This window comes from Chenopodium album, chromosome 5, assembly GCF_948465745.1.
Source record: "Chenopodium album chromosome 5, dcCheAlbu1.1, whole genome shotgun sequence".
In the NCBI taxonomy this organism is placed as follows: Eukaryota; Viridiplantae; Streptophyta; class Magnoliopsida; order Caryophyllales; family Amaranthaceae; genus Chenopodium; species Chenopodium album.
The window spans coordinates 74338406-74482584 of NC_137838.1; the positions used below are offsets into that span (position 1 = coordinate 74338406).

General features: G+C 34.7%; 6 protein-coding genes, 2 long non-coding RNA genes, 14 other non-coding genes and 2 pseudogenes across 22 annotated transcripts; 14 read left to right on the forward strand and 10 right to left on the reverse strand.

Moving 5' to 3' along the window:
* The first annotated feature begins 10912 nt into the window (after positions 1–10912).
* On the forward strand, positions 10913–11029 carry LOC145633263 (U5 spliceosomal RNA). Its single transcript, XR_014112599.1, has one exon. It is a non-coding gene; the product is annotated as a U5 spliceosomal RNA (small nuclear RNA).
* Positions 11030–11701: 672 nt separating this feature from the next.
* LOC145634074 (U1 spliceosomal RNA) lies at positions 11702–11862 on the reverse strand. The gene has a single exon (XR_014113359.1). It is a non-coding gene; the product is annotated as a U1 spliceosomal RNA (small nuclear RNA).
* A 1188-nt stretch (positions 11863–13050) lies between these two features.
* On the forward strand, positions 13051–14222 carry LOC145631048 (uncharacterized). Its single transcript, XR_014112327.1, has 2 exons — positions 13051–13447; positions 14015–14222. It is a non-coding gene; the product is annotated as an uncharacterized LOC145631048 (long non-coding RNA).
* A 5363-nt stretch (positions 14223–19585) lies between these two features.
* On the reverse strand, positions 19586–19782 carry LOC145634084 (U2 spliceosomal RNA). The gene has a single exon (XR_014113369.1). It is a non-coding gene; the product is annotated as a U2 spliceosomal RNA (small nuclear RNA).
* A 10764-nt stretch (positions 19783–30546) lies between these two features.
* On the forward strand, positions 30547–30702 carry LOC145634096 (U4 spliceosomal RNA). The gene has a single exon (XR_014113376.1). It is a non-coding gene; the product is annotated as a U4 spliceosomal RNA (small nuclear RNA).
* Positions 30703–31282: 580 nt separating this feature from the next.
* Positions 31283–31399, forward strand: LOC145633259 (U5 spliceosomal RNA). Its single transcript, XR_014112596.1, has one exon. It is a non-coding gene; the product is annotated as a U5 spliceosomal RNA (small nuclear RNA).
* Positions 31400–32161: 762 nt separating this feature from the next.
* LOC145633150 (uncharacterized) lies at positions 32162–33437 on the forward strand. Its single transcript, XM_081685430.1, has 2 exons — positions 32162–32558; positions 32620–33437. Exons 1-2 carry the CDS (start codon positions 32162–32164, stop codon positions 33435–33437), a joined length of 1215 nt encoding a protein of 404 aa, XP_081541556.1.
* Positions 33438–36732: 3295 nt separating this feature from the next.
* Positions 36733–36893, reverse strand: LOC145634078 (U1 spliceosomal RNA). Its single transcript, XR_014113363.1, has one exon. It is a non-coding gene; the product is annotated as a U1 spliceosomal RNA (small nuclear RNA).
* A 1079-nt stretch (positions 36894–37972) lies between these two features.
* LOC145634086 (U2 spliceosomal RNA) lies at positions 37973–38170 on the reverse strand. Its single transcript, XR_014113371.1, has one exon. It is a non-coding gene; the product is annotated as a U2 spliceosomal RNA (small nuclear RNA).
* Positions 38171–46858: 8688 nt separating this feature from the next.
* On the forward strand, positions 46859–47001 carry LOC145634093 (U4 spliceosomal RNA; annotated as a pseudogene).
* A 535-nt stretch (positions 47002–47536) lies between these two features.
* On the forward strand, positions 47537–47653 carry LOC145633260 (U5 spliceosomal RNA). The gene has a single exon (XR_014112597.1). It is a non-coding gene; the product is annotated as a U5 spliceosomal RNA (small nuclear RNA).
* A 675-nt stretch (positions 47654–48328) lies between these two features.
* On the reverse strand, positions 48329–48489 carry LOC145634079 (U1 spliceosomal RNA). The gene has a single exon (XR_014113364.1). It is a non-coding gene; the product is annotated as a U1 spliceosomal RNA (small nuclear RNA).
* A 2687-nt stretch (positions 48490–51176) lies between these two features.
* Positions 51177–51363, reverse strand: LOC145634087 (U2 spliceosomal RNA; annotated as a pseudogene).
* A 13675-nt stretch (positions 51364–65038) lies between these two features.
* Positions 65039–70143, forward strand: LOC145633152 (uncharacterized). The gene is made up of 9 exons (XM_081685431.1): positions 65039–65363; positions 65737–65947; positions 66376–66672; positions 66760–66921; positions 67072–67251; positions 67343–67504; positions 67627–67795; positions 67927–68019; positions 69986–70143. The coding sequence occupies exons 1-9, from the start codon at positions 65071–65073 to the stop codon at positions 70141–70143; spliced, it is 1725 nt and encodes a 574-aa protein (XP_081541557.1). The 5' UTR covers positions 65039–65070.
* Positions 70144–70622: 479 nt separating this feature from the next.
* Positions 70623–70871, forward strand: LOC145631049 (uncharacterized). Its single transcript, XR_014112328.1, has 2 exons — positions 70623–70751; positions 70838–70871. It is a non-coding gene; the product is annotated as an uncharacterized LOC145631049 (long non-coding RNA).
* A 1362-nt stretch (positions 70872–72233) lies between these two features.
* On the forward strand, positions 72234–73826 carry LOC145631050 (uncharacterized). Its single transcript, XM_081683156.1, has 3 exons — positions 72234–72335; positions 73266–73463; positions 73577–73826. The coding sequence occupies exons 1-3, from the start codon at positions 72246–72248 to the stop codon at positions 73697–73699; spliced, it is 411 nt and encodes a 136-aa protein (XP_081539282.1). The 5' UTR covers positions 72234–72245; the 3' UTR covers positions 73700–73826.
* A 1338-nt stretch (positions 73827–75164) lies between these two features.
* LOC145633153 (protein FAR1-RELATED SEQUENCE 5-like) lies at positions 75165–76780 on the reverse strand. Its single transcript, XM_081685432.1, has 2 exons — positions 76224–76780; positions 75165–76092 (listed from the first exon to the last, which is right to left on the reverse strand). The coding sequence occupies exons 1-2, from the start codon at positions 76778–76780 to the stop codon at positions 75165–75167; spliced, it is 1485 nt and encodes a 494-aa protein (XP_081541558.1).
* Positions 76781–77175: 395 nt separating this feature from the next.
* On the reverse strand, positions 77176–82357 carry LOC145633154 (protein FAR1-RELATED SEQUENCE 5-like). Its single transcript, XM_081685433.1, has 4 exons — positions 82153–82357; positions 78423–78491; positions 77593–78107; positions 77176–77498 (listed from the first exon to the last, which is right to left on the reverse strand). Exons 1-4 carry the CDS (start codon positions 82355–82357, stop codon positions 77181–77183), a joined length of 1107 nt encoding a protein of 368 aa, XP_081541559.1. The 3' UTR covers positions 77176–77180.
* Positions 82358–88098: 5741 nt separating this feature from the next.
* Positions 88099–88254, forward strand: LOC145634097 (U4 spliceosomal RNA). Its single transcript, XR_014113377.1, has one exon. It is a non-coding gene; the product is annotated as a U4 spliceosomal RNA (small nuclear RNA).
* Positions 88255–89338: 1084 nt separating this feature from the next.
* LOC145633155 (uncharacterized) lies at positions 89339–91093 on the forward strand. Its single transcript, XM_081685435.1, has one exon. It carries the CDS (start codon positions 89339–89341, stop codon positions 91091–91093), a length of 1755 nt encoding a protein of 584 aa, XP_081541561.1.
* Positions 91094–119313: 28220 nt separating this feature from the next.
* LOC145633408 (small nucleolar RNA R71) lies at positions 119314–119420 on the forward strand. The gene has a single exon (XR_014112735.1). It is a non-coding gene; the product is annotated as a small nucleolar RNA R71 (small nucleolar RNA).
* A 19924-nt stretch (positions 119421–139344) lies between these two features.
* On the forward strand, positions 139345–139462 carry LOC145633264 (U5 spliceosomal RNA). The gene has a single exon (XR_014112600.1). It is a non-coding gene; the product is annotated as a U5 spliceosomal RNA (small nuclear RNA).
* Positions 139463–140049: 587 nt separating this feature from the next.
* LOC145634076 (U1 spliceosomal RNA) lies at positions 140050–140210 on the reverse strand. The gene has a single exon (XR_014113361.1). It is a non-coding gene; the product is annotated as a U1 spliceosomal RNA (small nuclear RNA).
* A 980-nt stretch (positions 140211–141190) lies between these two features.
* Positions 141191–141387, reverse strand: LOC145634082 (U2 spliceosomal RNA). The gene has a single exon (XR_014113367.1). It is a non-coding gene; the product is annotated as a U2 spliceosomal RNA (small nuclear RNA).
* Between the last annotated feature and the right edge of the window lie 2792 nt (positions 141388–144179).

Below are 144179 nucleotides of genomic sequence, written 5' to 3' on the forward strand. Positions count from 1 at the left end.
ATAATTGGAATCTTAGTATCATTGATGATAGTATTTTCTCCCAGTCAAAAAAAAAAAAAAAAAAAAAAAAAAGATGATAGTATTTTCCTCCCAATGTAAAAGAAAGTTACAATCCATATCTCAACGTGGGTTTTTTCATATTGAAAATAAGAAATTAAATTATATGCATCTTTGAGAATAAAGATTCATGAATCTTATATACTCTATGAATGAATAATTGTATCCATTAATAATATGATATTGTTATCATAAAAAGGAAAAAAAATACTAAAATGAATCCGTTTAATAAGAATGTACATGTTTATAATGAATTGCAGTATCATCATAATAATATATAATTGATATATTTAGGGGTGGAAAATGAGCGGGAAAAGTTTTAATTATAGAGCGACATGTGTCAAGCTGTAGCTTGAGTGTCCTCTGTTTTAGTATAAATATAGATAGATAGATTGTTATTGTTATTGTTATTATTATTATTATTATTATTATTATTATTATTATTATTATTATTAAAAAACCTACAAAGTCAATCAATTTACAAGAAATTGGTGGGGAGCCGAGATACAATACGGGCCCCCACCCCTCTAGCTATAGCGAACCCGATCCTGCTAAAGATGTGAGCAGCTGCACGAGCACCAATATCCCGAGTCTTAGCGAACGCCTGAACCCGCTTCAGCAACGCAACAACATCCTTCTCTAATTCCTCCAACGAAGAAAAGGAGAAAGGAAGAAAACCATAACCAATAGCCCTGCAACGCGCCCCATACTTGTCCTGCTTCCGTTGAGCCGCCGCAGACACAACACGACCGGGAACGAAGTCAGACATCCCCGATTGTGTCAAAGGTGAAGACCCCGTCAAGTCAACACATACATCAAGGCCTCTATCCTAGGAATAAAGCAACAAATCTGCTGGATGAAGAGCCCCGTCGTTCCATCCAGTCAACCCAACGTTAACCTCCTTTCGAGAAGAAATCCCAGACCGAAAACAAATATCAACAAGGGTGTCACGAACAACGTTGTGCCGATGTTTAATACCCACCATCCCAACACCAAAAACTGCATGATCCCTATAAATATCCCAATCAAATACCCTTGAGCAAGAAGAACACGGTGTTGAAATGGAGAACAAAGGAACACCCAACCTGTAGCAAAAAAACTACGGTAAGTCTTACCATTCATAGTCTGACCTGAACCCGATATCGGGACCGTCTGCAACCAGGCCGAAGAGTGATCCCCTGCTGGGACTTCCATAAGGCAACTTGACGCGCAGATAAGGAGAAAGTGGAATCCGCAGATGCAGCGACCTTCATGAAATATATATCTGCCAATTTTTTTATGAGTCTGGGGGCAGCGATCTCACTAGGGTTACTCATAAGGTCAGTCTCCACAGTCCTGTTAAAAAGACTAAGAGCACCATCGAAGACTGGTCCCGGACCAACAATACCAGAATTGCAGAAGCGTAGCTTGAAGACCAGAACACTGCAAACGCGACGCAAGAAAAGCGAATAGACACCCAAACCACCAAAAGCAAAAGGTAAGGTGGCAAGTCGCCATTGCCAATCACCAAAACCAGGCCTCGAAGCAGTTACAATGTGCTCCAAAGAAGCCCGTAGGGCCACATCAAAAGAAATTTGTGTCGTTTCAAAAAGACGAGGAGGACAAGTGCGCATAGCAAAGTACAGTTTCAAAACCCCAGTACACGCACGAAGAAGCAACAACTCGCATTGGGGATCATCAAGCTTAGCAACAGCATCCATTAGCACAATGGCTTTCGACACTCTCTGCGTATTAAGCTCACCACAGAAAGAGGAGTCATCACTGACAGGACCACCCAGCAACTTAACACCATGGATAGGACGACCAATATCAGGAGGAAAGGCACCCACGAGACGGCTACGAGGGTCCTCTGAGGGCTAGAAAAGTTCCGTTTTCTCAACGTTGACATGGAGTCCGAGACGAGGTCCCTCTACCAAAATCAACTCCAAAACCTTTCCTACCACCAAGGTGTCACCAATAATAGTGCCGTCATCTAAACACCAAGCATGCAAACATAAATCAAAAGAAACCGAATGGTAATTTTTTTTATTATTTTTTTTTTAATTTATAATTATTATTATTATTATTATTATTATTATTATTATTATTATTATTATTATTATTATTATTATTATTATTATTATTATTAAATGGTAATTTTGGTTCATTAGTGTTTTGATTGGTTAGTTTCTCACCTAATTCTAATGCGAAAAACATAAGAAATCGAAGGGAGTATAAGTGTATAACAATATACCAATTTATTGGTGAAATATACAAATAAATAAATAATATTTTAGAAAAATTTATGTTTTTATAATTAAGTTATTGAGAATGGCACGGGACCCAACCTAGTTACATGCACTATTATTCTTGATATTTGTGGTACTTAATTGGTCACATTAATTATGAACCCAATTAAATATTATTTTATGATGTATGTGTCCATATAATTCCATAAAAACTTCTCATTTTCTTTGATTTGTTTGTCCATAGTAATCTTATAGGGTCATTATGGCTCTGTTCTCTTTATCTTATTTTTGCTGAATTGAAATAAGTTATACTGATTTTCAATTATATTTGCTCTTTAAATTACTGAATTACATAATTACATTGAATAAAAATTATTTTTATTGAACTAGAATTATGTTTATTGAAATGAAATAATGTTTATTTAATTGTGCAATATGATATAACATATTAGTTTTATTAATATTCTATTTCAGGCCTATTCAGTTCAGTTCAGTTCGGCTCCAATCAGTTCAGTTCAGTTTAGTTCAACTTCAATCAATTCAGTTCCTAATTTCCTTCTCTCATAAAATATTCACTTCAGCTCTATTCAGTTTAATTTAGTAAATGTGAACATGCCCTTCATATGTTTATGTAATGTGTACTAGTTAGTTAAACCTTATTTTATTATGGTGGAAATGAAACAATTTATTTTCTTACTTAAATTTATAAGTTACTGAATGCATAAACACTTAACATTATATAATATATTTATTTTAATTTTTATATTAAAAATAAAATACAAAAAAGGAAAGATAAAGGGATCGATGACATGTGGCATATGAGTGATTTATGATGACAAGTGGTATATAAATTATTTATGGTTGTATTTTTAAATACTAAACTAGCTTGTTGACCCAGGCGTTGCCTTGGGATGTTTCTTATATATATATATATATATATATATATGTGTGTGTGTGTGTGTGTGTGTGTGTGTGTGTGTGTGTGTGTGTGTGTGTGTGTGTGTGTGTGTGTGTGTGTGTGTGTGTGTGTGTGTGTGTGTGTGTGTGTGTGTGTGTGTGTGTGTGTGTGTGTGTGTGTGTGTGTGTGTGTGTGTGTGTGTGTGTGTGTGTGTGTGTGTGTGTGTGTGTGTGTGTGTGTGTGTGTGTGTGTGTGTGTGTGTGTGTGTGTGTGTGTGTGTGTGTGTGTCTGTGTGTCTGTGTGTCTGTGTGTTTTAATTTGTAAGTATTAAGAACTTAGAATATAATGTTAAAATATTAAAAAGAATTAAAAGAGTAATACGAGTTTTATTTGTTTTTAGTTTAGATGTTTTTTATATTCTACATTTATATACAATTTTGTGGATGAATGAAGCAGTTAATTATTGCTAGTTAAGATGGCAAGACGTGTGATATTCTTTCCATGAGGTTAGGGGGTTCAAACCTCTTTCTATGCGTTTTTTAGTTAACATTGCCATGAAATATTGAATTGTGACGTGGCATGATACTATTGATTATCGAGTGGTGACTTGGCACACGTGACACAAAAACTTTTTTAGAAACGCTTTTTAATACATAAGTATAAATAGATTATATGGTACACTGTAGTAGGAGAGATTTTTATGTATATCATTTGCATGTTAATTTTTGTAAATATAATTGAACATCAAAATTCATTATTTAATATGTAGTAACCTAAATTTTATATCGTATCAGTTTGTTTTACTTGTTAAAGGGATTTTTTTAGACAGCTAATAAAAATTATTCTTTCAAGTAATTTAACTTATTTCATGGTTAAGGTAAATGTTAGCCGGTATCAATTTGTTTTACTTACTTTTTGAAGGATTTTTTTTTTCCAGGTATATATCATAAAAAAATTCCTTCAAGTAACATATTTCGTGGTTAACAGAAAAAACTTTAATTTAAAATTTTGGTTTCATATTTTAAATATTTAACTATAAGTCTATAACCTATATGAATTAAGGTAGAGTAACTAAAAGAAATGAATAAATTAACTTTACAATTATATTGTTGTTAAAATATACACATATAAGTTGGCAATTAAAATTTTAGAATTTATGAACTTGAATAGCTCTTTTTAATACAACTTTATTATCATAAGATTTGTTGTTTGAGTAATGGTTTAGGTTTAAGTTTAACTTTAATGAATATAAGATCATGGGTTCAAATAAATACTAATGCTAACAAATTATAATTTTTTTGGTGTGGAAACATTATTAATTGGTAAAAGTAGGTGACATGACAACACGTGGCCAGATTGACAATACATGGCAAGATAACCATGTTTGCCATTGAGTTTTAATATATATATTGATTGATTGATTATAGACAGATATAGATATAGATAGATGGATAAATATAGTCATATTCATATAGATAAATAATTGATATACATAATTAGTTAATCACCTTTTTTTTTCACGTTTTTACAACATCTTTTCCCCTTCTTTTCTACATTTATGATTGTAATTTTTTTTATTTAAATATTTTGTCATTATCTTCATATAAAAAAAGGCTATTTGATTATTATTCTTGATTATTTGGGATATTTGATTAGTCATATTAATTATGAACCTAATTAAATATCATTTTATGACGTGTTCATAATTCTATAAAAACTTCTCATCTTCTTTGATTATTTTATCTGATTAATAATCTCAGCTTTATAGAACATTCTCTCCTACTAGTCTTGTGTAGCTAGTAACCTATACATTGAAAACCCTTTTTTATTTTTATTTAAGTGACACATGTCAATAAGTAATTGGTAAAAAAAATAAAAAAATAATAATAAAAAAGAAAATAACCCCTAGCCCAACCCCCCCACCACCTCCCTTCTAGCAGCCTCGTCTCCCTACCTCCCACTACCGAATTGGAACCCCCCTCCCTACCCACCCAACGAAAATCACCCCCACGATCCACCTCCATCGTCGGCCAACCCCCTTTTCCCCGGCCCTCGTCGTGACCACCCATCTCTCTCTAAATCCTAATACTCGAAAAACCCATCCTCTCCCTTCCCCACCACGAAACAACCCCATTTTCCTTCCCCACACCCCGAAATGGTGAAGGGGGGTTGTTTCGATTTTTTTTAAAGACTAAAAAACTAATATTATTAGTGAGTGAAAGGAAATATATAACTCTTATCTTTCAATTTACATTAAAATCATATAAGGTTTTAAAGATACTCAAACAAGGCTAAAAGTTTATCAAAATTAGTTAAAAGTTATGAGTATTTTATAATAGTTTGATAAAGTGATCAATACAAATATTAATGTCACTAGGTTAGGTCCCGTGTCATGCACAGTAATTTTCTATAATTATTATATACAAATACCAATTGGTTGTTGGTGTAATAATGGTGATTGAGATTGCACTTGGTAGGGAGGATTGTAGTGTTCGATCCCACAACAATAATTAGGAGGGTTGAAACCTAACTATCTAGAACTGATTCCTGAATAGTATTAGCCTAAAGGGTGAACCGGGTGGAACACAAAAAAAAAAATCTCCATATTTATATCATTTTCTTCCTATTAACCAAATGAATATCTAGGTAATATGTATTTAAACCAATAGATTTATTTTCTTACACACTATTATTCATTCTTTCTTATGCGATATTTCTTTTCAAAGGTAAGCTTTTCGTACATAATTAAATAATTTTTTTAAAAAAAAAATCTTTTTTAATTACTTAATGGTATAAATATATATTGTGGAAGAATATACTAAATTTTTTTAATTCTTTTATTTATGTAAAAGATTTCCTTCATAAATAGATTTTTTTTCAAAAAAAAAAAAAAAACTAAGTGACACACCAGAAAATGACACATGTCATTTTTTGTGTGTCTTTTAGTATATAGTTATTGATTGATTGATTATTGATACCGAGTTCGAGGCACTAATTTCAAGATATGACGTCTATTATTATTAATATTTTTGAACGAGAAGTAATAATATCATTAAATAATAGCCATACAACATCAACAATAATAAAGATTTGTAAACCACATATTTAGAGAAAATATCATAACTTTTACAGTACAATCAAAATTATAACTAATTTGCATATTTGGCATAACTCACACTCCATCACTTCAAGCTTGATGCGAGCAATGATTTTCGATGTCTGTGCATCTTTTCAAGTTGAAGCCTTCGCAATTTGCGCTGATATTTTGATCGACCAGTTGATGACGAATCCCAGACCTATAAGAATCCAAATCACCTTCCCAATTATTTTAAGAACATTAAAAATAAAATTCTCATACATGGATGAGAATCAAAATCCCAGAAACTTGGAAAAAACCCAGAAAATTGGGACAGACTCTCACAGATGGAGAGAACAAACCAAAACATAAAAACCAAAACATAAAACAATACAAATAAAATAAATAAATTGAAATAAAGAAAAAGGGATGGAAATAGTCTAATTTATTCGGAAATTAGACTATTTCCGGCTTAAACGACCAAGATTACTCTCTCTCTCTATCATATCATATCATATAACTAATATATAAAGCTAAACTTTTAGCCAGGTCACGACGTTGCGACACTTGGCGTTCTAAATTTTTGCCAAGTGTCGCGACACGTTGGATAAATTTAAATAAAATTCATAAGATAAAAAAAATAGTTAATTTAGAATTCTATTTGGATAAAATTTTAAGTTTAGAATTTTAATTTCGATAAAATACCAATATTTCAGAGATACAAATTGAATTATAATTTTATTCAAAAAAATTATTAGATTATAATTCTAAAAAATTATCATATAAATTTATTTTTTATGTCATAATATTTTTTTTAGAGTGAAATAATTATTTTAAAGCGTAAAACATCTATTATAATATATAATAATCAGTTAATATAATATACTTCACAACCAATAGAAATGTTTAACCCTTGCCCAAAGATTTGGATTCGGGTCAACCCAACGGGCTTTAAACATTTATCTTATTTAATTAATTATTTGCTTTTTTTTTAATGTATTAAATCGAACACTTCCACCAACATTATTATTAATCATTACATGCCTACTAGACAGTAAATCGTCACAAAAGCACATCTATAAACTAATTTTGTATCAATGGTATATTAAATTTTTTGACATATAGATTAAAAACTTATCTTTAAATTCAATAAATAATCCGGGCATCACACGGGCACAAAACTAGTGTATATATATATATATATGACTATTCAAAAAATAAATTAAAAAATTAAAGGGTTATGATGACAAATGAGGTAATTTAGTCGAAATGAAAATATTATAAATTACGAGTAAATGTCACAAGAGTTATAAGAGAGAAAAAAAAAAACGTGACAATAATTTTGAAACACACACAAGAAGTGCTACGAAAGATTTCTTTTATCCCCTTCAATTATTGTTATGTCAAACATGCACACCATCACTTCTATATAAAGGATCAATCAAACTAATCTTCTGGTTTTATAATCAAATCAATTAAAACACACAAATTTAAACACCACACATAAAAATAATAAAAAAAAAAAGATAATGGAGATGAAGAAGGCAGTGAGTTCGGTAATTCTGGTGGTAGCCATTTTGGTGGTTGCCACAGAAGCCGCCGCCTCTGATGAACCCACCATCTCGGGTGTCTGCAATGCACAGCTCCCGGATTCCATCCTTTCGGCTATCATACGCCGAGTGGTCGAGAATAAATCAATCAATCAATCAATATCAATAATATATATACTAAAAGACACACTAACAATGATACATGTCATCTTCTAATGTATCCTTAGTATATTTTTAAAAAATAACCTTTTGAAATAAAATGTTATAAAATATGCACAGAATATTTTCTTCAAAAATTTTTAGGAAAAATAAAGTATGATAATGTACCTTCCAACATTAGATATCTAACCATATCTTTCTATAAATTACTATACAAGTAATTATTTGTTATGAAATATCTTGTGGATGACCATTATGCTCCTTATATCATTCTGGAATATTCTAGATATATGGTTTATTCTTATCTAAACATATTTGTGGATGTCCATCTTGTATCACTTTAGAACTTTCTAGAGTTTAGGGTTTATTATTCTCCAAGCAAACTCTATCAATTGTACTGTATATATATATGTATACCTCCATCATATAAATATAAGTAGAATACACATTTCAATCCCCTCTCAATCTTTTATATTTCTCCTTATTTTACAACATTATTTTTAACGGTTTTTTCACCAAATGCCCTTGAACTTTTCAAAAATTCACCAAATACCTTCAAGTTTTTCAAAATTCACCAAATGCAACTGACGTTTGTTAATATTCACACCGTGACCTCAAAATACTCCTGACGTTAAAGTTTCGTTAGTAATAAAATTTAATTCACCAAATGCCCTAACTTTGTTAAATAATTACACAAAATACCCTTGTTTTTGGAAGTACAAGTGTACAACATCTAGTTTGAAATTTAAGGAAACAAGTCGTTAGTTTTGATTTTCACCCTTTATTTGCATAAATACTCGATACATAGCATCCTCTTATTTGCTTAACCACAAATTTTTAACTCCTTGACAAATCAATCTAAATCATCCTTCTTAATGTATGAGAACTTTTGTGTAAGAATTGCAAACAAATCTTGTTGTAGTAGGAGAAAATTTACAGTAAGAACTTCTGAGTCCGCTAGCTAGTCCGCGGACAAGTCTAGACTGTTTACTAGGGTGGGTATAAACTAATTGTCAAGCCGCATAAAAGGGGCTTGAGTTTGCTATATTAAGTTCGTTGGACAAAATCTGAACTATAACCCGATCCGTTTTCTGTCCAAGCCCGTAAGTAATCACCTCTATTTCATTTGGCCCTCTTTTTCTCTATTTGCGAGGTCTCCGACACTTCTTTTTATGAATAGAGGATGTTTGCAACTCTTACACAAAAGTACTCATACATTGAGGAGGATTATTTAGATTGATAACTCATGGTGTTAAAAATTTGTGGTTAATCAAATAATAGAGATGCTATGTATCGAGTATTTATGCAAAAAAAAGGGTGAAAATCAAAACTAACGACTAGTTTCTTTAAATTTCAAACTAGACATTGTACTTCCAAAAAATAAGGGTATTTTATGTAATTATTTAACAAATATAGGACATTTGGTGAATTAAATTTGGAAATTTTGTCAAAAATAACACCACCTTTAAGCGGTGTTCCCTAAATAACACCACCTTTTGATTATTCTACAATAACACCACCTTTGATACACATCTGCCAAAAATAGAACAAAAAACCTGTGAGCTGTTTTACAGGTTACAAATGACACATGTCACATGTGTGATTGGTTAAAAAAAAAAATTTAAAAAAAAACATAAATTAAAAAAACTTTAAAAAAATCTAGAAATTTAAAAAAAAAAATGAAAATAAGGAAAACTCCTCCCCTTAATGGCAGCTAAGAAAAACCACCACCATTGACACCAGCCAGCCTCCGTCCCTGGTGCCCCCACACCCCTTCCCTGTCCTCCACCCCCACCCCTGTAGCGCCCAGAACCACCAATTCCCCTTGCCGGCATTTCCCCTCCCCTACCCCCTGCATCGCCACCTAACCACCACAATCCCTCATTGCCTTCCAAGAATTCTTCATCAACTAATTTAAATTGGACTCAAAATCATCACCATAACCATCAACATTAAGAGTCCATTAACAAATTCTTCTTCCTGCACATCTTCAGAACCAAACCCTTGAAAAATCAGAACCAAAATCAATGGCTATTTGAGTAGGGGTTTTGTGCTATGGTGGTTTAGGGGCAACGCAAGTTTAAGGGAAATGGAAGCACCGGCAAGGAGAATCGGTGGGTGCTAAAAACTGAAAATCGATGGGTGCACGGGGGAGGGGTTTCAGGCGCCAGCAGTGGTGGCTGCCTGGCAGGTGGCGGTGGTGGAAGGGATTTTCTTTTAGTTTTTTATTTTTTATTTTTTTTATTTTAAGTTTTTTATTTTTTTTTTGAAATTCTAAGGTTTTTTTTAATAAATTGACCAATAATAGTTTGACACGTGTCACAGGTAACCTTTTTAATAGGTTACCAACCGGTCATGTTTTATTTTTGGCAGATGTGTATTAAAGGTGGTGTTATTGTGGAATAATCAAAAGTTGGTGTTATTTGGGGAAGACCGCTTAAAGGTGGTGTTATTTTTGACAAATTTTCCATTAAATTTTATTACTAACGAAACTTTAATGCCAGAAGTCACGGTGTGAATATTAACAAACGTCAGTGGCATTTGGTGAATTTTGAAAAACTTGAGGGTATTTGGTGAATTTTTGAAAAGTTTAAGGGCATTTGGTGAAAAAACCGTATTTTTAATGTATATAATTATTACTGCTTAAGATTTGGATCAATTAAGATTCAAACTATTAGATCGACAATTTTCGGTAATTGACTGAAAAGCAATAGCGTAAGCTTGCTATGTGTGTCCCTCTCCTATGGGGTTTGTTATGGTTGTTGATTAAGAGCTGAAAAACTACTACTACTACTCTACTAGCTACAAAATACATTAATAAGTAAATAGAAAAAAAAATTGATTAAAATAAAACTAAGAAGATTAGTCCCACATGGACTAGATTGATGATTGAAGCTACAAAACTCGTATAAATAAGTTCACCTCATGTATGTAATCTTCACGCAGCTACGCAGTGACCACAGAGCGAACTATTCTTTCGCCTTTTACTAAAGAATACCGTGTGCTCGCTGCATTTAGTGGCATACGTTTATTTTTGGAGGGAGTTCATCTATAGAGCTCCCAGCAAATCTAGTTTTGAATAGATGATCTCTGAACGAAATTCATGTGTTAATTTCCTCGTGCCTCAAGTGAATAGATGATCGCTATACTTGTCCTTCGTTGTGATTTAGATAATTTTGGTCCATTTAAATCTAGTATGACTCGTGTAAATGCTGAATTAGGTATCTGATCATTTAAGTTTTTATAAAGTACTTCCTTTATCTCTAAAAGTTTTTTTTTTTAATTTTTTATGTTATAGTTGCAATTCTAACCTGAATAACTTGAAGGGTGCGGAGTATAAGTAAATACTTTATCCATTTTTATTTGATTGACGCATTTAATATTGTTTATTTAGGCACACATATTAAGGAGAGGAGGGAGAATGATAAAACAATTGGGGTATACTAAAAAAATAAGGTATAAAACTTACCCAAAAAGGAAACATATCAACTAAAAATAAACTTTTTAAAAATAAATGTCTACCTTAAATAAACTTCCTAAAAAAATACATGTCAACTAAAAAAATGAAGGTAAACTAGTAAATTACCCCACCTTTGTAGCTATTAGAAGATTGATACATATTTGACATCTAAAAAGTTTTTATGGTCAAAGACATCTAATAAAATTTTAAGCAAAATCTTATTTTTGTTCGACAATAAGAAAAACGTAGCTTCAATTTTAAGAATAGAAGTAGATAGAGGCCGCGCGAACGCAGGCCTCCACTGTCACAAATTATGACATAGACTCTCCCACTCGGGGAGATCTTAAGCTGATGCGCTTCCTAAGTGCAATGGAAGCCATCACCCTAGGCCATGAGCCTTCTTGATCGCCCATTGACCCCGTCCAGGTAAGTAAGTTTTACAATGTCATTCAATTCCTTCTTATACTGGATTCTTCTCATTACTTTTGTACCTTCTCAGTGTAGGATGAATCATCAAATTCTTTCTACATTAATATACATATACTACATACGTATCAAAGTAGTGATTCAATTCGTTCTTTACGATTATATCATAAGTGTACGAGGCAACGATGCGAAAGGATGCATCGAGAAAAAGATTTACCCATTTAAGCTTATAGCAAAGATTCTTTTGTAAAGGTTGATCCAGACAAGGATCAAAGTAATCACCAAATTTTTATCAATTGTCGAACCAGTTCAAAAGGTTTTAAAATCAGACTAATTCACAACAATTGAAAAGAAAAATTCTTTAAGGTGTTTTTACAGCAGATTTGTTACATTCAATTTCATTGATTTTTATCAGTATTTTCACTGATATTTTTTTGTGTTACAAAGCTGCGCTCACCCCTCTACATCATATATATATGGCTGCTCTACAAATCCCTAGGATGATTCTAACCTAGGACAGCACACCAAGAAATTACCAACCAATTACAAAAGGACAGGGGACTAGAAAAAGACAAAATACAAAACAGAGAAAATATCACAAGCAGAGCATGTGACCTATAGCAATAGAAACCCAATTCTACATCCCCCCCTCAAGTTGGAGCTTGGGTTCAGTCACAAGTCCCAACTTGAAAGAAAATTATGTTGCTGCTGACTTAAGGATTTTGTCATGAGATCTGCAAGCTGCTATTTCGATTGAACATGAATGGTATCCAAAAAACCTGCTTCAATATGTTCCCTCACATAATGACAATTAATGTTGAGGTGCTTTGTTCTTTGATGAAAGATGGGATTTTGAGCTATGTGCTTAGCTGATTTGTTGTCACAATGTAAGAAAATTGGTTTTGGAACCACTACTACAAAAATGGTCAAAGAGACCCAAACTAAGAGACCATTTTATTCAATAACCGGTCTCTGTGATTTAGGAGACCCAATGTTACAAATAACGGGTCTCTTTGGTAGTAGTTTTAGGAGTCAAAAATTAATTAAGACCCTTTATTGAAGATAACAGGTCTCTCCTAATTTTTTTAGTAAAAAATTATTAAAAGAGAGACCTGTTTTATTAAATAACCGGTCTTTGATTCCCTAAATAAAATAAATAAAATAAAATAAAAGAAAAACGGTCTTTGAAACTAAAACTTAAGTCCGCTTATTAAGTTAGGCGGTCTCTTGCCTTTTTCTTTTCTTATAAATCGTATCTCTCTAATTCCCTTTACCCCAGCCTGCTCCATTAGATATGAACTCTTATTTTTTTTATTCTCCCTCCTCCTTAAAACCCTAGCTTAGCTTCCTGCTTCCAGCCTCTAACCTTCTTTTTCTTGTATCTTCAATCCCTTGATTTTCTCTTTCTATTTTGATGCAAGTGATGCAACCACCTCTAACCTTCATCCATTCTCTCTCCTCATCATAGCTAAACCACCGTCAACAACTCCACTGCCCTCCCTCTTCATCACCTCGCGGCGGCAGCATCTGCAATTAGCTCGTCGTTCCCTTGCTCCGATCCGAACACTCAATACTCTCTCTTTGGCTTCTAAGGTTTGTCTATCTCTCTCCTCTCCTCTTCTCATCATCATTATTATTTTGGTTGATTTTCGAATTGATATTTGTGTGTAATTTTTTTGAATTTTGTTTGTGTAATTTATTTAAGGAATAGTTCTAAATTTCAAATTTCGAATTTTGAATTTTGTAGTAATTTTATGGAGCGGACTGAAAGTTTCATTTTCTTTGATACTTTTCGATACCGCATACAGTTTTTAAATTAGATCAAAATCCATCTCAAAATCCATCTCAAAATCACAATAATAGTTTCAAAAATTACTAGATCTCATCTTGAAAATGTTGTTTTATACTTTTATATTACCATACATTGTCTATACGGAAGAGTAAATTGAAAGTGAAAGTCGTATCTCTTACACAGTACAATTTATTTCCATTTATCTTATTAATTAGTGAGTTTTGATTTCAGCAAATGAGTAGTTTTTCTAAGGTAAGTTAATTTCTATGTTTTTTATTTTCTGGATTTGAGACGAAGGTAGTTGTTATTTACAATTTTTTGGGTTAGTTCTTTAAGTTTTTCGCCTAATTCATTTTTTTTAATTGCAGCTTATGAGCATATGGATCAGTTCATATTCATAGCACATTGTCCAACACGATATGAATATTTGAAGCTCAAGCTGAAGATGCGTATTAGGATTTATAGATTTTTTTTTTATACTTTGTACATTGGGTTTTGTAATTTGTTGTATGTACCATATATTTGTATAAAACGTTAAATAATTATAATTTGAAGTTTAAATATTAAATTTAATAAGCTATTTTTTTTTAAATGACACGAAAGACCGGTTAAGTTCTATAAGCGGTCTATCTTTTATAAAAAAAGAGATTGCCTAACTTCAATAAGCGGTCTCTCTTTTCTCAAAAAAGAGACCGCTTTTCTTTGATACACAGTCTCACTTTTTCTATTCTAGAGACCGCTTTTCTTTAATAGGCAATCTCACTTTTTTCATTCTAGAGACCACCCCTAAAAAGCAGTCTCTTTGCCAAAGAGACCGCTTAGCTAGAGACCGCCTCTAAGGCAGTCTCTTTAGCTTATTTGGACGAGTCTCTTTGGCCTATTTTGTAGTAGTGAACACTGACACTAAGATTTTGCAAAAATATCATCCACCCACACAAGTTCACTTGTGGTGTGAGACATACTTCTGTATTCAGCTTCTGTGGATGATTTCGATACAGTCTTTTGCTTCTTTGTCTTCTAGGAAACAAGGCACTGTCCAATGAAAATGCAATAGTTAGTAAGAGATCGTGCACTAAAGGCACAACTTCCCCAATCTGCATCTGAATATCCTTCAATCTTCAATTCTGAATTTCTTGGATAATATAATCCCCAATCCATGGTTCCTTTCAAGTATCTGATCACGTGTAATGCTACTTGTAAATGAGGTTTTCTGGGGCAATGCATGAATTGGGATAGTTGTTGTACTGAATATGATATATCTGGTCTGGTAATATTTAAATACAACAACTTCCCAACAATTCTTCTGTAAATCTCCGGGTGTGCAAGGATTTCTCCTGTCTCAGTAGACAGCCTCATTCCTTTTGGAAAAAGGAATTTTGCTATCTTGCAATCTTCCATGCCAACATTCTTGAGTATATCAAGTATGTATTTTCTTTGATTCAACAAAGTACCATGTTCATTTCTGTCTACTTCAATTCCAATAAAGAATCTCAATTCTCCAAGATCCTTAATGGTGAACTCAGAGTCTAAATTAGCTTTTAATCTTTCTATTTCTTCCAAGTTGTCTCCGGTAATCAACAAATCATCAAAATATGCTAAAATAATAGCTTGTTTCCCATTTTGTTCCTTTGTGAACATGGAATAGTCCTTCTTAGACTGTTTATATCCATGTCTTATGAGAAAACTCTTCAGCGCACAGTTCCATGCTCTCGAAGCTTGTTTGAGACCATAGATACTTCTCACTAACTTGCAAACTTGCCCTGGTTCACCTTTCTCGTACCCCTTTGGTGGCTTCATGTAGATTTCTTATTCAAGAAACCCATGCAAAAAAGCATTATTGACGTCCAAATGCTGAAGCTCCAGTTTTTTATTGTAGCAAGAGCAGTCAAAATCCTAACTGTGCTGAGTTTTACTGTAGGGGAAAAGGTATGGTGATAGTCTTTCCCTTTAATTTGCTTGTCACCTCTTGCTACTATTCTTGCCTTCAATCTAACAACATTTACATATCTGTCACATTTCACTTTATAAACCCATTTTGAGTCTATTGCCTTCTTTCCTTGAGGTAGATCTACCAGATTCCAGGTTCCATTCCTTTCCATTGCATCAAGTTCTTCTTTCATAGCATTTTCCCATCCCGGATGTCCTTGAGCTTTCTCATATCTTTCTGGCTCTACCACCTTCACCATATTTCTCATACCAGCAACATACTCGGGTGAGTGCTTCTGCATTTCTTTCACAGTATGGATTGCAAGAGACTCTGATTGAATCTGAACTCCTGGTAGCTTGTATACATAATCTTTCAACTTAGTTGAAAGTTTTCTTTCCCTCTCTGATCTTCTAATACATGCACCTTGAGGTTCATCTTCAGTATTCTGGATTTGAGTGCTTCCCGTAGAATCCTCAATACTTTCTGTCGAATTGAGGACACCATCAGAGATTTGCTCAACATGATCTGGTGTAGTTGACTCATCTGTTTGCAACACATCCAAACTCTCTACACTTTCTTGATGTATCGAGTTTTCACCCATCCTTACTTCCTCCACTTCGGAAACTAGCCGGGGAATTATCACTTGCTTTTGCATATTCTGATATACATTACCTTTCTGAGTAAGAAAGGGAAATATATCTTCTTGAAACTTCACATCTCTGCACATATATTTTTCTTTTCTGAAGATCAAATAACTTGTATCCCTTCTGTCCATAAGGGTATCCAAGTAGGGCTGATCTGATTCCCTTTTCTTCAAATTTGTCACCCTTCTTTATTGTAGGTAACCCATAACACAAACATCCAATGACTCTTAGATGTCCATATTGAGGTTTCCTTTTGTTCAACTTCTCAAAGGGAGTCTTCCATCCCAACACTGAACTAGGAAGCAAATTAATGAGATAAGTTGCTCCTAGAATACATTCTCCCCAAAAATACTTGGGTAAACCTGCATGAAGCCTGATGGCTCTTGCTGTTTCTAAGAGAAACCTATGTTTTCTCTCTACTCTTCCATTCTGCTGTGGAACACCTGCTATACTTCTTTGGTGTAGAATTCCTCTTTCTCCTAAGATTTTTCCACATCCCTGTTGAAAAATTTCTGTCCCATTATCATTTCTCACGATTTTTACTTTGCTGCCATACTGATTTTCAGCAAAGTTTAAGAAATTATTCAAAATCCCTTTCACCTGTTCTTTTTGGACATAAGGCGTGTCCAACTAGCTCTGCTATAGTCATCTACTATAGTCAGAAAATAAGAAGCACCTGTAATATTTTTGACCTTATAAGGTCCCCACAAATCTACATGAATCAGCTCAAAAACTTTTCTAGAAATAGAATTAATTGGTTTAAAAGGAACTCTGTGATGTTTAGCAACACAACAAGTATCACAAAAATATTCACTTAAGTTTTTACAATCACAAAAACTCAAATGTTTCATCTTAGACAAAGATACATGTCCCAATCTAGCATGTAAAATACTCAAGTTCTGTTTCATATCACTCACTACATTATTGCTACTACTAGCACTACTACTTGAGCTATTCTTCACTTCATTCTTCCCAAAACTCAATCTGTAAAGCCCTTCTTCTGTTCTTCCTCGAGCAATCACTTCCTTACTGATAGGGTCCTGTATTACACACCCATCTTTATTAAAATTTACCAAACACACATCGTCCTCTATTAATTTACTTACTGACATCAAGTTGTGTTTGAAATCAGGAAGTAACAATACGTTTTTCAACATAATTCTGGCAGTCAATCTAATTGTTCCTATTTCCTTCACATTTTTCACTTGACCATCAGGAAGGCCTACCTTTATTGGATAATCTAAGAGTTTTATGGTGTGAAATAAATTCCTATTTCCTACCATTTGGTCCGATGCACCAGAATCAACAATCCAACTTCCTAGATCAAAAACTTGAAAGTAATGCCCTACATTTGAGGCTAAGAGATTACCTGCAAAGTTTGCCATGTGTTGTTTGTCACTAATAGCTTTCATTACCTCCTGCACCAAAGTGGAAATCAGATTAGCATCTGGTTTAGTTCCACTTGACTCACCCTGCTCAAAGTTCTTGTCAAGAGGAGTTTCACCGGCATGTTCTGCATTTTCTTTCCCTGCACTTGCTGTTGTCTTCTGATTTCCTTTCCCTTTTGGTGGATTTTTGAACCAATCTGGAAATCCATTGAGCTGAAAGCATCCTTCTCTAAGGTGTCCCCTTATACCACAATAGTCACACTTCTTCTTCATTTTTGCTTCCTTAGACTCTATCTTCTGCCAAGTGTTGACAGGTTGTTTCTTCACATTCATTGCACTCATTTCACTGGTACTTTGCATATTTCCGGTGATTTCCTTTTGTTTCTCTTGTTGTTGCACAAGATGAAATGCTCTATTCACGGGTGGCAGTGGCTCCATAGCAAGAATGCTTCCTCTTATATTTTCAAATCCCTCATTCAAGGCCATCAGAAATTGAATCAGTTTGTTGAGAGACTCTGCATCTGCTAGCTTCTTCATCATATTGCAGGTACACTTAGTCATTGCACCACAAGTGCACTCAGGTATTCCTTCTATAGAAGATATGTGATCCCATAAATTTTTCAGCTTGCAGTAAAAATTCCCAACAGCTTGATTTTCTTGCTTTAGATCACTCAACTCCTTCTTAAGCTGATACAAAAGCAGAGCATTTGTTTGCCCATATCTCTCCTTCACTTCATCCCAGAGTTCTTTAGCTGTGTCTAAATAAATTAGACTCTCAGCAAGACTATTTGTCATGGAAGCAAGTATCCAACCCCTCACAGCATTGTCATTCCTATACCATTTCCCATAATCAGCGTGACCTGGGTTTGGTTTCTTCAGCTTTCCATCGATGTAACCAAGCTTGTTTCTTGATCCCAATGCCATTCTTATGCTTCTGGTCTAGTTCAGATAATTTTCACCATTAAAAATGATGATACCGAGCTGTTGATTGGAACTACTATGGTCAAAATTCGCCAAGTAGTATGGATCTGCATATGCATTTCCAGTTTGGGTTCCATCGTTCTCATTACTCTCAGGCATAATGAGACTTCAAAGATTGAATATTTTGTTCTAAAAAAAGAAAATTTCGTTGATTTTGAGCGTAACCTGGCTCTGATACCATGAAAAGAAAAATTCTTTAAGGTGTTTTTATAGCAGATTTGCTGCATTCAATTTCATTGATTTTATCAGTATTTTCACTGATATTTTTTTGTGTTACAAAGCTGGGCTCACCCCTCTGCATCATATATATATGGTTGCTCTACAAATCCCTAGGATGATTCTAACCAAGGACAACACACCAAGAAATTACCAACCAATTACAAAAGGACAGGGGACTAGAAAAAGACAAAATACAAAACAGAGAAAATATCACAAGCAGAGCATGTGACCTATAGCAATAGAAACCCAATTCTACAACAATTGATTTAAATTAGTCGCTTTATCAAATAGAATGATGCTAGACTATATTAAGAGTGAATATGATGCTAGACTATATGATAAGAGTGAATATGATGATAAACTATATGATATTATGTACATGATATCTACAAATGTGAAAACCGCAAATCTCATTTATGAAGGTCATTCATGAAACACACTTATTTATGAACTCAGCTAGAAAAAAAAAAAAGGTTGTTTTCTAAACTATATAGCCTTTTTTTTAACGGCATAAACTATATAGCCTCCTTGAGTCCTTAACGAATCAATTTTGAATTGATCTCACCTTGAAGAAAACTTCATTCTTATTATTGCCATATAAAATGAAGGATCAAACAATGTAAAAAGGGAAATTGGTTTTCCCTGAAAACAACTTAGTCCCACCAAACAGGAAAAATTTAAACATATTAAGAACTTCAATCATATTCAGTTATTCACTATAAATACATGTTATCACTCTTTGTAACAGACTAAATCAACAAGAGATTTGGTTTCAATTTGGTAGGGTGCGCCAGGCCATTGCTATATTGCAACGCATAGGCGACGCTTAAGGATCCCGATAGCAAGCTACCGTGATGGATCCTCCCCCTTAAAAAATAAATTTAATATCGTTGTGAGTCATTGACTCACGTATCAGATATTAAACTGATAAGAACAGATACTACACTTGATCTTAGCCAAAAGGCCGAGAAAGGTATGCTTTGATCCATTGCTTGACCCGAATTTTGTACTCTAACTTGAGTGACATCTCCATCGTTTCTTATTAATGGTCAATGTGGGAGAAATGCTTTGTATTTGTAATTTATGCATAATTGGATATCTAGTGCTCTTAAGTGACAATTAGACTAGCTACTTTAATTTCATCTTTTGTGAAATCTAGTTCTTTATGAAATAAGAAATTGGAAATGTAACTTCACATTATTATCGAGTAAAGCATAAATACGGTCCCTCAACTATTGTATAAGGGTAAGTTTTAGTCACTCTCAACTTTTTTGGAGCATTTTAGTCCCCCCCCCCCCCCCACCTTGAAAGGTGTTTTCCAGCCAAAAGTTTAGGGACTAAGTTGACTAAGCATTAGTTTAGTGAATATGAGTCAGCAAAATAGTTTAGGGATGTTGAGTCATCAATAGTTTAGGGATCATGACTCATTTTTTTTTTCTTCAAAATTTTATTTAAAATTCCCAAAAACACCCCATTAATAATTTTTTTTAAAAAAAAACAAAAACAAAACTTCCTTTATTTTTTGTCAAAATTTTATTTTTCTTCAAAAATATTAAAGATGGAAAATCATATATTCTTACTTTAAAAATAAAAAAATAAAAAAACCATGTAATTAAACTCATTCCTCCTACTCCTTTAATTCATATTATTAGTTCTTCTCACTAAACTTTTGGTTGGAAAACCCCTTTCAAGGTGGGGGAGGGACTAAAAGGCTCCAAAAAAGTTGAGAGGGACTAAAACTTATCCTTATACAATAGTTCAGGGACTGTATTTATGCTTTACTCCATTATTATCCATTGTTCTTGGACTCATTATTTTAAGGGATAATATCTATATTTTAGGAGATTTTTATTCCCTCCGAGTTTAAATAAATGAAACGTTTCCATTGTACACATATGCCAATGCAAAACTGTGATTGCAAATAATTTTATTTATCATATTTATGAATAAATAAAAATTATAATAATTGAATATTAATAAACTATTCATTGATATGATTCCAACAATTATCTACCTGACTATATTTATTCTTATTTATATAAACCACGAACATTAGTCAAAGTAAATTTGATATAAATAGTGTAAAAAGTCAAAATGTTTAATTTATTTAAACATGAAGGGAGCATATATCCTTTACCCCAACGCCTAAATTATCAATTGGGTGACAAATATGGTGGAGTTTTTGCCCAATCAATTAAAACAAATATGAATTACATCCTTCGTTCTTTTTTACATGACCCGCTTTGACTTTTACATTATTCACTACCCCTCATTTGATCGTGTTTTGTTAATAATATGTAAGGAAAAAATATTTATGTTGAATCATTTTGAATTCGTCTCAATAAGTACTATCATAATATATAACTTTTTATATTTTTTAATTATGGAGAATTAAAATTATTGACTGTTAAAGTTTTGCATTGACAAGCGTGATAAAAGAAACAGGTCAAGTAAAAAAAAGAACATAGGAAGTATTATATTATAGGGATAAGTAACAAATATAGGAGTATAATTTACTATGCTTATAGTTAAAATTTGCTTTGTTTAGCCTCGTATTAAAAAAAAAAAAAAAAAAAAAGCCTCGTGTTCAAACCTAATCACTTCAATTAAATCACATCAAACACATTGATAGCTCTCAATAATTATTGTGGTGAGCCATAATATTGAAGACGTTGTGTATACATGATCCACACATAATTGACGGTCTCACATGAATCCATTGATAGCGAGCTCTCACCAAACAATCATTTTCACTTGTGAAATGTAATAAGGCCATGTCAGATTTTTTTTTACCCTTTTTGGATAGTGATTATTGAACAAGTGTTAAGAGTGTGTGTATTATTGGGACTAATCTCTTATGATTCCGCACAAAGTAAACCAAGGATGATAAAGTTTTTTTTTTTGGACATGAAGATGGAATCTATCTATCTATGACATCATCCTTTTTAAGTTTTTTTCCCCCTTTAAAAATAAAGCTAATGTTTGGAAAAGCTAAATTAATTACACATTTTCATAAAAACTTAATATTTTTTTTTACTAAATTGACTAACAACACAATTTTCTTATAGAGAAAAAAAATTACTACGTAATTGATAGTAGCTCTTTCATTTTTCCTTCTTTCCTCCTATATTAACCACTAAACACTAATCCTGTCATTTTTTTAAATTTTATTTTAATTATGAATTTAATAAGAATATATAATATCATGTCTTCTACAGAGTAATATATATGATCAAATATTTTATTGCTAAAATCGTGCATCGCACAGGATTAATAACCTAGTTTATTAATAAAGTATCGTCAAATGGTACTTACATTAATTATTAAGAAATCAAGAATTCCAACATAAGTACACACCTTAAAACTAAATACATCGTAAATTTGATTAACAATTGCCTTTATAAAAACTTCATCTGAAGCAATACAATATGTGAGTTCGTACTGATTCGGCTTGAAATCCACTATTGCGTAGTCGTTTGAGTGAAAATACTCATATTGTCCCCTGGATTCTTGTAGAGATTACGAAACCCTAAATCTTCGACTCTTGCCATAGAAACATAAAAAGAAAATATTCTCAAGAGAAAAATCATCATCTCAAGGATGAGACTATTTATTGAAAGCAATTTAAAGGTTTTTGGGGCTTACCACTGGTAAGAACACCAGTGGAGGCCCCTACAAAGATTCACAACTGAGACCAAGAGGAAAATAGATGGTAGAGGTGGAGAGAATAGGGAGAGGAGAGAAGAATTACCTTCAAAAAAAATTGAAAAAACCTAGCAATGAAGGCTGGGAAAAACCCTCCAAGGGAACAAAAAAAAAAAAAAAAACCCGGGCCTCCCAAGGATGATAAAGATTGAGAATTGTGTAAATAGTGTAAATTTTTGAATGGTAAGTGTAATTAAATAGTGGAAGTAGTAGAAATTGCATGCATAAAACAATGGTATCAAAAATAATTTGTGAATCAAAATCTAATAGGGCTTACTTTGAATGCAACTCTTATTCTATAAGTGATATTGAGGTGATTTAAGTCAAAGGTGACAGCTCGTTTCAAGAGTTTTCTAACGACGAGGCATATGCCCAATTTTGATTAGACATTTAACCAAAAAGTAATCCATGGCCATTTTACGAAGTATTGATGAAGCTAAAACGTTATTATTACCGATGTCCGTGCCTGGTCAGACTTTCTAAATTTTAAGCTTCCGCATTGGCTTTTTGGATGGGGCACGGACGTGCTTAGAATGGCATCTCAGTGCCCGGTCGAGTGAGACATTTTTGTTCCAGTTTGAAGCATAGCGTATTTTATGGAATGTTTCCTAAAACTATATTATATTTCTTCTATGGAAGCTATTTAATTTATACTTGGGGAATAATTTAGGGTACGGTTTTATTAATGTTTTCTTATGTTATAAAAAGACCTTTTATGTGATTAATTAGATCACAACTAAGAGGACTGTTAAAATAAGTAAGACCCCTTGTATTGTTCTCTCATTCTTTCTCCATTATTGCAAAGAACCTTTTACAAGTTATTATATTACAATTTTTACAGTTTAGAAACTCAATTATTAATAGGAAATGTTTATACTTAATAAGCAACCAATAATTGACAATAATTTTTATTTATGGCCATGTTTGGTAATTGGATTTTTAATGGCTTTTTGATTAGCTTTTGGCTTTTTTAGGTGGTCAAACAGCCAAAAAATGTGTTTGGTAATTGGCTTTTTAGTCAGCGAAAAAGTTGGCTATTAAGCCAAAATGAAAAAGCTGCTTTGAGTAGCTTTTTTGTTGGCTTTTGGCTTGTTGGCCCACAAATTATCTAATAAACAGCCAACAACCAACAATTAATTTACCAAACACTTTTATAAACAGCCAATTTCAAAAGCCATTATAAACAGCCAAACATTCCAGCTAGTCAAACAAGCCAAGTAAACCAGCCAACCGCCAACAACCATTTGCCAAACTAGGCCTATAACTTAGATAGACAAGTTATAAATTTGTGAAGTTTTCATTGATGAGAAATATATATGTGAATTCAAGTAGTATCTTAAATCAAAATGTATGGTCATATATGAATGAAAATCGTGTGTATATATTGTATACTAGTAATAATGGAAGTCAATTAAAGTGAATTTAGTATAAATGAAGCAATAAAAATATATATATATAATAAAATGTATGGTCATATATATATATTTTGAAATTTGAATTCATTTAATGTCTACCTTATAAGACTCTTGGTAAGTATGTAATTTAAAATATTTTTATAAATTATTGTAAGCTTGTATTTATGAACTTTTTTTTTTTTTTTTTATCATGTTAATTTTTAAGGGAGAAAAAAAATAAAATAAAAATTTGGCGGGGAATTTTTTTGTTTTGCATGTGACTGTGTATTTTAGGGTCGAGATAACTGCGGTGACTACTTTAGGAGTTAAGGTAACAATTAGCGATTAAACTTTATTTTTTACTTTTCACCTTTGAACTTTTTTCTTTCATTGTTTGGGACCTATGGTTAATTCTCAAGCAATTTAACCCAACTAAAAAACTTACTAACCAACCTTAGCATGATTTGGAGTAGAAAAAAAATTTCAGTTATTCCAAAGCAAAATAAAAACATGAACATCAACTTTAAAACTCTAAAAAAAAAAAAAAAAAAACAAAAATAGTCAACCTCAATAAATAGCCTTCTGTATTTCAATTCTGTTTCTAAAACTAAAATACCAAAATACAATACAAAAATCTATAACTAAAAACAACACCTAACATCCAAATGCTGTAGTATCCAACATCCAAAAATAGCAGCAAGCCTTCTTCATATCATCTCCAATTTACTTAAAGTTTTTTTCTTACTCTCCAAGAATCAAGTTTTTCAGCCTACAGTCCTGCACGCAATCATGATGAGTATGAATTGGTGAAGCCAAAGATGTATATATGTAGTTAAAGAATTTCAAAATGCTATTTTTTTTTCAAATATTTATTCTTACTTTGCATTTTAATGAAATTCTAACAATAATCTTAGCTTGTCAGTCAACTATATACAATGAACCTTTTTTTTTTTTTTTTTGTTTTTGACAGTACTATACAATGAACTTTGATGTGTCGAATGATTTGTGTTTGATACATGACTTGACTGACTTGATAGATATGCATGACTTGATTGAGGTGTAATATTACTATGAAAAAAGAATATTTGCAATTTAATTAATTAATTACTTTTAAAGGAACAAAATAAAAGATCATTGAGGGGAGATCCCATACCACTAAGGAGTGTTTGGTTCACAAACTGGTATAGGGTTGGAATCAAGAATAATAAAACCATAATGATATGGGTTTGGAACTTGATTCTTAATACCATATGTTTGGTATGATTATGGAATACAATTGTTTTCTTTAATATGATACCTTTAAGTATGAGAATGAGTCAAACCCACCTCCCCCCCCCCCCTAGGTTTCTAAACCCCATAACTTGGGGGTTTGAGGTATAATGGGTTTGATGAAACTCTTAAAATCATAAAACAAACATAAGGTATGGGTTTAAATCATTCTAAACCATACCTTATATCTAAATTATGCGAACCAAACACCGTCTTTGATAAATTAGAACCTAAAATAATTAGTGGGCCCCAATACTTAACAAAATTAATCTTTTCCCAAAAGGTGAAAATTAAAAAAGTTTAGTCCCTAATTATTAGCTTAACTCATTACTAAACAGTATAGTCGTATAGATAGATAAGATAGATCCAGGCCATTGTAAATTTTTTTTTACATATTTTTGAGCTAACGAAAGATACATTAGACATATTTATCCTTTTTTGATTAAGAATTTTTTTAACAACATACAACAACGCTCTAGTCCCAAATGATTTGGTAAAGTTATATTTTTTAAATGAGTAAAAAACAATATTATTAGTGAGTGAAAATAAATGTATTACTCTTTATCTTTCTACAATACTAAAATCTGGTCAAATTGAGATCGTTTTTCTACGAAAGTCAGTTAAACGGTCACAAAACTAAAAATCCGCGACCGTTTATTTTGCAGTCGCAATTTTACGATTGTTTTTGAGGCGGTCGCAAATTATTGCGACGGTTTTTTACCATTTACATCGTCGCAAGCATATTTGAATTATTCTTTTTTAAAAAAATACATGTGAAAAATAATTCAAAATAAAAATAAATTAGTTGCGACCGCCTAAAACGTCGCAGATTACGACCGTTTTACAAACAGTCGCTAGTTGCGACTGTTTTTAGCAGTCGTAATGTAGGGAATAAATTCAAGCGTTAATCCCCTTGCTTGAACTCCACTGTTGATCACTAAAGTACGGTGGCGTCCAAAGGGAAAGAAGATAGAACAAAAGAGTCACCAACAAGTTTTATGAACTTGTAAACCATTCACAGGGTGAAGGTTACACCCCTTAACGATCCAAGAGATCGGCAACTCCATAAGGTCTTGAACCAAATAAGGGTTCGGGGATGAAGGTACAAATCCAACCTAAAAGAGATTGAACCTGCCCTAATACTAGGCCTCTACTTTATTCTGATCGTATTCATGTGCGCTTTTTGATTAACATGCAATCAATAGGTTAACCCTAAACCTGTTTATCTATGTTGGTTGAATTTAATGCACAAATAAACTATTATTGGCGATCACTTGAAATTATAATCAAATTAACCCTAACAAGATTATTAAATATCTTATTAAGCGTGATTACAAGTACCAATTCCCTTTAAACATGCATAAAAGGCGTGATCAAGCAATAACAATAAATATATCAAGCAACATAATAAATAAAAATAATCATAATAATTATTAAATTATAAATAAAATAATCATGATCATAATTAAAATAATAATCAAACAATAATCATCATAATAACAATTATAACAATCATAATCATAATAATCATGTTAAAGCATAATGAAAATAGCAAGATCCTAGGCATGATACTAACAAGATTAATAACAAACCATAGCATGTCACTAAGCAATAAAAATCAAAGCTTTAATCCTAACATGATACTAACATGAATAAATATTAGGAAGACAATAAAAGGCATCATAACAGTCATATTTAGCATTAAATCTACCCTAGACATGATACTAGGAATATCATAATAACAATCTAAACATGATCTCTACATCATAACATCAATAAAAACCATTAAAGTACTTACTTTGATGCCTCGTACCTCTTTATAATAAAAAAATACACACGTTAGTAACTTCAAAGAAAATAATAATAAAAAAAAACAATTAAATTAAATAATTGAAAGAGAGATTTGGGACCAAACCCTTAGAAATTAAACCTTTCACGTCTAGGGCGAAGACAACTTCGAATATGGCTAGGTGTTTCTAGATCTTGCGAATGCGGAATTTTGTATGTAAAAGCTAGTTTAGAAAAAGAGAGAGAGAGAAAGAATGATTAAAGAGAATGAGAGAATTGAAAACTGGTTGTAGGTGATTATAATTGAAAACTGGTTGTAGGTGTATGAAAACGGAGTTTTTACGACGTTATTTATAGAGAAAATCAGCCAAAAAGATAAAATTAACAAAACAGAGCATTGGCGCACAAAAAACAGAACCAGCGCCAACGCTGGCTGTTGGCGCCAGGCTTAGCGCCAGGCGCCAATGCCTGGAGTTAGGTGCTAATCCTGTTTTTGACGCGTTTTTTAAAATCAAATAAATTTTGCCGTACAGGAGGATAAAATAGTATCTTTTCCTCAAAAATGTTCTTTGATTTTAATTAAAACTCTGAAAAGTCAACAAAAGTCAATTTATCAATGCTAATTGAATTAGGAATGGAAAGAACCTTATAGAAGAATCTAGAAGACTAAAACCATTCCTACTTGCATTAGGAATGATAAATCATATTAGGCCCTCCCCTAGATCATTGGGCCGCATATAAGGCTCAAACCGGGCCCAGTTTAGTAAATTGGCCATAACTTCCTCAATATTCATCGTTATTGGGCTTATAATATATCGTTGGAAAGCTCTTGTCAAGCCCCATGCATCCAACTACACTACTATTGGACCCATATCATGGACCAACCAAACTACACTACTATTGGACCCAATAAGTTTTCAAAAACAGAGAGAAGAGAAAAGAAATTAAAACTATCCGCAACACTAAACTTTCCACACTTTTGCTTCATTCGATTATGATTCGACGCGAAAGGTACTCATCACTGGGTTTGGTTTTGGGGAGACACAAATGGGTGTCTACATAAGCCCCCACTTTGACTGAGTTTGGAGAAACGCAAGTTTTGAAAACAAAAGTCAATTACATAAAGGAAGGTATAATATATATGTCATCTTCCCCATGTACGTATGGTGTTATGTATATGCATGGCGGAGATTGCTGCATCTATCTATAAGGTGCTAGCAAACTCTACCTAAGCTAAGTTGTACTGTTTGTTGTTGTTGCCTTCATTATTCAGTGTATGTTGTCGTTTATAATTATATTATCACTTCTTATTATCAAATGTTGGATCAGATTTATTTCCAGTATTGCATGCATGTCATCACTATCTTCAAACTGTGAATATTGTGCGTTTTGAATATGCGCGTTTACTAATACGGAGTACAATACTTTGACCATAGATATAGTTAGTTTCACATTAGCTTAAAATATAAATCATATGAAGATAAAAGTGATCGAGTTGTTGTGAACTATTGTACGTGACGTTTTGATTGTTGATTTAAAGAAAATTACTTTACTAATCACGTGAAAAGTGTAAGATGGATTGGATTATTGACATACATAAGTTAGGATAGATTGGGATATTAGCCGTGTGCTATTTCTTAAGGCCGTATTTAATGGATGTGTTTAGATATTAATATTACTTGAGCCTTATTTGGGAGAATGGGAGGAATGGTGAAAAATGTTCCCTTCCCTAAATTGCCTTTACGCTTTGTTTGGATAGCAAAGAAGGAAGGAAAAATGGAGGAAGGGAAGGGAAAAGAAAGGGAGGGGGAGGTGAGCTCCATTATCCCTCTAAATCTCTCCAATTTTGGAGAGATTATGGTTATTATAGAGAGAGGGAAAATGGATCCATCTCTCTCCTTCCCCTTCCTTCCCCCAATCTTTTACCCAAACAAGAATTTTTCCCCCTCCATTTCTCTTCTCTTCCTTCCATTTCTTCCTATACAAACAAAGTGTTAGTGAGGAGTTTTCCTTTAAACTAGGCCAAGCTTAGGTTGGTATGTATAAATATAATAGTTGGGTTTTTTTAACTTTGATTCACAACACTACAAACTCTCAATCTTCGATATTTGTACACATTTTTTTAAATATATAAATAATTAAGTACTTATACTAGTTGTATAGTGTTGGTACTAAATTAGATTCTTATTCTTGTCCCATATCCTATAGTGCTGAATTATTTATGAGAGAATAGCTTGAATTGTATTGATGATCTTGGCTATTATTTATAGCCTACAAAAGATAACCTACACAATATAAACTCTATCATATAAACTTTCATAAATCTATCTTAGAATATCACTAAGATATATTATTATCCTAAATATAATATCATAAGATCTATATGGAAAATATATCACAATAATATATTTTCCTATATTCCTAACACCCTCCCGCAATCGTAACGGCAGTAACACGAACGTTACGATTGGAAATTCGCACTTTGTTGAAGTCGATCGAGTTGCACCTCTCTGTTGATGTCGCCTTCAAATTTTTTTATTTAAAAAAAAACGAACTTTTGCTACCACGGCCCTTTGCTGGTGTCCATGGTCTTCTGTCACGACCCTTTGCTGGTGTCCATGGTCTTTTGTCACGACCCTTTGCTGGTGTCCGTGGTCTTCTTTGCCACGGCCCTTTGCTGGTGTCCATAATCTTCTTTGCCACGACCCTTTGCTGGTGTCCGTGATCTTCTTTGCCAGGCCCTTCGCTGGTGTCCGTGGTCTTTTACAATTTTTTTTTTAAAATTATAAACAATACGCCAAACGTGGCTTTTCTTCATCTCCATGGACACTCAAACACTACAGCCTAACCAAATCACATATGATCATTCATATTGATCACATACACCAATAATAACCCACGTATCACATGGTTATTCCAAAAAAAAAAAGATTAAATAAAAAAAAATAAAAATTTCAAAGAGCAATACTATTGCAAAGAGGAAGCAAATTTTTGAATCCCACCGGTGGGTTAATATGCTAACCCACCGGCAGGGGAATATTTGTGTGAACGGTCCCAAGATTTAACCTGCTCTTGATACCATGCTGAATTATTTATGAGAGAATAGCTTGAATTGTATTGATGATCTTGGCTATTATTTATAGCCTACAAAAGATAACCTACACAATATAAACTCTATCATATAAACTTCCATAAATCTATCTTAGAATATCACTAAGATATATTATTATCCTAAATATAATATCATAAGATCTATATGGAAAATATATCACAATAATATATTTTCCTATATTCCTAACATGCTAAATTATTTATGAGAGAATAGCTTGAATTGTATTGATGATCTTGGCTATTATTTATAGCCTACAAAAGATAACCTACACAATATAAACTCTATCATATAAACTTCCATAAATCTATCTTAGAATATCACTAAGATATATTATTATCCTAAATATAATATCATAAGATCTATATGGAAAATATATCACAATAATATATTTTCCTATATTCCTAACATATAGTTTAAGACATAAACAACCAATGACACTAGTATATAAGCGAAAACTATGGATAATAATATTCATCTTTGCGCTTGGGGCAATGACGCAGCTAGTGAGGTAATAACCGAGGCGCGTCAATTGCTGGTTGAAAACTATTTCCAAACCCCCTCTTTGGCCTCGGCTTTGACCGTGGCCGTCGAGAATTTCTGGAAGGGCTCCCTTTTCCTAGGGAAAAGCCCTACAATTCCTACCATTTTTATCTGGAGAATAGTTTTAGAAGTTAATCAAGCCGTTAACAATTTTTATCTGTATATAAGCTTTAATGAATTTGCCAATGAGCCTTTAACTACATAAGAAAAAACCAAAAAATTTCAACGATGTTTATGATAGTCATTGTAACGAAAACTATGTGAATATAGAAGAATTTTCAAATTTCGTACTTCACATTTGTCTACTGCTTATTATAGAAAAGATTTGGATCAATTAGGATTCAAACTATTACAGTAGATCGACAATTTTCGATAATTGACTGAAAAGCAATAGCGTAAGCTTTCTATTTAGGTAGTCAAATGTGTGTCCCTCTCCTATGAGGTCTGTTATGGTTGTTGATTAAGAGCTGAAAAACTACTACTGTACTACTCTACTAGTACCAAATAAATTAATAAATAAATAGAAAAAAAATGATTAAAATAAAACTAAGCAGATTCCTCAAGGAAAAAAAAACAAACTAAGCAGATTAGTCCCACATGGACTAGATTGATGATTGAAGCTACAAAACTGGTATAAATCAGTTTGCCTCATGTATGTACTCTTCACGCAGCTACGCAGTGAGCACAAAGCGAACTATTCTTTCGCCTTTTACTAAAGAATACCGTGTGCTCGCTGCATTTAGTGGCATACGTTTATTTTTGGAGGGAGTTCATCTATAGAGCTCCCAGCACTAGTTTTGAAAATGCGGCAACAATGTAATCTCTGAACGAAATTCATGTGTTAATTTCCTTGTGCCTCAAGTGAATAGATGATCACATGTCCTTGGTTGTGATTTAGATAATTTTGGTCCATTTAAATCTGGTATGACTCGTGTAAATGCTGAATTAGGTATCTGATCAAATTCGACGGTTCACATTAAAGTTTTTATAAAGTACTTCCTTTGTCTCTAAAAGTTTCTTATTTTGTCAACCAGGAATTGAAAGGACAAGGTATTAGAAAAGATTGTTTCTTGGGCCTCCTTACGTATATCTCAGTCTGCCAAACTCATTTTAATCAACACAATCTTAGTGAGTATTTCTGCTCATGTCATGAAATGCTTGAAACTACCGCAAAGTGTGGAAAACAAAATTGACTCGCTTATCACAAGGTTCTGGTGGTCTAACAATGGAAATAAGGGTATGCATTGGGTGAGTATAAAGACTATCCAACTGCCGAAGAGCATGGGAGGCCTAGGTATCCGAGGTACTTCTTCACTCAATGATGCACTCCTATTTAAACAGGCATCTAGAATGCATTTGCACCCACAGCTTTTGCTTTCGAGAGTACATAGAGGTTTTCAACCGGGAGGGATATGCAATTTGGCTAGACCCTATGAGAGAATAGGCTGCCCTTCGATGGGAAGGTCAAGCATTCAAAAAGTGATTGACTCATTCAAGAATGGTTTTGCTTGGAAAGTAGGCAACGGGGAAAAAATCAAGGCTATCAAAATGCCTTGGGTCAATGGTGAAATTCCAGTTGCAAATTCAAGTCAGACTCTAGGAGAGTTACTAGGATGGAAGGTTAGTGATTTCATTGATAATAATTCAAATGCTTGGAAAGTGGGAAAAGTTAGAGAATGTTTTGAATGGAATAGTGCAAAATCAATTATGGCTATGGAACTCCCCTGTTCCATGGAGGATGATTTCCTCTACTGGAAATACCACCCGTCTGGTAGGTTTACTGTTAAAACTGGCTATTACTTTCTGGCAAAGGAACAAGGGACAGGGCTTTTGACTCTTTCATTGGAGGAGCAGAAATTTGTTAAGCTCATATGGAGGATGAATATCCAACCTAAATGGAAGATTTTTCTGTGGAAACTTTTTCATGATGGTATAGCGGTAAAAGGTAATCTAGTGAGAAGGGGCTTACAAGTTGAGGAAACCTGTGATTTTTTGTGGAAATGAAGAGGAGGACAGTCAGCATCTTTTCAGACAATGTATTCTAGCAAAGGATGTCTGGGAGAATGGCTCCCTGGCAATTTGCTCTGATTCGCCAGGATTCAATTCGCTGAGAATGTGGATCCAGCATTATATCCTGCTTTTCTATAGCGAGGATGGTAAGTATGGTACTCGTAGCATTAAGTTTATTGCTACTTTATGGGGTCTGTGGAAGACGAGGAATGCCCGAAGCTTTAATGAGATCAATGGGGGAGCAAGTCTAGTCACAGAATATATCAATTTAGCAATGCAAGATCATGTGACTTTCTGCCAAAAAGAAGAGTATAACAACAATGTTATATTTGATTCAAGGGAGGATCCCTACATCCCCCCGGGTTTCAACGTAGTACAATTGGGAAAAGAGCGATATGGTTATGATAGCTTCATGGTGGGGGTGGATGGGTCGTGGGACAAAAAAACAACAAGAGCGGGGATTGGTTGGGCAATCATAGGAAGTAACTGTGGGGATGAGCTAAGCGAAGGAGGCAAATATGGAGTGGCTTCATCGGCTCTACATTGTGAAGCTTGGGCTTGCCTAGAAGCTATGAAATGGGCAAGGGCGAAAGGTAACCAAGGGATTCTCATCCTCTCAGACTCTATTGTGCTTATCAACAATCTTCAAGATGGACTAGGTAAGGATGTTTTAATCACATGGATGGTGAAGGAAATTAAGGAGGTGGGTGCTTCCTTTCAGAGATGCACAATCCTAAAAGTGCAAAGGGATCAAGTACAAAGAGAAGACAAGATAGCTAAATATTGTCGTATTAAACTTTCGAATTATGCGTAATTTTTTTTTTTGATGTAAGTTTTGCTATTGTTAAAAAAAAAAAGTTTCTTATTTTACTTTTTATATGTTATAGTTGCAATTTTAACCTGAATAACTTGGGGGTGGGACTGTGGGAGTATAAGTAAATACTTCATCCATCACTAGTAGAAAAAAAGCATTAGGCACCCCCCATATGGCACCGGTTCAGGCTAAATCGGTGCCCAAAACCGGTCTGGAAATGGGCGGGATTTTACCAAAAGAGAAAAGGCACCGGTTTGGCCTGAACCGGTGCCAAAAATTAAAAAGGCACCGGTTTGAACCGGTGCCAATTGAACCGTTCCTTACTTTAAAAAAACGGCCATATTTATATGAAACCCTATTTTGCTTCACTACTAGCTCGCCGCTTCATTCTCCTCTCCTCTTCTTTCCTACTATTTATCTCTCCTCTTCTCCTCTCCTCCTCTTTCACTCCACTTAACCTCCTTCCCTTTCTTCGTTCTCATCTCCTCCTTCCCTTTCTTCGTTCTCATCTCCTCCTTCAAGCTCACCACGGAGACCACTACGAACACCACCACGGAGACCACCACGAACACCACCACGAAGACCACCGCAAGCACATGCAACAACACCACGGAGACCACTCCTCCTCCCTCAATTTCTGGGTTTTTGTGTTGTGATTTTGATTTTTGATTTTTGAATTTTGTTTTTCGATTTTGATTTTCGATTTTTTCTGGGTTTTTTCGATTTCAATTTTTTTTCGTTTTTGTTTTATTTTAATTGATTTCTAGGTTTTTTTATTTGTTCGTTTTTGTTTTTATTTTTTCGATTTCTGGGTTTTTCAATTTTTTATTTTTGTTTTTCGATTTTGATTTTTGATTTTTGATTTTCTTTTTTATCGATTTTGATTTTTGTGTTTCGATTTTTACTTTTGTTGTCTGATTTTGATTTTTGATTTTTGTTTTTCGATCTTGATTTTTGTTTTTCTTTTTTTTTCGATTTTGATTTTTATGTTTCGATTTTACTTTCGTTGTCTTATTTTGATTTTGATTTTTGTTTTTCGATTTTGATTTTCAATTTTTTCTGGGTTTTTCCGATTTCAATTTTTTTTTGTTTTTGTTTTTATTTTAATTGATTTCTGGGTTTTTTAATTGTTCGATTTTGTTTTTATTTTTATGATTTCTGGGTTTATTCATTTTTTTTCTGGAATTTTGTTTTTATTATTTCGATTTTGTTTTGATGTTTTGATTTCTGGGTTTTTTTCGATTTTATTTTTAATTTAATCGATTTTAATTCGATTTTTTTTTTCTGGGTTTTTTTTATTTTTTTTCGCAGCTTGTTCATTTTAATCAATTTATTTTTGATGTTTTAATTGGACCAGGTATACATAATCCAAGAATCAAGAATCAAGAATATGGGGATTTTTAGATTGTGATGTTGTAATATTTTTTTTTTTGATTTATATTGTAGTTTTTTTTATTTATTTATATGTTGTAATTTTTTTTGATTTATAAGTAATTTTTTTTATTGATCTATGTTGTAAAATTTTATTGATTATATATTAAACAGAATCGTTTAGACGTTTGATTTATATTTTGTGTTTTTATTTAAATTAGTTTATTTAATTTTTAAGCAAAAAAAAAAAAAAAAAAGATTTTTGGGGGGTTTTTTGGCACCGGTTAACCGGTGCCAAAAACTTTGAAAAAAAATTTAGTGGGCCTTTTTGGCACCGGTTAACCGGTGCCTTTTCCACCCTATGGCACCGGTTTTGAACCGGTGCCAAAAACTTGGTTTTTGGCATCCCTCACATAGGCAGCGGTTCAAACCGGTGTCTTAGACCGGGTTTGAACCGCTGCCAAATGCCTTTTTTCACCTAGTGCATTTTTATTTGATTGACGCATTTAATATTGTTAATTTAGGCACACATATTAAGGAGAGGAGGGAGAATGATAAAACAAGTGGGGTATACTACAATAATAAGGTATAAAACTTACCCAAAAAGGAAACATATCAACTAAAAATAAACTTTTTAAAAATAAATGTGTCTACCTTAAATAAACTTCCTAAAAAGAAATACATGTCAACTAAAAATATGAAGGTAACTAGTAAATTACCCCGCCTTTGTAGCTATTAGAAGATTGATACATATTTGACATCTAAAAAGTTTTTATGGTCAAAGACATCTAATAAAATTTTGGAAAAATTAGAAAAAATAATCCCAACTTTCATCAATTTTGGTACAATAATCCGAACTTTGGATTATTCTGGAATAATCCGAACTTTGGGGGTTTTTCTTTTTCTTCAGTCCTTATGATCGGTTATCTGTTGAGAAGGTTATTTTTCTAAAAATGTTTTTTAAAAGCCACGTGTCATTACATGATTAGTCCAAAATAAATAAAAAATAAAAAAAAAAACTTTGAAAATTAAAAAAAAAAACATAATTCCCCCTAAACCACCAGTCCCCCACCCAAACCACCCCCTCCACCAGCCCTCCCCCACCTCTTCCACCAGACCCTACCCGGAAACACCCCCACGCAACTGGAAACCGCCCTCACCCCCCAACTACCACTCCCCACCTGCCGAAACACCTCCCCCTCCCTTCCCCCACCCACGAAACCCTCCCCCCTCCCTTCTCCCATCCCGTAAAAACGTTGTTTAACCCGAAACCACCTCAATTCCTTCCTCGAAAAAACCTTCCATCACCACTCACTGGCACCCAAGCCTCCTCCTCTATGCTGACGTTCTCACTCCCCCAACCATTTCCGCCCCCTTTCTCCCTCAATTTTGACCCATAATCGAAACCTTAAAACCATTATTAGGGTTTCAATTTTGGAGTACAACGGTGAGGGTTTTGGGTGTTGTGAAGGGGATGGTGGTTTGGGTCGGTTTCGGCAGGTGGGGAGTGGTGGTCGGGGGTGGGGGCGGTTTTTCGGCTGCGTGGGGGTGTTTTCGGGTGGGGTCTGGTGGAAGGGGTGAGGGAGGGCTGGTGGAGGGGGTGGTTTGGGTGGGGGGCTGGTGGTTTTGAGGGAGGGAAGTTTTTTTTTTTGTTTTTTTTTAAAAAAAAATTTAGACCAATCAGGACTTGACACGTGTCAAGTGACCTAATATAATGGGTCATTGACTTTTATTGACCGGTTTGGGATTGAAGAAAAAGAAGACCCCCTAAAGTTCGGATTATTCCAGAATAATCCAAAGTTGGGATTATTGTATCAAATTAAAATTGATGAAAGTTGGGATTATTTTTTCTAAAATTGTAAGCAAAATCTTAATTTTGTTCGACAATAAAAAAACGTAGCTTCAATTTTAAGTATAGAAATAGATAGAGGCCGCGCGAACGCAGGCCCCCACTGTCACAAATTATGATGCAGACTCTCCCACTTGGGGAGATCTTAAGTTGATGCGCTTCCGAAGTGCAATGGAAGCCATCACCCTAGGCTATGAGCCTTCTTGATCGCCCATTGACCTCGTCCAGGTAAGTAAGTTATCAAACGTCATTCAATTTCTTCTTATACTGGATTTTTCTAATTACTTTTGTACCTTCTCAATGTGGGATGAATCATGAAATTCTTTCTACATTAATATACATATACTACGTATCAAAGTAATGGTTCAATTCGTTCTTTACTATCATATCATAAGTGTACGAGGCAACGATGCTAAAAGATGCATCGAGAAAAAGATTTACCCATTTAAGCTTATAGCAAAGATTCTTTTGTAAAGGTTGATCGAGACAAGGTTCAAAGTGATCACCAAATTTTTATCAATTGTCGAACAAGTTCAAAAAGTTTTAAAAAGAACTGCCTTTTTCCCCCTAATTCTGCATAGGAGTATGTTTATAGAATTTTTTCTGGCAGTTTTCAAGAACATAGTGGTGTAATTGAATTTGTTTAATAAACCTCATTGACTAAGGGCCTGTTCTCTTACGTTGAAATTCAGTTCAGTTCAGCTCCTAATTTCCTTCTCTTATAAAATATTCAGTTCAGCTCAGTTCAGTTCAGTTCAGTTCAACTCAGCTCAATTCAGTTCAGTTCAGTTCAATTCAGCTGAGTTCAGTCAATGAGAACATACCTTAATTCATAACAATTGATATAAATTAGACGCTTTATAAAATAAAATGATGCTAGACTATATTAAGAGTGAATATGATGCTAGACTATATGATAAGAGTGAATATGATGATAAACTATATGATATTATGTACATAATATCTACAAATGTGAAAACCGCAAATCTCACTTATGAATGAAACACACTTATGTATGAACTCAGCTAGCTTGATTGAAAAAAAAAAAAATTATATAGCCTCCTTAAGTCTTTAACGAATCAATTTTGAATTGATCTGACCTTGAAGAAAACTTCATTCTTATTATTGCCATATAAAATGAAGGATCAAACAATGTAAAAAGGGAAATTGGTTTTCCCTGAAAACAACTTAGTCCCACCAAACAGGAAAAATTTAAACATATTAAGAACTTCAATCATATTAAGTTATTCACCATAAATACATGTTATCACTCTTTGTAACAGACTAAATCAACAAGAGATTTGGTTTCAATTTGGTGGGGTGCGCCAGGCCTTTGCTATATTGCAACGCAAAGGCGACGCTTAAGGATCCCGATAGCAAGCTACCGTGATGGATCCTCCCCCTTAAAAAAATAAATTTAATATCGTTGTGAGTCATTGACTCACGTATCAGATATTAAACTGATAAGAACAGATACTACACTTGATCTTAGCCAAAAGGCCGACAAAGGTATGCTTTGATCCATTGTTTGACCCGAATTTTATACTTTAACTTGAGTGACATCTCCATCGTTTCTTATTAATGGTCAATGTGGGAGAAATGCTTTGTATTTGTAATTTATGCATAATTGGATATCTAGTGCTCTTAAGTGACAATTAAACTAGCTACTTTAATTTCATCTTTTGTGAAATCTAGTTCTTTATGAAATAAGAAATTGGAAATGTAACTTCACATTATTATCGAGTAAAGCATAAATACGGTCCTTAAACTATTGTATAAGGGTAAGTTTTAGTCCCTCTCAACTTTTTTGGAGCATTTTAGTCCCCCCTCCCCCCCACCTTGAAAGGTGTTTTCCAGCCAAAAGTTTAGGGACTAAGCTGACTAAGCATTAGTTTAGGGACTATGAGTCAGCAAAATAGTTTAGGGATGTTGAGTCATCAATAGTTTAGGGATCATGACTCATTTTTTTTGTGTTTTTTTTTTCTTCAAAATTTTATTTAAAATTCCCAAAAACACCCCATTAATAATTTAAAAAAAAAAAAACAAAAACAAAACTTCCTTTATTTTTTGTCAAAATTTTATTTTTCTTCAAAAATATTAAAGATGGAAAATCATATATTCTTACTTTAAAAATAGGAAAATTTGTCAGAAACAACCTTTTAAAGTGTCCACTTTATTTAAAACTGTTTTTGCAATTTCAGACCACATTATAAATTTTTTTTATCAAAGACAACCAAATGCTACTTTCCAGCGTTTGACTCTATTTGTCCCGATGTTAACCACTAGTGTGCAACGCACATGAACTCGTATATTGCTTAATACACCAATTTTCACTCCAATTCACTCGTACTAAAAGAGGGATGAAAGAGAAGCAGAGGTTTTAATAGGAGTTAATTGGAGGAAAAAGGGGTGTATTAAGCAATGTAGGAGGTCACGTGACTCGCACACTCGTGGTCAACATCGGCAAAAATTGAGTCAACGCTGGAAAGTAACATTTGGTTGTCTTTGATAAAAAAAATTTATAATGTGGTCTTAAATTGCAAAAAAAAAAAATTTAAAAGGTTGTTTTAAATAAAGTGGACACTTTAAAAGCTTGTTTTTGACAAATTTTCCTTAAAAATAAATAAAAAAATAAAAAAAACCATGTAATTAAACTCATTCCTCCTACTCCTTTAATTCATATTATTAGTTCTTCTCACTAAACTTTTGGTTGGAAAACCCCTTTCAAGGTGGGGGAGGGACTAAAATGCTCCAAAAAAGTTGAGAGGGACTAAAACTTACCTTATACAATAGTTCAAGGACTGTATTTATGCTTTACACCATTATTATCCATTGTTCTTCGACTCATTATTTTAAGGGATAATATCTATATTTCAGGAGATTTTCATTCCCTCCGAGTTTAAATAAATGAAACGTTTCCATTGTACACATATGCCAATGCAAAACTGTGATTGCAAATAATTTTATTTATCATATTTATGAATAAATAAAAATTATAATAATTGAATATTAATAAACTATTCATTGATATGATTCCAACAATTATCTACCTGACTATATTTATTCTTATTTATATAAACCACAAACATTAGTCAAAGTAAATTTGATATAAATAGTGTAAAAAGTCAAAATGTTTAATTTATTTAAACATGAAGGGAGCATATATCCTTTACCCCAATGCCTAAATTATCAATTGGGTGACAAACACGGTGGAGTTTTTGCCCAATCAATTAAAACAAATACGAATTACTTCCTCCGTTCTTTTTTACTTGACCCATTTTGACTTTTACATTATTCACCACCCCTCATTTGACCGTGTTTTGTTAATAATATGTAAGGAAAAAATATTTATGTTGAATCATTTTGAATTCATCTCAATAAGTAGTATCATAATATATAACTTTTATATTTTTTAATTATGAAGAATTAAAATTATTGACTGTTAAAGTTTTACATTGACAAGCGTGATAAAAGAAACACGTCAAGTAAAAAAGAACATAGGAAAGTATTATATTATAGGGATAAGTAACAAAATAGGAGTATAATTTATTATGCTTATAGTTAATAGCCTCGTATTCAAAAAAAAAAAAAAAAAAAAAAAAAGCCTCGTGTTCAAACCTAATCACATCAAACGCATTGATAGCTCTCAATAATTATTGTGGTGGGCCAAAATATTGAAGACGTTGTGTATACATGATCCACACATAATTGACGGTCTCACATGAATCCATTGATAGCGAGCTCTCACCAAACAATCATTTTCACTTTTGAAATGTAATAAGGTCATGTCAGATTTTTTTTTACCCTTTTTGGATATTGATTATTGAACAAGTGTTAAGAGTGTGTGTATTATTGGGACTAATCTCTTATGATTCCGCACAAAGTAAACCAAGGATGATAAAGTTTTTTTTTTTTGGACATGAAGAAGGAATCTATCTATCTATAACTATAACTAAAGTAGAAATCGCTGACATCACCGCTGCAGATGTGTCAGTTTTTTTATCTATAACTATAACTAAAGTAGAAACCGCTGACATCACCGCTGCAGATGTGTCAGTTTTTTATTAAAAAAATTCCCGCCAAAACTATAAATGACATCATCCTTTTTAAGTTTTTCCCCCCCTTAAAAAATAAAGCTAATGTTTGGAAAAGCTAAATTAATTACACATTTTCATAAAAACTTAATATTTTTTTTTACTAAATTGACTAACAACACAATTTTCTTATAGAGAAAAAAAATTACTACGTAATTGATAGTAGCTCTTTCATTTTTCCTTCTTTCCTCCTATATTAACCACTAAACACTAATCCTGTCATTTTTTTTTAATTTTATTTTAATTATGAATTTAATAAGAATATATAATATCATGTCTTCTACAGAGTAATATATATGATCAAATATTTTATTGCTAAAACCGTGCATCGCACGGGATTAACCTAGTTTATTAATAAAGTATCGCCAAATGGCACTTACATTAATTATTAAGAAATCAAGAATTCCAACATAAGTACACACCTTAAAACTAAATACATCGTAAATTTGAACAATTGCCTTTATAAAAACTTCATCTAAAGCAATACAATATGTGAGTTTGTATTGATTCGGCTTGAAATCCACTATTGCTTAGTCGTTTGAGTGAAAATACTCATATTGTCCCCTGGATTCTTGTAGAAATTACGAAACCCTAAATCTTCGACTCTTGCCATAGAAACATAAAAAGAAAATATTCTCAAGAGAAAAATCATCATCTCAAGGATGAGACTATTTATTGAAAGCAATTTAAAGGTTTTTGGGGCTTACCACTGGTAAGAACACCAGTGGAGGCCCCTACAAAGATTCACAACCGAGACCAAGAGGAAAATAGATGGTAGAGGTGGAGAGAATAGGGAGAGGAGAGAAGAATTACCTTCAAAAAAATTGAAAAAACCTAGCAATGAAGGCTGGGAAAAACCCTCCAAGGGAGAAACCCTAGAGGGAACAAAAAAAAAAAAAAAGGGGGCCTCCCAAGGATGATAAAGATTGAGAATTGTGTAAATTTTTGAATGGTAAGTGTAATTAAATAGTGGAAGTAGTAGAAATTGCATGCATAAAACAATGGTATCAAAAATAATTTGTGAATCAAAATCTAATAGGCTTACTTTGAATGCAACTCTTATTCTATAAGTGATATTGAGGTGATTTAAGTTGAAGGTGACAGCTCGTTTCAAGAGTTTTCTAACGACGAGGCATATGCCCAATTTTGATTAGACATTTAACCAAAAAGTAATCCATGGCCATTTTACGAAGTATTGATGAAGCTAAAACGTTATTATTACCGACGTCCGTGCCTGGTCAGACTTTCTAAATTTTAAGCTTCCGCATTGGCTTTTTGGATGGGGCACGGACGTGCTTAGAATGGCATCTCAGTGCCCGGTCGAGTGAGACATTTTTGTTCCAGTTTGAAGCATAGCGTATTTTATGGAATGTTTCCTAAAACTATATTATATTTCTTCTATGGAAGCTATTTAATTTATACTTGGGGAATAATTTAGGGTACGGTTTTATTAATGTTTTCTTATGTTATAAAAAGACCTTTTATGTGATTAATTAGATCACAACTAAGCGGACCGTTAAAATAAGTAAGACCCATTGTATTGTTCTCTCATTCTTTCTCCATTATTGCGAAGAACCTTTTACAAGTTATTATATTACAATTTTTACAGTTTAGAAACTCAATTATTAATAGGAAATGTTTATACTCAATAAGCAACCAATAATTGACAATAAATTTTATTTATAACTTTGTAGATAGACAAGTTATAAATTTGTGAAGTTTTCACTGATGAGAAATATATATGTGAATTCAAGTAGTATCTTAAATCAAAATGTATGGTCATATATGAATGAAAATCGTGTGTATATATTGTATACTAGTAATAGTGGAAGTCAATTAAAGTGAATTTACTATAAATGAAGCAACAAAAATATATATATAAAATAAAATGTATGGTCATATATATATATTTTGAAATTTGAATTCATTTAATGTCTATCTTATAAGACTCTTGGTAGGTATGTAATTTAAAAATATTTTTATAAATTATTGTAAGCTTGTATTTATTAACCTTTTTTTTATCATGTTAATTTTTAAGGGAGAAAAAAAAAATTGGCGGGAAATTTTTTTGTTTTGCATGTGACTGTGTATTTTAGGGTCGAGATAACTGCGGTGACTACTTTAGGAGTTAAGGTAACAATTAGCGATTAAACTTTATTTTTTACTTTTCACCTTTGAACTTTTTTCTTTCATTGTTTGGGACCTATGGTTAATTCTCAAGCAATTTAACCCAACTAAAAAACTTACTAACCAACCTTAGCATGATTTGGAGTAGAAAAAAAATTTCAGTTATTCCAAAGCAAAATAAAAACATGAACATCAACTTTAAAACTCTAAAAAAAAAAAAAAAAAAAACAAAAATAGTCAACCTCAATAAATAGCCTTCTGTATTTCAATTCTGTTTCTAAAACTAAAATACCAAAATACAATACAAAAATCTATAACTAAAAACAACACCTAACATCCAAATGCTGTAGTATCCAACATCCAAAAATAGCAGCAAGCCTTCTTCATATCATCTCCAATTTACTTAAAGTTTTTTTCTTACTCTCCAAGAATCAAGTTTTTCAGCCTACAGTCCTGCACGCAATCATGATGAGTATGAATTGGTGAAGCCAAAGATGTATATATGTAGTTAAAGAATTTCAAAATGCTATTTTTTTTTCAAATATTTATTCTTACTTTGCATTTTAATGAAATTCTAACAATAATCTTAGCTTGTCAGTCAACTATATACAATGAACCTTTTTTTTTTTTTTTTTTTGTTTTTGACAGTACTATACAATGAACTTTGATGTGTCGAATGATTTGTGTTTGATACATGACTTGACTGACTTGATAGATATGCATGACTTGATTGAGGTGTAATATTACTATGAAAAAAGAAAATTTGCAATTTAATTAATTAATTACTTTTAAAGGAACAAAATAAAAGATCATTGAGGGGAGATCCCATACCACTAAGGAGTGTTTGGTTCACAAACTGGTATAGGGTTGGAATCAAGAATAATAAAACCATAATGATATGGGTTGGAATCAAGGAGTGTTTGATTTATGTTCATTTTGAGTTTGATTTTCATTTTGATTTTTTGTTAATTTTTGGGTTTTATTTTTTGTTAAATTTAGGTTTTATTTTCGTTTTGAATTTGGGTTTGAGTTTTGTTAATTTTGATTTTGGGTTTGTGGGTTTTTTTGGTGGGTAATTTTGTGGGGAGGGGGGGGGGGTTGTTAATTTTGATTTAAGTTTTGAATTTTGGTTTAATTTGTGTGTTTAATTTTTGGTTTTTTGGGTTAAGATTGGCGGCGGTGGTAACCGGTGGGTAGAGGTGATTGGGGGAGGTTGACAGTGGTAGTGGGTAGAAGTGGTTTAGGATAGGCAGTTGTGGTGGGTACTGGATACAGGTGGTTTACAATGTGAATGCAGGCTGGGTTTTGGTGGTTTAGGGGATTGCGTCGTTTGTTTCTATTTTTTAAATAACATTTTAGCGACCGCCTATATCCGTCGCAAAATGCAAGTTTTGCGACCGCTACTCTATCAGTCGCAATTATTTATATTTGCGACCGTCGTTTTAGTACCGGTCATTGAAAATAAATAAAACGATCGCAATTTTTTTGCGACCATCAACCAGTTGTAATATTGTTTTTTTGCGACCATGGAAATAGCGACCCCCACTTTACGATCGTTTGTTGATGGTCGCAATTATTTTCAGCGGTCGTTTATGGCGGTCGCAAAAAAATTAATTTTTAGTAGTGTTATTTACATTAAATTATATTAAGCTTTTTGGAAAAAAAAAATCATTTTAGGTTTAAAGTAACTCAAGGCTAAAAGTTTATCCAAATTGGCTAAAAGTTATTGAGTATCTATCCTATAATAGTTTTTTAAACCAATAGTTCGAGGTGTTAATTTCAAGTAGAGCTGTCAATTTCTAATCAGAACCATTAAACCCAATCCGAAAAGGAACCGAATATTTAAAAACCCAGTTTTTGAAAAATGAAAAACAACTTGACCCAACTTTTTCCAACCCAAAATTGAACTGAGTTGAATTTGTGCAAACTGTTAATGACCCAACCCGTTATCAAGTCGAACCATTACAACCTGACAACGAAAACACCTTGAACCGATTACGTCTGAACCTGATAGTAACCCGACCTATTTTAAACCAAAACTGTTTAAATAAACCTAGCATAAATCGGGATTAAGGTAAGTACTCAATGCTAAAAGTTTATCCAAATTGGCTAAAAGTTACCGAGTATCTTATAAATAGTTTTTTATACCCCCTCCATTTTTTTTAAATGCATCACTTTGATTTTTGCACTATTAACATACCATGGTTGACTTAATTTTTTCACCTCTATGAAATAAATAAATGTTACGGAGTATTATATAATATATCATTAGATTAGTCATAATGTCTAGTTTCATAATATAATTTTGTTATAATTTTTAGTAATAGACAATTAAAGATATTAATGATCAACCTTACGTCTCGATAAAAGTGCCTGTCAAACTGATGCAAATAATAAAACACAATGGAGTACCAAGTTCAAGGTGTTAATTTCAAATTTTCAAGTATTATACTGTAGTATGATTTATGAGCCTATTAACTAAAGGATTATGACTATTCAAACAATAAATAAAACAAAAATTAAAGGGTTTACTTGCCGATGAATAGCCAGAAATGACTAATGAGATTATTTAGTAGTTGAATTGTATGTATGTATTATTATAAATTAAATATCGCAAGAGTTTTTAAAAAAACAAAAAAAAAAAAAAAAACGTGAGAGTAATTTTGAAACACACACAAGAAGTCCTACCAAAGATTTCTTATATCCCCTTCAATTATTGTTATGTCAAACATGCACACCATCACTTCTATATAATGGAGATGAAGAAGGCAGTGAGTTTGGTAATTCTGGTGGTAGCCATTTTGGTGGTAGCCACAGAAGCCGCCGCCTCTGATGAACCCCTCATCCTGGGTGTCCGCAATGAACAGCTCCCGGATTCCGTCCTCTCGGCTATCATACGCGGAGAGGTCGAGAATAAATATAATAACAATAATAATGGCCTTACTTGCCACACAGTTGGGGAATTTTGCACACCATATGTTGATGGGTGTTGCTCTGGATATAACTGTGCTGCTTTTATTTGCATATAGAGTCTCTTTAGATAGAGTCTCTAGCAATTACATAAAGGAAGGTACAATATATATGTCATCTTCCCCATGTACGTATGGTGTTATAAATATGCATGGCGGAGATTGCTGCATCTATCTATAAGGTGCTAGCAAACTCTACCTAAGCTAAGTTGTACTGTTCGTTGTTGTTGCCTTTATTATTCAGTGTATGTTGTCGTTTATAATTATATTATCACTTCTTATTATCAAATGTTGGATCAGATTTATTTCCAGTATTGCATGCATGTCATCACTATCTTCAAACCGTGAATATTGTGCGTTTTGAATATGCGCGTTTACTAATAAAGAGTACAATACTTTGACCATAGATATAGTTAGTTTCACATTAGCTTAAAATATATATCATATGAAGATAAAAGTGATCGAGTTGTTGTGAACTATTATACGTGACGTTTTGATTGTTGATTTAAAGAAAATTACTTTACTAATCACGTGAAAAGTGTAAGATGGATTGGATTATTGACATACATAGGTTAGGATAGATTGGGATATTAGCCGTGTGCTATTTCTTAAGGCCGTGTTTAATGGATGTGTTTAGATATTAATACTACTTGAGCCTTATTTGGGAGAATGGGAGGAATGGTGAAAAATGTTCCCTTCCTTAAATTGCCTTTAGTGAGGAGTTTTCCTTTCAACTAGACCAAACTTAGCTTGGTATCTATAAATAGAATAGTTGGTTGTTTTTTAACTTTGATTCACAACACTACAAACTCTCAATCTTCAAAATTTGTACACTTTTTTATATATATATATATATATATATATATATAAATAATTAAGTACTTATACTATTTGTACAGTGTTGGTACTAAATACTAATGAGGTTCTTATTCTTGTCCCATATCATATAGCTTAAGACATAAACAACCAATGACACTAGTATATAAGAGAAAACTCTGAAATATAATACTCATCTTTGCGCTTGGGGCAATGACGCAGCTAGTGAGGTAATAACCGAGGCGCGTCAATTGCTGGTTGAAAACTATTTCCAAACCCCCTCTTCGGCCTCGGCTTTGACCGTGGTCGTTGAGAATTTCTGGAAGGGCACCCTTTCCTAGGGAAACGCCCTACAATTCCTAGTAACAAATATTTCTGGAGAATAGTTTTAGAAGTTAATCAAGCCGTTAACAATTTTTATCTATTTATAAGCTTCAATGAATTTGCCAATGAGCCTATAACTACATAAGAAAAAACCAAAAAAATTTCGAAAACTATGCGAATATAGAAGAATTTTCGAATTTCGTACTTCACATTTGTCTACTGCTTATTATAGAGAAAAGATTTGGATCAATTAAGATTCAAACTATTAGATCGACAATTTTCGATAATTGACTGAAAAGCAATAGCGTAAGCTTCCTATGAGGTCTGTTATGGTTGTTGATTAAGAGCTGAAAAACTACTACTGTACCAAATAAATTAATAAATAAATAGAAAAAAAAATGATTAAAATTAAACTAAGCAGATTCCTCATGGAAAGAAAAAAAAAAAAAAAAAAAAAACTAAGCAGATTAGACCCACATGGACTAGATTGATGATTGAAGCTACAAAACTGGTATAAATCAGTTTGCCTCATGTATGTACTCTTCACGCAGCTACGCAGTGAGCACAAAGCGAACTATTCTTTCGCCTTTTACTAAAGAATACCGTGTGCTCGCTGCATTTAGTGGCATACGTTTATTTTTGGAGGGAGTTCATCTATAGAGCTCCCAGCACTAGTTTTGAAAATGCGGCAACAATGTAATCTCTGAACGAAATTCATGTGTTAATTTCCTTGTGCCTCAAGTGAATAGATGATCACATGTCCTTGGTTGTGATTTAGATAATTTTGGTCCATTTAAATCTGGTATGACTCGTGTAAATGCTGAATTAGGTATCAGATCAAATCTTACGGTTCACATTAAAGTTTTTATAAAATACTTCCTTTGTCTCTAAGAGTTTCTTATTTTACTTTTTTTTTTTATGTTATAGTAGCAATTCTAACCTGAACAACTTGGGGTGGGGGAATATAAGTAAATACTTCATCCGTTTCTATTTGGTTGACGCATTTAATTTAGGCACACATATTAAGAAGAGGAGAGAGAATGATAAAACAAGTGGGATATACTAAAAAAATAAGGTAAAAAATTTACTCAAAAAGAAAACGTATCAACTAAAAATAAACTTTCTAAAAATAAATGTGTACTATAAATAAACTTCCTAAAAAAAGGAATACATTTAGTAAGCTATTAGAAGATTGATACATATTTGACATCTAAACATTTTTTTTATTTTTGTTCGACAATAAGGCTATTAGAAGATTGATACATATTTGACATCTAAACATTTTTTTATTTTTGTTCGACAATAAGAAAAACGTAGCTTCAATTTTAAGAATAGAAATAGATAGAAGCCGCACGAACGCAGGCCTCCATTGTCACAAATTATGACGTAGACTCTCCCACTTGGGGAGATCTTAAGCTGATGCGCTTCCTATGTGCAATGGAAGCCATCACCCTAGGCCATGAGCCTTCTTGATCGCCCATTGACCCCGTCCAGGTAAGTAAGTTTTACAATGTCATTCAATTCCTTCTTATACTGGATTCTTCTCATTACTTTTGTACCTTCTTGTTATTTAGATGAAATACTACAAGAGGGGGGGTGAATTGTAGTATGGAGATTGCTAGTCACTTTTTTTACGAATTAAAAGAAACTTAACGCAATAGAGAAATAGTGCAAGAGAGATTTTACGAGGAAAACTTCCTAGGCCAAATAGGAAGTGAAAAACCTCGACCCAAAGGGATTTTGACTCAAAACATTCCACTAAAATAGGCCAACGACTCTGTTACAACCTATGAGGAACTTGAGCCTCTACCGAGTTCCTCAACGAACTCATATCCCCAACAACTATTCCCTCTAATAGTTGCAGCTCGAAATCTTCCCTCAAAGACCTCTCTTCTCACTCAAGACTTCACTCAAAACCTTACTCTTTCTCTTTCTCTCAAGCTTCACTCAAAGCCTTCTCTACATACAAAGAACTCACTCAAGTTCTCACCCCAATACAAGAGTTCGCTCAAACCCTTATTAATTCCCCATTACAAGAGTTCACTCAAACCCTTAAACAACTCTCAAATACATATAAAAGATATAATGTATAAAACTAATATGTTGGACACTTTGAGATATGTAAGGAACTTGGAACCTGGAGGAACTGGCTTACCAACGTGGAGAGAAAATATATTTCTTTTCTACTATTCTTCCACTTTGGATAAACTCCATTATGGAATGACTCAATTAAGCCAGACAGTTTGGAATGAATGAAAACTTCTCTTTTTATAGTGCTTCAAAGACAAACCCATTCACCCCATGATCTTCAACCATAATAGTAGTGCTTCCTAAATTCTAGGCATTATCTCCATTAACTCCATGAACATAAGAAGTAATGGAAGACATGGATTGGAGTTAAAAACATGTTCTCCATGATCTCCTTATTTTTCTCCAGTAAAAAGCTGTTTCAAATTAAACGTGAAAAGTAATTTTTATTTTTCCAAAAACTTAATAAATAAAAATAGAAAATACAAGAAAATAAAATACTAACCAAATCAGATTTTTATCAATTAAAAACTGATTCGGAATTTATTCATTAAGAATAAATATTTTATAAAAATATTTTATCCCAAAATAACTATCCTATTTAATTTGAAATATTAAACCAATTAGAGATTAGATAGGAAACAACCTTAAACATATCCCTAAAATATAGGAGAAAATAAAGAGAATAAAATATCATTTTGACTAAAAAGAAAATCAGATTTTATTTTTTTTTAAAACTTATCTTTTATAAAATAAAATCTATTTAAAATAAATTATACCAAGTCAAAACTAATTACCTAGAAAGTAGGCAAAGATAATGCGATGACTACTAACATGGAAAACTGACTTCTAGTGCTGTGTAAACGTGTGTTTCTCTTATACACGAATTTTAGACTCACCCGTAAGGAACTGGCTGGTCAGCAACACCCAGTTCCTTCCAGACTGTCAGTTCCTTCGAGACTGAAGTTCCAATTTAGTTCCATAGACATGTTCCAAACAATTTCTCGTGTCCAACATACTTACATGATTCCTAGAAAAATATGCTCCTATTTTTCTGTCTTGAAGCTTCTACTCCAAAGCTTCTGTTCCTTCAAAGGAACTTCTCTTCTCTTGTCTTCACTTACGAATTGCTGCTTATTCCTTGCAAAGAACTACTTCTCATTCTTCTTAGGAACTGCATACAAAGTCTAACAATACGTTTGTACGTTTAGACTTCTTCTCTTTGTGTTCCCCCTTGGAAACTCTTCTTCTCTTTGTGTTCCCCCCTGAGGAACTTAAGCACGATCCATACATTGTATGTTGGAATCATCTTCAATAATGATCTAACCTGTACTCAATCATCTTCTTGCTTCATGACTTGTTCATGCACATCTCAATACACATGTTAGTTAGATAAGCATCATTTGTTCACAATCATCAAAACCTTACAACACTTCTCAATGTGGGATGAATCATCAAATTCTTTCTACATTAATATACATATACTACGTATCAAAGTAATGATTCAATTCGTTCTTTACGATCATATCATAAGTGTACGAGGCAACGATGCTAGCTAAAAGACGTATCGAGAAAAAGATTTAACCATTTAAGCTTATAGCAAAGATTCTTTTGTAAAGGTTGATCCAGACATACAAGGTTCAAAGTGATCACCAAATTTTTATCAATTGTCGAATCAGTTCAAAAAGTTTTTTAAAAAAAACTGCCTTCCCCCCCCCCCCCCCCTTCTCTTTAATTATGCATAGGAGTATGTTTATAGGACTAATTCACAACAATTGATTTAAATTAGACGCTTTATCAAATAGAATGATGCTAGACTATATTAAGAGTGAATATGATGCTAGACTATATGATAAGAGTGAATATGATGATAAACTATATGATATTATGTACATGATATCTACAAATGTGAAAACCGCAAATCTCATTTATGAAGGTCATTCATGAAACACACTAATTTATGAACTCAGCAAGCTTGATTGGAAAAAAAAAAAAAAAAAAAAAAAAATGTTGTTCATAAACAACTTAGTCCCACCAAACAGGAAAAATTTAAAGATATTAAGAACTTCAAAGTCTTCAATCATATTCAGTTATTCACTATAACTACATGTTATCACTTTTTGTAACAGACTAAATCAAGAAGCAATTTGGTTTCAATTTGGTGGGGTGTGCCAGGCCTTTGCTATAGTGCAACGCAAAGGCGACGCTTAAGGATTGCTATCGTGATGGATCCTCCCCCTTAAAAAATAAATTTAATATCATTGTGAGTCATTGACTCACGTATCAGATATTAAACTGATAAGAACAGATACTACACTTGATCTTAGCCAAAAGGCCGAGAAAGGTATGCTTTGATCAATTGCTCAACCCTAGTTTTATAGTCTCACTTAAGTGACATCTCCTTCCTTTCTTATTGCTGGTCAATGTGGGAGAAATGCTTTGTACATATTAGTATTTCATGTGTAATTGAGAATTTAGTGATTTTAAGGGATAATGGTCTATATTTTACGAGATTGTTATATATCCTCTACCCCAACGCTTAAATTATCAATTGGGGGTTACAAACACAGGGGAGTTTTTGCCCAATTAAACCAATACGAAGTACGAGTATTATATTATAGGGATAAGTAACAATGATGATTATAATTTACAATGCTTATATATACTACCCCTGTTATAAATTATTCGCAATGATTTGACATAAAGTATAAGTAGAAAATGTCTAATCGTTACAAATAACCTAAAATGAAGATAGTAATTGAAATTTGCTTTGTTAACCTCACGTTCAAACCTGTCACATCTATTAAATCAAGCTAGCTTGAGACAAAGCCATTGATAGCTCTCAATAATTATTGTGGTGAGCCAAAATTAACGTAGTTCAATAAATAGTAGTATTAGTTTGATCCACAAAAAGAATTATGTAAAAAATATTCAAGACATTGTGTACACATAATCCACATATAATTGACGGTCTCATATGAATCCATTGATAGCGAGCTCTCACCAAACAATCATTTTCACTTGTGAAATAATGCATATAGGTCATGTCAGATTTTTTTTTTTACTCCACACAAAGTAAGCGACTAAGGATGATAAAGATTGACTGAGAAGTGTGTACATGAAGTAAAATTTTGAATGGTAGGTGTAATTAAACTAAGTAGTATAAATTGCATACATAACTAATAAAGCAACAATGATAAGATAACGTAGCAAAATTATATGTAGTATGTTAATTTGTGACTCATAAATCTAATCACAAACTTTTTAAAAAATCGGGTGTACAATAATTATTGTACATCCATTATAAAAATAGTCTAAATTGACCAAAAGTTATCCCTTAAATGAATAAAAGTTACCTCAATAGGCATAAAAGTAACCCAATATAAATAAAAACTATCTACGCTTTATTAGTGATTGAATGACTAAAAATCAAATATTAGTGATTGAATGTAATTAAATTACCTTTATAAAACTTTTCTTGTTGTGTATTTATATAAAAAAAGTGTACTCGTATTATGTTTAAAGTTACCTAAAAAAAGGCAAAAAGTTACTCTAAAATTAGCTAAAAGTTACCCTTATACTGTTTGATGTACACTAATATTATTGTAAACCCGGTGTATACAAAAGTTTTTGAAATCTAATAGGGTTGACTTTAAATGCATATATCTCTCAATTTATTAGTGATCTTAAGGTGATTCAAGTTAGAGGTGATAGGTTGTTTCAAGAGTTTCTCGACTATAAGTCATATGCCCAATTTCGATAAGAAATGGGCAATTTATGGCCATTTTACGAAGTATTGACACATTGAAGTTGCGCTGGAACTTTGCAGAAGAAGTTGGCACGTCCATGCCTGCTCTGACTTTCCAAATTTTGAGCTTCCGCCTTGTCCTTTTGGAAGGAGCAAGGTCGCGCGGACGTGCTTGTTGAGGCGATTTTGGTCCGGTTTGAAGAATAGCATATTTTATGATTTGTTTTCTAGCTAAAACCATATTTCTTCAATGAATGAAGGCTATTTGAGTTATACTTAGGAACAATTTAGGGTTGTTCAGAGTGAGATCTAAATCGCAATATTGCGGATTTGTGTGATTTACGATTTGAAAATTGTAGTGCATTTTGAAAACATGACCAAACCGCAGTTTAGATACAACTTCCATTTTTTCTTTTTTTTTTTACCAAACCGCACTTAAAGGGTCAAAATCGTCAAATTGATCACCGTGCAGTGGTTTGGTCATGTTTTCAAATTGTACTGCATTTTTCAAACCGTCAAACCGCAAACTATTTTGAAAACTAGATACATAAATGTTGGTATTTTTTTATTTTTTTTTTGACAAGATATCACCGCATTACTAAATAGGTGAAGAGTACTGTTAAATTGTGCATTGTACATATGTTTTTTTATGAGACAAAAAAATAATATGTTTATGGTAAATCAAACATTATACTATTATGTGATATAGCACCAATAAGACAAATTAACAATATTCTAATGATACTACCTACAAGTAAATACATATAGGAGAGTGAGAGATAGTTCAAGTGGTTAAACCATTTCTCTCGATTCCATGTGATTATAGGATCGATTCTCATCACTCGTCCTTATAGCTCTCTAAAAAAAAGGGTAATTGCAATTGTAATCCTAAAAATGCATTCACAGATATTACATTACCATTATATCCTCCTTTCTGTTTTGGAAACACATAGGGCCTATGCTCTAGTTATTACTCGATGAATTTGATCATGTGTAGTATGCTATTTCTGTCAACGGTTAATGTGGACAGTACAACTCCATATTATCTAGCAGAGACAAATTTGTCCAATGAAGTTGCCATCATATACACGGGAATTGTTAGTTTGTTACGACTTACGAAGGACATATACAGTGATTTATTTTGACATCTATGAGCTGTAATATTAATGCATGTTTGGTACTATTTGGAAATGGAATCAATTAAGTTTTAATTATTACTAAACTAGTTTAAGAGTAAGTCAGTAAGTTCAAAATTATTCATATTGATGATATAATTATAATTTATTATCTAACATAGAGAACAAATTGTTTACCACATACTTTGAGTAAAATTCAACACATAAACTCATTTTGTAATTTTTTTTTTATTTTTATTTTAATAAAGCCATATATATATATATATATATATATATATATATATATATATATATATATATATAATACTTTGCATTTCATAAAGTATGTACTTTGTTGAGCCAGCCTAAAAATTCTTAGATAGGGTTGAGGGAGTAATTACTAACCCATTATGTTAATAATGTTTTTCAATTTAGAAATTTTGGTCATTTAGCAAAATCTCTAAATTTATGAAAATCTTACATGAACTCTCTATTCTGAAATAAATAAACCTATTAAATTAATTTTTGGACATAAATCTCAACTAATCTATCTATCTATCTATACTTTAAAATCTATTAAAATTTTAAAAGGTGTTGTTAAGAACGTCCACCTGTCACGTTAACTCTCCTCACTACGCCACATCATCCACTCAATTATTCATTACGCCACTGGCTGTCTGGCTCTCCTTCCATTTGTTTTTAATTGCATGTTATGCACTCATAATAATAATAATAATAATAATAATAATAATAATAATAATAATAATAATAATCACTAGGGTAGGCTTTGCTATTGCTAGAGGAGTGGGGGCCCAGATTGTATCTCGGCTTCCCACTAATTTATTGTAGGTTGTATGACTTTTGTTTTTTTAGATATAATAATAATAATAATAATAATAATAATAATAATAATAATAATAATAATAATAATAATAATAATAATAATAATAATAATAATAATAATAATAATAATATTGGGGCTCGCAATGCAGCTCATATATTCACTATGGTAGGCTAAGAGTGAGGGATAGCTCAAGTGGTTAGAGCTTCCCTCCCGATTTCAGGAGATCCTGGGATCGATTCTCATCCCCGCCCTTATGGCTCTTTAAACACCAAAAAAAAATCACTAGGGTAGGCTTTGCTATAGCTGGAGGAGTGGAGGCCCAGATTGTATCTCGGCTTCCCACTAATTTATTGTATGTTGTATGACTTTTGTTTTTGAGATTTAATAATAATAATAATAATAATAATAATAATAATAATAATAATAATAATAATAATAATAATAATAATAATAATAATAATAATAATAATAATAATAATAATAATAATAATAATAATAATAATAATAATAAAGTTTCTCCACAAAATTTGAATCTGCAACCTCTAAGGGTCTGTTCACATTTACTTAAGTTCAGTTCGGTTCAGCTCCAATCAGTTCAGTCCAGTTCAATTCAGCTCCTAATTTGTAATTTCCCCCTCTCATAAAATATTCACTTCAGCTCAATTTAGTTCAGTTCCAATCATTTCAGTTCAGTTCAGGTCGGTTCAATTCAGCTCCAATTAGTTTAGCTCAGTAAATGTGAACAGGTCCTAAGTCTGGAACTTATTAGTGTCTTACCACCAAGCTATGTGATTTTTTTTATGCAATCTTTTAAATACAAAATATTAAAATCTAGCAAATGACAATATGAATAACAAATTTAATTCACGGAAATTGAATCATACATTTTACAATGTATATTAATGTTCAATTCCATATAATAATCCGAGGCATCGTCCAGGCCCAAAAACTAGTTATAAATTAATTATCGCAAGAGTTATAAAAACGTAAAAACGTGACAATAAATTTGAAACACACACAAGAAGACCTACCAAAGATTTCTACAATCCTCCTCAATTATTTTTATGTCAAAGACACACACCATCACTTCTATATAAAGGATCCTCTTAATCCTCTGGTTTTATCATCAAATCAATTTAAATACACAAATTAAAACACCACACATAATACAAAAGTTGATAAAATATGATCGTATAATTCTCTGTGTAATTCTTTGTATAATTCTCATTAATCACAATGGCCACATACAATATTTATATATTAGGTATACTTGGAGGGCAAGACCAAATAACCTAAAAATAGCTCACAATATACTCTAGGATATATTTTCACAATATTCACAATAATTATCTTGTTTCCTGAAATATATCCCAATACCCCCCCCTCAAGTTGGAGCATACGGGTCACAAATGCCCAACTTGCGAAGTAGAAACTCGAATTTAGCTTTTCCCAAAGCTTTTGTTAAAATGTCAGCCAGCTGAACCGTCGTAGGAACATACGAGGGTATAATCGTCCCATCTGTAATCGCATCCCGAACAAAATGACAATCTGACTCAATATGTTTTGTTCGTTCATGAAACACTGGATTTTGCACAATGTATAACGCAGACTGACTATCACAATAAAGGTGCATCCCATTCTCATGTCGAACACCTAAGTCACCAAGTAGTCGCTTCAACCACATTAATTCACAAGTCTTTGCATTCATACAACGATATTCTGCTTCCGATGAAGAAAGGGCTATAGTAGGCTGCTTCTTGGTTTTCCACGACACTGGAGACAAACCAAGAAGCACAAACCAACCACTCAAGGATCGTTTGGAGAGAGGACAACCTGCCCAATTTGAATCACACCAACTTTCCAACTGTAAAGCACTATCAGAGCTCAATAAAATTCCCTGTCCCGGACTCTTCTTCAAATATCTAACAACTCGCAAAGCTGCTTCCCAATGATCAATCCTGGGATTTTGCATAAACTGTGATAAAATGTGTACAGAATATGCTAAATCGGGTCTCGTAACAGACAAATAAATTAGTCGACCTATGAGGCGACGATATTTCGCAATATCATGAAAATACTCTCCCTGAGATAGTGCTAACTTGTGATTTTGTTCCATAGGAAACTCTGTAGGCTTAGCATCAAGTAAACCTGCTTCAGTAATAATATCCAGTGCATACTTCCTCTGGCAAATAAAAATTCCATGTTTATTCCGGGCTACCTCTAGCCCCAAAAAATATTTCAACACTCCAAGATCTTTCATCTTGAAACAATCTCCCAGATAGATATGATTTAATACTGAGCATAACATTTTTATCGTTGCCTGCAACAATTAAATCATCGACGTATACTAACACATTAAGCTGCATTTTATCCTTTGTCAGAGTAAACAAAGAATAATCATAATATGACTGTTTAAAGCCATAAGTTTTCAAAGCTGTAGCAAGCTTTGCAAACCAGCATCGAGGAGCTTGTTTAAGCCCGTACAACGATTTCTGCATCCTGCAAACTTTGTCAGAATTATCTTTCTCAAAACCAGGAGGAATTTTCATATATACCTCTTCTTCCAAATCACCATGAAGAAATGCATTATGAACGTCCATTTGATGAACTTCCCAATTTTTCACTGCCGCTACTGCAAGAAAGGTTCGAACAGTCACCATTTTTGCTACCGGAGCAAATGTCTCATTGTAGTCTATTCCTTCAACCTGATGATTGCCAAAGATGACTAATCTCGCTTTTAATCTGATCAAATTCCCATGCTCATCATATTTTTCTTTGTAAACCCACTTGCTTCCAAGTGCCTTTTTACCTGGTGGTAGTTTCTCTAGCACCCAAGTACCCTGCTCTTCTAGAGCCTGGATCTCATCCGCCATTGCTTTCCTCCAACCCTCGTGTTTCATAGCCTCCTTGAAACTTTTGGGTTCATTTCCTCCTGTAATGGCAGCAATATATGTTCAATGCTTCACAGAAAACGATGAGAATCAATAAAATGTGTTATAGGGTAAACAGTACCTGAGGAAAATGATGTCGCAGGTGAACTCTGAGATGATGTAGATGGACTTATATTTCGGATCGTGTGTGTCACATAGTCACGGTGCTTCACATTCGGAAATTTCTGTCTCATGCCTTTACCCAAGGCCTCATCCCCAATTGGTTGCTCGGGAATTGCTGTAATATGTTCACCCTCTTGCTTCACACTTTGCCCCGCTTCAAGAGACATGTGTTCACTCGCGTGTTGTCCAGAAGCCAAGAAAGAGGAGCTGTCAGTCTGCTCCGCGGGCCGGTCGCGGTGTGTGGGCTCTTGCCGCGGCCTGCCTGCGGTGTCTCTTGCTGCCCTCATTTCAGCGCACCCGGCAGAGGCAGGCTCCTTCGCGGGCTGGTCGCGGTGTGTGGGGTCTTGCCGCGGCCTACCTTCGGTGCCCCTATTTCACCTTCCACACAAACATACTCCTCCCCCACGCAGCTTGTATCCATACACCACTCATCATCACTCACGCATCCAACATCACAAGACACATTCTTTGACACCGAATTGTTATGCCCACTAGTATTAAGGTACGGAAATTCACTCTCATTAAAAATCACATCCCTTGAAACAAATATTTCCCGTGTCTCCAAATCATACACCTTCCACCCCTTTTTCCCGAAAGGATAACCGAGGAATACACATTTTCTACTTCGACTAGCAAATTTGTCACCCTTACTTCTTTGATTGTAAGCATAACATAAACACCCAAACACCCGAATATACTCATATGAAGGTTGTTTGTCAAATAAAATATCACAAGGGGTTTTATAATCTAGTAAACGAGATGGTGTTCTATTAATCAAATGACAAGCAGCTTGGACACACTCCCCCCAAAATTTGAGAGGCAAATTTGCTTGAAACCGCAAGGCTCTAGCAACATTCAAGATATGTTGGTGTTTTCTCTCAACACGCCCATTTTTTTGGGGTGTGCCTACACATGAGGTCTCAAAATATATCCCATTTGTAAAAAAAAAATACTCCTTCAAATAATTAAACTCCGTACCATTATCACTCCGAACAACTTTAATTTCTTGAGAAAATTGTCGTTTCACAATAGCCACAAAATTATAAAACATGGACTCAACTTCCATTTTATTCCTTATTAAATAAGTCCACACACCCCTAGAATAATCATCGACAATGGTTAAAAAATAATGAGCACCACAAGACGATAGAGTTTTATAAGGACTCCACAAATCTAAATGTACTAGTTCAAAAACCCGACTAGCTGTATTTTGACTCAAAGGAAAACTACTCCTATGTTGTTTTGCCCGAGGACACACATCACATGATTTAAATTTATTACTACTACGACTCACAAAGGGAATTTGTTGTAGTACTTTTTCCGAAGGATGCCCCAAACGTTTATGCCACAGCTCTGTCGAATGATCCCCATCTATCTTCAAAGTCTTCACCGTAGGAACACATCGGAAATAATAAAGTCCATCTACTCGTTCACCTGCTCCAATCACCTTCCTCGTCGTCAGGTCCTATATAACACAAAGGTTGTTAGTAAATTTCATGACACAATTTGAGTCATCACACAATTGAGTCGCCAAAATTAAATTACAATTCAATTGCGGGACATAAAGAACATTCTCAATAGTCAAACCCCCTTGCAAAATCACTGAGCCAATGTTGTTAGCATTGGCATATTTTCCATCCGGCAATCCCACCGGACAATTTTGAACATTAGAAACATTCGTCAACAAAGATAACTCGCAAGTGACATGATTTGATGCCCCGGTATCAATGATCCAACCTGGGTCATGGTTACCATTAGTCTTGGATTTTAGACCATTTAGATGACTAAGAAGCTGCTGATATTGATCAGAAGAAAGACCCACAAAACGTTGCTCACCACGGCCAGCCATCACACTCACAATGTAATGTCACGAGATTGTCATAATTAATTTCACAAGTCCTCACAAATAAAAGAATTAATCTCACAATTCCTCACAAAATTTGTGAACCCCACAAACTCACGAACCTCACAAATTTGTGTATGTATAAATCTCCAAGTAGTGAACTCCCACTCACACTCTAATTGTGCGTGAACAATGAATGTTACGAACAAAAAAAAAAAAAATTAATTTTGGATCTCACTCAGACTCTTGATACCATGATAAAATATGATTGTATAATTCTATGTGTAATTCTCTGTATAATTCTCATTAATCGCAATGGCCACATACAATATTTATATATTAGGTATACTTGGAGGGCAAGACCAAATAACCTAAAAATAGCTCACAATATTCTCTAGGATATATTTTCACAATATTCACAATAATTATCTTGTTTCCTGAAATATATCCCAATAAAAGTAGTGAAAAAAATATAATGGAGATGAAGAAGGCAGTAAGTTTGGCAATCTTGGTCGTAGCCATTTTGGTGGTTGCGACAGAAGCCGCGGCTGATGAACCCCTATTGGGTGTCCGCAATGGACAACTCTCAGATCCCGTCCTCTTGGCCATCATACGCCGAGAGGTCGAGAAAAAATCTAATAATAACGGCCTTACTTGCCACGCACACATTGGGGAGGCTTGCACACCATATGTTGATGGGTGTTGCGAACGCCTTCATTGTGTTGGTGTTTGCATCCCATTACCCCTATTCTATTAACTATGTACTCTCTAAGAAAGAGTCTCTAGTAGCAATTAAATAAAGGAAGGTACAATATAATGTATGTCATCTTCCCCAAATATGGTGTGTATGTATGTATGTATATGCATGGCGAGGGAATGCTGCATCTATCTATAAGGTGCTAGCAAACTCTACCTAAGCTAAGTTGTGCTTACTTTCAAAGTTTCAATCTATGTATGTTGTCGTTCATTAATTATATTATTATCTCAACTTATTCGAACGATGCCCTGGATCATTGTTTGTATATAAAAAATTATAACAAAATGAAGTGGTGGCTTTATAAAAATAATATCATTTGTTAAATATTTAAAATATAATTGAACATCAAAATTCATTATTTAATATGCCGCAGCAACCTAAATGTTATATTGTATTGTATCAGGGATTCTTTTTATTTTTTATTGTTCAGCTATCATACTGAATTTCCTGCCAAAAAAATAATAATAATAAAAACGCTATCATAATAAATTCCTTCGAGTAAACATATTTTGTGGTTAAAAACCAAAAACTTTTAAAATTGTTTTGCATTTTTGGGTTATATATTTTAATTAACTAGCTATAACCTACTACGTATATGAATTATGGGGTTGAATTGAGTAACTAAAAGAAATAGAATTGATTTTGCAATCATATTGTGGTTAAAATATACACATATATAAGTTTAGAATTAAAATTTTAGAAATAATGAACATGAATAACTCTTCTTAATACAATTTAATCATCATAAGATGTCATTGGAGCGGTGGTTACTTAAAGTTTAATTTTAATGACGACTATGAGGTTATGGGTTATGAGGTGACATGGCGATACGTGGCGAGATAGGCGACACGCGACAAGATTACAAAACTCTTTTTTTATACAATTTAATCATCATAAGATGTCATTGGAACGGTGGTTAGTTAAAGTTTAACTAGCCTTTTGACTCGTTCGATGCACGGGTTGTTACTTAGGTTATTTTTCTTGAAAAGTGTCGGTGTTGTTGTGGATGGAATTTAGTTAGGTATATATACATAGATATTGCACGACATGAAATGACATGTTGGTTTAAGTTATATTTAAGTTTAGGAGATTAAAAGACTATTTTATTGTTAATTTAATGAACACTAATTATTAGATTAACTTTAATTCATTATATTGAATATGAAACACTTAATTTGCTTACTTAAATTTGTAAGTTTTAGAATACATAAAGATTAAAGGCTCAATTATTTTTTTATATATTTTGTTTTTATATTAAAATGGGAATTTAAAAAGAAAGGATTAAGAGAGGTGACATGTGGCATATGAGTGATTATGGTGACATGTGACTTAGGCCATGTTCTTTTGAGCTTCTAAGCGGAGCAGAGCAGAGCAAAGCAGATTTCAGCAGAGCAGAGCAGATTGAAGCAGAGCAGAGCAGAGCATATTCAAGCAGCTATTTTTAAGTACTATTTTTAAGCAGAGAAGAGTAGAGCAGGGCAGAGCAGATTGAAGCAGAGCAGAGCAGAGCAGTCGAGCAGAGCAGATTTCAGCAGAGCAGAGCAGCTCTAAAGAACTAGTATAGATTGTGGTTTGTGTTTTTAAATGATAATAAGTATAGAGTATAGATTTTAAGACGACTATGAGGTTATGGGTTCAAATATTAATGCTAAGAAATTATAAATTTTTATGAGAAAACATTGATGTATGATTAGTAATAGTAGGTGACATAGCGACACATGGCGAGATTACAAATCCTTGTTGAGTTTTAATATATATATATTTATATATATATATATATATATATATATATATATATATATATATATATATATAGGGGAGGGATCCGGTAAGAACCCCTAGATATATAAGAACCCTAGATATATAAGAATCCATCTCAACCGTAGGATCAAGTTGTTTTAGATGGTTAAGATTAAAACACGTGTCCAACTTTTTCAACCCCTTACCCACCTCCCAACCTTTTCTCTCTCCTCTAACTTTCTCTCTCTTCTTCCCGATTTTCTCCATTTTCTCTCTCCTAAAAATCTGATAGAAGTTGCAATTTGAAGGATTTTCGCTTCAGGTATGTTTTTCTTTTCGATTTTCTTCAAATTTTCATGAAATTAGCATGATGTTCAAGTGAATTTGCAGTTTTAATTGGTGATTTTTGCAATTTTTAGGGTTCGGATTTAAGGTTCTATTTTTGCGATTTTAGGAGTCGATTTTTGCATATTATTTTGTGCGATTTTTGAGTTGGATTTTTCGTATGGAGTTTGATTATTTTGAGTTCGAGTTTAGCAAATTTAGGGTTCGAATCTTTGCGAATTATTTTGTTCGATTTTTGCGAATTATTTTGTGTGATTTTTGCGAATGATTTTCGATCGATTTTTGTTCGATTTTTTGATTGATTTTTGTTCATTATTTTTTGGTTAATTGTTGTTGTTTGTTGGGGAATTGTGAGCAATTTGAGTAATGAATTGCAAACAAAGATCATAAGAACCCGCTAATATATATAAGTAAGACAATTATATATCATCTGTTTCCAGTAATCCAGAAACTACAAAACGGAGAATAATTGGACACAAGTCCATTATTTGATAGCATAATGATGCTTTATTTCATCTCATATATTTTCATACTAACATTATTGATGATCTCTCATAACTGACCGAGCACTTATTTTTAGCGACACTTGCAAATCCTGCATAAAAAATCAGTGAATCAGAAACATACAGTATAAACTGTGTTCAAGATATTAAGAACAAGTTTTAGCTGACTTACTGCAGTGTAAACACTAATTCTTTATTCCATGACCAAAACTAACCCTGCAGAGAAAAGATACAGTAAGAAACTTCTGAGTTCTGACAGTAGCAAGAATCCATGAAAAATAACAGAAGGAAATGCAAAGGAATACTATTTGTTTCCAATGAATTTGGCTGGTGTGCGTGGTGTTTGCGTGGATAGAGGTGGTTGTTGACGGTTTTGGCGGTGGCTTGAGGGGGCAGCTTGTAGTGATTGGAGGTTGTTGCTCTTGGGGATTTGTGGACAGCGTTGCTGCTGTTATTGTTGTTGTTGTGGAGTGCGTGAGGAGCAGGGGAGGTGTTGTGATGTTGGTGTGTGTTGTTTGGGGTGGTGTAGGATAGTTAAGGGTGTGGTGAAGGTTTAGGTGGCAGCAACTATGATGGCTTGGAAGGTTTTGAATTGTGAAATTTGACACATGACTTAATAATACATGAAGTTTTAAAATAGGCAGAATAAGTATGTATGAAGCTTAGTTGATTGTATCTATATATGATAATTGTTTTATTTTACTAATATAGGGAGGAAGTTTGCTCAGGCTGAGTAGTAGACAAATCATCCTCCTTTTGTCATCAATTTGGGCGCAATCAATCTCTCCTGAAAATACACCAGAAAACTTTGAGGCAATTGCACATACATACAGCCTGGTTTTACTGTTTTCTCGTGCCAAGGTAATATTAACACAAGAGAATTTGGTTTAGTCTCTTGCAAAATAGTACTCCATTTCATAATACTTTCTAATTAATTGTTTAGATAATATTAACACAAGCTCAACTGAATATTGCTAATATCTCTAAAATGTCAATGCACTATTGCTTAGTTACACTGTTTGGAACACTGGGTACAGACATACAACACTAATTTCATGAGATGTTCTTGTTTGAGATTCTCTCTTCTTCATTACAACAATTGTAATCTAGGTAAACTTTAATGAAGCATGCTTTTAATTGGATATGATTATTTATACAAATGATTTTTATTGTTTGAATGTGTACATGCATAGTGAGAAACTATTTTCAGCATGTTCTAAACTATTCTTATGTTTAAAATATATTACTAATGTAGGAATGTTACTATTATTTTATAAAATTTCAGCAAAATGGAAAGCCAAAATAAAGAAGAAGAAATTACTATTATACCGGATGAAAAAATTACTTATGGAAGAAAAAGGTAATTAAAGTTTTCCCTTATGTTCTAAAGTATTTTTCCCTTATGTTCTAAAGTTTTCTCTTATGTTTTAAAGTATTTTTATTATGTTCTATAATTTTTTATTATGTTCTAAAGTATTTTTATAATGATCTAAAGTTTTCTACTATGTTTTAAATTATTTCTATTATGTTCTAAAGTTTTCCCATATGTTCTAAAGTTTTCTATTATGTTTTATTATATTTTTTACTTATGTTCTAAAGTTTTCCCTTATGTTCTAAAGTATTTCTATTATGTTCTAATATTTTCTATCCATATGTTCTAAAATATTTCCTTATGTTCTACAGTTTTCTATTATGTTCTATTACATTTTCCCCTTATGTTCTAAAGTTTTCTCTTATGTTCTAAAGTTTTCAATTATATTCTATTATATTTTTCCCTTATGTTCTAAAGTATTTTTATTATGTTATTCTATTATGTTCTAAAGTATTTCTATTATGATATAAAATTTTCTATTATGTATTATTATATTTTTCCCTTATGTTCTAAAGTATTTCTATTATGTTCTAAGAGTAACTATTATGATATAAAGTTTTCTATCAAGTTCTAAAGATTATCATATATGTTCTAAATCATTTATATTTGATTTTAAAGGAAAATTGTTGAAAATGATGCGGAAGTAATTGACAAAGCTGAATTTGAGAAACATGTGCAAAGTCAGAAACGAAAAAAAGTGCCAAGCTTTCATCAAGGATTCAACCAACTAGAAAAATGAAAGCAAAGGAAGAAGAAGATGATGATGATGATGATGATGAAAATGATGATGAGGATGTGAAAAAAAATCAGAAAAATAAGAAAAGAAAGAATGAAAAAGAAAAGGATGATGAGGATGTGAAAATAATCAAAGTGGAAAAAAATAAGAGATCGGCTTATCAAAGAGTTACCGCTAAGGAATTGATGAAACAAGTGTTGGTAAATCTCTCTGATAAGCATAAACAAGCTATTCAAAAAATTGGATTTGGTGCTTTTTTGAATTTGGATGCACCACATTATGTGGATTCTTGGTAAGCACTAGTGTTCTAAAGTTTTCTCATATGTTCTAAAGTTTTCCATTATGTTCTAAAGTTTTCTATCCATATGTTCACATGATATATGTTCTAAAGTTTTCCATTATGTTCTAAAGTATTTCTATTATGTTCGAAAGTTTTCCCTTATGTTCTAAAGTATTTCTAATATGTTCTAAAGTTTTCCCTTATGTTCTAAAGATTTCTATTATGTTCTATTATCATCTATTATGTTCTATTATCATCTATTATGTTCTAATTCTTATAAAATTCTAATTAATGTTCTAAATTTTAATTATCATGTTAATTTTTATTTTTATTTAAATTCTAATCTATATGTATTTTGTATTCTAAACCTTTAATTTAAATCTAGGTTGACACAACAACTTCTTTCGAATTTTGATCCCAAGAGATGTTGCTTGATGCTACCGGGGAGAGAAGAAGAAATACTCTTTGATGAAATTGATGTTCACATGACATATGGATTGCCAATGGGAGATATAGCAATTCTTGATACAATAGAAAACAAGAATGAATGTGCAAATTTTATGCAAAAATGGAGAAAAAACTTTAACCTTAAAGTGGTATGAATATTTTTATGTGTACTTGTATTCTAAACTTGTTATTTGGCTTATGTTCTAATTTATTTTAATAATGTTCTAAAGTATTTTTGATTATGTTTTAAGATTTTCTATTATGTTCTATTATATTTTTCCCATATGTTCTAAAGTTTTCTATTATGTTCTATTATATTTTTCTCTTATGTTCTAAAGTTTTGCATTATGTTCTAAACTATTTCTATTATGTCCTAAAGTTTTATATTTTGTTCTAAAGTTTTCAATTATGTTCTAAAGTATTTCTATTATGTTCTAAAGTTTTCCATTATGTTCTAAAGTATTTTTGCTTATGTTCTAAAGTTATTCAGATTATGTTCTAAAGTATTTTTGCTTATGTTCTAAAGTATTTTTTATTATATTCTAAATTACCTATCCATGTTCTAAATTACTTACAGGGTGCTCCAACAAATGCACAATTGATTAATAGGATTCAAAAGGTGAAGGAGGTAGATAAAGAACAAAAACAAGTTTCGGATGAATTCATTTGGAATTTTTTGGTTTGTGTGGTTAATAGTTGCATCCGTTCAACTAATAACAAGCAACTATACATTAAGTTTTTGTATAGTTGCAAGGATACAAAGAATATAGTTAAGTTGAATTGGTGCAAATTTGTTAAGGAGCACTTGATGGAAACTACTAAGAAATGGTTAGATGGAGAATCTTTCTTTACGGGTCCTTTAATCTTTCTTATGGTAAGTTCTAATGATGTTCTAAATTATATATCTATGTTCTACTTTACATAGATATATTCTAAAGTATTTCTAATGATGTTCTTTTAGGTATCCTATTTTGATCGGGTACAAAGGAAGGGGTTAGAGATACCACGTCAAGTTCCATTAATATCATTGTGGAACCAAGAAAGGTTCCATACAAGATTGAAGTTTGAGAAAGACCTTGGATTTGGAAAAGGAAAAGTACTAGAAAGAATGAAATTGAATGTGGTATGATTTTTGTATATGCTTATGTTCTAAAGTTTATACTATATGTTCTAAATTTTGTAATATATGTTCTAAAGTTTATAATCGTTTTATATTTATCTATACAATATATTTATGCATGTATTCTAAAATTTATAATGTAAATTTAAAAAGGGATTGGAAAAAAGGCAAGAGAATGACAAAGGCAAGAAGAAAGAGCAACCCTTGACAATTAGAGAAAAACAAGGGGAGAAGAAAGTAATAAAAAAGCAAGGGAAAGACAAAGGAAAAGAGAAAGTTGTGGAAAACCAATCAATGACATGTGATTCTATCACGTCTCCAAATGATATGATGGTATAATGTTTTAATATTTTTTCTAAGTAAATTTATTTACTTATTCTTATAATATTTTAAATATTCATTATTTTATGTTCTAAATTCTTAGGATTTTTTAAGCAAATTTGGAGATTTGGCAAAAAGTCTTGCATCGAATGTAAAAGAGATGTATAGCATGTTGGAACAAGCAAAGGATATCTTTGTTGAGGAAGAAACAACGGGGAAAATGCATCATCTTATAGACAACATTTGGTGCAAGTATACCACAAAGGTATAATAATCATGTTCTAAACTATTTTCAGACTATGTTCTAAAGTGTAATTTTTATATTTATAATAGTTCAACATATATAAATGTCTTATTGGATTCTAACTTATATATTCTTATATATAGCCATTGGTAAATCAAGAAGAAGAAAAGCAACAGACAAAAAGTCCTTCCATACTTAGTCAAGATCAACATTTCTTCGATGAACCGGCATTCATAGAAGAATTGGATATGTTGATGAACATTGCATGGAAGAAATTTAATGTTGAAAAGTCACCAAAGTCATTGGGACATGGTAATTACATGTTTAATTTCTAAATTATACCTATGTTCTAAATTATGCTCTTAAATCAAGTGTTTATGTTCCAACTCAAATCTTTATAATATAGTTAAGTTCTAAAATTGTGTTTTGTAATTATTATGAAGATTTGCCATCAAATGAAGGAGAAAGAGAAAAGAACAACAATGAGAGAAATATCAATGAAAAGATAGATGATACTATCTCTTCACCTATACTTGGTAATTTCCAACTATTTTCAAACTCATTTCTTATTAATGTTCTTTTAATTAATTGATTTTAAAATGGAAAAATACTAAAGTTTAAGCTATATGTTCTATGGTTTGCACTTTATGTTATAAAGTTTATGTTAATGTTCCAACTCAAATTCTTATGATACAATTATATTATATGTTGTGTTTTATAATTATGTTTTCAAGATAAAGAAGAGAAGCAAGACCAAGGACAAGAGGATAATCAAAAAGAAAGACAAGAGGCAAAGGAAGGAGAAAGCCAACAGGAGAAGGAAGGAGAAAGAGAAGAGGAGCAAGAAGGAGATTTGGCAAAAGGTTATGATCTAAAGTATTTCTATTATATTCTAAACTAAAGTTTTCTATTATGCTCTATTATATTTTCCCCTTATGTTCTACAGTTTTCCCTTATGTTCTAAAGTATTTTAAAAAGGAAAAGTAGTAAAAAAAAATGAAATAGAATATTTGTATATGCTTATGTTCTAAAGTTTACGCTATATTTTCTAAAGTTTAAGCTATATGTTCTAAAATTTGCACTTTATGTTCTAAGGTTTATGTTAATGTTCCAACTTAAATTCTTATGATACAATTATAATCTAATATTGTGTTTTATAATTATGTTTTCTAGAACAAGAAGAGAAGCAACACCAAGAACAAGAGGATAATAAAGAAGAAAGACAAGAGGCAAAGAAAGGAGAAGGACAACAAGAGAAGGAAGGAGAAAGAGAAGAGGAGCAAGAAGGAGATTTGCCAAAAGGTTATGATCTAAAGTATTTCTATTATATTCTAAACTAAAGTTTTCTATTATGCTCTATTATATTTTCCCCTTATGTTCTAAAGTATTTTAAAAAGGAAAAGTACTAAAAAAAAAATATGAAATAGAATATTTGTATATGCTTATGTTCTAAAGTTTACGCTATATTTTCTAAAGTTTAAGCTATATGTTCTAAAATTTGCACTTTATGTTCTAAAGTTTATGTTAATGTTCCAACTTAAATTCTTATGATACAATTATAATCTAATATTGTGTTTTATAATTATGTTTTCTAGAACAAGAAGAGAAGCAACACCAAGAACAAGAGGATAATAAAGAAGAAAGACAAAAGTCGAAGGAAGGAGAAGGACAAAAGGAGCAAGAAGGAGAAAGACAAGAGGAGCAAGAAGGAGATTTGGCAAAAGGTTATGATCTAAAGTATTTCTATTATGTTCTAAACTAAAGTTTTCTACTATGCTCTATGTATTTTTCCCTTTTTTTCTAAAGTTTACCCTTATTTTAAAAAGGAAAATTACCAAAAAAAAAAAGGAAATAGAATATTTGTATATACTTATGTTCTAAAGTTTACGCTATATGTTCTAAAGTTTACACTATATGTTCTAAAGTTTGCACTTTATGTTCTAAAGATTATTTTAATGTTCCAACTCAAATTCTTATGATACAATTATAATCTAATATTGTGTTTTATAATTATGTTTTCTAGAACAAGAAGAGAAGCAAGACCAAGAACGAGAGGATAATAAAGAAGAAAGACGAAGGAGCAAGAAGGAGATTTGACAAAAGGTTATGATCTAAAGTATTTCTATTATGTTCTAAACTAAAGTTTTCTATTATGCTCTATTATATTTTTCCCTTATGTTCTTAAGTTTTCCCTTATGTTCTAAAGTATTTTTATTATGTTTTTAGATTTTCTATTATGTTCTAAAGTTTTCTATTATGATCTATTATATTTTTTCTTTATGTTCTAAATTTTTCCCTTATGTTCTAAAGTATTCCAATTATGACATAAAGTTCTGTATTATTTTTAAAGATTATAATATATGTTTGAAATTATTTATAGAACATGTCAATCTTTTAAAGTACTTTTGATTATAAAGTATTTCTATTATGTTCTAAAGTTTTTTTATTATGTTTAATTTTATTTTTCCCTTATGTTCTAAAGTTTTCCTTTATATTTTCAAGAACAAGAAGAAAAGCAAAAACAAAGACAAAAGAATAATCAAGAAAAAAGGCAAGAGGCAAAGGAAGGAGAAAGACAAGAGGAGCAAGAAGGAGAAAGGCAAAAAGAGAATGAAGGAGAAAAAGAGGCAAAAAAGAAAGTTGAAGCAAAGAAAGGGTAATCAATGTAACTTATTAATAGGAATATTTAATACATTGGTTTTGGTTTAGAACATATGTTGGACGATTTGGTAAAATCTTAATATAGGATTAATGGTTTGTGTTTTCTAGTTATATATATTGGTTTTGATTTTGGTTTGTTATTAGTATTTCAAATATGTTCCAAAGTATATATATTTATGTTCTAAAGTATTTCTAATTATGTTCTAAATTACTTGCCCATGTTCTAAAAGTAATTTTTATTTTGTTTAGACAAAAGAATAAGCTTAAAATTTTCTTGCGTACAACAAAGAAGAAAACGAAAAGAAAGGACGACACACCAAAGACACCAATTCCTCCAAAAAAGATGCATAAAGATATTTCACCTCCAAGCTTCAATTTGTTGACGCCCTCACCAATAGTTGGTAAGTTTGACTTATTTTAACTTTATTTTTGTTATATGTATATTGGAAATTTATTATATTTATTATGTCAAAAGTTCTTTTAATGTTCTAAATTTTTTGAATATAGATCATCCACCTACATTGAATGAAGAAGAAGAGGACAACAAAACCAAAAAAGAAAAGAAGAAGCATGTTGAAGAAAAGAACAACAAAGAGAATAAGCAACGGTAATTAGATTTAGGCTATGGCGGTTGTTTGATTATTATTTGATTTTAGTTGTTGATTGTTTTTTTTTTTAAATTCAATTGAATAGGAAGCAAGAAGAAGAAGAAGAAGAAGAAGAAGAAGAAGAAACGAAGAAAAAAAGAGGAAAGGATAAGCTTCCAATGTACTTGCGTTCGCCTTTTATGGTTAATCATGAAAAACTCTTCAACAATGTAGATCATAAAATGATAGCTGAGTATGCTTTTGCTCAAGGAGATAACGCGTAAGATTTCATCCATCTATTTTTATATGCTTATGATAAAAGTATTTGATTATGTCATAAAATATATATATTTATGTTCTAAATATTGTATTTATTTTCTAAGGTAGAAACTTATGTTTTGAAATACATGTTTGAAATTCCCATCTTCGTTTTCTAATCAAATTCAATTTTGATGGTTATATTTTTTCTAAGTAAATGTTCTAAATATTACAAGTTTATGTTCTAAAGAACTATGCTTATGTTCTAAAGTTGTATGTTTATGTTCAAAATTACGTGCTTATGTTCTAAACTATTATGCTAATGTTCAAAATTATGTTTTGATTAATATAGTTTATGTTTTAAAATATTTCTGGTCATGTTCTAAAATTTAGTTCTAAAGCACTATGCTTATGTTTAAAATTATGTGCTTATGTTTTAAAGTATTTTATTTATGTTCAAAATGCTGTTTTGATTTAATGTAGTTTTTGTTCTCATTTTAGGGAACTTTTGTATGCTGACAAAGCGGCAATAGTGATTAGGAGAGATGAGATGGATAGTCTTTCAGGATGTAGTCACATGTTCAACAACATTGCAGATGCTTATGCTTTCATATTAAATTGTGAAAACAAAAGGCGTGGTGTAGACAAGAAGAGTAGATTTTTTTTCTCTACTGAATGCTATGTATGTTCTAATTATCTTACTATTATATTCTAAATTACATGTCAATATTCTAAAGTATTTCAAAAAATATTCTAAAGTAGTTTTGATTTAGTTCTAAATTACATGTCAATGTTATAAAGTATTTCAATTATGTTCTAAATTACATGTCTTTGTTTTAATTATATGTCAATGTTCTAATTACTTGAGTTTTAATTATTTTTTTTCCAGCTCATTCTTTGCACTGAAAAATACATCAAAAATACTGAAAGTTGGGAAGATAGAAAAAAAGCTTTGTTTCATCAAATGAAAAATGAAATGACAAATGCCGAAGTAACAACATTTAACAACTTTCAATTGGTAAGTTTTTTTTTTCTTTATATAGTGTTCTATTTATTTTTATTGAGTTCTAAATTACATGTCAATGTTCTAAAGTATTTCTAATTATGTTCTAATTTATTATTATAATGTTTTAAAGTATATGATTATGTTGTAAACACATGTTTGATTATGTTCTAAAGTCTCTGATATGTTCTAAACGTAGGTTTTCTTTCCGGCTGTTTTACCGGATCACTATTATTTGTTGTGCTTCAACTTTATGGAAGGTACTCTTGATGTCATTGATAACATGATTCTTCCACCAAATGTTTCGGTAGAAGACAAATATGGGGATGATTTTACAAAAATGGTAAGGTGTAAAGTTTTGATTTAGTTAATTATAATTTTTTTTTATTATGCTATAAAGAAATTTAGGAACATTGATATCATATGGAACATTAACCTTATTTGGAACATTAACATAATTTTAAGTTATTTTTATTATGTTCTAAAGTTTTCCCATATTTTTTAAAGTATTTCTATTATGTTCTAAAGTTTTCTATTATGTTCTATTATATTTTTCCCTTATGATCTAAAGTTTTCCCTTATGTTCTAAAGTGTTTCTATTATGTTCTATTATTTTTTTTCTTTATGTTCAAAAGTTTTCCCATATGTCCTAAAGTATTTCTATTATGTTCTAAAGTTTTCCCTTATGTTCTAAAGTTTTCTATTATGTTATATTATATTTTTTCCTTATGTTCTAAAGTTTTCCCTTATGTTTTAAAGTATTTCTATTATGTTCTAACATTTTCTATCCATATGTTCTAAAGTTCCCCCTTATGTTCTAAAGTTTTCCCATATGTCCTAAAGTATTTCTATTATGTTCTAAAGTTTTCCCTTATGTTCTAAAGTTTTCTATTATGTTATATTATATTTTTTCCTTATGTTCTAAAGTTTTCCCTTATGTTTTAAAGTATTTCTATTATGTTCTAACATTTTCTATCCATATGTTCTAAAGTTCCCCCTTATGTTCTAAAGTTTTCTCATATGTTCTAAAGTTTTCCATTATGTTCTAAAGTATTTTTATTATGTTCGAAAGTTTTCCCTTATGTTCTAAAGTATTTCTATTATGTTCTATGATTTTCTATTATGTTTGAAATTATTTATATTACATGTCAATCTTTTAAAGCACTTTAAATTTTATATATATGTTATTAATTTACATATCAATGTTCTAAAATAATAGTAATTGAGTTCTAAATTCCATGTCAATGTTCTAATTATATTATTAATTTTTTAGTTGGAAGCATTTGGTGAATTTTATGAAGAAGTTGATAAGAAGAGTGCAATTATTTCCACTTATGAAACAAGAAATGTTGAGATGAGATGGAAAAGCAACCAGAATAAACATGATTGTGGAGTATTTCTGTTGAAGCACATGGAATCCTATGAAGGCCAATGTCAAAAACAATGGAATTCAGGACTAGAGAAGGATAATGTAAATACAAAACATATATGATTAGGTTCTAATTACGTGTTAATGTTTTAAAGTAATTCTTATTATGTTCTAAATTACATGTATATGTTCTAAAATCATTTTTTTGTGTGCAGTTTGAGCAAATGAAAAGGTTACGAGTGGAGTATTGTGGGAAGATTATAACATCAGAAGTAAATGAAGAACGGAAAAGAGTGTTGAAGATGGCTAGAAAGTGGTCAAAGATCAACAAATTTTGATATATGATTGTGTAAATTTCAAGTATATATAATAGTAATTTTTTGTACAAATATATGATTATGGACATAACTTTTTTGAACATGTGTATATTTTGAAACATTAATATCATTTGGAACATTAACCTAATTTCAAGTTATTTTGATTGTGTTCTAATGTATATAAAGTAATTCTTAATATGTTCTAAGTTGCATGTGTATGTTCTAAAGTAATTCTTATTATGTTCTAATTTATTATTATAATGTTTTAAAGTATTTAAGTTGTTACTTGCAAAATTTGCGCAAAATAAATGGTTCACATTAGTTGAAAAATATTATGTTATCTCATACTCATCCAAACCCCATTCTCATATTATAATATTGCCAAAAATTATGTTAATAAAAGAATAAGAGTTATAATAAGAGTTATAATAAGAGTTATAATATAATTGTAAACATTAGAATATAGAGAATAATTGGACAAAAAATAATATGCATTATGTTCTCAAAATAATAAAAAAAATGTATAAAAGAAAAAATTTACACAAAAATATTTCCATGTGCTATTTCCTAAAAATAAAAAGTCTCATGCGGTTGTACGAATAGCATAATCAACCTGAAAAAAAAAATTAATAATTAGAACATAAACACATTATAAATTTTAGAACATATTTGATGCATTTTAAAACATAAAGTATTAAGTTTAAAACTCAAAGTATTTATATAATATGTTTTAAAGTATTTTTTATTATGTTCGAAAGTTTTCCCTTATGTTCTAAAGTTTTCTATTATGTTTTATTATATTTTTCCCTTATATTCTAAAGTTTTCTGTTCCAATGTTTTTATTATGTTCTAAAAATTTCTATTATGTTCTATTATATTTTTCCCTTATGTTCAAAAGTTTTCCCATATGTTCTAAGTATTTCTATTATGTTCTAAAGTTTTACCATATGTTCTAAATAATTTCTGTTATGTTCTAACATTTCTATCCATATATTCTAAAGTATTTCTATTATGTTCTAAAGTTTTCCCTTATGTTCTAAAGTTTTCTATTATGTTCTATTATATTTTTTCCTTATGTTATAATAAAATCATGTTATTTTATAATTGTAAACATAAGAATATAGAGAATAATTGGACAAAAAATAATATGTCATTATGTTCTCAAAATAATAAAAAAATATATATAAAAAAAATTTACACAAAATTTTTTTTTTGTTCTATTTCCTATAAATAAAATGTCCCATGCGGTTGTACGAATAACATAGTCAACCTGAAAAAAAAAATTAATAATTAGAACATAAATACATTATAAATTTTAGAACATATTTGATGCATTTTAAAACATATACAAAATGTTTAAATTAAAAATTCAAAATATTAAATTTAAATTCAAACATATTTGATGCATTTTTTCTTATGTTCTAATTAGTAATAATTTTAATTTATTACTAATTAGAACATAAGAAAAAAATGTTTACTTACAATATCACTTGACTTTCCCTGGACAATTACGACTATCATGATGACCAAGCTCTCCACATGCTCTACATAATCTTTTCTTTTTTTGACTTTGTTCAACAGCTTTTTCTCTGTCACTCTTCATTCTCTTGTCACTATTTGGAACATGCGTATCATTTGGAATAGGGGTATCATTTGGAACATTAACCTGATTTGGAACATGAACCCCTGTACCTTTGTTTTTTGAAATTTTTGGAGCTTTAATCAAAACTTCAGAAGGTAAACTAGCTCCAATAAGCATTTCAATGTCTTTAACTTTGCTACAAAAATTGTTGCTTCCATTTGTTGTTTTCTTCTGTTCCAAATCTATTCTCATGGCTCGAAGTTTTTTGACAAGATCACTTAAATCATCTTCATTGTTTTGCACTAAACTCACACAAGCATGAATTTCACACCACAAATCATTTAATAGCATCTTTTTATCTACAGCATTAAGACATTCCTCTAAAACATTACCCTCTAAATAAAAAATGGGCTTCTTATAAGCCATTGTACACCATCTATTTAGAACGTAAGTGTTGGGAATTTTTTCTAACATCCTTGCTTTCCACACCCAAATCATATGCCTACAAGGCACACCATCACGTTCAAATTTTTTACAAAAACACTTGGTATCTAAGGTAGTTGGATCAAAAACAACATCAAAAGCCCTCCTCCTAGATCCTTCCCTTAATTTGAAAATGTAAATCTCATTGTTATTCTTCATCTCCTCAACACCACAATTAAAACATCCAATTTCAAGCTCATATTGAAAATCATAAAAAATTGTTGTTGTAAACAACTCAGAAGCATCTTTTTCTAAAGGAATTGGAGTCTTACACTCTGGACGCTTATTCTTTGAATCATTATCCATTTTATTTTGAGTGTGCCTTTGAGCATCCAATGCACATTCAAACCTATAGAAAATAAAAATTAACTTTAGAACATAGAAAATAACTTTAGAACATAAAAAAACTTTAAAGCATTAAAGAAAAACTTTTGAACATAAAGATTAAAATTAGAACATATTTAGACATTTACATATTACCTCATGTAAAACTCAATCAAAGTGAGATGGGGATTTGTGAACATAGTGAAAAAATTATTTTCACTTTCGGATCTAGATGTGGTCCTCATGATGCCACCTAAAAATAAATCTCTGAAATACGCTGGAATCCACATATCACGTATGTTGAACATGTGAGCCAACCACTCATGATCGTTCAAATTAAATTCTGAAATAACTTTGTTCCACTTTTCTTCAAATTCTGCTGGCTCAATCTCTAAATGCCAAACACATGCACAAAGTTTTTTCAAAAAATCAGTTTCTTGGGTAATTGCCCGACCTACTTTTTCAGGCACCTTTTTCATAATATGCCACATACAAAACCTATGTTCTGTAGTTTGAAAAACATTACGAACATCAACTTTCATTGCAGGGTCTTGATCGGTAATCAAACACACAGGCTCATTATTTCCCATTGATTTAAGAAAAGTTTTGAAAACCCATTCGAAAGATGATATATCTTCATGAGCTACAAAAGAAGCCGCAAAAGTAACACATTTCTTATGGTGATCAACTCCAGTAAATGGACCAAAGATCATATTATATCTGTAACATACACAAATTATATATGCAGAAAATATTAGAACATAAGGATTAACTTTAGAACATAAAGGTAAATTGTGTAGCATAAAGGTATACTTTAGAACATTAAGGATAAACTTTAGAACATAAAGATAAATTGTGAAGCATAAATGTATACTTTAGAACATTAACGATAAACTTTAGAGCATAGAAATTTAATTTAATTATTAAACTTGCCAATATTTTAGAACATAATGCATCTATGTTTAGTATATCAGCAATATATGTTTAGAATATTAGCAATATATGTCTAGAACATAAGATATACATAATCTAGAACATAAGAAATATATGTTTAGAACATCAAAACATGATAGATATTAATTTAGGAACATAAAAAAATCTACATTTAGAACATCACCTGTTTGTTTGGAACGTTGTATCAAAAGATACCATATCACCAAAAAGTGCATAATTTTTGCGACAAATAGGATCAGCCCATAAAGCTCTACAAAGTCTACCTTCTTCATCAACATCATAGTAAAAAAAAAAGGCACTCCAAAGCAATTTCTTATTTTGAAAATTATCCACAAACATTTGGGCATCTGATCCAGCAATATAAGCCTTCAAATCTCTATAAAAGTTTTTGAAATCTTGTTTAGATGCACCAACATTATCATGTGATCCAGCTAATTCTTTCATCATTGTATAAGACCTCACAGGACCAACATTTACCTGTGTACAAAAACAAAGAGAAAAAAAAATTACTATGATTAAAGATCAACTTTAGAACAAAGAAAACAATATTTGGCACATAAAAATAAATCACCTTTGAATTATCAACAATCAACTTCTTATGCATAATATGCATTTTTCTATTATCCTTTTGAAATTTTGCACAACTTGGAGTATATAAACAATGATTATGTTCTTCTTTGAATTGACTAACAACATACTTTCCTGCATCATATCTCATACATATGTGAGCATTGCATCCTACACGAGTCACTAAACGTTTCCTAGTAATACGAACTTTTCCTTCTTCATTAACAGTTTGTTGAGCAATAGGTTTTTTTGTTGCCTTGAAACCTTCCTTATTACAAACTCCATATTGAAAAGCAATTATATCTTTGTTATTCTTCTTCCTTGTAGTAGTAGATTTCCTAGAAGTAAACCCAGCGGCATTTGCATATGCTTTATAAAAACTAAGACCCTCTTCGGGATCTTTGAATATCATCCCCAAACGAGGTTTTAACTCTTCGGGAACACTTGGAATCCATTCCTTAGTGGTACCACTAGGGCTAAACGATCCAACAACCTCAGGAGTACGATAAATATCACCAACTGCATTAGAACATAAAGAGAAAGAGAAACATACATAGAAAACTTTAGAACATAATGAAAAAAGTTTAGAACATTAAGAATAAACTTTAGAACATAGTAAATTACTTTATAACATACATAATAAAATTTAGAATAAAGTGAAAAAATTTAGAAAATAAAGAATTACTTTAGAACATAACTAGAATTTTTTTTGAATATTAAACAAATTTTGAACATAATCAACAAATTTACAAAATTACTTTAAAATATACAACTAAGTAAAGTTTAGAACATGTAAGTAAATTGAAATTAAAGTATTAAAACAATGAAAATTACCTGAATGAGTAACAACGGAAGAAGGAGAATTATCTTGAACATCATCTAAATCCATGAATATGCCAAAACCTAATTATCATAAATACAAATTGTAGTAAAAAACCAATCTAAAATTACTTATAGAAGAAAAAGGTAATTAAAGTTTATGTATTATTTTTCCCTTATGTTCTAAAGTATTTCTTTTATATTCTAAGATTTTCTATTATGTTCTAAAGTATTTCTATTATGCCATAAAGTTTGCTATTATGTTCAAAAGTTTTCTATTATGTTCTATTATATTATTCCCCTTATGTTCTAAAGTTTTCCCTTATGTTCTAAAGTATTTATATTATGTTCTAAAGTTTTCCCATATGTTCTAAAGTTTTCTACTATGTTCTAAAGTTTTCTCTTATTATGTTTTAAAGTTTTCTATTATGTTATAATGTTTCTATTATGTTCAAAAGTTTTCCCTTATGTTCTAAAGTATTCCCTTATTATGTTCTAAAGTTTTCTATTATGTTCTATTATATTTTCCCCTTATGTTCTAAAGTATTTATATTATGTTCTAAAGTTTTCCCATATGTTCTAAAGTTTTCTACTATGTTCTAAAGTTTTCCCTTATTATGTTCTAAAGTTTTCTATTATGTTCTATTATATTTTCCCCTTATGTTCTAAAGTTTTCCCTTATGTTCTAAAGTATTTATATTATGTTCTAAAGTTTTCCCATATGTTCTAAAGTTTTCTACTATGTTCTAAAGTTTTCTCTTATTATGTTCTAAAGTTTTCCCTTATGTTCTAAAGTTTTCCCATATGTTCTAAAGTTTTCTACTATGTTCTAAAGTTTTCCCTTATTATGTTTTAAAGTTTTCTATTATGTTCTAAAGTTTTCCCATATGTTCTAAAGTATTTTATTATGTTCTAAAGTTTTCCCATATGTTCTAAAGTTTTCTATTATGTTTTATTATATTTTTTACTTATGTTCTAAAGTTTCCCCTTATGTTCAAAAGTATTTCTATTATGTTCTAACATTTTCTATCTATATGTTCTAAAGTATTTCTATTATGTTCTAAAATTTTCCCTTATGTTCTAAAGTTTTCTATTATAATAAAAAAAAAAACAATTTGAAATTAAAATCCAATAATAGAAAAACTCAAGCAAGAAAAAAAAATTTGGAAAAAAATATTGAAAATGAAAACTAGAAACTTAAAAAAAAAAAAAAAGCGAAAAAACGAGGAAAAAAAAACGAATTAAAATTAAAAAATTGAAATCGAAAATAAAAAACTGGAAAAAAAAAACGAAAAATAAAAAAAAAAACTTGAAAATAAAAATCGAAAAAAAAAATGGAAAATGGACAAAAAAAAAAAACTGGAAAATATAAATAACAAAATGGAAAATCGAAAAAAAATTTTGAAAATAAGAAATTGAAAAAAAATGGAAAATCGACAAAAAAAATGGAAAATAGAAAAAAAAATCGTAAAAAAAATTGAAAATAAGAAATCGAAAAAAAAAATGGAAAATTGACAAAAAAAAAAAAAACTGGAAAAAAAACTGAAAAATAGAATTAAAAAAATGGAAAATCGAAAAAAAAAATCGTAAAAAAAATTGAAAATAAGAAATCGAAAAAAAAAAATGGAAAATCGACCAAAAAAACTGGAAAATAAAAAAAAAAAAAAATGGAAAATCGTAAAAAAGAATCGAAAAATCTTATATTAGAAAATAAAAAATCGAAAAAAAAAAAACTGGAAATTAAAAAAATATATTATTAAAAATCGAAAAAAATAAAAAAACCAAAAAAATAAAATAAATAAACTTACCAAGTTCCTTGAGGTAGAGGAGAGAGAACAGAGAAAATGTTGAGGAGAGAGAAAATGTTGAGGAGAGATAAAATGCTAAGGAGAGAGATTTAGGGTTTTCTTTTATTTAAAGATTGAAAAGGAGTTATTAAAATTACAAAAATGCCATTACTAAAGGGGGATTTTAGATGGTTAGATCAAAATCATTGAAGGGTTGAGATGGATTCTTATATAAGATTGGATTCTTATATAGAGGGGGGTTCTTATATGAGCCTTCCTCTATATATATATATATATATATATATATATATATATATATATATATATATATATATATATATATATATATATATATATATATATATTGATATTGATATTGATTAGATAATCACGTTCTTTATTATTGTTACCTTTTCCTTATGCCTTTTTTTTTTCTATTTATTTATTTTTAATAGTTTTCCAATAAAAACCTTAGAACACATTAGCTTATAAATGGTATGATTTTGAGTAATTTTTTTAACGTATTATTTCAGGCCGGGATTTTTTCCTTCATATGTATTGGAGATAGAACCATATAGACCATGACCTTGTATATTTATAATTCAAGTATGATCAACAACAATTGAATAATGCCTTCCAAAAAAAATAAAGGGAAATTCCTTGTTTCTCATGGTGAGAAACGAAATTTGTTTCTCATAGGGGCATTTTCGTGAATAAATCAACAACTTTTTCATTATTGTGGGCTCCACAATTGAATAAAGTTGTTGGTTTATTTACGAAAATGCCATATGAGAAACAAAATTTATTTCTGAGCATGAGAAACTGGGGCACCCTCAAAAATAAAGGGGGTCTTTGGATTGCTGGCAATTTTAGCGGCTTGCCATTATCCGTACATAGCTAGTCATATTTTTAGTACTCCCTCCGTCCCTTAATACAATATCTATTTCTCTTTATTATGTAAATGAATAAATGCTCAAAAAAGGCATTGTATTAAGGGACGGAGGGAGTACCGAGAGCTGATCCTACCTCTTCTGTCTAAAACCCCAAGTAACAGCAGAAACTCTGGATGATAACAAAATTGAGCTAGTATATCTCATAATTAGCGCTGATTTTTCTGTCCTTTATGTTGAAGGATGATCTGTCTAGATAGATACATTTTGAAAAGTTCACTTCAGAGTTCATCAGGATTGTTATTTTTTTTTTTTTTTTTTTTTTTTTTTTTGGTGAAGGAGAGGGGCAAGCCCCATACAAAGAAAAGCAAAGAAAAAGAACAAAAACAAAAGAGCAAAGAAAAACAGAAAATAAACTACACTATTATGTCAAAATGGCACTTATTCAGCCACAATTGAGACAATATCATCCCCACTGAGCTCTTCCTTCCGGCACCATCCTTGGCAACGCCAATCCACCCAAGTCCTCCAATAAAACTACACAAAGGTCCTTCGGGACCGCCTCTTACTGAGTTCATCAGGATTGTATTCCATCTTCGGTGCTATTTATATTGCTGGAGTGAACTAGGTTAGGTTCTAGTATTTCTTCTCAAGGTATACTAGTCACCTGCATTTTGATTCTTTTATACCGACCTATGAAATCATTCTACAAATTCTGAAGTTTCGAAACGAGTTACATATTGATTGCAAACAAATTAGATTTTTGTATCTGATAGAGAATATCCGTAGAATATTCTCGTCCTAAGTATATGATATATTTTGTATAAGATTATCTTTGATATCATTATAACCCTGAGAATTTTTTTAAATTAAATTTCAACGGGTAAAATTAATTTATAATGTTAAAAATCAAGGGTCAGGATTAAGACGTTACAATTTAAGAAAACCATGATAGAACATATATTGAGTTTTGATTTTTGAATAAATGTCTCTATCAATGGCAGAAGACAGATTAAGCTCACTTCCAGACGCCCTTTTAATCGAAATACCCTCTCATCTTCCTTTCACTTCCGCCGCCGCAACATCCGCCTTGTCCCGGCGTTGGGTCTCCCTTTGGACTCAGCATCCTCACATTGTCATCGACGACCACTTTCCCTACGCCAATGATTTCAAAAAATTCTTCACCACTGTTGATAAAATCCTCAAGCAAACGAGTTCCTTCAGAATCAAAACCTTCAAACTTGATTTTCATTCGGAAATTGAAAAACTCCATGGTTGCTCCAGGGCTTTTAATTCATGGGTATCCATGATTTGCGCCCAAAACCCGCTTCATTTTAAGGTAAGCTTCCCGACTCATCGAAGAATTTTAAGGCCTTTACCAACTTGTCTCTTTCAGACCAAATCCCTTGAACAAATTGAATTAATGGGTTATTTTTACTCCGATTATTCTGGTAATGTTACTCTTCCTAATTTAAAAAAACTTAGTTTATGTTGCTTCCGTATCGACTCCAAAGTATTGAATACATTGTTTACGTCTTCCCCATTATTGGAGTCTCTATCATTGAGATTAGAATTCGAGGAAGACCAAGTTGTTGAAATTAAAGCCCCAATTCTGAAATCTTTGACGATTTCGATACGTGGATCGTCTTCGGAAACTAGATTTGTGATTGATACACCACTATTGGAAGAGTTTGAGGTTCGAGATTGTATTGCATTCTAAGAGTTTGTCAAATTTCCATGTTATTTGGTATGTGCCCGTATTAATATTCGGAAATTTAATGATAATCATCGTACCCAAATGCTGGATCTTGTTCGCGTGATTTCAAATACAAAACTCCTTCAATTGGACAAAAGTGCTGCATTTTTCAAAACCCTTAAGGGGATAGATCCTAATGTGTGGTCACTCTTTCGTAACTTGACTTGTCTCCGGTTGTGTGTACAAGACGAACATGTGAAATGGGGTGCTAAATTACCTTTAAGCTTGCTATATAAACTCGATGAGATAGAATTATCGGGATTTAAAGGGGATGTGGACGATTACTGGTCGGTTCAATCCATCCTAGTCGATGCATCCCGGTTGAAACGACTATCTATTCGAAGTTACAGTAAACGTCAACTGTGGAGGGAATATAAGTTATGTCGTGGTTTGTTCAAGCTTCCAAGGCGCTCTCTAACTTGCCAAATTTTATTTAAAGGTGAATATATTCATGGAAGATGTTATGGAAGTCATGAGTTATCTGAATTCAGTTGGATAAGCCCTCACTCGATGTGGCCTTACATAGAAGGCGATAATAGACGGGAGAACCTTCATTGAGGCTAATAAGGGCCTTATCTTAAGACTTTTATCACCCAAAAATTTGTTTTTGATTAATAGATATACTAATTCTATTGATCTAATATATGAATATAAATGTTTGTTTAGCAATATGGAAGTAGTTATAATTTTAAGTAGAGGTTAATTGTCAAAGTTTAAACTGAATACAATTTAATTTTTTCATCCATATATATATATATATGTCACTTTATTTCTTAAATCATGGTCTTATATGTGTCGGTATTAAGTTGAGATTTATGCAACACAATTGTAATATATGTCATCAATTCATCATCTATTAGTTTCAAATTTTCAATCCAAGTAAAATTGCAGTGGAAAGCTTATTGATTCTCTTTGTTTTACCTGTGGCAAAATTGGTCACACAAAGGAAACCTGTGCCCCAACCACCACTGAAACAAGAAAATAGGCAATGGAAACATCGTCGGAAACAACCCTATTCCAACAATCTGATCCACCGCCCATATCTAGTTAGCCCGAGAGTGAGGGATAGCTCAAGTGGTTAGAAATCCTGGGATCGATTCTCATCCCCACCCTTACGGCTCTCTAAACAACAACAAAAAGTATCTAGTTAGCCAATAGCATTGAGGACACCTCACTTTCCACTCATAATTGTATATGGATTTGATGAAGCAAAACATTTTTTTGATTGGCACAACCATATGGCAATAGGAGGAGTAGCCCCTTAGCCTTATACCGTGGGCCTGACTTTGATACCATGTTAAACGCGGGTCTGAGCCACACCCACAAACCAAGAGAGAGAGTCCACTTCACAAGTCCAAGGAGGTTCCATCCCAAAACCATATGGCAATAGGAGAGTAGCCCCTTAGCCTTATAAAGTGTTTAATTCTCTCTTCTTCAATCAATGTGGGACACTTACATGTGGTGACACTTAAGAGGTTTTATTCTTCAACAAGTTGGTTATTTCTTAGGAGTTATGTAGCATGCATCATGTGGCAGAAAAATACTCTGACTTGTAAATGTCTTTTCTATATTATAGAGAATTCTTTAGTACAGGAATTATATATCACAATTTCTAAATGTAAACCTTCTTCTAAAGACTGTAACATTTCGACAATTTGGTGAACTTTACATGAGGCTTGATTTAAAAATTTCAGCAGCAGCAGCAGCAGCAGAACTGTCATCAGGAACTGCATCAAGTGATGAGAGTGAGGGAACTTACGTGGTTTGAACTTCCCTCCTGATTACGTACATAATTAGAGTTAGCATATGATTTGCTAACTTTACTCTTTTGATTTGGCTTAGAACTTAAATCAAAGTAAGTTTATATAAGGGATTGTGGTTTTTTTTTTTTTTCTAGGAAAAATTGTCCAAAATAATACTCCATACAAACTTTGAGCGATCCGCTGTAAATAAGTTATTTTACCTATAATACAAACTTTAAGGGATATCAGCTGTAAACAAGTTATTTCACTTATAACTTATTTAGCAGGTTAATTTTTTTATTTATCTTATAAACTTGTTTAATAGTTTTAAGAAAATAATACAGTGCTACGTGTTCCATATAACTTGTTCATCAAGTAACTAACCATTTTTAACTTGTTCAAAGCAGATATCACTCAAAGTTTGTATTATTTAGAAACAATTAAAAGATTAACTTGTTTTCAGCGGACCGTTTAAAGTTTGTATTATTTTTTACAATTTTTCCTTTTTTCTATTACATTAATTTTGTTTACTTATACAGTTATACTAGTTAAGCCACTGCGTGTTAAGCACGTGAAAGGCAACTTGGTTGAAAGTGTATACATAATAAAATGGGAAATTCTAGTGTAACACTAAATATTAATCTGAGAGTGAGGGAAAGCTCAAGTGGTTAGAGCATTCTTCCCGGTTTCAGGAGACCTTAGGATTGATTTTCACCCGCCCTTGTGGCACTCTAAACACAAAAAAAAAAAAAAAACAATACTCCCTCCGTGTTTTAATAATTGTTACACTTACCAAATCTAGCCGTGTTTTAACAAGTGTTACAATTCCTTTTTTGGCAAAAAGCTACAATGAAACATTATATCTCTCCCTTCTCATGGTCCTCACCCAAACCCACTACTACTTTACCTCTTATTAGGGCATGGAAAGCCTCTATATAAAGGGGGTCTTACATTAATAACAAGAGTTAAGGTAATAATTGGGGACTAAAGTTTTATACTTTTTCACCTTTTGGGATCCGAAGTTTTTTCTTTCACCGTTTGGGACCTAAGAAAGAATTTTAAACAAATAAATTAACTATGGTTAAGCATTGGGACCCACTGATTATTTTAGGTTTAATTTATTTGCAAAGAGAATTTTTATTGGTTTATCCAAAAAAAAAAGTGAGTAACCGTGTTTACCCAAAAAAAATAAAAATAAAAAAGTGTTTTTTCAACTCTCATTGTTCATCACAGTACTCCTTCATCATTAACCTCCCTTTGAAAAAAAATTGAAGCTTTGAAGCTGATTTTAGTGCAGAGAATTAGCGGTATATTAAGCATCTTAACACAATTCCTCCTCAATCAAGTCATGCATTTGTACCAAGTCAGTCAAGTCATGCATCAAACACAAATCATTTAAGACAACAAAGTTCATTGTATAATGGACCAACAAGGTTGTTCTAATTTCATTAAAATGCAAGGTAAGAAAACCATCGTCTTAATTCAATTATGCAATGACAAATTAATGCCTAAAGAACAAATACACAGAGTAGAAAAAAATTGCAATTTGAACATTTTTAACTACATCTCCTGTTTGGCTGTTTCACCATTTCATACTTGTGATTGTAGGCTGAAACATTGGTTTTGGGAGAGCAAGAAAAGGGAATTTGGAAAAAAAAAAAAAAAAAGTAAATATGATATGAAGAAAGCTTGCTGCTATTTTTGGATGTTGGAAGCTGCATGATGTTGTGGATGTTGGATGCTGTTGTTTTTGTTTTGAAATTTTGGATTGTGGTTTGCTATTTTAGTTTAAGGTAAAAAAATTGGAACATAGAAAGTTCAGGTCCCAAAAGGTGAAGAGTATAAAACTTTAGTCCCTAATTATTAGGGCTTAACTCCTAATAACAAGGCTCTACGTTGTATTACTAAGGATAACTATTACCGCACACCAAGAGAGAGAGTCCACTTCACAAGTCCAAAGAGGTTCCATCCCAAAACCATATGACAATAGGAGGAGTAGCCCCTCAGCTTTATAAAGTGTTTAATTCTCTCTTCTTCAACCAATGTGGGACACTTACATGTAGTGACACTTGAGAGGTTTATTCTTCAACAATAACAGGTGTAAGCCTGCTGTGGATGGGGTTCAGTGCTGCCCTCCTTACACTTGTACCTCACAATACTATGGTTATTGCTCTTAAATGGACTATGATTATGATTATAATTAGTCCATAAATCTTCAACATTATCCTATAAATCTATATAACATAGGTTATATAGTTATTGGACTATGTTACTTAAGGTGATGGTGCGGCTAAATAAATAAGGTTTATGTGACATCGTTATTGTACTTTAACTCTTTTGTTTAAGGTGATTGAGCACTTGTAGTCAGCAACCAGCTGAACTTATGGTATGTTATAAATATATAATCTATTATCCTTACTAATTTTATCTATATCGATCTTTTAATTTTATATTTTTGATATTCGGAAATTATTTATCATATTATTATAACCCTTATATTATTAAATGTATGACAGAGTATTTCATGACTTTATTAATTGATTACTAATAAATAATTATGATCGTCTCAATCCTACAATGTTCTCCCCTTTAGTGAATGTTACTTTTCCTATTACATTTTTCTTTGCTCCATTTGACTAATAAAACTTTCACTAACAATAATATTAATACTTTCTAACAATATTTTTTAATCAAACCAGCCTAAGTCACCCTTAAAGTGTCATCATTCTCTAAACAAAATTGCATTATCTCTTTTGGCCAAAATGAATTACGGAGTACATCTTAATATATTCTTATCATTACTCATTAACGATTAATCAATATATTATATATACAAAAGTATTTTAGGTTAAACTAGGAAACTATACAAGATAATTACCATAATACAACTATACAAGAGATAATTATCACGAGTAATTACAAAACTATATTTACATAAATAGATTATTTACATAATCTATCATTATTCAAGTGGATGCTACACATAAAGGAGTTTGATATTGACATGTAACATCAATTATTGTATTCCAATAAACATATTTATAGCACGAGAAAAGGACATAATACCACAGATTTGAATATTGAAATTGGCATTTTTCTTTTTCCTTTATAAATAATTATACAATTGGTTGATTTTTTCATTAATGGTGTAGGATTTGAGATAAAAATAAAATAAAATTAAAAAAAATTAAAAAAAAAAATTTACCAAGTGAGTCGATCCTTAATTAGTACGATTATATGATGATCATTTCTGTTAATGGACCAACTCAATTAAAAACTTAAGTTGAGATTCAGGAATATGTTTTATACTCTATCACGTTTAGGGGTAGGCAAATCGAGTACCCGGTCAAAATTTTAGGATCCGAACGCAGAATTGGTTGAGACCGGGTCCTATAATTGTATAGTGTTGGTACTAAATACTAATAAGGTTCTTATTCTTGTCCCATATCATACAGTTTAAGACATAAACAACAAATGACACTAGTATATAAGAGAAAACTTTGGATTATAATATTTATCTTTGCGCTTGGGGCAATGACGCAGCTAGTGAGGGAATAATCGAGGCGCGTCAATTGCTGGTTGAAAACTATTTCCAAACCCCCTCTTCGGCCTCGGCTTTGACCGTGGCCGTTGAGAATTTCTGGAAGGGCACCCTTTTCCTAGGGAAATGCCCTACAATTCATAGTAACAAATATTTTTGGAGAATAGTTTTAGAAGTTGTATGGGGAAATATTGACATAACGGTAATCGTCATAGGCTGATATGATATGACAGGCCGACATACTATCTGAATCCGGTCCATCAATAACTCTTGTTAATGTCGGCATTTCTGTATAAAGTATACATATCGGCATGGAAGTAGCTGACACGTGTCGTGCTCACGTTTGACACGTGGCAGAAATCATATTACTTGTTAAACTGCCACCTGTCACTTAGTTAACCTATAAATAATCTGATTTTACTTCAAAAAGAAGGTAGCATTTATTGCACTCTTTCTCTCACTACTCTCTTTCTCTCATTACTTTCTCTCTCTAAATCATCTTTTTCTATAAACACTTGCTGACTTAATCTTCGGAGTGGTTATCCCCGGATTCACCCCGGGGCTAGCTAATCTCTTCTCTGTGTGTAGGTTCTTATTTGGCCGATAGGAGCAGAACGGGTTATACACTCGAGCTTCGGATCTTGGATTTGGATTATCGGATTCTTGCAGAAACAGTTGGCGCTAGAAGGAGGGGAGCTACTTAATAGCTTTTATCGCCTGAAAGAGCCTCATACTTTCCGATAAAAAAAAATAATAAAAAAAAAAGAGAAAAAATGCCTAATCCCGAAATTCAGATTGAGGATGAAACTCATACTTCGGAGGGTAATGAATTCCATATGCCGTTAACCCCTGAAGGACAGACTGGGGCAGGTGCAGACCCTATGGCAGGGTTTACATCAGAAGAGTTGGAAACGGCTGCTAGAGTAATGACCGCTATGAGTAAAAAAAGAAAAGAAATAGGGGCAACCCAAGATGGAGGAGGGATGCCTTTTACAGCTCATGGCAATCAATTTAACCAGACCAGAAGTTCGCAAAGACGCCGGCATGAAGGGTCATCGATAAGATCCCAGCAGACCCCTAGAGAATCAGAAGTTCAATCCTCAGGTCAAGATGAAAGTACAGGAACTTATCAGCAAGGAGCGGTGCGAAGAGTAGTTCAATTGAGGGCATCACCATGCACAAAGCATCCTTGATCAACCAATGGAAAAAATCAAAATGCCGACATGTCGGTATGATGGAAGGGGAGATCCAGGTAGATACATGACCTCGTATGAGGGTCACATGATTTTATATACCAATTCTGATGTCGTTTGGTGTAAAGTATTTCCCACTACTCTAGTTGGAGCAGCAGCCGATTGGTTCAATAACCTTGAAAATGGAGCAATTCACAGTTTCCAGCAGTTAGCCGAAATGTTCGTGGGACAGTATGTCAGCAATAGTGTTCGGCAGAGAACTTCTGGAGAGTTAATGGCTGTTACCCAAAAGGCAGATGAATCTCTAAGGGATTATATAAGGAGGTTTAATAATGAAGCCAATACAATTCCAAGATTGCACCAGGAGATAGCAGTCATGACACTAATGAACGGTCTGAATGATTCAGAATTTAAAAGATACTTAACCCGAAAAAATCAGCCAACATTAGCTGCAGCTTTTAACAAAGCTCATGATTATATTAAGAGTGAGGAATTGATGAAAACAAGCAGCCGAGTTAGTTCTATTGATAGAATTCACCCGGCATCTGAAGGGGGGTCTTCGGGAGTTGTAAGGCCGAGGAATCCAGCTGCAGCAAGAGGAGGAAACCGTCAAGAGGTCAGAGGAACTAAAGCACCAATGCGATATAATTCGTATACACCTCTGAATGCACCAAGGGCTGCAATATATTCTATAAATCAAAATCGGGAAGGATGGGTGAGGCCCATGCCGATGAAAGCGAAAGGAAGGGATACCAAGAAGTATTGTATGTTCCACCGAGATGTGGGGCATTACACTGAAGACTGTGTGCAGTTGAAGGATAATATTGAAGAATTAATAAGAAGGGGGCATCTTACTCAATATCGGTTACACTCTGGGGAAAGTCAACAACAACAATATCGGCAACCAGAACGCCGGCAGATAGACTACCGGCCAGAAAGACAAGGACAAGTGAACCGACAAGGTGAAGGCAGGCAACCACCGTCGTCCACTGGAAAAAGAGTTGATGTAATAACCGGTGGACTAGTTCACGGAGGAACCATAAGTGGAGCACGGAAGCACTTATCGGAACATCGACACATTGTTAATGCATTAGATGTTGCTGATCGCCCACGGCCGTATGAAATTCCAAATGTAACCTTTACCAAGGAGGATGCAAAAGGAATAGTTTTTCCTCATGATGATCCCCTTGTGTTAATAACAAAGATCAATGGAGCTGATGTGAAAAGAGTTCTAGTTGATGGAGGAAGTTCAGCAAATGTTCTGTTTATGCAAGCCTTTAATGAATTGATGATAGGCCGACAATATTTAACGCCGGTATCTTATCCGGTGATTGGGTTTAACGGTTCGACGGTAAGGCCGGAAGGGAGTATAGTTCTCCCTATTAGGCTTGGAGATGGTATAACAGCAAGAGATGCGATGGCTGAATTTTTGGTAGTGGATGTACCATCGGCGTATAATGGAATTGTGGGAAGGCCAATAATTCATGACATACAGGCAGTAGTATCAACTTACCATCTAACTATTGCTTATGTGTCGAATAAAGGGGTTGTAGAAAAGGTACATGGTGGACAGGTGATGGCAAAGTCGTGTTATGTCACGACATTGAAAAATCCAGGGCAGAAAGGAGAAGTGCCAAACAACCCGAAACGAGTAAGAGAGCCAACAGTGCGAGATTTATCGATGGAGAATTTTGACTCTAGGCCAGAAACTGCGCTGAGGCCGTCACCAGGAGGTGAGACAGTACAGGTGGAGCTCCGACCGGGGAACCCAAGTTAGACAGTAAAGGTTGGGGCCGATATGGATGTTGAAATGAGGTGTAATCTGATCAGCCTATTGAGAGAAAATGCAGACGCGTTTGCCTTTTTGGCGAGCGATATGCCTGGCATACACCCAGAGGTGATGGAGCATAAGCTCAATGTGGATCGAAAGTTTAGACCGGTAAGGCAGAAGAAGCGCAACTTTTCAACAGAGAAAATCGAAGCCATTCAGGCAGAAGTCAACAAGCTGTTAACGGCAGGATTTATAGAACCATGTACCTATCCAGAATGGTTGGCAAATGTCGTAATGGTTAGAAAGCCGACTGGGAAATGGCGGATGTGCGTGGACTTTACAAATTTGAATAAAGCTTGCCCAAAGGACTGTTATCCGTTGCCTCGGATAAACAGACTGGTAGATTCGACTTCTGGCCATGAAATGTTAAGCTTTTTAGATGCATTATCTGGATATCATCAGGTTAGTCTTCATAAAGCTGATAGGCCTAAAACGGCTTTCATAACGGATGCCGGGGTATACTGCTACAAGGCAATGTCGTTTGGGCTAAAGAACGCTGGTGCAACATATCAAAAGCTGGTTGATAAAATTTTTGCGAGTCAGAAGGGCCGTAATGTGGAAGTATATGTAGATGATACAATAGTAAAAAGCAAGATGAAAAAAGATCACATAGAGGATTTGAAAGAAACTTTTGCAACTTTGCGGCAATATCAGATGAAGCTCAATCCAGAAAAATGTGTTTTTGGAGTTCGATCTGGAAAGTTTTTAGGATTTATGGTTAGTGAACGGGGCATTGACGCAAATCCTGATAAGTTTAACACTCTTCTTGAAATGAAACAACCTAAGTCAATTCGAGACATTCAGAGATTAACAGGAAGAATGACAGCCTTAATGCGCTTCATTAGCAAATCAGCAGATAAAGCACTCCCGTTTTTTGTGGTTCTGCAACAAAACAAATCATTTGAATGGGGAAAAGATCAAGCTGATGCTTTAGAGATGGTAAGAAACCATATGAAGTCTCTCCCAACAATAGCACGACCGGAGCCGGGAGAATACTTATAGTTATATATATCGGCGTCACCAAAAAACAGTGGCCTCAGTTCTGCTAGTTGAGAGGGCCAAATAACAAATGCCGATATACTTTGTCAGCCATGTCCTTAATGCTGCTGAACGACGATATCCAGTGATAGAGAAAATGGCCTTTGCTGTCGTTATTGCTGCTAGAAAATTACGACCTTATTTTGATGCACATCCGATAGAAATCCTTACGAATCACTGCAAAAAATTGATACATCGGGAAGGTTATTGAAGTGGGCAGTTGAGTTGTCGGAGTATGAGCTGTATTACAAACCCCGGGTGTCAATAAAAGCACAGGCTTTATCGGATTTTGTTGTAGAAACTTCCTACAATGATGAGGAGGAAGAATTGGGGACGTGGCAGGTATCAGTAGATGGTTCAGCAACCTTAATGGGATCTGGAGCCGGTATTGTGATAACAGCCCCGAATGGAGAAATTTTTTAGTATGCCTTGAAGTTCAAATTCAAAGCAACAAATAATGAAGCTGAATATGAGGCAGCAATTACGGGCATTCAGCTTTCTATAGCGGCAGATGCAAAAAGGTTAGTTCTCAAAACTGACTCACAATTGGTTTCTAGTCAGTTTCGTGGAGAATATGAAGCAAGAGAACTGGCGATGATAAAATATCTGGAAAAAATAAATGAGCTTACAGCCCAACTGCAGTATTTCAAAGTTGAATTGGTGCCGAGAGCACAAAATTCGCAGGCTGATGCTCTAGCAAGGCTAGCCAGTTCAAGTTTTAATGACTTAGAGAGAACTGTTATGGTAGAGATTCTGAAGCAGAGAAGCATAGACGAGTCGGCAAAGGCTGTTCATTGTATTCAACTAGGGAATCAATGGTATGACAAAATCCTAACATACTTGCTGACAGGGGCTTTGCCGATAGAGAAAGAAGAAGCTCGAAAAATCAAGAAAGATAGCGTATGGTTCATAATATACCAGGGTCAACTTTATAAAAGAGGGTTCTCGCTCCCATTACAAAGGTGCATAACGGCAGAAGAATCTGCAAGGTTAATAGAAGAGATCCATGAAGGAACCTGCGGAAATCACCTAGGGGCACGAGCTCTTTCAAGGGAAATAATGAGAAGAGGATATTATTGGCCAACAATGAATGAAGATGCTTCTTCTTATGTTAAAAAGTGTGAAAAATGTCAAAAGTTCGCACCTATTCTGAACCGGCCGCTGTAGGCGTCGCTCGAAGTGCGCCTACGTTAAAAGCATGTTGTGAATATGCTTGGAACTCATAGGAAGTGGGAATTGACATTGCGATTAGGGACAACGATTAGGGACAAAGCAAAGTAGGGAGCCGCCAACAAGTTTTTAAGGAACTTGTAAACCGTTCACGGATCATAAAAGACAACCACGATAAAGGGACAACGAAGGCAACAACGATTGACCCGTGAAGGTTACACCCCATTCATAATCCATGAAATTACTAACTCCATATGGTTCGGAACCACAAAAGGAGGATCGGGGATGATGGTACGAAGTGAGTCATGGAGTCACATTCGCCCGTATTGGCCTCTACTCGATTCTTATAGTGAAAAGTGATTCCTGTGATCTCAAAGGCATACAAACAAAGATTCAATTTGCTCCAAACTATCATTAAGCTAAATTGGTTTAATATTAATGCAACACATAATTCTAAAATATTGTGATCACTTGAATTAACAACAAGATTAAAAAGGAACCTAAACCGGTTGTCCAAATTATCTTATTAGGCGTGATTTTCAATTACATATTCCCTTTAAACATGCAATATGGTGATCAATAAAAAATATAATAGAATAAACATTAATATTGGAAGCAATTTAACAATAATAACGTGAGTCAAATCAAATAATAATAATAATAACAACCCTAATCATGATACTAGTAATATTAAAAATAAAATAAGAGTAATTAAATTAATTAATTACTCACATTCTGCGCGTCCCTTTAAATTGCTACATCATGAATAAACTGTTAGTAACTTCAATGAAAATATAAAGCAAATGAAAATTAAATTAAATAAATAGTAGAGTTGATTTGGTCCAAACCCTCAGTTATTTGTACCTTTCACGCCTTGGTTTAAGGGCGGAACCTCGAATTAAGTATAGACTCCTTGGAGTGCTTAGGGGAATTATTATGGAAGAATAAGGAGGCTAGAAATTAGGTTAAAGAGGGAGAAGAGGATGATTTTTGGTGCAAGGTGAGAGAGAATTATTATTGCTGCCCCGAACTGCAGAAAGGAGGGGGGTATTTATAGGGAAAATGAGCAGAGGGAACACACGGAACCCTAAAAAGATAAAAACCCTAAAAAAGGCTACCGCGACACGGCAGATTCTACCGTGTCACGGAGGAAATTAGCGTGACGTGGGGAAAAATAGAGTGACGCGGGAAATATTTGACCTAGGGGAGTAAAAACGCGTGAAGGGATTACGCGGAAAAGACACGGAGTTGTCCCGTGTCACAGCACTAGCACCGTGACACGGGAATTCCTACCGTGACACGGCAGTAATTCCCGTGTCGCGGCACAGTTCCCTGTGACGCGGGGAAGTTTTAAGCACCGTGACACGTCAGCAACCCACCGTGACACGGCAGAAAACGCCGTGACGCGGCAAAGTCCACCGTGTCACGGCATATGGCGCCGGGTCACGGTACTTATGCCAAGTCACGGGGCACTAAAAAACATGAAAATCCCCTCCAAATTACCGTGTCACGGGAATTTCTCCCGTGCCACGTCAGATCTTGCCGCGTCGCGGCATTTTAGCTGCTGCGCGGTAATTTCAGTTTTTTTATGCGTTTTTAAAATCATCATAACTTTTGATCCGTAACTCGGAATAAAGCATATAATATATCACTGGAAAGCTTATCAATTCTACTTTGCAACACAATTAAAATCAGGTCAAAATAATTTTTAGATTTTAAGATATGGCTGTTTTAGTAGAAGGGTGTCGGTTTTGGGCCAAGTTTAGTGTTTTGCTCATATCTTTTTCGTTATAGCTCGGAATTGGGCTTATGATATATGGTTGGAAAGCTTATTTAAAGGCCTATCCAAAAAAATAATAATTGGATCAAAATTGTATAGCTATAAAATCAGTTTCTCTCAGTTTTGCGATGTGGACACGAAAAGTGGAAAATAGGTTATGGTTTAGGGAAATGAGCTAGAAATTGGATTGGTTTATGAAATGTATTGGGTAGAAACATGGAATTAAGCACTCCAAAAATTAAATAATCAACTCGACCAATAATGGCGGTGAAAGGTGTTCATCAACGAGTTTGGTTTTGGGGAGACATTTTTAGGTGTCTACAGCCGCCAAATGATTTGACACCGATATTGAATCCAGTACCGTTTGCACAATGGGGGATGGATATAGTTGGTCCCTTTCCGTCAGCAACTGGAGGTCAAAAATTCCTACTGGTGGGTGTAGATTACTTCACCAAATGGATCGAAGCAGAACCAGTAACTACAATATCGGCAGCAGAAGTCAGAAAGTTCATTTGGAAAAATATCTTTACAAGATTTGGCCTTCCGAGAGCAATGGTTTTTGACCATGGATCACAGTTTGATTGCAAGCCTGTTAAAACTTTGCTGACAATTTACAAAGTCAAGTTTGCGTATGCAGCAGTTTTCCATCCACAATCAAACGGCCAAGCAGAAGCATCTAATAAGCAGATAGTAATGGCAATAAAGAAAAAGATTGAAGATGCTAAAGGGTTATGGGCAGATTTAATTCCAGAGATCTTATGGGAAAATAGAACAACAGTTAAAGAAGCAACAGGAGAATCCCCTTTCCACTTGGTTTTTGGAGCAGAAGCCGTTATACCCGCCGAGGTCGGTCTGCCGACATTCAGAATACAACATTACTGCGAAGAGCAAAATGATCTACTACTGCGACAACAGTTGGATTTTTTACCAGAAGTAAGGGAAAAAGCGGCAGTTAAATCAGCCGCATATAAAAACAGAATGTCAAGGGCCTATAATAAGAGAGTTAATCACCAACCACTAGTTGTCAGAGATTTAGTATTAAGAAGAACATCGGCAACAGGAAAGGGGAATGAAAATGGAAAGTTAACAGCTACCTGGGAAGGACCATATCGAACAAGAGACATGGTAATTCAAGGATCATACTATCTGGAATCTGAAGACGGAAAGCCATTGAAGAATATCTGGAATACCGCAGTTCTTAAAAAATACTATGTATAAAATAAAAGTTGTGTAAAAATATTTTGTACGATAGTGATGATAAATAAAATCAGATGCAGTGATCTACTTTACAACTTGTGTACAAAGGCATCCTCCATTTAACAGACCATCGTTAATTGGGATGGACAGCCAAAAACCACTTCCGTGATGACAACGCTCTTGCAACCTGATTAGTTGTATTCGTTAAATCACGAGGTTGTTGGTTCAATATAATATCCCGGTAAAATCATTACATAGTATGCGCCGACATGAGGCGCAGCTAAAACATGATCGCTGATAAGGGTACTTGCGAAACTATTATATAGTTGTGCAAGTGACCAGTGAGTTAAAAAATGTAAACTACTATCGTATACAAAAACATATAAGTACATACATCATGAAAATGATGTCTGCACTAAGCGGGGAAGAATAAGGGGCTATACCGCACCCGATATTACAGTCTTAGTAAGGGACTGTCTTTCATATTGCAACAAAGGAAATATGAGGAGAGATATCCTTATGCTTATAAGTATAGCGTACGAGTTGTGTAAAGTAAATCGATTCTAAATTAATAAAAGTTAAAACCGAGACAGTAATAGCATTTAAAAGAACTGCATAAAAGCGTAAATATACTAAGGATATACAGACATAGTGTTATTGTAGGGAATAATTTCAAGCCTTTAAATCCCACTAGCTCGAACCCCACTGTGATCATACACTAAAGTACGGTGGCGTCCAAAAGGGAAGAAGATAGAGCAAAAGAGTCGCCAACAAGTTTTTAAGGAACTTGTAAACCATTCACGAGGTGAAGGTTACACCCCTTAACGATCCAAGAGATCGTCAACTCCATAAGGTCATGAACCAAATAAGGGTTCGGGGATGAAGGTACAAATCCAACCTAAAAGAGATTGAACCTGCCCTAATAATAGGCCTCTACTTTATTCTGATCGTATTCATGTGCGCTTTCTAATTAACATGCAATCAATAGGTTAACCCTAAACCTGTTTAATCTATGTTGGTTGAATATTAATGCACAAATAAACTATTATTGGCGATTACTTGAATTATAATCACATTAACCCTAAACAAGATTATTAATTATCTTATTAAGCGTGATTACAAGTACAAAATTCCCTTTAAACATGCATAAGAGGTGTGATCAAGCAATAAAGAAATAATTATCAAGCAACATAATAATAATCAACATCACAACAATAAAATTATAATCATCATCAAAATAATAATAATCATAAAAATAATAATAAATTATAACGATTATAATCATTCCAACAATTATAAGCATGATCATGTTAATATTAAAGCATAATAATAATAGCAAGATCCTAGGCATGATACTAACAAGATTAATAACAAACCCTAGCATGTCACTAAGCAATAAAAATCAAATCTTTATCCCTAACATGATACTAACATGAATTAATATTAGGAAGAACATAGGAAGCATCATAACAATCATATTTAATATTAAAAATACCCTAGACATGATACTAGGAATCATAACAACAATATAAACATGATATCTACATCGTAATATCAATAAATCAATTAAAGTACTTACTTTGATGCCTCGTACCTCTTTCTAATAACAAAATACACACGTTAGTAACTTCAAGGAAAATAATAATCAAAACAATTAAATTAAATAATTGAAAGAGAGATTTGGGACCAAACCCTCAGAAATTAAAACCTTTCACGTCTAAGACGAAGGCAACTTTGAATATAGCTAGGTGTTTCTAGATCTTGCGAATGCGGAATTTTGTATGGAAAAAGTAAGAAAGAATGCTAAAGAATTAATGTTTGTTGATGAAAGCTTGAGAATGAAGAGAATTGGTGAATGAAAACGAAGTTTTTGATACGATATTTATAGAGAAAATCAGCCAAAAAGATAAAATTAACAAAACAGAGTCTGATGCACGCAAAACAAGGTTGGCGTCAACCCTGGCTAGCTGGCGCCAGCCACCAATGGCTAGCGCCTGGCGCCAAGCCTGGTTCTAGGCGCCAAGGCCTGGGGTTGGACGCCAAACTGGACTTCAACGTGTTTTCGAAAATCTGATAAATTTACCGTACTGGAAGATAAAATAATATAATTTCTTCGAAAATGCTATTTGATTTTGATTAAAACTCTGAAAAGTCAACAAAGTCAACTTATCAATGCTAATTGAATTAGGAATGAAAAGAACCTTCTAGAAGATTCTAGAAGACCAAAACCATTCCTAATTGCATTAGGAATGATAAATCATATTAGGCCCTCCTCTAGATCATTGGGCCGTACATAAAGCTCAAACCGGGCCCGGTTTAGTAAATTGGCCATAATTTCCTCAATATTCATCGGAATTGGGCTTATAATATATCGTTGGAAAGGTCTTTGCAAGCCCCATCCAACTACACTATTATTGAACCCATATCATGGACCAACCAAACTGGATTGGCTGTTTTTCTTAAAATAAAGTTTTCAAAAACAGAGAGAAGAGAAAAGAAATAAAAACTTTCCGCAACACTAGACCTTTCACACTTTCGTTTCATTCGATTATGATTCGACGTGAAAGGTACTCATCACTGGGTTTGGTTTTGGGGAGACACAAATAGGTGTCTACAGAAGCCCCCACTTTGACTGAGTTTGGAGAAACGCAAGTTTCGAAAACAAAAGTCAAAGTATCGATAGGGACGGAGAATGATTCAGAACGTTCTGCGATCCTAAATCAATCTTATAACGCCGATACCTGCAAAACTAGCATTAATCAAACAGATAAAAGAGTTAAGAAACGCGTATCTTGCACCGTCGAGCACACGTCTCTGAAAGTAACCGATTGTTTTGATGACCTCCTGCAAGCTAGAGAATGCCATCCCGCTTGAAAACCGCTACGCCCGTAACTGCTTCCAAATTAGAAGATTGCTTCACCTGAAACGATCCTCCCCGCAATGATAATATTCCACGTCTAAGGGAATACTATCGAAGATTATTTCTCTTGAAATAGTCCTCATCCGCATTGACAATATTCCACATCCTAGGGAATACTATCGAAGATTATTTCTCTTGAAATAATCCTCATCCGCATTGATAATATTCCACATCCTAGGGAACACTATCTAGAATTATTTCTCTTGAAATAATCCTTATCCGATACGATAATTTTCCAAAGGAAATTACCGAAGATCCACGCCTGTCGATCTTTGAAAAGTTCGCCTGAACTTTGCCTCCGATATGCCTGTACGTCGGCGCTCTTTTGCTTTGAACCTGTATGTCGGTGCCCTTTTCTTTGAACCTGTATGTCGGTGCCTTTTGCTCTTGAACCTATATGTCGGTGCCTTTTTCTAATAAGCCAATGCTTAGGCGCTTTAAGCTAAGTGAGACGATCTCTTATCAGGTCGATCACTTTATGTAATCAAGCCGATTACTTAATCATGTCAAATTGCTTAGAGGGGCTAACTAGCGTACCAAGGAACCCAAAAATATGTTGCAGGAGGCTAGCACAACCCCAACAAGTGGCTGGGTGCTTTTGCGTTGCTGAAAAACCATCACTGCCAGCCATTAGCATTAGCGCCAGGCGCTGATGTTGGCGCCTGGCGCCAAGCCCAGATGGTGACGCCAATGCCTAGGGACTGGCGCCAGCACGGGATTTTCTTTAAATTCCCATTTTCTCTTCATTTCGCTGCTCTGTTCGTCGCGAAACTGCTCGAGGAAAACCGAAAGCTTCAATTGCTCATTGCTTGCTTGTTTTTCAACCGAATTCGCTCAAATTTGTTGCAAATCAAATCTCTTCTCATCTATTTTCCCGATCTATGTAAGTTTTCCTCAAACTCACACCGGTTTTTTACGAATTCTTGGCATGAATATTCACGAAATTCATGAAAATTCGAATTCTATGATGCTCAATTTGCTTTGTTTGTCAAGTTTTATGCCATGAAATTGCTTGTTTATGTTTGTTTATTGCCTTGGGAGTAATTTGAGACTCGTTTGACTCAATTTGGTGAAGAAATGAGCAATCTGCCATTGTTGGACCTCTTAAGGTCGTGAAGAACAATGTGGTTTGTTCTTGATGTTTTTGCTAGCAATTCTTGTTCAATTTGTCACAATAATCACTATAGTGTTGCAAGAAATTGTTTGGTTGCTTAAAAAATGCTATCGTGCTCAATTTGAATTTGTGCTCTGTTTTAGTACTACGTACTCTGTTTTTGCGAACATAGTATCATGCGACTAGGCGAACCTTAGATACTATAGAACCTTAATTTATGATGATTCTGCACAATGTAGCATGGCTAGACAACGAGGCTCAGGTTCACGGTCCCGAAAAACTAGACGGGAGCATGAGCCCGTGGAGGACGACGCCACGCCGTCCACTTCGCTTGGTCGGCTCCCGGAGTGGGACGAGCAGACTCTGTTCTTTGCCCTTGTCCACCACATTTCTGAGAGGGTGAGACGGGGAACCGAGCCCGGGAGGACACGACATCACGACTCTGGCTGTGACGGTCGAGGCGATCTATACAGGATGCATATCGCCAGGGACCTCGAGACGAGACTCTTATGGGAGTCTTGCGGGCTAGTTACTCTGTTTGAGACCTCCGAGGCTATGGTCGCCTCCAGCGGGGGTCATCACGTAGTGCGCGCTTTGGTGGAGTTCTTCTGGGACACCACCAACACCTTCCATTTCCCCTGGGGCGAGATGATGGTCACCCCTACAGACTTCAGTCTCATTACAGGACTGGAGTTCACTTCTGTGCCGCTGCCGTTCGACGGTGGGATCGACGTATTTTCTTCAGAGGTCGAGGAGTTGTTGGGGCCGATTTCTATTCGGGCCCGAGCTGAGGTCGAGACGACTCAGTTCAGTGCTAGAGGGATTCGCCACTCGATGCTGGCAGCGGCTCTTGATGATGATGCGACCACCCGAGAGCAGCGGGTGCGCATCTTTGTGCTGATGTTGTTGTCAGGGACATTCTCTCCTGACAAGGGTAGTAGGGCATTGCTTTACTACCTCCCTGTTGTCCGCGATCTCCAGCGGATCGGGACTTATGACTGGGCCAGCTTGGCCTACGCTGATTTCGTTCGCGCTCTGAGGGACTCGTGTCGTCATCGGTCCTTTAGGACGAACGTCGCTTTGTCTGCTTTCTGGAAGGTCGTAGAGGTAAACATTATTCCCTATAAAGTTTAGCCCTACATATTAGTTGGCATTTACTCACACTTTTAACTCCTTGTAGATCTGGTTCTACGAGTACTTCCCTTCTGTTGCGCCGGCAAGACCATCGCCGAGGGGATATCCGGTGAGCGCCTCTTGGGGCGGCCACCATGTGGACATGTCTACTGCACGTGTCCAGAGCTGGATCATCTCGGTATGACTTTTAGTGTTCATCATGCTCTTCCGCGGTGCTTTAGATATATTCTTGCCTGATTGGTGCTTTTTATAGGGACCTAAGGTGGTATACCGACCGTGGGGCGGTTGGACAGTCCCTGGATTAGCCGCACAGTACTCTGCTGAGCGTCGCTATTTTCTGGGGACCTACGGAGCGGTCGCGCATTTAGGAGAGAGAGTTGCTAGACAGCACTCTTCTTATGTCTTCGTTGTTCCTGCTCCTCCGCCACGTCACATGTTCGACGAGGGACGGTTGTCGAGCATGGCTGAGGGAGCTGGTTCCCTCTGGCGGTCCCATGTGATCCTCGGGCGGTGTTACGCTGAGGAGCTACTACCTTTATTAGCTCCAGCCCCCGTACCGGCTGAGGATGTGAGGGTAAGATCTTTAGCTTTTCATTTTTCGCTAAGTAGCCCCCAAGTAATACCTTACTGATTTCTTCTGTTTTATCAGGATGGTCCTGCTGAGTTTATGCCACCCCGTATGTCCATTCACTACCAGGGGATATACGGGCCGATCGAGGAGATGATTTCTCCGGCTCCCGAGGGCGAGCGCTTCGTGGAGCGGTCGATTCCTCGCCACCAGACTAGTTTAAGCCTAGTTTAAGTTCAGAATTTTGTGTTCCTTTATCATGTATTTTCACTGACTTATTTTTCTGACAGTTCTCACGTGAGGTGGTTTCGGCTATGGCACGATGCATAGATGCCTTCCAGAGCCAGCTCGTCCGAATGAGGAACGCGGCCACCTGTCGTCGGGACGACGTTGTCCGAGAGGTAACTTTTTTCCACTCATTATTTCTGCATTATGGCTTCAGTTTTACCTTGTTCCTGATTTAATTCTTTTTTGCAGGGCCAGCCTATCGCTTCTCACACCCGTACGAGACCTGAGGGGCGGAGAGATCCGGCGAGGTCTAACTCGAGACGTCGCCGTACTTCGTCAGGGGGTAGAGGTGGTCGCTCTGAGGCTACCTCGGCTTTCAGAGGTGGTGGGATGTACGAGGTTGGCTCGTCATCACAGCAGCCTCCGCGGTCTCAGCCTCAGGTTGATCTTGGCTGGAGCGGTTCTATCTTGAGTCTTCCTCCTCCTACGGAGACTGGAGCTGGTGCCGAGGCTGGAGCTGGTGGAGAGGTGACTCCTCGTACGGCACAGTTTTATGGCATGATGGGCCTACGTCCTCCGGCGCCGTAGTCTGTTTCTGTATATATATTTTATTTTGACTTTTATAGAACTTTGCCTTTGACTCATTATTTAGACGCATTTGTATTTTTATGTTATTGTAAATTCATTCGATTGCTTATTATTATGTTAGTGTATGTTAACAATTTATGCGCAAAAATTCCGTCATTTTTATTATTGATGGAGGATATTATCCGACTCTCTCCCCCAAAAAGAAAAAATAAAAAGGAAAAGAAAACGGAAAAAAGCCGGTTTTTTGAAAATTAAAATAAAATCCAAAAAAAAGGAAATAAATTAAATTAAAAATAATTGCTATATTTAATTAATTAAAAAAAAAGATAGAAAAGATATTTAGGAAAATTAAACGGGGCCATAAAGTCATTAACCGACTCAAGTTTAATATCAAAAACGCAAACTAAGCACGCACGACTGCCATGGTGACTTGGCGCCAGCTGGCGTCACACTATGGCGCGTGGCGCCAGGCGCTACACTTAGCGTGTGGCGCCAAGCTCTGGAAGGTGGCGCCAATGTCGGGGCTTTGACGCCAATTGAAATTCTTCGCAATTTGTGCATAAATAGCCCCCTGCTCAGCCGATTCTTCTCATAATTCCAGCGAAAAAATTTATTCTCTTCTTCAGAAAAAATAATAATCATGTCTTTAGTCACTAAAACCTTCACCCAATACACTCATGAACGGTGTCGATCTCTTAATGCTAGAGAAAGAAAAGAATTAGATTTATTTCACTTGGGGGGAATTTATGGCATCAAAGGGGTATATCTAGACCTAGACTTCATACATACCGCTTTAGAATTTTGGAATATTGATACGCATTGTTTCAGAATAGGGTATGATGAAATTAGCCCTTTGCCAGAGGAATTTGGTGCTATCTTAGGCTTCCCTGCAATAGACCTGGTAGTAATCCCTAGAGTAGATGCATATTACTATAAGGATTTCGAACGCTTCTTTAATTTAAAGGAAATGGATTTATCAAAAATAGTAGATGGCAATATAGTTAATTTGAAAGAATTCGTACGCTATTATTTTGATAAACCTCTTTCAGAATCCTTTCATATATATAGAAGAAGGGCGTTTTTATTTTGCATGCTCAATCAATTTTTTCTTAGTAGTGGTAACAATAATGAGGGTCAATCAATTATCACCACTGTACTAGAACAAATTGAATCAGGGAGGAATCCAATGCCATTAATAGTTGGAGAGACCATGATTAGTCTCGATGAATTGAAAAGGGACCCAAAAGAGCCTTTTCGCGGTTCTCCAATTTTATTACAGGTAGAAAAATAACATTTTTAATTACAGAAATTAAAAAATATATTTTTGTATTGTAATAATAATTTTGTTTTCATTGCAATTTTTTACAGATGTGGCTAATGGAGAGGCTAGGGTTAATTAGCCCTCCGAATGACATCGAAAAATATACTCCCAATTGCTTCGTGAGAAGAAAGAAGCGCATCCCTAAGATTGGGCGTCATGGGTGGAGAAAAGTATTTGAATCACGTGATTTTGCTATCAAGTGGGTCATCCCGTGGTGGAAAATAGAAAGGATGGTTGGTGTTAACAAGCAACCTTTTTGTCGTCTTCCAAGCTTGTCTCGCGTAACATATTATTATCCTTGCAGGGTAAAGAGACAATACGGCTTACTTCAAAATATTCCTTCCGGGGATCTTCGTCCTCCCTATGAATACCCTGTATCTCAAGAAGTAGATAGATTCGACGCCTACTGGAGTGCTAGACCTTTATGGGAAGTGATTACCCAAAAGGTTCCCCCTTCTTTACCTAATGATGTAAAGAAGTGGTTGCTGAAGAATCTTCGATTGATCAGGGTAGAACCGATGTGAAGAACCGTCTAGGTGACACCTGCCAAAGAACGCTTAGGTGCAAGAATTGAATTCAAAACACCTACAATGCCTAGGAAGAAAAATACTACTAGAGACAAAGAAAAAAGGAAAGCTAACACCACGGACAAAAAGACTTGGGTGGAAAAGAAGCATGGGGTGCTAGCTGAAGGGGAGACAATCTATTCTAAAATTGAATGTAGGTCCTCTAAAGGATGCCTACTAGCTAAAGTAATGGATGAAGAGGAGGAAGCAGAAAAGAATTGGAAAAGAGCTAAAAAGGAAAAGAAAGATTAAAAACATTGCTTAGCTTTAGATTTATTAGATTGTTAATTTTTATTTAAAGTTAATTTATTTCAGCCTTATTTAAATTCCATTAACAATGTAATTTTATTTTATCAATGAAATTTTAGCTTTCAATTAAATTATTTACTTTAAATTTATTTTATTAAAGCAATGAAAATCGAAAAAAATTAATTTTCAAGAAATTCTTCGAGTACGGGAGTCGAAAATTTTCCGAAAAACACCGAAATTCGCCCAGATTTTATTCCTGAATTGGCGCCAGTCATTGGCATTTGGCGCCTGCCATTGAAGTCTGGTGCCAGACGCCAATTCCATCAGCTGGCGCTGATGACCTATGGTTGGCGCCAGGCTCTGTTCTGCAACGCCAACATTTGGCCGACTTTGTGTTGACTTTTAGTTGATTTTGGGACGCGGAGATGTCGAAAAATAAAGTGGCCGCACCCGTAAAGGGTTGCCTACGTATCCTTTCCCAAGGAATCAGGCCGAACGTAGCTCTCTTGAGTATCCTACTCAAGTAATTATGGGTAGTATTTCTTAAGTTGGTCAAGATTGGTCATGTTTGAGAATTCATTGCCGTCCATATCAGTTAGTTTTGCTGCACCACCTGACAGGATTGTTTTGACAATGTAGGGGCCATACCAATTAGGTTTAAATTTTCCCCTTGGGTCTAAAACATTTTTCCTTAGTGCTTTTAATACCAAATCTCCTACTTTGATATTTCTTGTCTTGACCTTCTTATTAAAACGTCTAGCCATACGAGTTTGATAACACTGAGTGTGATGTAGAGCTTCTAGTCGTTTTTCGTCGAGTAGGATCAATTCTTCATATCTTGCCCTTGTCCATTCAACTTCATCAAGTTTACTCTCTAACGCAATGCGTAGAGATGGTATTTCTAGTTCGACAGGTTGTACGACATCCATTCCGTATACCAAGGAGAATGGTGTATTTCCGGTTGATGTACGGATTGACGTGCGATAACCCCACAGTGCAAAGTGGAGCTTGTCAGGCCAATCCTTATAATTTTCTGTCATTTTCTAGATGATAGTCTTTAGATTCTTATTAGCTGCCTCGACTGCTCCGTTTGCTTGAGGTCTATAAGGGGACGAATGATGATGTTGGATACCATATTTATGTAGCAATTCTTCACATTCGGCTTGAAAATGAGTTCCATTGTCACTTATCATTTCATGTGGGACTCCATATCGACAAATAATATTTCTCTCGATAAAGAGTGCTACATGTTTTGCAATGAGTTTAGCGTATGATTGCGCTTCGACCCACTTTGTAAAGTAATCAATTGCTACTAGAATAAATTCGTGGCCTCCTGTCCCTGGGGGAGTGATTTTGCCGATTATGTCAATTCCCCATGTAGAGAATGGCCATGGTGATGTGTAGGTGTAGAGCAAAGATGGAGGGACATGTTGTAAATTGGCATAAATTTGACACTTAGGGCATCTTTTCACGTATTGATGGCAATCCCTATTCATTGTAGTCCAATAATACCCTTCTCGCATTATTTTCTGGACTAGCATTTTACCATTTACATGAGTTCCACAGATTCCTTCGTGAACTATTCTCATTATCCTTTGTGCGTCCACCTTTTCTACACATAGGAGAGCTCGACCTTTAGGTACCCTTTTATGTAGCTCGTTGTCTATGAGTACATATTGAGAAGCCAAAAGTCTCAATGCTCGCTTTGCTCTTTTGTCAGCATGAGTAGGGTATTCTCCATTGGTGACATAGTTGAGTATGTCTGTGTACCATGGTTCTTCTTCTTGTTCTTCTTCTTCGTCTTGGACTGAGTCGTCGTCTTCTATAGCTTGTATATATGCTGGTTTATGCCTTTTTTTCGATAGTTAGAGGCATTTGCTCGATTTCCGTGGGAATCCTAACCATTGAGGCTAATCTTGTCAAGGCATCAGCAAATTGGTTTTCTTCTCTAGGTAGATATGTGTATTCTACCTTCTCTAACTAATCGGTAAGAGTTTCCAGATAAGTTTGGTAAGGGGCTAGGCTTTCGCTCCTTACTTTCCACCTTTTAGATATCTGATTGATAATCAAAGAAGAGTCTCCGAATATCCTTAACTTCTTTACTCCCAACGCCAGGGCTGTTTCAAGGCCTACCACGCATGCTTCATATTCAGCAGCGTTGTTGGTAACGTCGAAATCAAGCTTTATTGAGATTGGAACGTGTTCTTCTTTAGGTGATACTAGTAGCACTCCGACGCCACATCCCTTTTGGTTTGAGGATCCGTCGAAATACAAGGTCCAAGTATCATCTTCGGTGACCATCAAATCTTCATCCGGAAATTCATTGTCCTGTATTGGTGTCGAGTCTTCTATTGGAAAGTCTGCCAGAAATTCTGACACCACAGATCCTTTAATAGCTTTTTGTGGCATAAACCGTACATCAAACTGGGCTAAGTTGACTATCCATCTTGAAATACGTCCATTGAGTGTTGATTTCTCGAACAGATACTTGAGTGGATCCAATCGGGAGACTACAAAAACGGTATGTACCAACATGTAATGTCTCAACTTAGTTGTGGCCCACACCAAAGCGAGGCACAATTTTTCGAGCGGTGTATAGCGTGTTTCGTATTCGAGCATATTCTTACTTAGGTAATAGATTGCATTCTCTTTGCTTTCTACCTCTTGTGCTAGCATGGCTCCCATTGTCTCTTTGGTAACCGTCAAGTATAACCTAAGAGGTATTCCGGGAAGTGCTGGCGCTAATATAGGAGGATTTGTGAGATAGGCTTTGATCTTGTCAAAGGCTTTTTGACACTCATCATCCCATATTACTGGTACATTCTTCTTGAGCTTTTTGAAGATTGGTTCACATATCGTTGTCAGTTTTGATATGAACCTACTTATGTATTGCAACCGGCTAATAAATCCTCGAATATGTTTCTCGGTCTTGGGCGGTGGCATCGACATGATTTCTTTAATCTTGGTTGGATCTACTTCTATTCCTCTAGAGCTTATGACGTATCCCAAGAGCTTGCCCGAGGTGACTCCGAAAGCACATTTTGATGGATTCAACCTCATATTATATTTTCTTAGCCTTTCAAAAAATTTCCTTAAGGCTACTTGATGGCCTGGACGGTCCTTTGATTTCACAATCATGTCGTCGACATATACTTCGACTTCTTTATGCATCATGTCATGGAGTAAGGCGGTTGCTGCACGTTGGTAAGTAGCACCTGCGTTTTTCAACCCAAATGGCATTACCGTGTAGCAGTAAGTGCCCCATGGTGTGATGAAGGTCGTTTTCTCCATGTCTTCTTCTGCCATGAGAATCTGATTGTACCCTGCATATCCGTTCATGAATGAGAGAAGCGCGTGATTTGCCGTGTTGTCTACCAGGATATCGATGTGTGGCAAAGGGAAGTCGTCCTTTGGGCTTGCCTTATTTAGATCTCGATAGTCGACACACATCCTTACCCTTCCGTCTTTCTTTGGAACTGGGACGACGTTGGCGACCCATTCGGGGTATTTGGATACCTTGATGAAACCTGCAGTTATTTGTTTTTGAACTTCTTCTTTTATTTTAAGTGCTACGTCGGGTTTCATTCGACGCAACTTTTGTTTTACAGGTTTCATTCCTGGGATTAGTGGTATAGTGTGATGAGCTATTTCTCTGTTAATGCCTGGCATATCTTCATATGACCAAGCAAATACATCAATAAATTCTTTAAGTAAGTTAACTAAATCGGTTCTTTCTTTTTTATTCAATGTTAGTCCGATTTTAACTTCTCTTTTATGAGTTGAATCATTCGAGATGTCAACTGTTTCAGTCTCTTCAATTACTGGTGTTTTCTTTTCGAGTGTTTCCATTGCTTTAATAATTTCTTTATCTTTTTCATTGTTAGCTAAGCAATGCTCATCATCTTGGGTTAGGGAAGAACACAAGAAGTAAGGAGAACGAGAAACATTATTATACTCTGAGATCATTACATCAAAGAGTGATATGTCCTCAGGGACTGGATCACTAACTATCCTAGGAGAAGAAATAGGAAGGAGAGGTGTTATTGCTAAAGACTTAGAAGAGTCTAAAGGGAAAGACTCTGACTCGGACTCTGACTCCGACGACTCTTCGAACATCGGCCCTTGCCCTGTCGTGATTGATATCTTCCTTCCACTTGGAGTAGTCACTTTGATAGTCTTGCGCCACCCTTGTAGTGATCCTTCGGCTGGAGTAATTAGCTTCGAGGGGTCGAAATTTTCGCTTTGTAGGACCGTTTGAATGAGTGAGGAGTTATCTTCTTCATAAGCTGACTCATTCTTTTCTCGCCCAAACAGTAATCCCATGACGTTAAAGTCAGAGCATGGGGGTGCTTTCTCCTTATGGACGAGAGTTGGGATTTCGTCAGTGAAGTAGCAATCCAAGAAAATCTCGAATCCTGGTTGTCGTATGCCATTTACAACAAATGGCTCGGGAAATTCATGGCATGGATAGTCCTCTCCTTCTTTTATAACCAGACCATTAAGCGTAAGAGGGTACTGATCCATTGGAATTGCTTTCTTTTGAATGCGAGCGTCTCTACGTGCTTTCAACTTGTCCCGGGCTCGCTTGAGATCTTTCCGAGTCGGTTCAAAACCAAGTCCGAAAGTATCTAGCTTAGGGAGGCCAGGTGACTCTACCGATTTTGCTATCCCTTTCTTTTTTCTTCAGTATGGTGTTGACAATCATGTTGGAATGGGGGTCGTGGCAAAGAGATGTCCTTTCATCCTCTTGGATTAAGGAGACTTCTTCGTTAAAGCCCCATAGGTCTTCATCATCTTCATCGTGCTCCACATTGATGATTGGATTTTCTATGGATTTGATTCTCATCGGCGAAGCATCAATAGTGATTGGAATTCCTCCAACTATGGCTTTCACTTGTTGGTGGAGAGATGAAGGGACGACCTTTAGATCATGGAGCCAAGGGCGTCCTAACAACAAATTGAATGAGGCTTTGATATCTACTACTTGAAAAGTAGTAGCATGTTCTATTGCTCCTGCCGTCACATTTAGGGTTATTTTACCAAGAGCTTGACGGCGAGTATTATCGTAAGCTCTTATTCCTTGTGTGGACGGAGTTAAATCCTCATCCCTTATGTCGAGCATCCTCGCAGTTCTAAGTGGATAGACATTGATAGCTGATCCATTGTCTACAAGAGTCATGGGAACATTCATCCTTTTGCAGACTACCGTGAGGTTTAACGCCTTGTAGTGTTTGTCACCTTCTGGGGGTAAATCTTTGTCAGAAAAAGGTGATTAGATTAATCGGACTAGGAAGGTCACTTGTGAGGAAGTTAGCTAATCCCTCAGGAGTGGTGTCAGAATCTATCCCGATTTTATCCAAGGCATTCATTACAGCCAACCTATGTTCTCGAGATGTTGCCAGGAGCTTCCATACATTCATCTCAACTTTTGTCTTCTTAAACTGTTTAACAATGTCGTTGTCTTCGATGATAGGTATGGGAACTTGTTGTACGGTAGGCATAGGTTGTGTTGAAACGGGAGATTGCATCCTCCCGGATCTTGTGAGGACGTCTATTGATGAATCTTCTTCAGCCCAGATGTCGTCAGTGGTGTATGATACAGAAGGTGAAGGTCCTACTATGTCCTTTAGGTAGACATCTTCTTCATCACTGTCCCACACTCCATTAACGGTTATGTCCTCTTCTTGTTGAACTTGGATCAATTCCTTTTCATCAATCATTTTCTGCACCAAATCCTTGAATTTGAAACAGTTTTCTATGGTGTGTCCCCCTGATTGATGGTACTGACAGTAATATCTATCTGTCCTTTTTAATGACTCAAATGGTCTCGGTTCGAGAGGTTTAACCTTGCCACTCTCGGAGAGCATTTCGAACATCTGTGCATATGGGATCCCAATTGGAGTGTAAACTCTATTGCTTTTCTTGGGTTTTTCGGTGACTTGTAAGGGAAATTACTTTGCCTCATAAGTCGTTCTCACTGGTGTGAATTCTCTTTTAGGTTCCTCCTTTGGACATGGAAGCTCATCATATTTCTTGTGAAGTTCGTTCATAACTTTGAGAGCTTCACGTAATAGTTGCGATGCCTCCTTCATGGACAGTGTGAGCAATTGTATGTCTTCCTTATTTGCTGGTTCTGGAAGGTTATCTCTAACATCGAAAAAGATCTCTTCTCCTTTTTCTTTGACATCGATTTCTTTGACAGGCTTAATGAGAGATGAGGGGTCAACTTCGCTTTCTTCATCGGAGATAGCCAAAGTATGAGCTAGAGGTGCATTGTCAATGCTTGGCTTCTTACTGGCAGAGGGCAACGGCAGTTTGTTATTGTCAATCAGGTCTTGGATAGCTTCCTTAAGCTTCCAACAGCTTTCAGTAGAATGGCCCCTACCTTGGTGATATTTGCAATGTGCGTTGGGGTTCCAGTTAACTGACCTCTTCTCAACTGGTGGATCCCCAAATGGTCCAATGGGAGTTTGACAGGGTAAAGTCGTATCCCCTAATCAAAAAATAATTCCTAAGTCCTCTAACTAAAGTAGATAGGGAAGTAGGGTCGATCTCCACAGGGAAACAAGTCTTTTTACTCCTAATTAATTAATATAATCTAAATTATTTAAGTAACCATTATTTATAATTAAGTAAGAAACTAAACTACTAAGGTTGAGAATAAGAAGAAAAGAAATATATGAAAGGATCTAGGGAATAGGTTCACCAATAAATAATACTCCAGGGTAAAACATAGTAATCAATCATTGACATTGCATAAATAACATGATTAACAGGCTCTCGCAATTTATTAATCAACATAGATCTAACAGGCTCTCGCAATTTACTAGATCTAAGTCCTTATTGAAAATAACCTTTAATATCAAATTAACATCTGCTCGATTCATCAATTTAATATTGCTATACTTTTACAAGCCGCAATTGTAAAACATTAAAACAATCCAATAAGAAATCATCATGCAATACCAACAATCAATAATAGTTAATCATCAATGCATCAATTAACCAGATTGTAAAGGGCTCTCGCTACGTATTACAATCACACAATTAATTTACCGGTATTAAATCTCATCTCTCGAATCTTGACTTAACCATTTATAAATTAACTTGCCTATTGAAACTAGACCTAAACATTAATTCTCATCTCTCGATTCTTGAATCAATATTGTCAAACTCATGCATAAAAGATAGGCCTAATCTAGTCACAGAGCATTAAATCAATCAATAGGAAATTAATCTAGCATTGATAATCAACAACAATAATTTACCCCTTCATATTATTTATTAGATCCCCATAAACCCTAGAAATTAAACTACTCACACATATTAAAAACTAAACTAATCAAAGCAATTAAACAAGATATGATAGAAGAAATAAAATAAATAACTAAGATTAAGGGAAAAGAAATCGTTACCAAAATAAATCTGGAATTAATGAAAGAATTAAGAACAAAGGTTTAGAGAGAGTTTAAGAGAGAGAGAAAACTAAGTAGAGAGATAAAATCTAAGAGAGAGAGTACTAAAATCGTATTACGGAGGAGTATTTATACTCCGTACAAAATCCTAAATTAAAACAAACTAAAACGACACTAATCGTCTCCTAAAAATACACGCGCCCGATCGGGCGAGGCACCGCCCGATCGGGCGCGCCTTTTTGACTCTAACACTAATCTCGCGCCCGTCCAGGAGCGTCACCGGGCGCCAGACTAAGCTTCTCCCGCCCGGCCGGGCGCGCCTCCGGGCGCCAGCCTCTTTGGCCGGGCGGCTCATTTGGGCCACTATTTGGACTTCGATTGGGCTCCAATTCTTCGGGCCAACCTGGGTTTCCTCTTTGGGTCTTGAATACTCGGTCCAAATGCCCCGGTATCACCTATACCGAGCCCTTAATCACCGGTTCGATGGCTCTAACCGGCCCTGGGCTATAAACTCTGGCCGTGCTTCTCCAATGCTCGTGATTACTCCAAAATATCTCGGGAAAATACTCCAAAAGTGTAAATCCCTGCAAAAGTCAACCAAATCTACGAAAACACTGGAAAACACCAATTAGTAATAAAAGTGGCTCTAAAGAGCCAAAAACACTACTAATTATGACCAAGGGACGGGGGTAAAATAATATATAAAATAGACACATCAAACTCCCCCAAGCCAAACCTTTGCTTGTCCCTAAGCAAAGATCTCATCAATGAATCAATAAATATGCTTCACCCCAAAAGTACAAATCAAGCACAAACGATCCAAGGTAAATCAAATAAACATGCTTCAGAGTCAACCAATCAAATCCATCAAATTACCTTTCTTCCCTAATAATTGTCAAACAGAGCAAACCGCAAGAGCATATAGAATTCAAGACTAGTGCTCACACACTCAACTCTCATTTATGTGGCGAGTAAAAGATGTACTCGATCGCTCTCCAACCACCCCTTTAAAGTGAACAATGCCTTCCCAACTCACACTCTCATGTGTATAAGACAATGAACGCTCAATCCTACTAGTCGACTCGAAATATGCCAAATCATAACTTGCATTGATAAATAACACTTTCACATCCATACAATTCTATGCACAAAGGTCGGAAGGTCTTTAAAGCTTGTAATGTAAGGCTAGGGTAAAGGGTAGGATAAATTTGGGAATAAGTGAGAGAAAAGCTATGCTTAAAGGAGCCATATCCTAATAAAACCCATGATCAAAATAAATAATGATCATACATCTCCTACATAACCAACTCTAACATCAACCAAATAAACTCCAATCATAATAAATAATCCCAACACTTACAATTTCACTCATAAAATATAATAATGAAGAAGTAGAGTGAATAAACAAACTTTATTTTCCAAACTTGAATATTTCATTGAGGCTCAAAATTATTTTTTTCTTTTGATCACCCTCCAACTAGAACATTTGAACATTTTTTTTTCTCTTGAAGTTCACTTATTTTTTCACATTTTTTTTCTTTGAACTTCTCTTTATTTTTCTCATAATATCATGCTGTATTTTTTTCAAGAAAATATAACTCTCATACTCATAAAAAATAAACATGAATAACAACAAAACAACTTCTCAAATCCCACCCAAATTGTGCAAATAATAAGCACACTACAAACTCCCTCACCTCACTCACTAATAGCTCCCCCAAGCCAAGCTTGGGACTAGTAACCAATGGGGCAAAATAGGCTTGTAATGCGGCTAATAAACAACAAAAGGTCAAGGCAACAACATGGGTAGCAAGAAGGGAACAAATGTATCTACAATCATCAGGAGGCTATCTAAAAGAACAATGCCTTCGTCCTCCACAATGTGCATAATAATGAATCATATAAACATTACTAATAGTTGCAAACCAATACTCAAATTCATTGAAATACCAGGAACTATGGAACTATCACACATTCCTTACCAAATCAACTAGTCAAGCACTATATTCACAAGTAGTTGGACAAAATTGACGCATGTTAAGGTTTCAAGGCAATCAAACATCAAATCATGATCAACTAATCCACAATGCCTATCATCAAATACCAAGAATCAAAACAAATTTTCTCAAGTAAGGGGCACAGGGAAGCATGATTTATAATTCATTGGAACGTATTTTTGGATTTTTTTATTTTTCAATTTTTTTGTATTTTTATATATAAAGAAAGCAATAAAACTAACCTAGAAAGCAAGAAAACTAACCTAAGAAAACACACCAAAAATAAAAGTAAAGAGAAAAGGAAAAATACCAAACCAAAATCTCCCCCAAGCCAGAATCAGACAATGTCCTCATTGACTCGGAAACTAGCCCAGCATAGCTAGTCCTCATCATCCTCGTCCATCGAGCCGATGCCCGCACCTCCACTGCCACCTGCACCACCTGCACCAGAAGAGCTACCACCAAAATAATCAGCGTGAAAACTCCCCCCCGCCGGTCCCCAGAAAGGAATGTCCTGCCCGTACCCGAAAAAGGAAGAATAGTCAGAGTAAATACCACGGGCAGTGGGATCCCTATCGTATCCCTGGGGTGGAGGCTGAAACCAGTCAGGGTGAATAGCGTCGTCGGGAATGTTGCCCCGACGAGCATAATCATCATACATAGGGTAGAGAGCTCTACCCTGGTTCCTCTCTAGGTACCCTAACCTCTGGTATAAAGAGCCTACCATCCTCCTAAGTTCAGTATGCGAATGCTCGATACGTCCTAGGGCCTGACCTATACTCTGGAGATCCCAAATTGGGTCAGAGTCAACATGAGGGACGGAATGGGACATACGAGGTGGAGAGAAAGCCACCTCGGGCTGAGGCTGGGGTGGTGGAACTGGTGGTGGTGGTGCCTGCCCCCTAGCGTTGGCAACTAAAGCATCATATGTGTAAGAAAGTTGCCCCGGGGGAAAGGCGGTCAAGTCTGGACTGGGAAGGGGAAAAATGGGCAAAGGTTGCTCGTTCCCAGTCCGAATACACCAAAAGGGTGTCTGCTCGCTATCCGGTCTAACCCACCCCACATCCTCAAAATACCTATCAGTCATGTAGGTATTTGGTCCACAGTTGGTCAGCTGGTGGGGTCCGTCTACTACAAAACCGGCCTTTTTCACCGCTATTCGAGTGATAAGGCCACCTAAACGGATAGGGGACTTGGAAGTGGTGCTGGCTGTGGCATGCCGACTCAAGTGGTGAACTATAAACCTGCCTATGTTTAATTTCCCGAACCCGTATACATAGTGTCCTATGATAGCTAGTTCGTTGGTTTGAGCGTTATGAGGCTCGGCCCTACCTAGAAAACACAGACCCGCAAATCTTTGCCAGATTTTCGGGACAGGGTGGTGAATAGGTTTGGTACTAGCATGTTGGGGGTCGGGGGCAGGTAAACCAGTCAAAGCATAATATAAGTCACCCATTTTATAGTCTGCATGCCACTGGTGAGATAATTCAGAATTTAATTCAAAAATTTTACAAAATTCAACAAAAGTTAAACTAATATTTCTATTATTTAACCTGAAAAATAAATTAGTCCCATTCCTACTACTAACAACATGAAAAGTGGACAGGAATTCACAGGTGAGTTCTCGGTATGTAGGATAATGCGTGTCTACAAATTTTCTCATGCCAATATCATTCAAAAATCGTTTAAAAAAATCAAACAAACCATATGATTCTAAGGTAGGGCGGTGTAACCGCCGAGAAGGAATTACCTCACGACCGACCAAATGCTCCAATCGTTCTTTTTGTTCCCGGCTCAAGATCCGGATCGTCGGCCAATACGGGAGCTGCAAGTCTGGGTCGTACTCCTCCCTCGAACTGGAGCTCCTACCAAAAATGGACCTAGCCCTCTTTGATGCCATGTAGAAAAAATGGGTTGAAAACTTGTTGAATTAAAACTGAAAATTTTTTGTATGAAAGTGAAGAGGGTGAAGAGAGGATCACGAATATGTAAAGAGTTTTGAATTTGGGTTGGTAATGGAGGAGAAATCTTAGAGAGAAGTTAGAGAAAATTTGAGTTTTTAGATAGAGAAAGTAATGGAAGAAGGAAGAAATGGAGAAAGAAAGAAGAAAGGAGAAGAAAAAGACGCGGAGGGTCCTCGCGCCCGGTCGGGCGGTGGGTCTCCCGGTCGGGCGATCTGGTTGCCATGTATTCGCGCCCGGTCGGGAGATCTAAACGCTTGATTTTTGTTACCTCTCGTGCCCGGTCGGGCGCCCCTTGCCCGGTCGGGCGATCTGACTAACAATTTCCGCCTTGCTCTCGCGCCCGGTCGGGTGCAAGTCGCCCGATCGGGCAAATTTTAGGCCAAAATTCCTTCCCTTCTCGCGCCCGGTCGGGCGAGGCTTGCCCGATTGGGCGGAAAAATTAGTCCGTATACGACGAATTTTACGCCCGGTCGGGCGAAATTGCTTATTTTCAGACCCTTACTCTCGCGCCCGATCGGGCAAGCTTCGCCCGGTCGGGCCCGAGACTAAATAGGCGAAATATTAATTTTCGTCTTTTCCCCAAAATTTGGCTAACTCTTTTCCTTCAAACCTGTACAAACACTCATAAAACTCATTAAATTCCCTCATCTCTCCTCTCGTAAGAAAATGAAAAGAAAAATTAGACTAAAAAAAACATTAGAAATACGGGTTGCCTCCCGCAAAGTGCTGGTTTATCTAGGTCCCGCACGACCTTCTTACCAAGTACAATTTCTAGGAACCTTGGCCTAACGCTTGATCGGGTGGTTTCTCACCCGGTCTAGCGATGTTTAGGCTGCGATGCGGCTTCCTGACATAACCTGTGGGACGCCAAGTCGCCTTATCTGGTGGATCCTCCTTTACTTGGACTGGGGGATCTTCAATGCTACGCACTAAAAACCCTTTTTCGATCGAATGTTGCTTCAAATTGTCATTGCGTTCAACACTTGCAACTCGATCTGGCGGAACACTTACCGTAGGCTCGATTCGCACAACTTGCTCGATCGGTTCCACTTGTTCATCCTCGAAACCAAGACCAACATTGTAGAGTGCTCTTTCTATTGCATCGACTTCCTTCTGCCATTTGTCTATCTCATCTGAAAAGGATGCAACACAAGATACCGCCTCCAAGGGATCTTTTTCAAGAGCTTGGGGCTTGTTAGAATAGTTTACAACCACATTAACACTGAAACATTTCTCCTCAGTCATTGAGCTTTTAGGGGCATTAAAAACTCCATTATTCAGATTAAAAACAACTTTATTGTCCCCTACTGATAGTGTTAGCTTACCACTTCTTACATCTATGACTGCTCCTGCAGTGTTAAGGAATGGTCTACCCAAAATAATTGGGGTTTGCATATCCTCAGCCATATCAAGAACAACAAAATCTACAGGTATGTAAAATTTACCTACTCTAACGGGGACATCCTCTAAAACACCTAAGGGGTATTTGAAAGAACGGTCGGCCATTTGTAGAGTTATATTGGTAGCTTTTAAGTTACCCATATTCAACTTGGAACACACAGATAATGGCATGACGCTAACACTAGCACCCAAATCACATAATGCATTATCAATCAAGAGATTGCCAATATGACAAGGGATAGAAAAACTACCCGGATCTTTTAATTTAGGTGGAGACTTATTTTGAAGTACGGCACTACACTCTGCAGTGAAAGCTACTGTCTCTACCTCACTAATAGACCTTTTTCTCGTCAAAATTTCTTTCATAAATTTTGCATATGAGGGGATTTGTGTGATCAATTCAGTAAAGGGAACTGTTACCTTCAAATCCTTAACCACCTCCAGGAACTTACCAAACTGCTTATCCAAGTTTGTCTTCAATTGACGATCGGGGAAAGGAAGTTTGATGATTGGCTTTAGAGCATTCTTATTCTTGTCTGGAGTAGCCACCTTCTCTGGAGTTGTACCCTGCAATGTATAATTAGATATGTTAGTATTATCCTTTAGCCCTGCAGGGCTATCAACTACATTGTTTGGTTTAATGGAATCAAGATTAGCAGTATTTAATAAAACAGGTTCATCAACTCTGGTCATAGAGGGCCCTTCATAGTTTGAACCACTCCGTAGAGTAATTGCAAATGCTTGATCCGTAGGCCTAGTCGGCTGTGCCGGCAGGGCTCCCTGTTGGCGGGCTTGTAGAGTAGCGGAGAGTTGCGCAATTTGATTATCTACAATTTTATTATGCGCTAGAATTTGATCAATTGTCGCATCTCTACTCTCCATGTGCTTTTGCATATTGACCAACATTGCTCTAATTTCCGCCAAAGAAGGGTCGGAAAATGAGGGGGGTTGTTGTGGTTGATTCTTCTGGCTAGCATAGGGATGATAATATTTCTGCTGCTGTTGCTGTGGCACCTGTGGTTCTTGTGGTGGTGGATTTTGAACATTAGTGCTCCGGTAAGAAAGGTATGGATGATTTCGATACCCAGGATTGTAAGTGTTGGAGTATGGGTTATTCTGCCTATAAGCTTGGAAGGCATTAACTTGCTCCACGGAACTCCTGCAATCCTGCTCCCAATGACCTACAATACCACAATTTTCACAGAAAGCCTCATTAGAATTATTATTAATCGCAGAAACATTGGCTACATTAGCAGTACTCAGGTTATCTAATTTTTGGCAAATAGAGGTCAGTTGAGCTTGCAAAAAGGATACAGAGTCGACACTATGTTTCCCCTTGTTAGCAAATCCTCTGGGATTCCCATATTGGGAATTGTGTATCGCCATGTCTTCAATAACCTGACCTGCATCATCAACATTAAGATTCATAAATCTCCCACTAGCTGTAGAGTCTAAAATTATTCTAGAGGAATTTCCAATGTCGTTATAAAAGGCTTGGATTAACTGCCATTGTGCTAAATTATGGTGAGGGCATTCTCTTTGTAAGTCCTTAAACCTCTCCCAAGCCTCATATAAAGACTCATCGGCTTCTTGGGCAAAGTTCTGAATCGCACTCCGTAGTACTGATGTTCTCTCTGCAGGATAATACTTGTTATAGAAATTCAAAACAAGAGTTTCCCAGTCAGTTATACCAAGTGTAGTTCTATTTAAGCCATTAAACCACAATTTAGCTTTTCCAGTTAAAGAGAAGGGAAAGAGAATCTCCCTGATTTGGTCTTGAGTGACCCCGGCTTGCCTGATGGTGTTGCAATATTGACAATAGTCGGCAATGTGAAGATTCGGGTCTTCACCCTTGGCTCCACTGAATTGCTTCCTCTCTATCATCGTTATAAATTGAGGTTTAATTTCAAATTGAACCCCATCAAGAGCCGGAGTAGGGGTGAGATGTGGAAAATCCATAAGCTTTGGTTGTGAATAATCACTAAGCTTCTTTGGAGCCGTCATCTCTGATTCTGCGTCTGATGATGCCTCTAAATCGCTGGAATCAGTTGGAGGATCGCGGTGATTATTGTTAGTATCACCAGAATCCGCCAGGATTTGCTTGTAGAAGTTTTTCTGTCTATGGAAGGAACGTTCGATCTCAGGATCGAATGGGATGTAAACTGATCTAGAACACCTGGGCATAAACAAAAACTAGAAGCAAATATGAGATTTGTCTCAGAGAACTAACGCTCTCTGAGACAAAAAGGGAAATAATCTAGACTACAAAAACAATCAGAAATAAAAATAAAACTGTTTCCCCGGCAACGGCGCCAAATTTTGACAGGGTAAAGTCGTATCCCCTAATCAAAAAATAATTCCTAAGTCCTCTAACTAAAGTAGATAGGGAAGTAAGGTCGATCTCCACAGGGAAACAAGTCTTTTTACTCCTAATTAATTAATATAATCTAAATTATTTAAGTAACCAATATTTATAATTAAGTAAGAAACTAAACTACTAAGGTTGAGAATAAGAAGAAAACAATATATGAAAGGATCTAGGGCATAGGTTCACCTATAAATAATACTCCAGGGTAAAACATAGTAATTGTAGACACCCATTTGTGTCTCCCCAAAACCAAACCCAGTGATGAATTCCTTTCGCGTCGAATCATAATCGAATGAAACGAAAGTGTGGAAAGGTCTAGCGTTGCGGAAAGTTTTATTTCTTTTCTCTTCTCCCTGTTTTTGAAAACTTTATTTTAAGAAAACAGCCAATCCAGTTTGGTTGGTCCATGATATGGGTCCAATAGGGGTGTAGTTGGATGGGGTTTGCAAAGACCTTTCCAACGATATATTATAAGCCCAATTTCGGTGAATATTGAGGAAGTTATGGCCAATTTACTAAACTGGGTCCGGTTTGAGCTTTATGTACGGCCCAATGATCTAGGGGAGGGCCTAATATGATTTATCATTCCTAATGCAATTAGGAATGGTTTTAGTCTTCTAGAATCTTCTAGAAGGTTCTTTTCATTCCTAATTCAATTAGGACTCTTCAGAGTTTTAATCAAGATCAAATAGCATTTTCGATTGGAATTATATTATTTTATCTTCCAGTACGGGAAATTTATCAGATTTTCGAAAACGTGTTGAAAACCACTTTGGCGTCCAACCCCAGGCCTTGGCGCCTGAAACCAGGATTGGCGCCAGACGCTAGCCATTGGTGCCTGGCGCTAGCCACTGGTGCTGGCGCCAACTAGCCAGGGCTGGCGCCAATGTGTTTTTGTGATCTTCAGACTCTGTTTTGTTAAATTATCTTTTTTGGCTGATTTTCTCTATAAATATCGTATTAAAAACTCCGTTTTCATTCACCAATATTCACGAATTCTCATCAACAATTAGCTTTAATTAGCATTCACCAATTCTCTTCATTCATCAAGCTTTCATTCATTCTTTAGCATTCTTTTGTTTTCTAAAATTTTACTTTTTCATACAAAATTCCGCATTCGCAAGATCTTGATACACCTAGCCATATTCGAAGTTGCCTTCGCCCTAGACGTGAAAGGTTTTAATTTCTGAGGGTTTGGTCCCAAATCTCTATTTAAATTATTTAATTTAATTGTTTGTTTATTATTTTCCTTGAAGTTACTAACGGGTGTATTTTGTTATTAGAAAGAGGTACGAGGCATCCAAGTAAGTACTTTAATTGATTTATTGATATTATGATGTAGAAATCATGCTTAGATTGTTATTTTGATTCCTAGTATCATGTCTAGGGTAACTTTAATATTAAATATGATTGCTACGATGCTTCCTATGTTCTTCCTAATATTAATTCATGTTAGTATCATGTTAGGGCTAAAGATTTGATTTTTATTGCTTAGTGACATGCTAGGGTTTGTTATTAATCTTGTTAGTATCATGCCTAGGATCTCGCTATGTTTATTATGCTTTAACATGATTATAATTATTATTCATGATTATTATTTATTATGTTGCTTGATACATTATTTTATTTGTTATTGCTTGATCACACCTTTTATTGCATGTTTAAAGGAAATTTGTATTTGCAATCATGCTTAATAAGATAATTAATAATCTTGTTAGGGTTAATTGTGATTATAATTTAAGTGATCGCCAATAATAGTTTATTTGTGCATTAAATTCAACCAACATAGATTAAACAGGTTTAGGGTTAATCCTATTGATTGTATGTTAATCAGAAAGCGCACATGAATACGATCAGAATAAAGTAGATGCCTATTATTAGGGCAGGTTCAATCTCTTTTAGGTTGGATTTGTACCTTCATCCCCGAACCCTTATTTGGTTCATGACCTTATGGAGTTGACGATCTCTTGGATCGTTAAGGGGTGTAACCTTCACCTAGTGAACGGTTTACAGGTTCCTTAAAAACTTGTTGGCGACTCTTTTGCTCTATCTTCCTTTTGGACGCCACCGTACTTTAGTGTATGATCACAGTGGGGTTCAAGCTAGTGGGATTTTAAAGGCTTGAAATTATTCCCTACAGTAATCAATCTTTGACATTGCATAAATAACATGATTAACAGGCTCTCGCAATTTATTAATCAACATAGATCTAACAGGCTCTCGCAATTTACTAGATCTAAGTCCTTATTGAAAATAGCCTTTAATATCAAATTAACATATGCTCGATTCATCAATTTAATATTGCTATACTTTTACAAGCCGCAATTGTAAAACATTAAAACAATCCAATAAGAAATCATCATGCAATACCAAGAATCAATAATAGTCAATCATCAATGCATCAATTAACCAGATTATAAAGGGCTCTCGCTACGTATTACAATCACACAATTAATTTACCGGTATTAAATCTCATCTCTCGAATCTTGACTTAACCATTTATAAATTAACTTGCCTTTTGAAACTAGACCTAAACATTAATTCTCATCTCTCGATTCTTGAATCAATATTGTCAAACTCATGCATAAAAGATAGGCCTAATCTAGTCACAGAGCATTAAATCAATCAATAGGAAATTAATCTAGCATTGATAATCAACAACAATAATTTTCCCCTTCGTATTATTTATTAGATCCCCATAAACCCTAGAAATTAAACTACTCACACATATTAAAAACTAAACTAATCAAAGTAATTAAACAAGACATGATAGAAGAAATAAAATAAATAACTAAGATTAAGGGAAAAGAAATCGTTACCAAAATAAATCTGGAATTAATGAAAGAATTAAGAACAAAGGTTTAGAGAGAGTTTAAGAGAGAGAGAAAACTAAGTAGAGAGAGAAAATCTAAGAGAGAGAGTACTAAAATCGTATTACGGAGGAGTATTTATACTCCGTACAAAATCCTAAATTAAAACAAACTAAAACGACACTAATCGTCTCCTAAAAATACACGCGCCCGATCGGGCGAGGCACCGCCCGATCGGGCGCGCCTTTTTGAATCTAACACTAATCTCGCGCCCGGCCAGGCGCGTCACCGGGCGCCAGACTAAGCTTCTCCCGCCCGGCCGGGCGCGCCTCCGGGCGCCAGCCTCTTTGGCCGGGCGGCTCATTTGGGCCACTATTTGGACTTCGATTGGGCTCCAATTCTTCGGGCCAACCTGGGTTTCCTCTTTGGGTCTTGAATACTCGGTCCAAATGCCCCGGTATCACCTATACCGAGCCCTTAATCACCGGTTCGATGGCTCTAACCGGCCCTGGGCTATAAACTCTGGTCGTGCTTCTCCAATGCTCGTGATTACTCCAAAATATCTCGGGAAAATACTCCAAAAGTGTAAATCCCTGCAAAAGTCAACCAAATCTACGAAAACACTGGAAAACACCAATTAGTAATAAAAGTGGCTCTAAAGAGCCAAAAACACTACTAATTATGACCAAGGGACGGGGGTAAAATAATATATAAAATAGACACATCAGAGTTATAAGACCTTTTGCATTTAATCGATCAAATGCGGTGTCATAACTCATGCCAATAGGAGTGAAGTTCCTCCTAAATGGTTTCCTTTGTCCTTGGTTGTTCATGGCGAGGACTTCTCCTAGATTAAAGGTGCTAACGTTATTTGAGTGGGCGGTTTTGGAAGAAGAAGGATTGTCGTTCTTCTTTCCTTTCCAGCCACTGTTGGAGTTATTGTTGGCAGCTTTAGACTTAACCAAGTCATCTTCAATATTGATCCCAATATCATAAACAGCCTTAAAGGTATGGAGGTTATTTTGATATTTAAGATGTTTAGAATATTTTTCTTGGAGATTTTTGATGAACAGTCTCACGGACTCTTTTTTACTTGGTACCTCGATCATTTTAGCTGAGGTTTCTCTCCACTTGTTAAAGAAAGAAGTGAAGCCTTCATTCTCTTTCTGTTTGAGGATTTCAAGTTCTCTATGGTCAGTTTCGACTTGAATGTTGCATTTGTACCTATCAACAAAAGCGTTTGCTATAGATTCCCAGGTAGAGGTCTTTTCTTTCTCGAGAGAAAAGAACCATTGTTGGCAAACGGTCTCGAGAGATAGTGAGAACAGAGAAGGGAAGACCTTCTTATCAATACCCTTGATACTCATTATTGTTTCAAATGCTCTTAAGTGAAAGTAAGGGTTGTCAATTGCTCTGAATTTTGGGATGTCGTTGGCATTGAACTTCTGCGGAAGAAGATCTTTATCCACCGAGACCCCTTAGGATGTGAGTTCTTGAAACTTATAGTCGCTGGACAACTTGCTTAGGCTCTCTTGCATGAGGTCCATTTGTTGTTGTTTCACGGGATCATCGATCCTAAGTGCGAGAAGCTTCAGTGTCTCAGTCACAGTAGCCAGTTGGTTCTTGAGATCATTGACTTCTTCTTGAGTTGCCATTATAACTCTTGCTTTCCTCTTGCGGGCTATAGGTTTGTCAAAAAGTTGGACTTGTACGAAGAGGTTATCTTTGATTAATCGTGCTTCCTTTCTTGACCACGCGCTGTAAATTAAACCATCTTATGTTTTAATTACTTGACTCGAATCAACTTGACTTTATGGTTTATTTTTTGAAAAAAGGAGGTTGCATATTTTTGGCAATAATAATGTACATATTTTTAGGGAACTAAGTATTATTATTTATATTGGAGGATTAATATCCGACTTACCCCCCTAAAAAAAATGACGGAAAAAACGCGCACACAAGACTCTCTTAATCATGATCGAATTGAGTGTATTGGTGTGTGCATTGAGTGTAAGTGACATGCTTGGACTCTTGTGTAAGACCATGGGACTTAGTGCCTAAACTCGATTACTGATTCAATTAAGCATTATTGCCAGCAAAAATTAACCGAATTAAACAGAAGACTGATTAATTAGACTTTAGATGATGACTCGACAAATAATCTGAACTGTTGGCCAAGCAACAGGACTGGCGTCACACTGTGGTGATTGGCGCCAGACAATTTAGTTAACGTCTGGCGCTACACACCATAGTGTGGCGCTACAGCTCAGACTTTGGCGCCAATAGTGGAGCTTCGATCTGGGACTGTTTTCGGTATTATTAGTCAGATGGGGTATGCCTAAAGTCGTACTAGGTCAATTCCGACTGAAAAAAATAGACTTTATTGACTCAAATTAATTAATTAATTAATTAATTAATTAATTAGGCAAAGTTCTTTAAGTCATTAACTTACTTATTCTCAACACAAATCAACAAACGGTTAAGAGAAACATAGAATATATATGCACAACAAATAATGCACAATTAGTCAAGTAGGCACAAAATGATGCAATGCGTTCGCAACCTAACCATGGCTCTAGTTCTCTAAAGTTCGGGATATGTTTTAGTCAATAGAGGGTCCATGGTTAATTGTCCGGATGCACCGCGCGGAAGCCTAACCGTGAAGGGTTGGCGCGAGTGGATGGGACACCGCGAGTTTTAGAAAAAACTCGCTTCCATGGTTTGGTGAGTTCAACATCTCGGATGTACCCTTTGTTGCACGGAGCGTTCAATCGGGTAGATGGAACATGAATTCCCAGAGGGTTATGTCCATATGTAGAACACATATGGATTTCAGAAAAGTGAGAAAAAATTCAATCAGGAAGTAGGATCGAGCAAACAATACGAAAAATCGGTTGAAATCAGAACGCATATTTCTGGCTCGGTATTGGGGTAAATTGGCGCCAACAAACAGAGACTGGCGCCAACTTTTAACTGTAGCGCCTGGCGCCAATACTGGCGTCTGGCGCTACGGCTAAAAGTGTGGCGCCAAGCTCTGGCCCCTGATGCTACTTCCCACATGCCTCAGCAGCTTTCTGTGCTCGATAAAATCTTCCAGTTTCGCGTGGTGTTATTTCAGTCCTAGTTGTGAAAGACATTCCTCAAATTTCCTACGTGTAAAATCCTATGTTTTTTACTCATTACGGATGGTCTTTCCAATGAGAACCTTTTTATGCATATGACAATAATGTTAATCAAAATTACGCACATGAAATACTTAGAACTTTTCGAGTCTCATCCACTCATTCTAAATCATTGCCGAAACAAATTCAGGAATTAAAATAGAAATCCTCCCCAGTGGAGTCGCCAAACACTGTAGGGAATAATTTCAAGCCTTTAAATCCCACTAGCTCGAACCCCACTGTGATCATACACTAAAGTACTGTGGCGTCCAAAAGGGAAGAAGATAGAGCAAAAGAGTCGCCAACAAGTTTTTAAGGAACTTGTAAACCATTCACGAGGTGAAGGTTACACCCCTTAACGATCCAAGAGATCGTCAACTCCATAAGGTCATGAACCAAATAAGGGTTCGGGGATGAAGGTACAAATCCAACCTAAAAGAGATTGAACCTGCCCTAATAATAGGCCTCTACTTTATTCTGATCGTATTCATGTGCGCTTTCTAATTAACATGCAATCAATAGGTTAACCCTAAACCTGTTTAATCTATGTTGGTTGAATATTAATGCACAAATAAACTATTATTGGCGATCACTTGAATTATAATCACATTAACCCTAAACAAGATTATTAATTATCTTATTAAGCGTGATTACAAGTACAAAATTCCCTTTAAACATGCATAAGAGGTGTGATCAAGAAATAAAGAAATTTGAGAAATGTCTTTCACAACTAGGACTGAAATAACACCGCGCGAAACTGGAAGATTTTATTGAGCACAGAAAGCTGCTGAGGCATGTGGGAAGTAGTGTCAGGGGCCAGAGCTTGGCGCCAAACTTTTGTCGTAGCGCCAGACGCCAGTATTGGCGCCAGGCGCTACAGTTAAAAGTTGGCGCCAGTCTCTGTTTGCTGGCGCCAATTTCCCCCAATACCGAGCCAGAAATATGCGTTCTAATTTCGACCGGTTTTTCGTATTGTTTGCTCGATTCTACTTCCTGATTGAATTTTTTTCTCACTTTTCTGAGACCCATATGTGTTCTACATATGGACATAACCTTCTGGGAATTCATGCTCTATCTACCCGATTGAACGCTCCTGGCAACAAAGGGTACATCTGAGATGTTGAATTCACCAAACCATGGAAGTGAGTTTTTTCTAAGAACTCGCGGTGTCCCATCCACACGCGCTAACCCTTCACGGTTAGGCTTCTGCGCAGTGCATCCGGACAATTAACCATGGACCCTACTTGACTAAACCATATCCCGAACTTTAGAGAACTAGAGCCATGGTTAGGTTGCGAACTCATTGCATCATATTGTGCCTACTTGACTAATTGTGCATTATTTGTTGTGCATATATATTCTATGTTTCTCTTAACCGTTTGTTGATTTGTGTTGAGACTAAAATTAATGACTTAAAGAACTTTGCTTAATTAATTAATTAATTAATTAATTTGAGTCAATAAAGTCTATTTTTTTTAATCGGAATTGACCTAGTACGACTTTAGGCATACCCCAGTTGACTAATAATACCGAAAACAGTCCCAGACCAAAGCTCCAATATTGGCGCCAAAGTCTGAGCTGTAGCGCCACATTATAGTGTGTAGTGCCAGACATTAACTAAATTGTCTGGCGCCAACCACCATAGTGTGACGCCAGTCCTATCGCTTGGCCGACAGTTCGGATTATTTGTCAAGTCATCACCTAGGGTCTAATTAACCAGTTTGCTAATTAATTTGGTTAATTTTCGCTGTCAATAACACCTTGTCAAGTCATTAATCGAGTCTTGGTCACATAGTCTAGCCACATGGTCATGACACGAGTCTTAACGCACCATCTACACTCACTAGTCTTAGCACACACTTTGAGTATATGTCACCATGACCATGTCGTAGGTCCATGCATGAGTCGATTTTTCCGTCATTTAAGTTGGAGGTACATTCTATTCCTAATTCTTCATATTTCTCCATCTAAATCTTCTTTCGCATTCTTCCATCTTTTTTCACTTCCTCCATCCAATCGCATGTTGAATAAAGTTTGAGTCAAATAATTAACAATAAGTATCCCCAAATTCCTTTCCCACAGTACTTGGTCGAGGAGAGAAGGGCGATTAATCAAGGACAACCTCTTTATTCAAGTCTCGCTTTTTGATAAACCGATTCGTCAAAAGAGGAAGGCTAAGAAGATAATGGCAACTCAAGAAGAAGTCAATGATCTTAAGAACCAATTGGCTACTGTGACTGAGACATTGAAACTTCTCGCACTTAAGGTCGACGATCCCGTGAAGCAGCAACAAATGAACCTCATGCAAGAAAGTTTGAGGAAGCTATCTAGTGACTATAAATTTCAGGGCATGAGCGCACAAGGGGTCTCGCTGGACAAGGAACTTCTTCCACATAAGTTCAACGCCACTGACATTCCTAAATTCAAGGCAACAGATAATCCTTATTTTCATCTAAGAGCTTTTGAAACTATAATGAGCATTAAGGGTATCGATAAGAAGGTTTTCCCCTCTCTGTTCCCACTATCTCACGAAACCGTTTGCCAACAATTGTACTTCTCCCTTGACAAAGAGAAAACCTCTACTTGGGAATCGATAGTAAACGCTTTCGTTGATAGATACAAGTGCAATATCCAAGTTGAAGCCGACCAATAGACAACTTGAGATGCTAAGACAAAAAGAGAATGAAGGCTTTACTTTTTTCTTTAATAAGTGGAGGGAAACTTCCGCCAAGATGATTGAGGTCCCCACTGAAAAAGAATCCGTGAGGATGTTTATCAAGAATCTCCAAGAAAAGTATTCAAAGCACTTAAAATATCAACACAACTTGAATACTTTCAAGGCCGTCTATGACATAGGTATCGAGATCGAAGATGACCTCGCAAAGCAAAAGGCTACTAACAATAGCAACCACGGTGGCTGGAAAGGAAAGAAGAGCGACAATCCTTCTTCTTCAGAAAACGCCCACTCTAGTAATAATGTTAGTACCTTTGACCATAATGATGTCTTAGCCATAGATAATCAAGGATCTAAAAGGAAACCCAGGCGAGAGTTCACACCCATTGGAATGACCTACGATGCTGCTTTCGATCGTCTCTATGATCGAGGATTAATCAAACCTATTGGCCCTACCAAGGATCCAACACCAGAAAATCGATCTTCGAGATGGAATCCAAACTCCTATTGCAAGTACCATCGAGGGCGCGGTCATACTACTGATGAATGCTACAGGTTTCAAAACCTCATTCAAGATCTCATAGAGGCAAATAAGATCCCATCGCCTCTAGCTAGCGAGAAGACTGGATGATGTCGGAGCAAACAACACAAGACAAGAGGCGAGCTTCAATGACAAGATTTCATGACCTCTTTTTCTATTTCTTTTTCATTTTACCCCTTCCCCAATAAGTCTAGCATAGGCACCTTTTATTTTCTAGATTTTTCCTTTTTCCCTTTTTAATAAAATGAGCATCTATTTCCTTGCACATGATCATCACATTGCATTGCATCAAAAAATATAAAAAAATCCGTGTCAAATTAAGCACAAGGTATACTAATGATTTGAGGCACCCCTTGTAGCCACATCATATCTCCTTTCGCCTTTCTAATTTACAAATCCTTTCTTCATAAACCACTTTGAGCCTCGTCTAACGATAAACCCTTCTTTTTTCAACCTATATCTACCTAACCTTGGATGGGATGGTGTGCAACTTATGCAATTCTAAAGAAAGCTTGAGCAAATTCAAAAGAAAGCAATAGCAAAAAAATAAGCAATAATAAAAAACGAAAGCAAGTGTACAAAAGGGTAAGTGTTCCAATGTCTTTTATATGAAAGTATCTTCGATAAGAACACGTCTCAGATTGCGTCTCTTATCGAGTGCTCGGTACCGTGCCTGAGAAACATGAATGCCAAGTGAGTGATAGACCGCATGATCGGGATTGCCCACACTTGCAAAAATAAAATAAATTCTAAAGCAAAAAGAGCTAAAAAAGAGTAGAAACTCAAGCATAAAATTACAAATATTCAAAAGCAAGGTTGCACACCTTGGGGGCTTATCTAGGGTCTTGAGCCTTTATCCCTTTTTTTCTATAACTTTTAGCCTAACCACGTTACAACCCTTAAAAGACCTTTTTGAGGTATACACACACTTGTGCGAGGTTTGGCTAGAGCTACGTTCAGCCTGATTCCTAACGGATACGTAGGCAACCTCACATCGAGGTGCGGCCGTAATAAACATGCATTCATATTCACATTCACACACTTCCACCATGATCATATCAAGGGATTTACTATGCTCATCCCTTTTCACTTAGAGCTAGACTTGGGGGCTTGGTCCTTACATCATTAGCTTACCTAGCTTAAGAGTCACCACCATTTGACTCTTTTCAATAATATATTTTTTCACACACTTAGCTCTTGCAGCCTAACTTTAGTGTCACTATCACACACTGCACACATACATGACCAAATATACTTTCCTTAGGAACCCTTTGTCGTGAAATCTTAATACACCGTTGAAGCATACCTTGTCATATCAACATCACCCATAATTGTCATTGCATCACGAAGTATGAAGTGCTTAGCCTCCGTGCCTAAGTTACCCAAATACTTTCATCATGGAGTCAACCATTGAGATAGCCTAGGATGGATTAATCCTTGCACCTTGAGAGATAGTATCAAATGACATTTGACTAAGCTCATTCAACATGCATCTTCAAACTTCGCTTCTTTTTTTTTTTTTTTTTTTGCGGGAGAAAGTCGGTACCCTCCACAAAAATGACAGAAAATTTTTGCTTTTTTGCATTTTTTGAGTTGCACGATCACATTACAATGCACACATGAGTCATGTACACATTGAGTCATATCGTGCCATATTACTTTGATTTGAGTCTAACACATGTGTCATTTCACTTTGAGTCGAGTCAACCTCGAGTCAGTCAAACATATCGAGTCAAGTTTATACCTTGAGTCGTGTCAAGTCGATGAGTCAAGCAACATTAAACCTTAGGTCAACCCTAAGATAATTTTAAGCCTTAGGTCAACCCTAAGATAATTAAAGAAATTGGCAAAGTTCTATAGTAAAAAATAAATACAGGTGCAGCAGAACAGGGAAGACCCTACTCCAGCGACTGGCGCCAGAAATATTTCAGCAACGACAGAGCTCGAAGCCTCTCAGAAAGGTGATTTCGACTTCATACAGCAATTTTGGGTTCCTTGGTACACCAGTTAGCCCCTATAAGCAATTTGACATGATTAAGTAGTCAGTTTGATTACAATCACAATAAGGGGTCGACTTGATGAAAGATCGTCTTTCTTAGCTTAAAGCGCCTAAGATATGGCTCATTACGGAAACACCGACATACTGGTTTTAGCGAAAGGCAAAAGCAAAGTTCAGGCGAGCTTTAGAGATCGACAAACGTTGGTCTTCGGAAATTTTTCTTCAGAACATTATCGCAACAAACATTCAAGCACCGAAGCTCTTTTGTTCAGAGACGCGCGAACATTTCCATCAAAAGCTCTTTTGCTCCAGAGACGCGTGGGCATATCAATCAAGCTCTTTTGTTCAGAGACGCGTGGACATTTCATTTAAGCTCTTTTGTTCAGAGACGCGTGGACATTTCCTATTTTCAAGCTCTTTTGTTCAGAGACGCGTGGACATTTCCTATTTACAAGCTCTTTTGCTCAGAGACGCGTGGGCATCCTATTATCAAGCTCTTTATTCAGAGACGCGTGAACATATCAAAAAGAAGCTCTTTGTTCAGAGACGCGTGAACATATAAAAAAGAAGCTCTTTGTTCAGAGACGAGTGAACATCGAAACAGCAAGGTGGCGTTCCCTGGATTATGGAGAGTTGTCACAAACAGCTGAAGATTGTTTCAATAGAAGAAATCTTCGATAGTATTCCCTTGGACGCGAAATATTATCAATGCGGATGAGGATTGTTTCGAGAGAAATAATCTTCGATAATGTTCCCTAGGATGTGGAATATTATCATTGCAGAGGAGGATAGTTTCAGGCGAAGCAATCTTCTAATTTGGAAGCAGTTACGGGCGTAGCGGTTTTCAAGTGGGATGGCATTCTCTAGCTTGCAGGAGGTCATCAAAACAGTAAAGCAGCAACAATCGGTTACTTTCAGAGACGTGTGCTCGACGGTGCAAGATACGCGTTTCTTAACTCTTTTATCTGTTTAACTAATGCTAGTTTTGCAGGTATCGGCGTTACAAGATTGATTTAGGATCGCAGAACGTTCTGAATCATTCTCCGTCCCTATCAATACTTTGACTTTTGTTTTCGAAACTTGCGTTTCTCCAAACTCAGTCAAAGTGGGGGCTTCTGTAGACACCCATTTGTGTCTCCCCAAAACCAAACCCGGTGATGAGTGCCTTTCACGTCGAATCATAATCGAATGAAACGAAAGTGTGGAAAGGTCTAGTGTTGCGGAAAGTTTTATTTCTTTTCTTTTCTCCCTATTTTTGAAAACTTTATTTTAAGAAAAAAGTCGATCCAGTTTGGTTGGTCCATGATATGGGTCCAATAGTGGTGTAGTTGGATGGGGCTTGCAAAGACCTTTCCAACGACATATTATAAGCCCAATTTCGATGAATAATGAGGAAGTTATGGCCAATTTACTAAACTGGGCCCGATTTGAGCTTTATGTACGGCCCAATGATCTAGAGGAGGGCCTAATATGATTTATCATTCCTAATGCAATTAGAAATGGTTTTAGTCTTCTAGAATCTTCTAGAAGGTTCTTTTCATTCCTAATTCAATTAGGACTTTTCAGAGTTTTAATTAAGATCAAATAGCATTTTCGAAGAAATTATATTATTTTATCTTCCAGTACGGTAAACTTACCAGATTTTCGAAAACGCGTTGGAATTAAGACTGGCGTCCAACCCCAGGCCTTGGCGCCTGGAACCAGGCTTGGCGCCAGACGCTAGCCATTAGCGCCTGGCGCTAGCCACTGGTGCCTGGCGCCAGTTAGCCAGGGTTGGCGCCAATCCTGTTTTGTGATCTTCAGACTCTGTTTTGTTAAATTATCTTTTTTGGTTGATTTTCTCTATAAATATCATATTAAAAACTCCGTTTTCATTCATCAACTATCTTCATCATCTACATCTATCACTCATCAATTCTCCTCATTCTTAAGTTTTCACCAACTCTCTTCATTCGCAAGTTTTCATTCATCAATTCTTAATTAAAAAATTCTTTCTTTAGCATTCAATTCTTTCTTGCTTTTTCATACAAAATTCCGTATTCACAAGATCTAGAAACACCTAGCCATATTCGAAGTTGTCTTCGCCCTAGACGTGAAAGGTTTTAATTTCTGAGGGTTTGGTCCCAAATCTCTATTTCAATTATTTAATTTAATTGTTTTGATTATTATTTTCCTTGAAGTTACTAACGTGTGTATTTTGTTATTAGAAAGAGGTACGAGGCATCCAAGTAAGTACTTTAAGGTTTTTAATTGATTTTATGATGTAGATATCATGTTTATATTGTTATTATGATTCCTAGTATCATGTCTAGGGTATTTTTAATATTAAATATGATTGTTATGATGCTTCTTATGTTCTTCCTAATATTTATTCATGTTAGTATCATGTTAGGGCTAAAGATTTGATTTTTATCGCTTATAATTAGTGACATGCTAGGGTTTGTTATTAATCTTGTTAGTATCATGCCTAGGATCTTGCTATTTTTATTATGCTTTAATATTAACATGAACATGATTATGATTATAATTATTATAATTTATAATGATTATGAATATTATTATTATTATTATTTTGATGATGATTATTTTATTTATGATTATTATTATGACTATTATAGTTTATTATGATTATTGTTGCTTGATACATATTATATTTATTCTTTATTGCTTGATCACACCTTTTATGCATGTTTAAAGGGAATTTGTTACTTGTAACCACGCTTAATAAGATAATTAATAATCTTGTTAGGGTTAATTATGATTATAAATTCAAGTGATCGCCAATAATAGTTTATTTGTGCATTAATATTCAACCAACATAGATTAAACAGGTTTAGGTTAATCCTATTGCTTGCATGTTAGTCAGAAAGCGCACATGAATACGAGCAGAATAAAGTTGAGGCCTATTATTAGGGCAGGTTCAATCTCTTTTAGGTTGGATTTGTACCTTCATCCCCGAACCCTTATTTGGTTCATGACCTTATGGAGTTGACGATCTCTTGGATCGTTAAGGGGTGTAACCTTCACCTCGTGAACGGTTTACAAGTTCCTTAAAAAACTTGTTGGCGACTCTTTTTCTCTATCTTCTTCCCTTTTGGACGCCACCGTACTTTAGTGTATGATCACAGTGGGGTTCAAGCTAGTGGGATTTTAAAGGCTTGAAATTATTCCCTACAGCCATCAAAGCGATCTTGTAGTTTACTGCAAAACTCTACCGATGACAAATAACGGCTAATCGCCCTTTGCCGCACCCCAGATTTATCGGCTTCCATTTTTTGCAGCTGACCTTCCAAATTGCTGATTGTTGCCTTAGCATTAGAAAGATCACTCTACACAATAGAAAGTTGATTCTTCACGGCGTTCTTATCTTCAAGCTGAGATTTAAGATCCTTTATCTCCTCTTCAAGATTTTTCATTTTTTCAACTTTCTCGCGCAAAGATGATAATTCGGCGTCATCTTTCGCTTTTATCAGCTTAATTCCATCAAGAGCCTTCTTGGCGTTCTTCAAAGCTGTCTCCAGAGATTGTTGGTTAGACATGTTCTGATGATACTTATCCTGATAGAATCTATACATTTCAACCAACTCCGTTCCAGAAGCAACCGCCTATAAACATGCGAAGTATGAAAGATGTAAGCCATGTGTCTTAACGTAAAAATAGATATATATAATAAATTACAACTGCTTACCCTCATCAGATCATGCATATGTTGGGCTGCAACGGGGCCGATAAGTCCAGACGGCCTATCAACTGGAGTTGAAACATTTCGTAGAAGCCGATATCCCAAATTTCCACCCCGTAGAGGGTCATCAGTGAAAATGGATTCATTGAGGAAGACGTCCATTTCAGGCCGCCATTGATCGCGAGAACGACCCTCAGGAGCCTTTACTCTATCCAGAACCTCATCTGGAATCTTTCCTTCAACATGTTCGATCCATTGTCCACCCCGATAAGTAATACCGGGAATACTTATATCAGAATTGACAGGGCCAACCTGTTGAGGTTCAGCAGAAATGGGAATAGTTTCCTAATAGAAAACAAGTTATTAAAAAAATAATAAAAATAATAATAATGACATGATAAGATTTTCTTTTTAGCCGTTATCATTAATAAATTTTTCTATACTAAGTTTATTACCTGTTGAGAAGGAGATACAGTAAGATCTTCAAACACCTTATCGGCATTTTCATTGGTTGTTGCCGTTGCTGAAATTATTTTTTCAGGAACAGAAGTTTTAGGTGGCGAAGGGGCCTTTGGCTGTTCAGTGTCGGTCTTTGACCGCTTTGATGCCGGCTCATCTTCTTTTCTTGTAGAAACGACAGCAACACTTCCACCGCGTCTGTTAGCCAATGAGGTCAGACGCCGATTTCTTCTCACATTCTCATCGACCATCTCTTCTGCTCTTCTTTTAGGATTGCGTGTAGGGGCGTGTGAGCAAAAAGAAGTGAAAGTCTCTAATGCCGGTCTTAGAGATTGGGGACAACGGGATACCACTCTCTTGCCGTCAGGTGATAAACCGAGGGCTACCTTGTCCAATTTCTGTGGGCCTACATGTCAAAGATTATTAATAAGTATAAGCTGTTAAAAAGCATATCTGTATAAATAATACCAACAAAAGTATCATATTAATGCGAAAGTACTAACAAAATAAAGAATAACAATAATTTATAAGGTTAGTACCATAAGCATCAGTCCGACATAAACCGATATAAGATAGTGGTGCGTTGTTCAAAATGTACTTTACATTTGGCAACCACACTTTCGGAACAACACGTGTTTTCCCACCGATATTAGCCCTAACGGCATCAAAATAATCACAGGCCTTCTGCTCTTGAGGGCCAAGATCTCTCTCGGCAATATGGCCGAAACGAGGATGAGGCCGAAAGAAAGTTCTCCTGATAGGAAAATCTTCCGGAACACTCATGAAAAAGAATTTATCCTGCCAACCTTTACAGCTTGAAAACTTAGGGTTTACAGTGAACTTGTGAGAGGCCGTATATAATGACCACCAACCTTCGGATTGTCCATCACGTTTCAAAGTTATTAACCTCCTAAACAAGTTCAAGGTTAACGGAAAATTTTTATACAACAAAACCCAAATCAGAGCAATAACGGCACGGATAGTAGGAGGAGTAACTTGTACCAGGCATACATTCCATGCCTTAAAGATTTTAACGATAAAAGGATGAAGAGGAAATCGGAGGCCGAATTCAAAGTGTTTGGCATAAATAGCAATATAACCATCAGGACAATCAAGAACAGTTGCAGAAGGTGGTGGAAGTGTTAGTTCATACCCATCAGGAAAACCGTAAAATCTTTTAGCCTTACGGCAATATTCCTTTTCTTCGGCCAGTTTCAGCCAAACCTTGCTAACACTAGCCTCAGCAACCTTACTATTAGAGGGTAAGATAAGAGGTTGTCGGAAATCAGCCTCATCGGTTTCAGAATCATATTCCTCATCTAAACTTTCCTCATGGGTAACTTCAGCCATAAGATCAATCATTTCGGCTCTCTCAGGGCTTTCGGTGTTATCGCCCTGATTTACTTCTTCATCACTATCATCGTCATCATTTAACACAGATTTGATAGCGGAATCATAAACAGGAGACTTCGAACCTTTTTCAGACTCAAAGCTAGAAGAACTTATAACTTGAGCTTGGCCAGGCCTTTTGCTAGGCTCAGGCCTAGAGCTTAGTCCAGCCTCAACACTAGGCCCCACTGCACCACCAGCAGTCTGAGATGGGTGGTCAGCTGACTTAGATCTCGGCATACTGGAGGCTCTGATATGAATATTCCCGACGTTAGTTCCGTATTGGTCAAAATCAGGTTTGTCGGCAAAACTCCGCAAGTGATATCGGATGCTAACAGGTTCAATTTCAAGAACCTCAACGTCCTCAGGAATGTTAGGGTTTGTAGGGCGTCTTGCCTTTTCACAATCCGCTAGTATTTTATGACGGTAAAACTCCTCCTTTTGCTCTTTCTCTGATAACGGCTGAAAAGGGTCGTCAATATTATCAGACAAAGATGAAACCCCACTTTTGTTATGGCCGAGATCTTTTCTCAAAGATTGCCTAATAAGACGCCGCCTAACAGTACTAAAGGTGGGTTGTTCTTCTTCAATATTATTATTGGACATTTAATAAACCAACTAAAAACTAAAAAATGGGCAAACAGCGAATGTATTCCAAGACATGCAAATTGAAATTGAAATCTTTAAAATACCTTAAACTACTTGATGACAGCGACGACGCAAAGAAAAATCTTTGATGCTTCAACAATATGATAAGTCCGGCAAGGCCCAATTGCGGCTATCCCAAATAAAGATCGCAGCTTTCTCTGGTAAAATTCACGAATTTTTGTGAAGGAAATGTGAAAATGTGAAAAGTAAAAAAAAGAGAAGAAAAAGAAGTCAAAAAGGAAGTTGAAAAGGTGACGTTTGATATGACACATGGTCAGAAATCTAACGGTTAGAGCAAAATGTTAATTTAAAAAATAAATCGTTAGATCGTCAACACGTGTCCTCTACCCATACAACTAGCCCCCCGAGAAACGAAGCCACCTGTACATATACATTAAACTTCCAATCTCATAATTAAAGTAAACCTTGTTTGCTAACGGCAAACAAGGTTACTAGGGGGGAAAAACGAAGTTTTTCGCTCCCAGCCTTAATGTAATTAAAGTAAACCTTGTTTGCTAACGGCAAACAAGGTTACTAGGGGGGAAAAACGAAGTTTTTCGCTCCCAGCCTTAATGTAATTAAAGTAAACCTTGTTTGCTAACGGCAAACAAGGTTACTTGGGGGGAAAATCGAAGTTTTTCGCTCCCAGCCTTAATGTAATTAAAGTAAACCTTGTTTTCTTAGGGAGTAAATCGAAGTTTTCCAAGAAAACACTACGTTACTAATAACAAGTGACAACGTTAGATCATCTGATCAAACGTCCTCACTCGGGGGGCTAGTTGTATGGGGAAATATTGACATAACGGTAATCGCCATAGGCCGATATGATATGACAGGCCGACATACTATCTGAATCCGGTCCATCAATAACTCTTGTTAATGTCGGCATTTCTGTATAAAGTATACATATCGGCATGGAAGTAGCTGACACGTGTCGTGCTCACGTTTGACACGTGGCAGAAATCATATTACTTGTTAAACTGCCACCTGTCACTTAGTTAACCTATAAATAATCTGATTTTACTTCAAAAAGAAGGTAGCATTTATTGCACTCTTTCTCTCACTACTCTCTTTCTCTCATTACTTTCTCTCTCTAAATCATCTTTTTCTATAAACACTTGCTGACTTAATCTTCGGAGTGGTTATCCCCGGATTCACCCCGGGGCTAGCTAATCTCTTCTCTGTGTGTAGGTTCTTATTTGGCCGATAGGAGCAGAACGGGTTATACACTCGAGCTTCGGATCTTGGATTTGGATTATCTGATTCTTGCAGAAACAAAAGTTAATCCAGCCGTTAACGATTTTAATCTATGTATAAGTTTCAATGAATTTTCCAATGAGCCCTTTAACTACATAGTCTTAAAACCAAAAAATTTCAACGATGTTTAGATTGTTTATGATGGTCATTGTAACGAGAACTATGTGAATATAGAAGAATTTTCGAATTTCGTACTTCACATTTGTCTACTGCTTATTATAGAGAAAAGATTTGGATCAATTAAGATTCAAACTATTAGATCGACAATTTTCGGTAATTGACTTAAAAGCAATAGCGTAAGCTTGCTATGTGTGTCCCTCTCCTATGGGGTTTGTTATGGTTGTTGATTAAGAGCTGAAAAACTACTACTACTCTACTAGCTACAAAATACATTAATAAGTAAATAGAAAAAAAAAATTAATTAAAATAAAACTAAGCAGATTCCTTAAGAAAGAAAGAAAAAAAAATACTAAGCAGATTAGTCCCACATGGACTAGATTGATGATTGAAGCTACAAAACTGGTATAAATAAGTTCGCCTCATGTATGTAATCTTCACGCAGCTTCGCAGTGAGCACAAAGCGAACTATTCTTTCGCCTTTTACTAAAGAATACCGTGTGCTCGCTGCATTTAATGGCATACGTTTATTTTTGGAGGGAGTTCATCTATAGAGCTCCCAGCAAATCTAGTTCATGTGTTAATTTCCTCGTGCCTCGAGTGAATAGATGATCAATACTTGTCCTTGGTTGTGATTTAGAGATTTTGGTAGTAAATCTGGTATGACTCATATAAATGCCGAATTTGGTACCTTTTTAAATCCTACGATTTACTTTAAAGTTACAAAGTATTTCCTTTGTCTCTAAAAATTTCTTATTTTACTTTTTTTATGTGATAGTTGTAATTTTAATTTGAACAACTTGGGGTGGGGGGATATAAGTAAATACTTACTCCCTTTTTATTTGGTTGACACGTTTAATTTAGGCACATATTAAGAAGAGGAAAGATAATGATAAAACAAGTGGGGACTGGGGTATACTAACAAAAAAGGTATAAAAATTACCAAAAAAGAAACGTGTTACTAAAAATAAACTTTCTAAAAATAAATACGTGTAATAAAAATAAACTTCCTAAAAAGGAATACGTGTCAACTAAAAATACGTGTCAACTAAAATAATTACCCACCTTTGTTAAGCTATTAGAAGACTGATTAAGAAAAAAAAAAGTTTTTATGCTCAAATTAAAGACATCTTTAAAATAGAAATAGATAGAGGCCGCGCGAACGCAAGACTCCACTGTCACAAATTATGACGTAGACTCTCCCACTTGGGGAGATCTTAAGCTGATGCGCTTCCTAAGTGCAATGGAAGCCATCACCCTAGGCCATGAGCCTTCTTGATCGCCCATTGACCCTGTCCAGGTAAGTAGGTTTTACAATGTCATTCAATTCCTTCTTATACTGGATTCTTCTCATTACTTTTGTACCTTCTCAATGTGGGATGAATCATCAAATTCTTTCTACATTAATATACATATACTACGTATCAAAGTAATGGTTCAATTCGTTCTTTACGATCATATCATAAATGGAAAGGTTAGTGTGGAGTTTAGACCGCTTGTTTTCATCATACTAATGGGCTTTCGGGTTGTCTAGTATAAGGGGGAATGGAGTGGTATATGTAAGGAGATAAGTGTACGAGGCAACGATGCTAAAAGAAGTATCGAGAAAAAGATTTACCCATTTAAGCTTATAGCAAAGATTCTGTTATAAAGGTTGATCGAGACAAGGTTCAAAGTGATCACCAAAATTTTATCAATTCTTGAACAAGTTCAAAAAGTTTGAAAAAAAAAAAAAAAAAAAAAACTGCCTTTTCTTCCTAATTTTGCATAGGAGTATGTTTATAGAATTTTTTCAAGAACATAATGGTGTAATTGAATCTTGTTTAATAAACATCATTGACTAATTCACAACAATTGATTTAAATTAGACGGTTTATCAAATATAATGATGCTAGACTAATAGACTATATGATAAGAGTGAATATGATGCTAAACTATATGATATTATGTACATGATATCGACAAATGTCAAAACCGCAAATCTCATTATTTATGGAACACACTTATTTATGAACTCAGCTAGCTTGATTGAGAAAACTATATAGCCTCCTTAAGTCCTTAACGAATCAATATGAATTGATCTCACCCTGAAGAAAACTTCATTCTTATTATTGCCATATAAAAAGGGAAATTGGTTTTCCTTGAAAACTACTTAGTCCCACCAAACAGGAAAAATTTAAAGATACTAAGAACTTCAAAGTCTTCAATCATATTCAGTTATTCACTATAAATACATGTTATCACTTTTTGTAACAGACTAAATCAAGAAGCAATTTGGTTTCAATTTGGTGGGGTGCGCCAGGCCTTTGCTATAGTGCAACGCAAAGGCAACGCTTAAGGAACCCGATAGCAAGCTACCGTGATGGATCCTCCCCCTTAAAAAATAAATTTAATATCGTTGTGAGTCATTGACTCACGTATCAGATATTAAACTGATAAGAACAGATACTACACTTGATCTTAGCCAAAAGGCCGAGAAAGGTATGCTTTGTTCAATTGCTTGACCCGAATTTTATACTCTAGCTTGAGTGACATCTCCATCGTTTCTTATTGCTGGTCAATGTGGGAGAAATGCTTTGTATAAGTATTTCATGTGTAATTGAAAATTTAGTGATTTTAAGGGATAATGATCTATATTTTACGAGATTGTTATATATCCTATACCCCAACGCTTATATTATTAATTGGGGGTTACAAACACTGGGGAGTTTTTGCCCAATTAAACCAATACGAAGTATTGTATTATATAATGCAATTGTTTCCAATTCAACAACAATGATTATAATTTACGTTCGTTATATTATACTATCCTTTTTATAAATTACTAGTTTGGTGCCCCGTGTGATGTCCGGATTGTTTATTGAATTTTAAGATAATATTTGTATTTATGTATCAAGTTTTAAAATATATCATTGATACAAAATTAGTTAGAAATGGTTGTGATTTTGTGCCAATTGAAATTATATAATAGGCATGTAATGACTAATAATAATATTGGTGAAAATGTTTGCTTTAAAAAATAAATAAATAAAAAAATAAAACTTGAAATATTAGAATTTCTAAAAATTAGCCAAAAATAAAGTAAGGAAAAAAAATTGTTCTAAGCTTATTGGGTTGAACCGAACCCGAAACTTTGTGCTAGTGTATGTAAACATTTCTTAACCCGAGTCCTGAAGTGACTCGACCCGAAATAACCTGTGACTCAACCTGATTGACAATTCTACATAAAGTAATAAACTCATATTAGATTGTGAAGTATTTTATTTCAATCTATTAGGATATATCATAAATGAATGTTGCTCCAAAAAAAACTTATAATATTAAAATAAATTTATATGATAAATTATTTAATTGTTGTGTCGTTGTGATCTGCTAAAGTTATAATTTTTGTACCTATGAAATATGGGTAATTTATTGGAAATAAAACTCTAAATCAACAATTTTATCCTATAAATTTATCTAAATTTTATTGAAAATAAAATTTTAAACTAATATTTTTATCCTAAAATATCTATTCTAGTTTTATCCTATTAAAAAATACAAATTTTTTATTCATAAAAAATATATCCATAAAAAATATATCCAAATAAATTATACATGTCATACTAATATTTAATTGTTGCTTACGTGGCATAGTAACATTTGGCGAAAAACTAAGGCGCCAAGTGTCGCTGTCTCGTGACCTGGCTAAAAGTTTAGCTTTATATATTAGTTATATGATTTGCAACGAGAAGTGTGAGTAAAAAATGTTTAATCGTTACAATTAACCTAAAATGGAGATAGGTAGCTGAAATTTGCTTTGTTAACCTCGCATTCAAACTTGTCACATCAATTAAATCAAGCTAGCTCGAGACAAAGCCATTGATAGCTCTCAATAATTATAGTGGTGAGCCAAAATTAACGTAGTTCAATAAATAGTAGTATTAGTTTGATCCACACAAAAATTATGTAAAAAATATTAAAGACGTTGTGTACACATGATCCACATATAATTGACAGTCTCATATGAATCCATTGAAAGCGAGCTCTCACCAAACAATCATTTTCACTTGTGAAATAATGTATATAGGTCATGTCAAATTATTACTCCCTTCGTCCCCGATTGATAGTCACTTTTGAAGAAAAATTACAGAAATTAAGGAGAATTAAAGAAAGAATATTGAAAAAGTAAATTTACATTGGGTATGCAAAAAATAGAGAGAGAAAATAATTAAAGTACACGGGAAAGTAAAATTTACATTGAAAAGTTAAATTTGCACAAATATTTTTGCAAATGTTAGAGAATTTTGGTAAAAAAATAATATTAATGTTACTTGAAAAAAGCAAATGTGACTAACATTTTTGGTGCCCAAAAATAGCATAAGTGACTATCAATTGGGGAGGAATGGAGTATTTTTTTTTTACCCTTTTTGGAAAAGTGATTATTAACCGAGCTGAGTGTTAGAGTGTGTATAATTGGGACTCCACACAAAGTAAGCGACTAAGGATGACAAATTGAGAAGTGTGTACATAAAGTAAAATTTTGAATGGTAGGTGTAATTAAACTAAGTAGTATAAATTGCATACATAACTAATAAAGCAACAATGGTAACGTAGCAAGAGAAAATTATACCTAATATGTTAATTTGTAACTCGGAATCTAATAGGGTTGACTTTATATATATATATATATATATATATATATATATATATATCAATTAGTGATCTTAAGGTGATTCAAGTTAGAGGTAATAGGCTGTTTCAAGAGTTTCTCGACTATAGGTCATAACAATTTCAATAAGAAACGAGAAATGTATGACCATTTTACGAAGTATTATTGACACATTGAAGCTGGAACTTTGCAGAAGAAGTTGGCACGTCCATGCTTTCTCTGACTTTCCAAATTTTGAGCTTCCGCCTTGGCCTTTTGGAAGGAGCACAGTCGCACGGACGTGCTTGTTGAGGCGATCGATTTTGGTCCGGTTTAAAGAATAGCATATTTTATGAAATGTTTTCTAGCTAAAACCATATTTCTGCAATGAAGGGTATTTGAGTTATACTTAGGAACAATTTAGGGTTGTTCAGAGTGAGGTCTAAATCGCAATATTGCAGATTTGTGTGATTTACGATTTGAAAATTACGGTGCAATTTGAAAACATGACCAAACCGCAGTTTAGATACGACGTCCACTTTTTTTTTACCAAACCGCACTTAAAGGGTCAAAACCGTCAAATTGATTACCGTGGTTTGGTCATGTTTTCAAATTGTACTACAATTTTCAAATCGTCAAACCCGCAA

Excerpts from the sequence above, each read along its gene's own strand:
- LOC145633150 (XM_081685430.1), top strand. The coding sequence starts at position 32,162 with ATGCCTTGGGTCAATGGTGAAATTCCAGTTGCAAATTCAAGTCAGACT. Across the intron at positions 32,559-32,619 it reads TGATGGTATAGCGGTAAAAG|AGGAGGACAGTCAGCATCTT; the intron begins GTAATCTAGTGA and ends GTGGAAATGAAG.
- LOC145633152 (XM_081685431.1), top strand. The coding sequence starts at position 65,071 with ATGAAAGCAAAGGAAGAAGAAGATGATGATGATGATGATGATGAAAAT. Across the intron at positions 66,673-66,759 it reads GTCCTTTAATCTTTCTTATG|GTATCCTATTTTGATCGGGT; the intron begins GTAAGTTCTAAT and ends ATGTTCTTTTAG. Across the intron at positions 67,796-67,926 it reads ACCAAAGTCATTGGGACATG|ATTTGCCATCAAATGAAGGA; the intron begins GTAATTACATGT and ends ATTATTATGAAG.
- LOC145631050 (XM_081683156.1), top strand. The coding sequence starts at position 72,246 with ATGGAAGGTACTCTTGATGTCATTGATAACATGATTCTTCCACCAAAT. Across the intron at positions 72,336-73,265 it reads GGGATGATTTTACAAAAATG|TTGGAAGCATTTGGTGAATT; the intron begins GTAAGGTGTAAA and ends TTAATTTTTTAG. Across the intron at positions 73,464-73,576 it reads CAGGACTAGAGAAGGATAAT|TTTGAGCAAATGAAAAGGTT; the intron begins GTAAATACAAAA and ends TTTTGTGTGCAG.
- LOC145633153 (XM_081685432.1), bottom strand. The coding sequence starts at position 76,780 with ATGATCTTTGGTCCATTTACTGGAGTTGATCACCATAAGAAATGTGTT. Across the intron at positions 76,093-76,223 it reads TTGATTGAGTTTTACATGAG|GTTTGAATGTGCATTGGATG; the intron begins GTAATATGTAAA and ends TATTTTCTATAG.
- LOC145633154 (XM_081685433.1), bottom strand. The coding sequence starts at position 82,357 with ATGGAGTTTTTCAATTTCCGAATGAAAATCAAGTTTGAAGGTTTTGAT. Across the intron at positions 78,492-82,152 it reads CGGATGTTGCGGCGGCGGAA|GTTTTGGCATATTCATGGAT; the intron begins GTGAAAGGAAGA and ends TATGATAATTAG. Across the intron at positions 78,108-78,422 it reads TTCCGTTGTTACTCATTCAG|TTGGTGATATTTATCGTACT; the intron begins GTAATTTTCATT and ends GTTCTAATGCAG.
- LOC145633155 (XM_081685435.1), top strand. The coding sequence starts at position 89,339 with ATGCCGACATGTCGGTATGATGGAAGGGGAGATCCAGGTAGATACATG.